The 110,960-nt window shown below is 38.6% G+C and overlaps 7 protein-coding genes across 11 annotated transcripts; 4 read left to right on the top strand and 3 right to left on the bottom strand.

Annotated features, from left to right (window-relative positions):
• Positions 1-294: 294 nt before the first annotated feature.
• LOC122995314 (transcription factor Ovo-like 2) lies at positions 295-7,897 on the bottom strand. The gene is made up of 2 exons (XM_044370446.1): positions 7,715-7,897; positions 295-1,422 (listed from the first exon to the last, which is right to left on the bottom strand). The coding sequence occupies exons 1-2, from the start codon at positions 7,827-7,829 to the stop codon at positions 1,100-1,102; spliced, it is 438 nt and encodes a 145-aa protein (XP_044226381.1). The 5' UTR covers positions 7,830-7,897; the 3' UTR covers positions 295-1,099.
• Positions 7,898-12,544: 4,647 nt separating this feature from the next.
• LOC122995725 (serine/threonine-protein kinase pim-2-like) lies at positions 12,545-17,639 on the top strand. Its single transcript, XM_044371074.1, has 9 exons — positions 12,545-12,667; positions 12,929-13,159; positions 14,800-14,955; positions 15,824-15,918; positions 16,068-16,115; positions 16,336-16,557; positions 16,751-16,928; positions 17,064-17,240; positions 17,322-17,639. The coding sequence occupies exons 1-9, from the start codon at positions 12,604-12,606 to the stop codon at positions 17,411-17,413; spliced, it is 1,263 nt and encodes a 420-aa protein (XP_044227009.1). The 5' UTR covers positions 12,545-12,603; the 3' UTR covers positions 17,414-17,639.
• Positions 17,640-30,099: 12,460 nt separating this feature from the next.
• LOC122996117 (vasodilator-stimulated phosphoprotein-like) lies at positions 30,100-40,972 on the top strand. Its single transcript, XM_044371678.1, has 13 exons — positions 30,100-30,351; positions 34,138-34,309; positions 35,145-35,325; positions 35,888-35,936; positions 36,444-36,765; positions 37,000-37,106; positions 37,203-37,251; positions 37,360-37,402; positions 37,777-37,819; positions 37,990-38,088; positions 38,497-38,566; positions 39,032-39,089; positions 39,217-40,972. The coding sequence occupies exons 1-13, from the start codon at positions 30,347-30,349 to the stop codon at positions 39,264-39,266; spliced, it is 1,248 nt and encodes a 415-aa protein (XP_044227613.1). The 5' UTR covers positions 30,100-30,346; the 3' UTR covers positions 39,267-40,972.
• A 2,758-nt stretch (positions 40,973-43,730) lies between these two features.
• LOC122995272 (RAC-beta serine/threonine-protein kinase-like) lies at positions 43,731-59,762 on the top strand. Of its 4 annotated transcripts, none has more exons than XM_044370354.1 (14): positions 43,731-44,088; positions 46,227-46,385; positions 46,511-46,639; positions 46,793-46,904; positions 47,094-47,244; positions 48,380-48,511; positions 48,680-48,745; positions 49,809-49,877; positions 50,015-50,137; positions 51,544-51,672; positions 55,415-55,629; positions 55,714-55,801; positions 57,120-57,222; positions 57,346-59,762. In XM_044370354.1, the coding sequence occupies exons 2-14, from the start codon at positions 46,340-46,342 to the stop codon at positions 57,423-57,425; spliced, it is 1,443 nt and encodes a 480-aa protein (XP_044226289.1). In that variant the 5' UTR covers positions 43,731-44,088; positions 46,227-46,339; the 3' UTR covers positions 57,426-59,762. The 4 variants fall into 4 exon arrangements, with proteins under 4 accessions (XP_044226289.1, XP_044226288.1, XP_044226290.1 ...); XM_044370353.1 differs by having other exon boundaries at positions 43,732-44,088; positions 46,224-46,385; XM_044370355.1 differs by lacking the exon at positions 43,731-44,088 and adding an exon at positions 44,523-44,745 and having other exon boundaries at positions 46,224-46,385.
• Positions 59,763-62,493: 2,731 nt separating this feature from the next.
• On the top strand, positions 62,494-74,076 carry LOC122995286 (CLOCK-interacting pacemaker-like). 2 transcript variants are annotated; one of them, XM_044370383.1, is made up of 5 exons: positions 62,494-62,653; positions 62,741-62,855; positions 67,898-68,103; positions 68,561-68,739; positions 70,722-74,076. In XM_044370383.1, the coding sequence occupies exons 3-5, from the start codon at positions 67,905-67,907 to the stop codon at positions 72,048-72,050; spliced, it is 1,707 nt and encodes a 568-aa protein (XP_044226318.1). In that variant the 5' UTR covers positions 62,494-62,653; positions 62,741-62,855; positions 67,898-67,904; the 3' UTR covers positions 72,051-74,076. The 2 variants fall into 2 exon arrangements, with proteins under 2 accessions (XP_044226318.1, XP_044226317.1); XM_044370382.1 differs by lacking the exons at positions 62,494-62,653; positions 62,741-62,855 and adding an exon at positions 65,172-67,055.
• Positions 74,077-78,150: 4,074 nt separating this feature from the next.
• Positions 78,151-98,273, bottom strand: LOC122995757. The gene has a single exon (XM_044371121.1). It carries the CDS (start codon positions 98,255-98,257, stop codon positions 78,422-78,424), a length of 19,836 nt encoding a protein of 6,611 aa, XP_044227056.1. The 5' UTR covers positions 98,258-98,273; the 3' UTR covers positions 78,151-78,421.
• A 1,473-nt stretch (positions 98,274-99,746) lies between these two features.
• LOC122995758 (reticulocyte-binding protein 2 homolog a-like) lies at positions 99,747-110,566 on the bottom strand. The gene is made up of 3 exons (XM_044371123.1): positions 106,252-110,566; positions 100,324-105,210; positions 99,747-99,751 (listed from the first exon to the last, which is right to left on the bottom strand). The coding sequence occupies exons 1-3, from the start codon at positions 110,564-110,566 to the stop codon at positions 99,747-99,749; spliced, it is 9,207 nt and encodes a 3,068-aa protein (XP_044227058.1).
• Between the last annotated feature and the right edge of the window lie 394 nt (positions 110,567-110,960).

Genomic DNA, 110,960 nt, shown 5'->3' on the forward strand with positions numbered 1-110,960 from the left:
CTGTTGCTAAATCACTTTTAAGCACATCGTGTATAGGGAGGACAGAGGAGAACTGACTGTCCCTTTGTTGTTTACAAAAATAAACCTAAAATATTCTAATAAGAGTGAAGCCCTATGCAAATCAGCGAAAGACTCCACTGTTCACAGGAAAACACCAAAAGTTTTTCTGTTTTTAATAGGAAATTACAAATCCATCACAGTCAGAAATCAAATGAGTTATGATGCAGAAACTCCTTTGAGACATGATGTTGTATATACTTTACAAGTACAATATGACAAACTAGGGCATTGTTTCCCAAAAGCATCTAAAGCTAAGATGATCATAAAATCCATTTTATGAACCTTCATAAGCTTAAGAGGTGTTTCTCAAAAGTATTGTGACTGAAGACGCTCTTAGAAATTATCATAGATTAACGAGTCAACACTAAATTATTTCCAGGATTTTACAAAATTTAACCCTAATATTTCACAATAAATCAAATAGTAGCAGCTGCAGCCTGCAGGAATGCTGGGTTGGATGTCCAGCCCTGCCGACATCCAGTACATCAACTATGCTTCATTCAGGACAAGTGGTAATTTCGGAAGCTTGTCAATGTCCGATTTGACTTGCTGCATTAACGACACCCGCAAACTGTAGGATTTCGTATTGTTCTTTTTAACATACATAAATGTTGTCATGTATAAAACTAAATGGCAAATCTGGAATTATATCAGACAAGAAAGACAAATGAGTTATTTTTTTTGTGCATCATTTACTTTAGTCTACACAGTTTTATATCAATTGTATTAGCATTTACTTTAAGTATTTTTATTGTTCAATTTATGTTTACATAAATGCAGAACTTAGTGCTTTGCCTGGTTTTCCATAATGCTACCTGTCATTTAATAATGCTTCCTAATGTAAGGAATATGTCGTGTGTGAAGTGAATAACTTGATATTAAACAATACAGAAACATATGGTTTAATAACTGGGGTTTTCATAATTAGATAATGCCAGTGAGTAACAAAGGAAAGAAGTTCTATTGATTTAGCTACAATGAACACACTTTTCTGATTATATATGCTGCAGTATGTTATGTCTTGGGAGGTTTTGACTTCCTACATGTAGTAAGCAGGGGTTGAGTACAGCAAATAGGGGTTGAGTTTACGCTCCGCTGGTGCAAAGCTGCTGTTCTCATGGGCCTGGCGGCGGTAGTACCTGCGGAGTGCAGGACTGCCAGGGTGGCACTGTCTCACATGGAGGAAGTACTCATCTGGGCGGCTTGAGGTGTAACCACAGTCCTCACACACAAAGATCTTGGAACGTCTCTGGCGGTAGGCATACTGTTGGTGAACGCTGTGAATCTTCCTCATATGGGACTCCAGAGAGCAGCGCTGTGTGAAGGCTTTCTCACACAGCTCACACTTGTAGGGACGGATACCTGCAGCAAGGGGAGACAAAAGAGGTTATTTTCCTGTGCATGTCTGTGTGGATATACTTGCACGTTCAGACTGGCTACAGTTGCCTTGCAGCTGTGTGACAAATCTTGCAATTAAGGCTGCTGCTGTCATTTAAAGGTGCAGTGTGTAGAATTTAGTGGCATCTAGCAGAACAGACTTGGCAGTAATGGAATATAATATTCATAACTATGTTTTAGTTAGTGTATAATCACCTGAAAATGAGAATTGTGTTTTCGTTATCTTAGAATGAGCCCTTTATATCTACACAGGGGGTGGGTCTTCTTCAACAGAGCCCGCCATGTTGCACCGCCATGTTTCTACAGTAGCCCAGAATCGATAAACCGAACACTGGCTCTTAAGAAGGCCTTTCGCATTGTTCATGAGTTTCGTGGCCACCGTAAGTTCTCCTACATGCTTGGAAGTGGGGTGGGGGTATTGAGTTGGTTGCAATCTGCAACCTCACCACTAATACAAGATTGTCATCTTAATCTTTTGGTAGCTACTGAATGTTCATATGCTCACTACTGCTGTGCGCCCAGCTGAAAGAGCAAAGCTTTACCCTGCAGTGTTTACAAGCTATTGCTCTAATAGAATTTACAATACTGTGTCATTACATTCAACGTAAAAGTATAATGCTTGTGGGTTTGTGTCTTACAGAACCTGAAGAATGTGTGGGTGATTTTATTCATATAGCAACCTACACTAAGTTAATCTGCTACTGCACTGGATAAACTTTCACCATATCCATCATGTCATTGCCACTGGTATCAACTTGTGATTACTGGTAATTGGCATCATATCAAACATGTTCTGCTGCATTTAGGTTTTGTCAGTAAAATCAAATAAAAGGAAAAATCAGCCATGCTTCTGACTTCATGCCTTATTTGTTGCAATCTTGTCCTACCAGATAATTGGAAATTAGCCTCAACTTTTCCATTATTATGGTGCTACATATTTGTCATGGTTTGTTGACAAACTAGAAACAAGTCAGTGATTTTAGTTAGGTATATTTCCTGTAGCCCATTAATAATGTATTTATTCAAATTAGTAATGATGACTTTGTGGCTGTCTGGCCATCTGTTTGATTCTTATGGCTCCTCATCAAGTAGGAGACAACATAGCTGTCAGAAATCCAGATATCTCAGACTATAAATTATGGTCAAGAGACTGACACTAACAGTTTTCGTCTATAGGATCAACATATGGCCACGGTGCATCAGCTTCTTTTCCTTCGTCTCATTGACTGTATATAAATATGGATGTCATGACAGCTCTCCAAAGGTGGAGCCAAAACATCTTGATCTAGCTTCTCTGCGCTTCCATTAGATCAGTTACCCACCCAAAACCAAAACCACATAGAGACTGTGTCTGTCACCCGACCACTTAAATCAATTAAATCTAAAATAAATAAAAGAGGAGTCATTCATAAAAATCTAAAACTAATTAATATCACATCTGCAATTGTGCAACAAAATAGGAGAATTAAATGTGGACTCTTAAACATTAGATCACTATCATCTAAAGCTGTATTAGTTAATGATCTAATCTCAGATCTTCATATTGATTTATTTTGCCATACTGAAACCTGGCTGTGTCATGAAGAATATGTCAGCCTAAATGAATCCACTACTCCCAGTCATATTAATACTCACATTCCTCGAGACACAGGCTGAGGAGGTGGTGTCACAGCCATCATCAACTTAAGCCTAATTATCAACCCTAGACCTAAATTTAATTATAAGTCATTTGAAAGCCTTGTTCTTAATATCTCTCACCCAACCTGGAAAACGTTACAGCCAATTCTATTTGTAATAGTGTACCATCCTCCTGGTCCATACTCTGAATTATCTGAATTCTCAGAGTTTTTATCAAACTTAGTCCTTAGTACAGATAAAGTAATTATAGTAGGTGATTTCAATATTCATGTGGACGTCGATAATGAGTCTTAGCACTGTGTTTATCTCATTATTAGACTCAATTGGCTTCTCTCAGTGTGTAAATAAACCCACTTGCTGTCATAACCATACCCTCGATCTTGTGCTGACTTACGGCATTGAAATTGAACATTTGTTTTTCCACAAAATCCTATTTTATCAGACCACTACTTGATAACTTTTGAATTTCTATTATTGGATTACACACTACTATACAAAAATGTCTTCAAAAGATGTCTATCTGATAGTGCTGTAGCTGAATTTAAGGAAGCAATTCCATCAGTATTGAACTCAGTACTATGTGTCAATACTACAGAGAGTTAATTTGAGTCCCTCCCAAATTGATAATCTTGTTGATAGTGCTGCAGGCTCACTGCAAACAACACTTGACTCCATCGTCCCTTTAAAAAGGAAATTAATAAAACATAAGAGGTTAGCTCCATGGTTTAACTCCCAAACCTGCAAATTAAAGCAAATATCGCGAAAACTGAAAAGGATCTGGCGTTCTACCAAACTAGAAGAATCTCGTTTAGTCTGGCAGGATAGTCTTAAAACACATAGGAAGGCCCTCTGTCATGCCAGAGCCACCTATTATTCATCATTAATAGAGGAGAATAAAAACAGCCCTAGGTTTCTTTTCAGCACTTTGGCCAGGCTGACAAAGGGTCATAACTCTATTGATCCGTTTATCCCAGTGGCTCTCAGTATTAATGACTTCATGACCATCTTTAATGATAAAAGTCTAACTATTAGAGACAACATTCATCACCTTCTGCCCTCAACAGGCACCAATTTATCCTCAAACACAGGAACCTTAGAAGCAGCTGTGAAACCTGATATATATTTAGACTGCTTTTCTCCAATTGACCTTTCTGAATTAACTTCAACGATTTCTTCATCCAAACGATCAACCTGTCTCTTTGACCTCATCCCAACTAGGCTGCTTAAGGAAGTAACTTCTTTACTAGATATGATCAATCTGTCTTTAGTAACAGGCTACTTACCACAGTCCTTTAAAGTAGCTGTAACTAAACCTCTTCTTAAGAAGCCTACTCTTGATTCAGGCGTCTTAGCCAACTATAGACCTATATCTAACCTTCCATTTATTTTTAGATCCTTGAGAAAGCAGTTGCTAGACAGTTATGTGACTTCCTACATAACCATAGTTTATTTAATGACTTTCAGTCAGGATTTAGAGCGCATCATTGCACAGAGTCAGCACTGGTGAAAGTTACAAATGACCTCCTAGCTGCATCAGACAGGGGACTTCTCTCTGTGCTTGTCTTGTTAGATCTTAGCACCTCATTCAACACAATTGATCATCAAATCCTAGGAATTGCATTAAGCTGGTTTAAGTCCTATTTATCAGATCAATTTCAGTTTGTACATGTTAACAATGAATCCTCCATGAAGGCAAAAGTTAGACACGGAGTTCCACAGGGTTCTGTACTTGGACCAATACTATTCACCTTGTATATGCTTCCTTTAGGTAATATTATTTGGAAACACTTCATTAGTTTTCATTGCTATGCAGATGATACCCAAATATATTTATCTATGAAGCCAGATGATACCAATCAGTTAGCTAAACCCCAAGCATGCCTTAAGGACATAAAGACCTGGATGACCTGCTATTTTCTGCTACTAAACTCAGACAAAACTGAAGTCATTGTGCTCGGCCCCAAACACTTGAGAAACACATTATCTAATGATATAGCTACTCTAGATGGCATTACCCTGGCCTCCAGCACCACTGTAAGGAATCTGGGAGTTATACTGAATCAAGATATGTCCTTTAAATCCCACATAAAACAAATCTCAAGGACTGCCTTTTTTCACTTACGTGATATTGCAAAAATTAAGCACATCCTCTCTCAAAAAGATGCAGAAAAAATAGTCCATGCTTTTGTTACTTCAGGCTGGATTATTGCAATTCATTATTATCAGGCTGCCTTAACAAGTCTCTAAAGACTCTCCAGCTGGTCCAGAATGCAACTGCACGTGTACTAACAAAAACCATCAAAAGAGATCATATAATGAATTGGGAGAGAAGGCACACAAAATCTTTTCCTGGCACATGAGAACAGAGGAAAGTTCAAGGACAGTTAACACAATTGAAACTGAAACGGGTTCAGTCTCATATAATCCAATAGAAATTAACAACACAACAGCTTTATACAAATATATATTCATCAAAATTGCCAGAAGATCTGACTAAGATTGATGACTTTCTGTCCACTATTGAACTGTCCAAACTTGGCCAAGAAGACCAAGAGAATCTTGACCTTCCCTTCACTGAAAAAGAAATTTAAGAGGCCTTGGGTTCATTACAATCTAATTAATCACCAGGGGAGCATGGTTTTCCCCTTTTACAGAGAATTTACTCATCCCCCTTATCATGGATGTCATTAACTTAGCATCTAGAACTCAAACTCTTCCCAAATCATTCTCTGCTGCCATAATCACTGTGGTTCACAAAAAAATAGAGACCAATTAAAGTGCTCTTCATTTCAGCCTATTTCATTATTAAATTGAGACTATAAACTGATCTCTATGGCCCTGGCTAACAGACTTGGCCAATACTTGCCACAATAAATAAATCCAGACCAGAGTGGCTTTATTTCAAAACACTCGTCAGCTAACAATATATGTAGGCTCTTTAATGTCATCCACCTAATAAAATCTAAGACTGAGACTAGTGTAGCTATAGCTTTAGATGCTGAAAAAGCCTTTGATAGGCTGGAGTGGCCGTATTTATTCAAAGTCTTGGCCAAGTTTGGGTTTGGCCAGTTGTTTATTAATTGGATAAAAACCCTTTATTATGAACCTCGGGCCAAAATTACAGATCTCAACAGCATTTCCCTTGAATAGATCGAGGGGAGACAGGACTGCCCTTTGTCTCCAGGACTCTTTGTCATGGCTATTGAGCCCCTAGCTGAAGCAATTAGATGGGATCCTGATATAAAAGGTTTCAAAGTAGATCAGACAAATCATAAAATTAATTTCCTGGCAGATGATGTCATTTTGTGCTTAATAGACCCTGGTAACTCTCTCACATTACAGATTCTATTAAATGTTTATGGTGTTATTTCAGGATAAAAGGTGAGCTGGGAAAAAAGTGAAATCATTCCAATAACGAGTTTTGATTACACTGAGTACCAGCAAACAAGCTCATTTAAGGGGCTTCCGAATGGTATAAAATATCTTGGAATAGCTGTAGATAATGATCTTAAAAATTTGTACAAACATAATTACCCCCCATTGTTCTGTAGAATTGAAGATGATCTACGTAAGTGGATGAGTTTGATCATTACTCTAATTGGCAAAATGAACTGTGTCAACATGAATATATTACTGAGGTTACAATATCTCTTCCAGTCCTTGCCAATTCCACTACCTGAAACTTTTTTAAAACCCTCAACAAATATGTTAGACAATTTATATGGAACTGTAAAGTGTCCAGGGTATCTATGGAAAAATTAACAGGGGATTATTGATTAGGAGACCTTCGATTACCCAGTTTTAAAAAGTATTACTTGGCAGCTTAAATGCGATACATGCAAACACCTCTGAGACAAAATAAACTCATACCCATGTTGATTCTGGAGACTTGGCATCATAAAGGGATCCAACATTTGGAAGATTGTTACAAAAAAGGACTTCTCATGTCCTTTGAACAATTGAAGAGGAAATATGACTTGTCCAGCAAGACCTTCTTCTTCTATCTTCAGTTAAGATCTTTTCTTAGAAAGAACTTGGGACCCAGAATGACTTTACTTGTATCTACTGATGTGGAGAAACTGCTTCATGAGGGAAATGTAAACAAATTTATTTCTAAAATGTATTCCTTGCTGCTGAATGAAGGCCTGAAGCCAGGTTTACACAAATCTAGAGCAAGATGAGAGTCAGACCTGACATAATAACAATTGATGAACACCTCAGATTTATCAGAATCAGATTTATGTCAAAGCAGTTTGTCAGCTGCCATTAATGCCTGGTGCACTATAATTTCCTCCATCAACTGTACCTCACCCCACAGAAATTTCATAAATCCAAAGGTGAGGCCAGAAATCTATAGTATTTGAGAGTCAAAATATTCAACTTAAACATTCTCTCTGTACTTTTTGGTGACTGATCTCTGGTACTGAGTGATGCTGTCAGTCACCAAAATATAGTAATCATATAGTAATCTGTAGACAGTTGTTTTCCAATCAGTGTGTGTGTGTGTGTGTGTGTGTGTGTGTGTGTGTGTGTGTGTGTGTGTGTGTGTGTGTGTGTGTGTGTGTGTGTGTGTGTGTGTGTTTGTTTGTGTGTGTGAGCAAATGTATATATTTCTGACCTGTGTGTGTTCGCATATGCCTCTTGAGGTCGAAGGTATCATTGAATCCTTTGCCACAGAATCGACAAGGATGTCTCTTCACCAGGCTGTGACACTTCAGATGGCGGGTCAACATGCGCTGCAGGGGGAATATCTTTTGGCACACTGAGCACACAAAGTCACCTGAGGCGAGGGAAGTACGTTGACAGGGCTGATAGAATGAGAGAGATAATAATAATGAAAATATTGTAATATCATCCTCATGAGTTTTCTCTTCTCTCTTTGGCATATAGGGAACAAATTGTAGTCTGAACATGGTCATATTATAGGAGTTTAACTTCACATGAAAAGTCTGACCTCACCTTCACTCTGCTGACCAGTGCCAGTGTGCTGGGATGGTAGAAGGAACCCTGGAGCATCAGTGTGGACCAGTCCTGCCTGGTGTCAGCCCCTGGTCCTCCTGATCCTGCCAAAGGTACAGGCACTCTAATTTCTGCTGCTGTCCCACATCCTAAGGTAGTTACTGGCTGAGGCACAGTAGCAGACTGTTGGGCGTCAGCACTGCAGGACACCAGCTCTTTAGCATCTTTGCTCATCGACAGGGACAAAAGGAAATAATTAATTAATTTATAAGTAAACTAAGAAGGTTAACTTTAATTACAATAAATTAAACATACTGGAGTATGGCTTAACAGCCTGTTTTTGGGTCAGACCAACTTGTATATCACTGCTTAATTTTGACAACTCACAAAAACTCATAAATGTAAAGATGCAAATCTTACCTGCCGTATTATCCTCTTTCCACTCGACCTGCTCTGACTCTTTCCATTGCCATGTTCTACATGCCCCATGTTTCTTTTTCACAAGGAAAGACCTCGGCATGCTTTGAATCCTACCAATTTTATTCCTCTTCTGTTTCTACCTCTGATGATCTGCCTCTTATATGACCCTCAACCTCCAGTCCCCACTCTCGAGTGTCACACTGCTTTTAGTTTGTGATCTGTTATGGACCAACCTACATATCACCTTACCTTAACATCCAACCCTCATCCTTTGACAACCTGCAGGTACAGTATCCCAGGAAAATCACTTCACTCATTTCCATAACACTCTCTGGGAAGAGTGGTGAAGGTTTAGAGCTCTGGGGAGGGGGTAGGCAGCTCATTGTTTTGACTGGAGTACACCTGTGTTGACTGTGCGCGTGCGCCATTTTAACTGGTCCCCCACTGGTTTTGCATGTCAGGCAGTGAGAATCCGGGGAGCTTCGCATTCAAGTGGCCCTTGGCATGCAAATTTTGGCCCCGGACCAAGCCCTGGCCCCAGACAAAGGGCACGGTCTGAGTAACAGGAGCAAGCACAGAGGAGCCACAGCCTTAACTGCTAGGTAAATCAGCCCTTTCTCTTTTTTTAGCCTCTTTCTGTTGCAATTGTTTGTTGGGATTACAGAGCCTTTAAAAATGCATACAAAGGCCATTGAACATCTCTGAAAAGATGTCAAGCACTTGCTGTCCGTTGACTGTGTGGTTTACATAATTGCACATACATGATGGCACTCTCTGTCCTGTTGTGCTGTACCCTGCCTCTTGCCCAGTGCATGCTGGGAAAGGCAGCAGTCTCTGCAACCCTGAACAGGAAAAGCAGGATGTCCAAAATGTCCAAGTCTCCAGCATGTTTAAAGACGTGTTATTTAATAATTCTGCCAATAAAGAATGACCTTGTTTAAGTCTGCACAGCCAGTGTGTGCTTAAGAGGAAAATGAACTGCGTGCATCTTATTTCACTGGATTCTGCATGGCAAATACAAACGCAGCCCAAGACTAAACCACATCATGCAAATACCAGTAGAGGTCACTTCAAGAACACCAGGAGGATCATGTAGTACAAACTGTGCAGTAGTATAAACATACTGCCTTACTGCTGCATTTAGCCATGATGGGGTGTATGAAGAAGAAAGTACAGTAAGTGGTTCTCAAACCCTTTCATACAAGTTACAATTAAACAGGTTAATACTTAACTCTTCCAGTTTGTCTGTCAGTGATTGTCAATGGGATGGTAACAATGGAAACAATGTGTTGCCACAATATTCAAATTGTAATTAAAGTGCTGCTCATGGCTCACTGAAGAGCCTCTCTTTGCAGTTCACTGCATTTGATTTTTCAGACATAATTTCATTTTTCACACATATGGTTCACAAACTTTTAGCATTTATTCTTTTTAAATGTTGTGTTACTTTGTATAAGTTATCCCAAAGGAAGAGATTAAGGCGGAAAGAGCTCTTTTGTATCTATTCCATGCTGCATACATATGTAATTGATTTTGGATAAGCACATATTTTGGATAAGCATGTAAAGTATACTGTATTTGTTCATTTAATGGGGGGAGATGGGATTTATAATATTTATGATATTAATTTGTCTAAGAGAGAATGTCTTCAGAGTGATTAAATACTCCTTTTAATATTAAATCTCTTGATTTATTATTAATACTGTGTGATGATCAGATTTGCAGTATTAGTATTTCCTAAAGTTCCTGCAGGAGACTGTTGACTGTACTGTGTGTGCTCCCTCCGGAGCTGCGCTCTAACTGTATGCAAAGCACCAGCCTGTGTGCTGCAGCATGGAAATAAAATGGTAAAAACACAGCTCCACTTTACTTTGTACAAGACACAAAAAATGTGGCCCTTCAAGTGACACTGACATTCTGATTTTGAGCTCTTCAAGATCGTTTACCACTGGAGAACCAAAAATGCAGAAGTTTGACTCCCATTTCACTCTGTATCTATTGTTAGTCTCTGCAAATACTGATTGAACTTAATTTAGAAATTTGTTTACCTGAGGTGTCTTCAGTGACCTGAGTCAGGCCATTGACTCAAGCCACCTGACAGTGATGACGAAGTGATAAAGTGCCTGCCTTTTTTTTGCTTCAAGTCTGAACATGCACATAAAAGAGGCCATGTTTAACTGTTGATGTGCTCATGGTTGGCCACACCCTTGTATCTTCTTTCAGTCAGACAGGTAAACTGTGTGTGTGTGTGTGTGTGTGTGTGTGTGTGTGTGTGTGTGTGTGTGTGTGTGTGTGTGTGTGTGTGTGTGTTTGTGTGTGTTTGTGTGTGTGTGTGTGTATGATTTTAACACTTTAAATCTGAGTTTTGTTACAGCTGCAGTCAACAATGATTAATACTGATCCAGTCTTTATATCAGTTTTCACTGTCAGTATGTACAAGTTGTGCTATTTGTGTGACATCTCTCCTTAGGTAAGACATAAAGTATGCTTTGCAGAATTTTTTGCAACTATTGCATGTTGTATTTACATCAGGCCTTTTGTTACAGTTATACTCCACCCTAGAATCCATCTGCAAACACCCATCCCCTATAGACCTGACAGCGGGCTTTACACAGTTTGTAACTTGCTTCTATGTGAAGAGTACTACAGCATCGTTACAGTGATACAGTTTCACTGCAGAGGAAAAAGTTTCAAATCATCCACTGATACTTCTCAAACCGAAATTACTGATCTGTTGTTTTCAAACACAGTTAACATCTTTGCAATATCTGAGACACATTTGGATGAAACATTTAATGATGAAGCTGTGTGCATACAAGGGTATAATCTGTACAGAAAGAACAGGAACATGGGGGTGGTGCAGCTTTTTATGTTCAAAATCATATTCCTGTGAAAGTTAGGGAAGATATCATGTGTAATGAAATTGAGGTATTATGGCCTTAAGTTAACTTCAAGTTCAAGTTAACCTACAATGTCAATTAGAAATAATGTAAAATAAACTCAGCTGTGTGATTCAATGGTCACAGCTGATTGGTCTTTAGTACATGTTTCAGTCTGGTCTTGAATGCATTGATAGAGCTACAATTCTTCATATCATCAGGTAGGACATTCCACTGAGTTGTGGCTTTCACAGAGAAAGCTGACTGCCCAAATGCAGTGCAACGAAATGGTCTGGTACAATCTTGTATAGAGGATATTCTGGAGGATCTAATAGAACTTACTAAGCGAGTGTACACAAAGTCACATAGTGGAGGAGGGGCCAAACCATTTAAAATTTCATAAACTACACACAAATTTGAGGATAAACTAAAATCCTCAAAGCTCAGTAAATTGTATTTCTCCAGTACCCTACAATGATGGAAATGCATTGGCTTTTTGTAAGGCGATGCAGAAAATATCTTACACCTGATTTAACTAAACTTGTGTTAAGTACTCTTATTCTTTCGCAGCTTGATTACTGCCAGATAATATGGGTGAATGCCACAAAAAAAGATAAAAGCAAACTTCAGCTAGTACAGAACAAGGCGGCATGTCTTGCTCTCCAGTGTCCGTACAACACTAATATCAATAGCATGCACTCAACTGGCTAAAGTTGAAGACAGGGTGATCCTCGAGCTTCTTCTCTCAACATGAAAACAGGCAACAGAAGGCCAGTTTTCACTTCCCAAGACAAACACTAATTTCCTTAAACACGCAGTAGTATATAGAGCAACGAAAACATGACATGGATGCTATGCATATGCTGATCTGTAGTTTTTACTGTGTAAGTTCTACTCATATATATTAACATTATTCTCTAATACATGTCTTTTGTATGTCATTTGTGTTGACTGTAATGTGTAATGTATGTTTTTAAATGTGGACCCCAGGAAGACTAGCTGTGCTTTAGAGCACAGCTAATGGGGATCCTAACAAATAAAAAAATAAACAAATGAGGTGAATGTTTTTTGTTTTTTTTAGAATTCTAATTCCAGAACTGTTATAAATTAGAGCTGAAGAATCTTTTAAAACAATGAGATGTCATATTAGCTCACCACATTCCGTGAACACTTCTTAGACCAACACAGTTTATTTTTCAACTCACTAGAACTAACAGTAAAATATTCCCGTCAAAATCAAATCAACCGCATGGCGTCTAAATCTTGGCCAATATTTACTAGTCCATGCTTCCTAGACTCGAGCAGACATCTAGGTAAGTAGTGAGGTAAAATGCAGTCTGTCTTACATGTTAATCAGCATAATTCACCATGTAGGATTGGGCACTGGTGACTTATTGTGTGTTGATACTTGAGGAATTTATGATAAAAAAGAGACTGGGATGTTTTTATTTTTTGATTATAAAACGTAAACAATATGTTAGAAAACAAGTGTTTCAATCTAAAATCTCGTCTAGGGCACCAACATAGTCAGGGCTGGCCCTGTATTCACCACATTCAGCTGTATTTTTTTGCAGGTCGCCACACTGACTCCAGCATCTTCAGGCTGGAAGGTAACACATTAGATGAGCGGACAGAGAGCATAAAAAGGAAGCATGGGTCTAAGGAGAGGCTGCAAAGAGCAAGTAAGAGAAGCAGGACAAGCCAAAGTCCATCCCAGGAGCGCAGACAGTCCCCCCACCTCTCCTCAACCCGTGACAAACCCAGCACCTCTGCTGCAGCAACCACTGACCCAACCATTAGAAAAGGTTAGATGAACTTGGACATGCAGACAATTCATTTTTTCTGTATTCTGAGTGCTAAGCTAAAAAATAATAATCAGTTAAAGCTCATTTCTCTGACTACATAGATAGACAGAGTGCAACGTGTCATACTCTGAAAACCACATCTATTCCAAACACTGCATACCTTTCAATTAAACAGCTGGTCAGGTCAGGCCACCACATGGCACACAGCCCTGTAACGTTATCCACTTTTGTCTTCTTAAAGGCTTGGTTTTTTGGGTTCTTTGCCCTGTTGGCAAAGAACCCAAAAAACAGCAGCTTTTAGGCATTTTTCTGTTTGCTTGCAGAAAGAAGTGACAAGGATACACCTTCACACAATAAAAAGTGTGAAGAAGTGTGTGAAAAAGTCATTGTTGTTTTCCCCTCCAGGGTGTGTAGGACTCAATTGTGTTCTGTCTCTAAGTAGCTGTGTTTACATGGAAACTAATATTCCACTAATAATCAGAACAATAGCTCAGTCAGAATAAAAATAACCACGTAACCACCTCAATCAGAAGAGACTGGCCCGATCTGGCAGAACAGAAGGAATTTTCAATCAGGGTGAGAGGGGTGGTGTAAACCTTTGATAATCCATTAAGCAGGAAAATATTAGCACCTCATAACCATGTAAATGCTCGATCTGATCGTTTTTCTCTTATTGAAATGAACATATTCTTTCTGTGCATGTTTGCCCCATTTGGGAGCAACATTAGGTGGCGTGACGGTAAAAAGAGAGTGTGTGTGTGATAGAGTATGAAGTTAGCAGCTGCGAACGTAGTAGTGCAGTGTGTGTACAGTTTAGACCATTTGTCAGTGAATAAATGCTCCAACTCCTCAAGAACAAGTCAAGTTATGGTGTCTTGCTTGCCACCATAAATTGTAAAAAAAACATATGGACATAGTCACTGTGAGGTCACCCATTGGTTTATGGACTGCTGTTTTGAAGCCTCGAGTTGATTTGACCGTCGCCTTGTTGGATTTGAACGTTACCATCTTGGACTTTTAGAGTCAGAAGTGACCATATTTGGACGAAAGGGTGGAGCTAACTGTGATAATGCTAATGCTAATGCTAATTTCTGCTAGCGGAAAATAGGCTTAAAACCATTAAAACTAAATGTACTTACCAGAAAAACTGAATAGCCGACTCTTTAGAGAGTTTTTTAGTACAACCAAACCCAGAACAAGACTTTTGACAACCAAAATGTTACAATTAACTTTCATGAACTATAACACACTGTGAAATAGTGGCTGCTACGCATATACTGGAAATCAAGTATGGCTTAATTGCTTGTCAAATCAGAATTAACAGAATTAACCTTAAACAATACAACATCTATCTGAGATTTAAAATGTATTTTCCTTTCTGAGCACATGTCACAGAAGAGAATATCCAATTCAAGGGCAAAACTGTCTGTTTTAACTCTGTAAACCAGAAAATCCACAGATAAATCTGAAGTCTGAATCCCAATGTGTACAGCAGTGGTTTAATCCCTCACTGCTTCTCCCAACTCTGAATCCAAGCAATGATTCAAAAATGCTAATGGTGTCATTGTTTTTTTACATTTCACACTTACTTGTATTACCTGTAGGAAATACAAGTATAACTGAATCCAATGATCTCCCAGTGTTGGATGCTGCTGACGTGTCAAAGAAGAGCAGTAAGTGTAAAGTGACCTGTGAAAAGGCTGAGGAGCAGCCAAAGAAGAGAAGTAGAAAAACTCCAAGTCTGCAAGAGGGCCCCAGCCACACATCAAAAAGCACTTGCCACACTGACAACAGAGGTAAGACATACACAGCAGAGAGATTCATTTTCTCTTTGTTTCAGATGTAAATCTTAAGCTAAATGACATCTTGTCAAACCTCATTTCTGTGGCTAGTTTAGTGTGGTGGAAAATCTTCAGATGGACCAATAAATCTTCAGGTCTCCCACAACATTTAAAACTCAAAAAACCCAAAGAAAAACACTTGAAATAGGCAGAGTTCAATGTGAATAGGTTTACTGTGCATCAAGTGTAATACAGAGCAAACTGAGGCTTCAATCTCAGGATGAAAAACCTGATGCAAAACCACAAAACATCACCTTATATACTTTTCATAGCTACTCTTAGTGTGGAGCCTATGTTTGGCTCCATCTCACACTTAACCAAACTCTTTCAGTCTGGAAACAATGGTGTCTCAAACTTAAAAAAAATAAATGTCAAATTTAAAAATAAAAATAGGGCCTGTTGGCCTTTAATCAAACATCACAAGCAAATAATCAAAATATCATGAGCACTGACCTTTCCTTGATTCTTTAATAATTAACCATCCTGTGTACTGTCTGTGTAATGAGTGTATACTGACTCTGTGATGATACTGCCATGTCTATTTACACAAGGAAATCACTCTTCCACATTAGGGTTTGGCTTTAGGTTAAGAATGTACGGAGCCCAGGAGGGGCCATGGAGAAAAAATAGCAAATTTGTTCTCTCAATTCAATCATTTTTGCCCTCAATACATTCATTTGTGCTCTCAATTTAACTATTTTGCCTGTTCCCCTCTTTTGGAGGGGACCAAATTGTTTCATTGTCTTAAGAAAACAATGAAAAAGACCTTTCCCCTGTAATGTTACTAATCCACAATATATGTATTTGTATTCTGTGTCTGCAGCTGAATTTAAGGCCAAGTATGAGGAAAAGGAACTGCTGGGTGAAGGAGGCTATGCTTTGGTCTTTGCAGGATTTCACAGAAACGACAATCTGCCTGTAAGGCTTCTTACATGTACACACACTGCAAACACACGCACACACAGACACACACACACAAACACATTCATAATTCATCCATTAATTCTTTATTTAGTGAAAGCTAAATGTAGTGAAAGCTAAACCAAATATCTGTTTGTGTCTTGTAGGTAGCTATAAAACATATTCCACAGGAGGATGTTGTGCGCATTCCATTGGTAAGTGATGTGTTCTCTGTCCTAATACCAAGTCTTTCACTTCATTTAAATGTTTAATTTCTTTGATATTTCTCTTTTTACATGAGGCGAGCACATGCATACACTACCTGTAAAACCTGTGGCAGTTTTTATTTGAAGCACCGCATGGTGTTTAGAGTTACTTATAAAACCCAGAAATTGATTTTCCATCTTTAACCTAATTTCACACATTTATCTAAAGTGTCTGAATGAGAAGATGAGCAACGTTCCTCTGGAGGTGGCATTGCTAATAGCAGTAGGAGCTGGACCAGACTCAATAGCCAGCACTATAACCCCAGTCCTGCTGGACTGGTTCGACCTGGACGAGGAATTAATTATGGTTCTGGAGAGACCCGTCCCCTGCATGGACTTAATTGATTACTTTGAACAAAGGGATTCCTACATGGAGGAGCAAGAGGCTCAAGTAAGGGCCTTTTAGCTGGATGTATGAGTGTGTGTGTGTGTGTGTGTGTGTGTGTGTGTGTGTGTGTGTGTGTGTGTGTGTGTGTGTGTGTGTGTGTGTGTGTGTATGTGTGTGTGTGTCCATACCCATCATGGGTCAACCTGCCTGTTGTCTATCATCAGTTTAAGTTTCATGGAGAATTTATGTCCCGCAGGCCCTACAGCGACAGCTGGTGAATGCAGCCTTGGAGATGCATTCAAAAGGAGTTTTCCATCGGGACATAAAACTGGACAACATTCTTATTGAAACAGGTTCTGATGTCCCGAGGGTCAGATTCATTGACTTTGGCTATGGCACAATGCAGATAGAAGAAGAGCACACTGTGGAACAAGGTAGGCTTTTTTTTCTTTTTTTACCTTAGACTGTGAGGAATGTCTTTCTGTCTCTCCTTTTCTGTCTCTGTCCCTGGCCTTCACCTCAGTCCTTCACCAATGAACTTTCCCTTTTGGTGTCTCTGTGTACACTAGGGACTGAAGTGTACAGTTCCCCGGAATGGTTTGAGCATCACTGCTACACGGCCGGTCCCACAACAGTGTGGCAGCTGGGGGTGGTGCTATATGGTTTACTGCATAAACGACTCCCCTTCACCTCTCCCCATGAGATTATCTGTTGCAATCCCCCAATTCGAGTTGACCTTTCTGATGGTAAGACATGCACACATACATGCAAACACAGAAGCATGCATAGTTCATGAATTAAACCTTGATCCATATGCTTATGTCCAGACTGCAAGGACTTTTTGCAGAGGTGTCTGGCCAAGCGCCCACAGGACCGGCCTACCTTGGAGAGTCTTCCAAATCACCCTTGGCTAAGATGAGATAGCTCTACAGTACATCAGCCAAATCTGCAGTTTAGAAAACCAAAACCCTGCAAAAACTATTTTTAAAATTAAAAAAACTGTTGTCTTTTTCTGTTTCTGCAGAGCACCAAACCAGTCCAGCAAGAACCAGCAGTCCCATAGTTCCAAGCAATTCCTTATTATCAGGCTGCCCTAACAAGTCTCTAAAGACTCTCCAGCTGGTCCAGAATGCAGCTGCACGTGTACTGACTACAACTAGAAAAAGAGATCACACTTCTCCCATTTTAACTTCGCTACATTGGCTTCCTGTAAAATTTAGAATAGAATTTAAAATCCTTCTCCGAACTTACAAAGCCCTTAATTGTCAGGCACCATCATATCTTGAACAGCTCATAGTACCGTATTATCCCACCAGAACACTGCGCTCCCAGAATGCAGGCTTACTGGTGGTTCCTACAGTCTTTAAAAGTAGAATGGGAGGCAGAGCCTTCAGCTATCAGGCTCCTCTCTTGTGGAACCATCTTCCAGATTCGGTCCGGGGTGTAGACACCCTCTCTATGTTTAAGAGAAGGCTTAAAACTTTCCTTTTTGATAAAGCTTATAGTTAGGGCTGGCCAGGCTTGCCTTGGATCAGCCCTTAGTTATGCTGCTATAGGCCTAGACTGCAGAGGGACTTCCCATGATGCACTGAGCTCCTCTCTCCTCCTCCTCCTCTCCATCTGTATCCATTCATGTAACATCAATGCATGTCACTAACTTTGCTTCTTCCCCACAGTTTTTTGTGCTTTATCATCTCACAGGAAACCCTTGGTTGCGGGCCGAGCCTTCACGGTCCGTCACAGTACTGTTGGCATCCTTCCCTGGCTGTTGCTGTTGCTGTTGCTGCTGTTGTTGTTATTGTTATGATTGTTGTTCTTCCTGACAGCTATTGAATTCACCTGAAAAACCTTTTGTTTTTATTCCACAAACAGAGCTCCAGCCTTGGCCTCTTGCACCACAGCTAAATTGAAGCAACACTTACACTTACACATACATTTTGTTTTATCAGAGATTAAAGTAATTAAAGATCAATTATAATTTGCTGTTCAGTTCAGAAATCAAAACACAAGTTTTTTGAACCACCTGGGCAACAGAGGATAATGTTGTATAGAGAATACTATCGCCTGCGTATAGATGAATTGCACTGTTTGTAACATTTTCTCCTGAGTAATTTTTAAAAGTTGTGAATAAAAGTGGAAGAATAGAACCCTGTTGCACACCTTTGTTAACACTCATAAAGCCGGACTGATAGCCATCAGCCACAACAGCTTGTGTTCTACCACTGAGATAATTTGCAAACCAATGACATGATTTTTCATCAAATTCAATGGATTCCAGGCATTTCAGAAAAAATTGATGATCATCAGTATCAAAAAGAGATAAATCAATAAAAATGGCGACACAGTCCTTATGTAATGTACTGGTAACATCATTCAAGACTTTCGATGCTGTCATCACAAACCCTACATACTATGCCCAGGTCTAAATCCTGATCACTATTATTTTAAAATGGAGTGTTGTGATAAAATTGTTTCAGTTCAGTGAAAAGGTCTGAGTGCCTAATTTGTTTGCCAAGCAAGGTGCACTATGATCAGAGATAACGGAATGAAATCCTGCATTTTCAAATAAATAACCTGAAGAAATAAAGTGTTCATTTAGTACATCACATATTTTCTTTCCAACTGAGATAGTGTTAGAACCTTGAACAATTTCATTGGGTAAGAATGACATAGGATTATGTGATAATGAATTAACCATTTTCCAAAAAAATGCTGGGTTTCCTGAACTTTCAGATAGTGCAGAGACATAAAATGATGATTTGGCATTTCAAACAACAGTGAGACACCTATTACATTGTTGACAAAAATAATGCCAATATGAGGATGATTTAGTTATTTGTGCTTTGTGCCAGGCAACGTCCCTTTCATGTAACATTACAGTAATTTCTGAACAAAACCGAGGGTTGTTCCTGATCTTGACTCTGAACTTGTCTGCAATGGAATTAAATGTCTTTATAACTAAATCTAAGGCTTAGTATGGATCACGAATTGCCATGGCAAACCCAACATCATTATAGTATACATTAAACAAACTTGTTCAGAAAAGTGTTTAAAATTCCTTTTGAAAATGATACATGGTTTGGATCTTCGTAATTTTGTGTCACGGATGCATGCTGTTGGGCAGTGGTCAGTGTAGTTGAGAGGAAAAACACCACTAGATTTGTTTTGTTGAGGTCTATTGGTTAAAAATATCTTGAAGTGTGGCCTTTTCTGCATTTTTTCGATGTGGCTGAGTTGGGGAAGAAATTAGCTGTGTGAGATTGAATTCATTGCAGAGAATTTTTAGATTATCAGAAGTGTTAGTTAACCAGCTAATGTTCATATCAACCAGGATAAAATGTTCTGAATTTTCATAGCTGGATATCAAATCAAATAAAAGATCTATGATTGCAACCGCAGGTGTAGAGGGTGAACAATAAAACCCAATAACTAGTGCTGTAAAGTATTATTTTTCCCCAGACAAACATTAGAGCAAAGAGTTCAACATATTTCAGTTTAGATACAGAGGTAACGACAGAGACAGATAAACAACTTTTCATTAGCATTGAAAAACATTGTAGTTATCAAGACAGATATCAGCATCTTTAACTTTGTTTGACAACCATGTTTAAGAAAACACAAAAATTTCAGGGTCAGATTGTTGCGCCAAGACTTTTAATATGGTCCATTTTGGATATAATACTACGTATGTTCATATGAATATTTTGAATCCCCATGTGATGCAAGAAGTTTTACATGCTAAAATCAACATTTTGAGTTTCCTGTGAATTTGAGTCATAACTTCCAGAACCACAAGTGGCGCTGTTTATGAGCAGAGAACATAGTGAAAGGTTTTGTTTTGAATCCAGGTTCAAGACCCTTTGATTTGCTCCCTTCTGTGGCAAGCAAACAGGCCAAATCATGGACAAATTATTAAAATCAACACTCCTGTGATTAGTCCGTTGATAGTCAAGCCAACTATCACTAATTACTACTGGACCATCAAAACCAAGGGCAGTGTCATAAAAATGGGTCGGAATCACAACCCATGGGCTGTAGAGAGAGCTAGTTGTACAAACAGGAAGCAAAGAGGTCACTGGGGGGTGAAAAACAGTAATCAGTGACTGATTTGTAGTCCAGGGGTCTCATTCATAAAACATCGCGTAGGATCCATACTAAAAGTGTACATGTGCACAAAAGCTGAAAATGGTGTGCACCAAAAACTAGTCAAATTTATAAAAACCGTGCGTACGCACAAATGCACACGTTTTTCCCTTTATAAATCACAGTCCACCTGGAAATGTGAGCGCATGGATCAGCCTCATATCCAGCCCTCTACACACCCACATTCAACCATAAATGGTCAATGCAAAAGTATTCATGAATATTGATCTGCGTTTCTTTCACCGGGTGAATCAGTCTCCCTCTCGAGACAGCTGACCAATCAGTGTTGAGAATCAGCGTATGCGACCCTCTCACTCATCACTTGCGCTTGGGCAGCTTGCAACAGTCCATATATGAGTGCAGGTGGTGAAGATGTGCCAGTGAGGTGACTGAAGAAGGCAGAGTGTGTGCGGCAGATGCTGCGGTGTCTCAAGTGCGCTCTGTGCGCTTGACAGCACAGTGTTCACTGCAGTGATTTTACATGATATGGAAACTAAAATCATACCTGGTGATATAGGCACAGTATTAGAAAATATTATTAAAAATCTGTTAGCACTCTATTCTGCAATTATTTTTAAGCTACATTTAAGTTAAGTTATTTGATGTCATCTTGGATTTCTACAACCGATGATGATAATTTCATCGGTTAGTTAACATGGTTGAGGTGAAAAGGAATCAGTATAATCACACTTAATATGGAGGAAAGGCAAGCCAGACTTTCCAGAATCCTGCCACCTGCTATATCCTGACATCATTCATTTCAGCAGCTGCTGCGCACTCCACAACTGACCCTCTCCTCTGTGAGACAACGCTGATGACATGTTGAATGGACTTTGATTTAAGATTTGAGTCGGCTTACATCTTTTCAAATTGAAAGGTGCTCATGGAATAGTTATGGCTCACTACAAGTGCAAATACGGATAACACTGCTGGTTTGAATGTTTATGATAAAGTGAATCTATAATTAACATTTGATATTGTATGAGATTAAATGTCCGAGAGAAATCATTATACAATCTGGCTTCAATTCACCACCTCACCATCTGCATTACCAATTTCCTCTGTCTCCAAAATGGTTGTACGCATGGGTCAGAGTCCCTTTTGTGTGTATGCAACAGTTATAAATGAGACCACAGAGCTGTTGTGGGGCAGATAGCAGTTAGTCAGTGACATGAGGCTGTAGTAACTGCATGGAAAATGTTTGCTGAAAGTGCATGTGTGCCATGGAAGCTGGGATGGATACCATCTCGCTAAAAAAAGAAACGTTCCCAAAAAAAATTAAAATTGTCAATAAAAGAAAAAAAAATTGTGTGATGGCCATACTGACTGTGGCCACGTGTGCAGAAAGAGCAGCCAGCTAAAACATCCAATATCTCAGCCCATAGAGGGGAGAGGGCCTGAGACAAAGACGGACTTTCCAGAGTTTTTGAGTTTGTTAAAAAGATGGTTAAAACTTCTGTTTTAGAGCTTCAGACTGCTGCTTGGTGATGTTGCTTGTACCAACATGAATAATAACACTGTGGATTTATGGGTGTTTGCTAAGCAGAGATATGATCTGCCGCATAACATCCACAATTTTAGTACCAGGTAGGGATGGGCTATACCAAACTCTTTTAATTTGATATGATACTGGTACTTTTTGTTACAATTTCTTAAATGGGTATGTGGTTTTTCAAAATAATGGTAATTTTTAGAAAAAAAAGATCATTACACATAAAGGCAAATCACATGACACATACTAGCCATTAATAACAAATTTATTACAAAAGCAAATATGAATACATGCTAATATGCTGATAAGTGTAAAAAATAGTCCAGTATTTTTCAGAAATACTATGATAAAATAATAATAAAATAAATAAATAAATATAACATACTATGCATTACATAACATAACATTTATTATTAAATAAATTAAAATACTAACAACATAAACCATGTGCACACTTGTACTTTCTTAAAGATTTCTTAAATAGGCCATGATTTTTCCAGAGCAACTTCCACTTTCTCCATATTCAGCTATTTAGGCTTCCTGACAGCAATATTCAGAAAAAAAAAAACAAATAAAAAACACCTTATTAATTTGACATTTCTTCAGAAATCTAAATGGAAAGGTCTTGGCATTTTATCTATTCCATTTTGATTGTTCATAAAGATTTCCTAATGTACTTAAACCTGTCTTTTGTCAGACAGAGGGTGGTGCAGGAGACTTAGATGTATGGGCATCTTCTTGTTTTTGTTCAGCCTCCTAATTTAACTTTCAGGGTGTGTTGTTCTTGAATGTTTGAAGAGGTTACTTGTTGCTTGTTGTGTTGTGTCTGCTGTCTGGCACTTTCTTGTCACAAATAGTGCATCTTGGTGTATTTTTATCTACAGATGAAAAGTAGCACCACACCATGTTGTTTCCTTTCTGACATTCTCTCACAAGTTTGAGGCGGACGTGTGTGCAAACTTGTCTGCACTCGGTTGTCATGTTACAAAGGTTTCCACAGTCATGTGACATGAGCCAGCTATAAATGTCAGGGTTGTTTATTGGCACAAACATTATACACAAGTACTGAAAACATTTGGAAGTGATGCAACCAGCCACTTTTTGTATTTATATAATTGTATTATCAATATTTTTTTAAAGGAATCGATACCAAATGAACAGCTTGTGAGTATCAAAGTATTGATCCCACAGCATCGTAGGCAATGGGTCCCTGCAATTTTGATTTTATATGATGATGGAATCCCCAATGATCAGACATGTAGGAGCATGCAGTGAGTGACAACCAGTTTCGATTGGTGGCTGGAGGGATTGACCAAGCCGCCAGAGCAGGGGGTACCAGTGCGCATCACACCAGTGGCTGTGAGGACGAATTGGGATGGAAGTCTCCTGTCAGCGGGGGGAAGTCCTGCTCATCCACGATGGTGTACCGGTTAGTTAGCCGAAGTTCACAGGGAGGAGAGGGACGGGGGGGTGACTTCTTTTCCCTGCTATTCCTATGTACTATAGACCAAGGCTCCTGGCTGGGAGTGGTCCCACTCGACCTCTCTCTGTCCTTATGAACCAATACCTTTTCCATAAAACTTTTTTTGTTTTACTAATTTGTGTTCATTGGATAGCATTTTTGGTATACACTTTAGATATTGTACATATTTTTCTTTGAAGCATAGGATAAGAAATATCTGTGCTCTTCACCATGGGTGCCTGGTAATATTTTAAAATGGGCGAGCAAACTTGGAAAGATACATAATTGGCAGAGGAGTCTGGGGGTCCTCCCCCAGAAAAAAACTTGTAATTTAAAACAAATTCCCTGCATTTTTACACCACCTCCTGGATTAAGCTAAGAAACAGCCACCTGCACTAGTCTAGTGAAAACCAAGAATGCATCAAAAACAGAACAGTATATACGTGGGTGGATCAGAAGAAAATGATTATTAGAAGAATGATGGTAGTAGATTGCAGGCCTCTAGCCCATCTTCAAGGTCAAACAAGGACAAACAATATATATAAATAAAATAGCCTTACCACACATCACAATATGAATTGCATAATTAAACGTGGTTAAACAATTTTGAACCTGAGGGTTGCTATTCTCAATATTCACAAGCCATCTTCAAAGTCTATCAATTGCAACAACTAACCTAAAAACCATACACTGTAAAAAATAATGGACGTGGCCACCATGTCATCACTCATAGGTTTGTGGACTCCTGTTTTGACTCCTTGAGTTTGGCATTTTGACCATCGCCATCTTGGATTTTTGGAGCCAAAAGTGCTGCTGGCAAAAAACAGGCTTAAAACCATGAAAACAAAATGTGCTAACTGGAAAAAAAATGAACATCTTACTCCTCAGAGGGTCTTTTAGTACATCCAAACACTGAACAAGACTTTTTTAGGTGACCAAAATGTTAAAATTAACCTTCATGAACTGAAAACGCAACTGCTAAGGCTACACCTATACTTTGTGAATCTGGGATTACACCATGGTTACATTACCTAACTAATGTTGTCACCATGGTAGCGACTTGCCTGTGACAGGACCCACCCATCACTCACAGCAGCCAAGCCCTTGATTATACCTAACTTTAAGCCTTAATAAAATTTAAACAGGTGAGTTATATAAAAATTCACCCCTTGTACAGTTGTCATGAACAGGGAAATTAGCTATAGAGAACAATACTGTTTTTTTGTATCTGGCTGTAAACGTGTTTATTTCTGTTGTAAAGTTGGGCATTTTAACATAGGAGTCTATGGGGATTGACTCACATTTGGAGCCAGCCTCAAGTGGCCATTTGAGGAACTGCATTTTTTGGCACTTCATGTTGGCTTTCTTTTTCAGCCCCAGGGGTTGCCACTCGCTAAAAACCTATTATTGGGAATTACAAGAAAGTTTCAGTGTGACAGAGACACAGAGTATCAAAACCATAGTAATTCACTCTCACTCCTGCCTGTGTACACATGGCACAAGAGGAGAAGGAGAGACACTATGCTGCTGCTAGAAGAGCCGCTGACTGAAATTACTCTGAGCAGCGTGTGTGGGAATAAATTACAATATAATAGATTTGTGTATATTTCTCACTGAATAACTTGCTGCTGTTGCGCTATGCTGCTCTGTTTTCTCTGTCCATGTGCTGTCAGTGTCCTCTTTTCATGCCGTGACGTTATCAGTTATGAAATGGACATGTGGCATGAGAGCATGTGAAAAGCGTCAGTTGCAGGAGTCTCACAGTCAATCACGTAGAGGAGGCTCTATGCTCTCTACACCCACGACAGTGTTCCAATCCACAACACAAACACTATAATCAAGTTTGTGGATGACACTACAGTGGTGGGGCTGATGAAAGATGGGGATGATACTGCGTACAGAGAGGAGGTCCGTAAACTATCAGAATGGTGCTCCAGCAGCAACCCGGCACTCAAGACCTCAAAAACTTTGGTCCTTGAGGCTTTTGAGACCCAGTATTTGTATTTGTATCTGTATTTGTTGAGGCAGCAAAATTATTTGTATTCAAATAAAAGTGGAAAGAGGCTTTAAAATCCTGTTGTTGTTTTTTTTATTACGCTTTTAATTTTAGTAAATTAAAGTGTTACAATAAGTGTTCATGAATAAACTCCCTTATGAAGGAGGTCCCCACACCGGGTCTCAAACTGGAGTCTCCCAGATCATAGACGACTGCGCTGACTACTGAGCTAAAACTTTACTCATCACCTCATTGCAGACAGACCTCTACCTGTTTATACATTCATAACACAGAGACAGCACACCGTGTAATGTGTAGGGAAGAACTTCAAAAGCGATTATTGCTTTGCACTTTTCATTTACTGCCTATTTTTTATAACCTAACTTTGTGGAAAGGAGAAGGGGAACAACTTGTGGGAGCACTTTGCGTGTTTCAGTAGCTCAGCTTTATCTCTGGGGAACACCCCTAACTCCGGGAGTGATGTCCAAATTAGGAAATCATGTAATAGGTGGATGTGACTCCCCTCGTTGAGACCTGCTGTTCGAGGTAAAAGCGGAGCAGAGGAGAGTGACTGAGATAGTGATGGTGATGTAATCAACCTGCACACTGGTACACCATTAAACAATAGAGACCGGGGGCGAAGTATCAAAATTTAACAGAATTTATTTTCTTGTACAAGAAGGAGCGTTTCACAATGCAACACACAGGATGAGGTTACAAAGAAAAAGGCTCCCAGAGGAGCACCTACAACAGGGTTTTATACACCTTAAGTTTCTTAATCTATCAAATACAGACTTATAGATTATGATGACAGATGACATGGCTCACCCTTTTTCCGATGAATTTTAATTTCTACATCTTCCTCTTTACAAATATAATGCTGAACTTCCTGTAACCTTAGCTGATGATTCTGCTGACGTTGCAGTACAAGACAGGAACAATTCATCATGATCTAGATAAAATAGTAACACTGATACACAGTGTAATCATAATTTTTATAACACTTACCAAAGGCAAATAATTTTTAAAATATTTATATGAAACAAATATTCATAAAAAACCCACTATTTGTGCTTTGCTGAATAACGTATTTGCATTCGGACACACCCCTAGTATCTTCTAGTCTCAAACTCTCATATAGGAGTCTAAATAGAAAATACTGGAACACAAAAATTCCTGCCTCAACACAGTAAAACAAAAAACAACCTTTTTGTTCAACACAGTCACCCGTGAATGAAAAGAATGGTATACAACAGATTGAGAGTTTGAATAAATGACAAAAGAATTCATTGAAGCCCCAAATATACCTCCTGACTATCCCTTGGGTTTGTTATGTGTGAAACACTTTCAGGATAAGCATGCTATTTCTCATCTAATGCATCCTGATCTGCCCAGAAACAATTCAATCCCAGACCTCCAAAAGCAGCAATCTGTTTCCAGTGTGACTGCATGGTGTGTCAGAGTCTTCTTAAAAGACAGAACACATTGCGGAGGCAAAGAGCACTGAGCTTGATTCCTGGTTTTGACTCATTTAAAGTGATCTGAGGTTTGGTTTGTTTAGTGATGTTGTGATGCCAAAGCAACCTTGATACAAAATTTGTATTCAATATGTAAAGTAAGAGAGCAATTACTGTAGAAGCCACACCCTTATTGTTCAGATCCACTCCCCATACACAGCAGAGCCAGTGCACTCAGTGCCCCTCTGAGTAATTGCACACAGCCTGATAGGTTGCCAGATTTGATTGGCTAAGTGTGGATCATGCCACTAGATATCTTGCCTGTAGGAAAACAGTTTTGGATTCCCTAGCCATGAGGTAAGAGCTGCAGGATTGTGTTTATTCTGTTTTAAAGCAACCTACAGTGGAGTTTCAATTCCACTAAATGTCATACTTTTATGGAAAACAATTCACTGTTATATTTACTCATCACTCTTTCGGTTGATTAAAGGCTACTAGAGGTAACTAGCGAAGGGAAGTGTGAGTGCACCACAGCACTAGTTCTGTAACCTAAATTTGGTATGTTTTTTTGTTTTTTTTTTTCAAATCATATCAGATACATTAATTTCATATTGCTGTGAGTTTTGGCTCAGTTTCACTGATCATAAGTGTACTGCTGCCAGGTGAATGTGTTACTGGATTTGTAGACAATGTAATTGTGCTAAGCTAAGCTCACCTCACAAAATTATTCCTTCTTTGAACACACAGAGATTCAAGATTCAAAGATTTATTTGTCACATATGTGCAGTGAAATTATGGCTACAATTGTAGTTTGTGATTCTGTTGTCTTTAGCACCAACAGTAGTTTTTATCTTAGGTTTCATATACAATGATACACTTGGGTTAGGCAGAGATTTCTGCAATCAGTGTACCAAGCTGCTAAAGACACTCTCCTTCTGACAGAGCAGCAGACACTGTCTTACATTATTGGTTCCATCATCAGTCAACTTATCCAAATGGCCCTCTGGAGTGGAGTCAGGTTCCATTCCAGTGATGATTACATCATCAGGACCAGGAAGAATGGGAGGACTCATATCAGTTTCATCTCTGTGCATACAGTAGGCTACAGCATGCACTTTTTTTCTACATACCCCACATTGACAGGCATGTGAGCTCTAGCTAACTAACCAAAGAGAAATAGTCACTTATAGCACTAATAACTGCAGACTTGCAGGTAGTGAGTGCGTGAGTGTCCAAAGCATGTAGTATGGGTTAGAAACCTCAATGTTAGCATTCTTGAAATTCCTGCTGTTGCCATCAAAATACTCCAGACACTACATACAATATGCTAGATGCTTTATGTTAGAGCAAAACCTCATAATATTGGATGTCTCCAGTGTATAGAGGTGAAACTGTGCACAGGATTTAATAAGTAAGTATTACTGATCAGCTGCAGGGATTGTGAAAAGAGAACACAGATGCTTGCAGACACAGAAGTATGCACATGCTAACAATCTGCTAACAGATTCTCCTTGTGAAAAAGGGATTGATTTTGGCAAGATATGCTGACAAATGTGTTCATTTGCATGGTCACATATGGCATAATGTATGTAGCTGATCTCACAATATTATGTGCTGCTGCAGACTTTGTTCCGCCTGGTGTCAAGACATTAGTAGAATGGGGAACTGCAGAGCGATTGTGAGAGGTAAGAGGAAATGAACAACACTTAGATGTGGCTGGATGACTATTAAAGGGACATAGCACTTACTGACAAGATGTAACTCAAGGTTACACGTTGACACGTACACATGCTTAATATAGTGTACAAATACATACCCCAAAGCATAGATATATTTCTGACATCTCAGACAGTTTGTACCAGATATTTTTGCATATGAGAATTCAATGGTGTTTTAAATTGTTTTAAAATGCAAATGGAACTTTTCTTTTCTATGCAACATATGTAGGCCATGTTATGTTTCTAATATATTTGAATGAACAATAAAACACACAGCATATCTTGTCTTATGATATATGCCATGAAATGTAAAATAACATTGTCATTGTTAAGTTCTTTACTTAGCTTCTCAAATGCACTGGCCTCTTGCAAATCTATGCCAGCTGAAAATCTGTCATGCATAATCAATGGAGATCACATGAGGCAAGATGGTAATTTGCATATTTTACCAAGATATGTTCCTTGTTCCTCTAAACTAATATATATTCACTCTTGTTGTATCAAAAATAATGAAGTTCACAGTTCTTCTTTCATGGTTAGCATGGTAACGCTGCTCTTTCTACAAGGAAGTTAGGAGTTAGCACTGCTGTGACAGGAGAGCACACTGTGCCCAGCCCTACATTTTGTAGCACATACACAAAATTCGTCTTTGAATAAACTAAAAAACAATGACTGAATATGTTTGATACTTTCAACAGTGTCCTCAACAGTATCACAGAGGGAAATTTTGCAGTTCCCTCTTTTTAGGATGACGCAGAACATTTGATGTGGCTTTCACTAACCTTCAACGACACATACTACTACTTTAACTGCAGTGCTGCTGCACCTGTTATTACCACTGCTATTACTACTACTACACCCAGTCCTACTGCTACCACTGTTACTAAACCAGTTTTAACACTTTCAGAGTTAAATACCACTGTTGTTGGATTATACAGCTATCACATTAGTCAATACAAAACAGTAAGTCTTTGCTTTGAGCCATGAAATACAATAACACCTGCTGATTGTCTTGCATGCAGCAGAGAACTTGCACAGAACCACTGCATGTGATGCAGCAACACTTCCAAAACTTTATCTGAAGTAGTCTAAATAATTATATGAAGAATTGTGGCTAGTGTGCAAGTGGAGGGAATCTTGTCGTCCTTCAACCCCCAACACACACACACACACACACACATTCAGCCTGGCACCAACCGTAATAAAAACTATCCCCCTCCCCAAATAAACAGACTTATATGACGGAAAAAAGAAAGCTGAGGCAGAAATCAGAGCTGTGCCGCAGGGTAACGGAAAAAGGGGGGGTGTGAAGATGTGAATTAAAAAAGAGCGAGTGAAGGAGGTGAGAACAGGAAGAATGAAAAAAACTGTCTAGGAAATGAAAATACAAAGGCAGAAGTGCAAGTGGTTCGCGTCAAACAATGTCATGATAGAGAGCAATGGAGGTGTGCAGGAGAATATGACAGCAGGCTTGATTCAATAGGCTACAAATATACCTGTGAGAGGGTGGAAGGAGTGATTCAAGTTTATCAGAAGAAGCAGATTGTTCAAAAGCAAACTTTGGATACTAACTACTGCTAAAATATGGGGTGAGTAATTTTCTAATGACATAGATAACAACTTTAACCCATATAAAACTGTTTTGTTTTTTTCTAATATTCCAAAGCATGTTAAACATCTCATGAATGAATAAATGAAACTATGTAGCACAGTACTGCTTTCTGTCAACTCCACACTTGACTTTGCCAAGCATGCTCTTTAGTTCTGAATACATTTCCTGCTGTCTGCAAGCGTCCGGAGTTCGCTGTAAGTGTTCAGTTTTTACAGTTTTCACATATAAAATGGAAATATTACTGCTTGGTGGTCTGTGTTTGCTGTGAAAAAAAGTGTAATGTTGAACCCTTAAAAAGCTTTTTTAGAGCTCATGAGAGGAGTTACTGTATCTCACTGACAGGTGGAATAAAGTAGTCCATATTAGGCAGCATTGTACTGAACACAGGAAGTGGTCAAAACCTTTTTGGCAGGAAGTAAAGATTTCCCACAGGCTACAAGACTTCGCAACAACAAGTAGACTGAAAACAACTCTGTCACAATGGCTCATAGAGTATGGAAATAAGTATATGCCGTACTGCTGCAAATGTACCTTTGTTTCCTATTTTCTCACCTTTTCTTATAAAATTATGCAGATTAATATGATACGAAGACTAAGTCTGGTTGCATATGAAATATCTTTTGCCAACCATGTATTTACATCCTCAGAGATACATTTACTCAAGCTCTGTACTTGAGTACAATTTTGAGGCATTTGAATTTTACTTGAGTACTTCAATTTCATGCTACTTTATACTTCTACTTCACTACATTTTAGAGAGAAATGTGTATTGTACTTATATTTATTTTGCAAGTTTAGTTACTTTGCATATTCAGATTTTACATAAAAAACATATGACAATTTTTTAAAAAGATCCTGCATTGTTACAGATTATGTTACTTTGGTATATTAAGTAAAATGAGATAGAAATCTCCTGTTTATATATTAATGCATCAATGCTAATCATCAAATAATATGATATATAATAATTTAACACTGACAGGACCCCTCTATGAGTGATTTACATTTTACTGATAACACTTCCTGACTTCTATTTGAAATGCAAGATTTTTACATTGTGTTATTGCTGAAGTTAAGCATCTGAAAACCTCTTCCTGTACAGCTATTCTATGTCCAGACCACAACAAGTACAGTGCTATCAAGACTCCCATTAATCTATCTGATTGTGGGAGAGATTTTTTTTAAAACAAACACTCAGTGTTGAGTAGCGCTATTGAAATTCGAGTGTCGATATGTTTTGGTACCCACAGCAGTTTTTTCAATGCCAAACAAAAAAAAGCCAATGTTAGAAAATGTTAACTGTCGTTGAAACACAAGCAGCCTCTAATTGCAGTACACAAATATTATAAAATCAAGAATTATCAATAGACAATATTTCTGCCATTTGAAACCAAACTTTTGTACCACCGTGGTGTTGCGTAGGTTTTGATGTAAACAGAAGAACCAGGTAGTTGCACTTTTTTACAATTGCTAAAAGGTGTTTCTCAATACTGAGTTCTCTTTTTCTCTTCACACGGTTAGCACAGCAGAAGACAACGTTGTCTAAACTGTGGATCTCTATTATTATTAATAATAATAACATCATAATAATACACATTTTATTTATTGAGTGCTTTTCAGGGTACTCAAAGACACTTTACAAGTTAGAATAATCAAAGAGAAACAACACACTAAAATCATATATCATAGACTAAAAACAAAAAATATATATCATAGAAAACACACTAAAATCATATAACACATATCATTAATCACAAATTAAAAACAGTTCTGAAAAGGTGAGCTTTTATAGGTGAAAAACCTAATATAACACTAAATCACCGTAAATTAGACTGCAATTTACCGCATTCTGCTATATTTACATCTAAAAAGACATAGAAAAAATGATGCCTAAACTTCTAACTGGGACATACAACACTGAGCGTCTAATGTCATTCCTTGATGACCTCTATGAAAGACTTGTGCAGGTGAGGAAAGAGGGCAGGTGAGGTGAATCCAGAACATTTTGTAATTGTGTGGGAAAATGTTGGATTTCAACATTCTCTTCCAGTCACAGAGTGGTTTACAGCCCGTTCCAGCATGCTGTCACTTTTCCTTCCACTTCACTCTCCATTCCATAACCCCACAAAAGAATTCTTCTCCTCATGGAGGATGTCTGAACTTATCTGCAATAGGATTCTTTCCCAGGTGTATTGCAGGTGTGATGTCAATGAGAACTTGTGGCCAAATACAGAAGACAGGGTTGACTAGCACTGTTGTATTTCTATATTTGCAGCTATCCTTTACATATATAGCATTGTAAACACACATGTATATATATTGAATATGTATAGTTTTGTATTGCATTACTAGAGTTACTCTAGTTTCATTTTGTGCACTTGAAATTACTCAATGCAAAAATTGCAAACAAAAAAAAGCCTATTGAAGAATTTTTCGGATTCATTTCTGTTGATATATACTGTAAAGTTGCACCGTCCATGCAATAAAGAAGTACCATACTTTGCAGCTGTAAAAACTATGGAATAAAATTAGGGCCATATGTATTGTAAATGTATATCACCATATCTGAATGTGTGACAATATTTTTTATGAATACATTCAGACGTGTAAAAACATTTGATCAAATTAATTCAAATGTTTGAATGTGTTAAAAAAATATCTGAACAAACAGATTTAATTTTTGAATCCATAAGGATATCTGGAGCTGTGCATGACATTTTATGAACAAATTAATTTCCAATGTGTGAACACATTAAGAAGATTTGCACAAAGGTTTGCAATTATACATCAGGTTTGCAGTTGCACTTCTATTTGTTTGTGACTAAAAAAAACAACAATTTAACATAATGATGACTGGTGATAGATTGCTTGATAACTAGTCATTTAAGTTACTTTTTACTAAAATAAGTCCACATTTACCTACAAATATGTGCAGAATTAAACAGTGGCTCCTAACATTACTGTTTTTTAAAATATCCATGTTGCTTGTCCTACACCTACAAACAGGACAAGGTCCATTTTAAATTGTGTGTTTTTATATGGGGGTTGGACATGAGTGTTGTTAAGTTCAGAGACTGTTCATTTGGGGCGTGCTTTCAGCGCCTTCAGCGACTATTCAGGTGAAAGCATCAAATGTGGGACAAAATTATTTGTACTCGTAGGTTTTATTTGTACTCTCAGATTTGATTCTTAGCTATAAATTTGGGATTCACACGTACAATTGAGTTCTATGTGAACTTTTTTCATTCACAAACAGATAGATGTGTAACTGCAAACCTGATATGTAATGGCAAACCTTTTTTGTAACTGCAAACCTTTGTGCAAATCTTCTTTATGCACACTCACACATTGGAAATTATTTGTGTAAATCCTTTTCATCTGCCACAGATCTCCTTACACATTCAAACATGAATTCTATTTGTTCTGATATTTTTTACACATTCACACATTTGAATGTATTCGTACAAAATGTTTCAGATATGGTGATAGACAGCAACAATACTTATTACCCTATTTTATTCCATACAAAAACCTGAACTCTATGGGAAGTACAGTGCAGAAACACAGCAGCAGTAAACACTGCACCAAAACTAGGAACAAAACATGAATACTCATGATAACCACTTTAGAGCCAGGTGTATGCAACATGACATATCAAGTTACACACTTCTTTTATTGCTCTCATTTTTTGCGTACCCCGTATCTTATCTTTTCTTCCACCATCCTTTTCTCTATCCGACCCTATACCCTCTCCCTCCAACAGTGAGTCCAGTATCTGCCAGGTGAGGGCGACAGTCATGCTGTATGATGACGCCACGAAGCGCTGGGTGCCAGCGGGATCTGACAGTCCTTCCATCAGCCGTGTCCAGATCTATCACAACCCTGGGGCCAACAGCTTCAGAGTGGTGGGCCGCAAACTGCAGGCTGACCAGCAGGTACAGAACAACATGTATACACACATGCACGCACACACAAATACAGCCCAATAGATAATCACCCTCATGTGTCCTGGTTGTGTACATATAGTGTAATCTCTCTGGTTAAAGGTCACATAACACCAACCTCTGTAAATATTCAGTTCACCTGTAATTCACTTCCCTAAAACATCTGAATGATGAACTCAACAATGCACTTTGGCAGTATAGCTATTGTTTCTGCAAATTCATCAGTCAGATTTCAAGTTTGTTGAGTTCTGACCAAGAGGGACCCATTTTTGGTGCATTACCTTCTGTAAGATTATAAACTCTAAGCATAGTAATCTCTTAAACTGTTGGACAATTGAAGAAATTTTGTCACACGTAACTTTTGCTATGAGCTGATCATTTCCAGCTATTAGTTTACAATGTAGCAGCTATTCCACAGAAATAAGTGAGAAAAATCACAGCTTGTTCCAACTCTTTGAAAATGTCCTGTTTATTATTGCTGAGTGAGACCATCTTGGCTTCTTGCTTCTTCATCTCACTTGTGCTTTTGATGGTGATTTGCTTTTTATAATCACATGCATACAGTATACTTCTTCAAAGAGGGGAAAGATGATTCTCTGTGCTCCTTTTGAACAATACAGGATCATCACCATCTAGTGTATTTCTGTTGCACTGTATTCTTTTCAAACACATACAGACATATTATATACACCTTATGTACAGCAGCATCAAACAGCTCACCTCTGGCCTGTCTGACTTTTGCATTGAATGGTATTACGACACTGTAAGCTATTTGAGTCTGAAATTCTCAATCCAATCATTATCATGCACTTCCTGTTAATGCCAGGTGGTGATCAACTGTCCCATTATCAAAGGGATGAAGTATAACCAAGCCACAGCAAACTTCCACCAGTGGCGGGACCCCAGACAGGTGTGGGGGCTGAACTTTGGCAGTAAGGAGGACGCTGCACTTTTTGCCAACACGATGATGCATGCTTTAGAGACTCTCAATGCAGGGCCAGGCACAGGTAAACACAGTAATGCAGGAGAACACATTAGATCTAAGTCCAGTAACGTGTGAAGCATGTCTGTTCTTTTTATGCTATAATCTTTGTAAAGTGTCACAGTGTCATCAGAGGATTTTGCAGTTGTTTTACTTGTAACTATGGTCCCTTTACATTCATGAATTTGATTGTTATAATATAGATGGCAATGACATATGTTTTAAAGATGAATTCAGTATACAGTAGCATGTAGAGTGATGTGGTGCTCAATAAAAACGCAATTTAACTACTATCTCCAGTCGGTGACAAAGTTACATATTTCAACAATCATTGTAGATCATCATTCTAAAATTGTTTGCATCAAAAGTACTTATTTATTTAGAAAACATCTATTACATAGTATACTATGAATGTATGCTGTTAAAATGAATGTGAGAAGTTAAGTTGGGTTTTCTCTCTACTACAACCCTGCTTGCATCTACTGTTTTCTTATTCTGTAAATATGCTGGATGCAGAGGAACACTGTTGTCAATTACACATGACATTACACATAATTTGATTTTTTTTTTTTTTTTTTTTCGCTCAGGCTCGGCTCAGAATGGACCCTCAGCACAGGAACTGGAAGAGCAGAAAAGGTACCGTTAATTATATAAATGATACTAAAGCTGCAACTAATGACTATTTTCATTATTGATTAATCTGCCAACTATTTGTCAATTAATTATTTAGTCCATAAAATATTAGAGAATAGAGAAAAATAAAAACAGTTTCACAAATACACTGACGTCTTCAAATTGCTTGTTTTGTCTGTCCAACAGTCCAAAATTCAAAAATATTAATTCAACAGTGTTATAATACTGACAATAGCAACTAATGCTCACATTTAAGAAGCTGAAACCAGTGTGTACTTGGCCTTTATTCATCACCAACAACAGTGAGTCATAAATTCATCACCATCAATTAATTGACTAATCCTTCCAGCACATAATAATACTGTTACACATCTAACTCAGCTGTGGAAAAATTCAAACATAAATAGAAACCAGCTTTCAAAAGCTGCTAGGTCTTCACCATCAGCAGCTTCCACACATCACATACCCCTATACATCTAAATTCTAAATTATCTGTTGATGTCCGTCCAGGCTGGAGCGTCAGAGGCAGGAACAGCAAGAGAGAGAGCGTCTAGAGAGAGAGAGGCAGGCCTCAGCTGCTGCATCTGCCCCTCCTGCTCCTCCTGCCCCACCAGCCGCTCCACCAGCCCCACCCGCTCCACCAGCACCCCCACCACCTCCCGGTCCACCCCCTTCCTCAGGATCATGCCCACCGGCACCTCCACCACCTCCTCCTGGGGGCATGGCCCCACCTGCACCACCCCCGCCCTCTGCTGGGGGAGGAGGAGGTGGTGGAGGGGCAAATGACCTGGCTGCAGCTCTAGCAGGAGCCAAACTGCGTAAAACACCTAAGGTAAGATTGATATATGCTTTTTCTCCTTTGTGTACTTGACTAACATTATTACCCTGATGCACATATGCTCTGCTGTATAAGACTGTATAAAAAGATAAACAGTAGCTTGGGACACAAATGATAGTTGATTTTGGTGTCCATGTTCTCATCAGTGACAGACTGAATAAGCTGATCAGTAGACCAAAATTCTCTTGAACATAGTGACTGGAGCTAACTGTGTTTTTGTGTATCCAGGATGAGGGAGGAGCAGCAGCCCCAGCCCCCAAACCAGCATCCTCATCTGGTGGAGGTGGAGGAGGCGGCGGTTTAATGGGAGAAATGAGTGCCATCCTTGCAAGGAGGTAAGTTATAACTTAAGAGACATATAAGACAGATATGTCTGTGATGATCTGATATTGGGGACTTCTGAACAACTGTAATACAACCATTTTAAATAGGAGGAAAGCTGCTGATAAGCCCGCTGCAAAAAACGAAGAACCTCGCAGTGTAAGTCTCCTGTTTAATGATTTTGGGATTTGTAGTGTTTGTAGAATGAGCAGTACAATTTAAGATATGGGCAGATGATAACTCTGGTATGTCTGTACTTGACTACAGGAAGATTCTGACTCCCCAGTAACAAAATCCTCAGGACCAAGTGGTGAGTAATGTCGTTTTCACTCCTCCTACAGGACTGTAATAGAGTCAAATAAACTGATTTCGCTGTACCTTCTCATTGTCGCTCTACATAATACTGTGAAAAATACATTTCATTGTCACAGGAAAATAAAATGTACTACTTTGTTATGGCAGCGAGGGTAGTGTATAGTATACAGTGTACATTTATTCATCAAGAATCACAAAGTTGACTTAATTTCAGATCAATATATACCTCATATACCACCATATCTTCTTTCTGTTCAGCACAACATAGCATTGTACTGTATGAAGGCTAAAACAGACAGACACTACAAACACATTTATTTTATCTTATGGCCACGTACTGTAATAATACATAGAATCATATTTCACCAGAAATCAATGAAAAGCCCTGGGAAAAATCTGCCACCATACCAAGGTAAGAGCCTGATCCATCAAGCTTTCTCTATCCATGAGAATAGACTGAACATTAAATTATGTTCCACAGACATGTATTTGGTGTAATTAACAATCTCACTGAGCCGTCCATACAAATTCACAAACCCAATCAGCATCTTGCCTTAAAGGATCTGCATGTTTTTGCAATAGGCCCAAACCAACCCTAACCAACAGTCAAAGGGACTCCAGCTCAAGTCTCAGCTCCTGCTCCTCTCCCTCTTCTAACACGGCCACTACCCCAGTGTCCAGGTACCAGTCCACCTCTGTCCCCGTCCATCCATCCTGCTGCTCTGCAGCTGCTGTTGTATTTTCTCCCCAGGATGCTACTTCTGCACTGCAGTGCACTCTGCTTTTTATGCTACCTACAGTATGACCAGTGAGGTGAGCACTGCACCGGTATCACTGCTGTTTTCGGCACTGGAATGCTGCTTGTAAATGACTCACTATAGCAAATGGAGCACTCGACATTTGGTGGTTTCTCTCTGAGGCTATAATTATAGCATGAGACAGTGCTGCTGTGTAGTCTACCTCTTTGTCTCACTCAAATACCTGCTGAAACTAGGTAGCTATGCTGCTTTTCTTGGCCACCTCTCCCTTCCCACTTGATCTCAAGGAGTCTGTGTTGGCTGAGGTTAAACATTGATCTTTCTATTTTAGGATGAAGGTGGTGAAAAAGAACTCAGATGGTGCAGGAAGTGATGTAGTTGATATGGAACGAATCAAACAGGTTGGTTCCTCCATCTCTAGTTGAACATATAACAATATTCTGCAACTCATCTAAAGTAAAGTAAAGCTCTGTGGTGTGCTGTTTTCAAAGCGAAACGTTATAATTCGTCCACATCATATCCTGTGCCACACAGGAAATGATGTAGCTTTTGTTTAGAAATCATAAAACCAATGTTATGTTGTAAGGTTCTGCTTGTCTTTCTCAATCCACCATCTGCAAGCACCACTGAGTTAAAATGCAGTTGCAAAGTCTGACCTTCTGTCCAAGTTATATAGAGCTGCAGAGTTGTAAGGATGACCACTGAAATACAGTAATAATCGGCTTTAAATATGATGTAAGATTTGAACTTTTTAAAAACTTGAACTTTTTTACATTGCACGTTTCCCTTTCTCTCTCTCTCTCTCTCTCTCTCTCTCTCTCTCTCTCTCTCACTTACTGTGTGTGTGTGTGTGTGTGTGTTTGAAGGAAATTCTTGAAGAAGTGAAAAACGAGCTTCACAAAGTGAAGGAGGAGATAATTGCAGGTAAATTCGACTTGTACACAATGTGTTGTCATTAGATTAAGTAATGAAAATAGATTGTGCATATATGAAATATATGAAATAATTATTTTGTGTTATATCTGTATATTATCCTGCTTTTCTCTACCAGCACTGGTCCAGGAGCTACAAAATGCTCAGCTCAAGTGTGAAACATCCTGAAAGACTGAAGAATGGATCGAGAGAATATGAACGTTTTATGATACAACGCTCAGGCAATTTACATATTTTTTAGCCAACAGAAATTATTTGATATTTTAACAAAATGCAAAATATAGCTTAACACATTTGTATGTATTTATCATTGTGTCTTCTTTAAATATTCCTGCGGTACTTGATTTTGAAGGCACCAATATTGATACTTGAGTTACCCAAATCTGGTAACAATATCATCATTCTTTTTTTTTTCATGAACAAAGAAAATATGCAAATATTTCCATAAGCATGTCTTAAACTGTAATCATCTTCAGGTTGAGTGCAACATCCTACTGTCTCCCTACTGTCCTTTTTCCTTTTTGGCACCTACAAGGGTGGTAGACATGATAACAAAAATATACAACACAAAAAACTGCAATAACATATAATACCCCACAATAAATACATGTGAAGCTTTTAATGCACTATTCAACTCAAAATAACTGCAACACAGTGGACGAATACATCACCACAAACTAAGGCTTCAAAATGTAAGAAATTAATTAACACTCTGACACAAAAACAGGAAAAAAAATTAAAATACTTGTATGTGAAACATGAATATAGTTTCTCAGATTTCCATGATCATACCGCAAGACACATATTCTTGAAAAAAGGCTGAAATTAAACTATCGAGATAAATGTCTACAACTATTGAAATGTTATGAAAGCGAGGCTAACAGGCATACCAGTTATAGTTCAGGTGAGGTTACACACCAGAAAGACCAACAGCTCCGGCTTTTCCCCCTTCCCCTAAAAATAAGCCATTAAAAGTAAAAGTCTTGCATTAAAAACTTCACTTAAATATAGTGCAGAAGTATTGTCAGCAAAATAAAAGTAATGCATAATGGCACCTTTCAGAGTGTTATATGATTGGATATGATTATTGATGCATTAATGTGTAAGCAGCATTCTTAGTGTAGTTGAGGTATTCAACTGGGTAGTTTAATTTATAACAATGCATCATATTTTATTTCTTGATCATATGTTTTATACGTAAAATTTGAATTCACAAAGTAACACACAGCTGTCAGAAAAATGTAGTGGAGTAACATCCTCCTTTGAACAGTAGTGAGATGTAAGTAAAATGAGTATAAAATAGAAATACTCAAAGTACTAGTACCTCAGACTGGTATGTCTGAGATTGCCTTGGGGCTGGTCCAGATGAATCATTTTCACAAACCACATAATACACTTTTATTTTAAGCATTTATTTGGTCCAAAGTTCCAAAGGTCTTTTGCCAAGCTGGTGCATTTGAAGTAATAAGAGAACTATGTAATAACTATTTTGTTGTTTATTACTGAACCAATAAATGTCTGGCCAGCCTGTCAGCTGGGGTAGCTGGGATATTGTGAACAGCTTGCAATGGTGCCTCTCGTTGTTGTGTTAAGAGTGTAGATATCTTTTGTGAAGAAACTAGAGAGAAGTATTCAATCATTGACTGTGCTTCTCATTGCTGTCAGTTAAGTGTGTTCATATCTATTGCTGTGAAGCAAGTATGAGGCACTCATTTACTACCTGGGGACCGGGCCAGGGGCCTGTTTCAAAACTCTGAGTCTAAGCCTGAATTGATTAACCCTGAGATGGGAAACTCAGAGTTTTTGGTTCCAGAACAGCTGATCAGAGTCAGTTCAATCAACTCTTAGTATATTCACTATGAGTTAAGCGTGTTCGGGATGAATGAAAAAAGCCATCATTAATGGAGCTCTGATATTACGAGTCACCATGGCAACAGGTCATTAAAAGGCAGAGCCTCCATTTTAATCTCGTGGATGTAGAGATATGAATGTATGTGTGTGTGGATGGTGCACATTTATCATTAAAAAAAGAGCCTGTGTCAGAGTGGGAAAAGTGTCAATAAGTTTACACAATAAAGTTTTATTCAGTGTTGTCCATCAATCCATCATTTACCGGATTTACATTTCCTTAATGATGATAAAGTGGAATCTGACTGTGTATCAGGCTGCAGCTACATTACATTTGAAATATATTTGTTTAGCTTTAATCTGACGGACAAAACACAGGAAGCAGCAACTGAAGATGAAAAATATAGTTAAAGATTTAAAACATATATAGTTCAAAAACATAGAGACATGACTGTAAGCTCACAGTCTGGTCCAGTAATAATGTGTTTGCTGATTTGCACTTTAAAAGGTGTCAAGGTTAAAATACAGAATATTTTAGATTTTTAGATCTATTTGTATCTTGGCTCAACAGCATTCAGTGACTTTATTTCAGCTGCTTCAACAAATGTAGTAAATTCAAACATTGTCACTGAAATGCTGTTAAAACACGTTAAGACTATGCTCCCTATTTTAAAATCTCACTTTCAAACTACATTCTACAGCTGCACTCACTCAGCATATTAACATATAATCTACAGTATTATAGGAACAATGTTGCATCAGTGCGACCAATCACGTCATGACTAATAGAGATAATTAGTCATTGATCCCACTAAAGCTTCATACTAATTTTCTTACATTTAAACTGAGTTCTGTTTAAGTCAGCTCTCTTTCTGGAACTGGAAACCCAAAGTTTCCTTCATTTCAGGGTGAACAAACTCAGAGTTTTCACTCAGCCCACTTTCCGAAACTGCGGCTGCGGGTGTAGTTCTGCTGACAACTGATTGCACAGACACATTCAGTCTTCCTTTGTTAGTTTCATTGGTAGCAGGGCTGCTATTCTTATTGTGCATATGTTTTTTCAGTCCACTAAAGATTAGGTCTAGACAATGAAGTTTTATTTTCAATTTTGTTTCCTTGTGTTAGTTAGTTTTAGCTCAAGTTTAGGCGCCCTCTTTTGGATATTTGTTTTTTGGTTTGAACAGCATCCACAGGCTCTTCTTTGGTAGTTTGCCTCTTGTGTTTGTGTATTATTGAAACTATCTGATTTCTTGTTAATAAATACCTCTATCTTGCCAAAAACACCTGTTTTTATGTTGTATGTTTCCCCTAACAAGCTGGGTTGTAACATTTATGTAAAAAAATAAAGAATATTTCAGATTTGTAACAGCCAGGTGACGTAGGCTATGAGAAGTAGATAGAACAATTTTTTATGGAGTGAAATTTAGTGGAATATTCTAGTGTGTTTGCCTTTGAAACGGTGTGAAAACACTAATGGAGTAAGAAAATCTGCAAATAACACCCTGCCTTTTGCAAAATACACCTGCTTCTTGTAAAAAATATTGGTAGCCTCTTTCAAATACATTATGGTAGTGGAGAAAGGAAGAGCTGTTAAGCATAAGAAGATATGGTCAAACTTTACTGATCTCCAGGGAGGAAATGTAAGTGTTATAGTATCTCATAAACCCATAAACAGAGTCCACTGAGTTAAGTAGGAACAGGATACAGGTAAGTAGAAAATAAACTAATCAAATAAATCAAAGTTAGAGAACTACAGTTCGATACAGCTCTTTGTGTACAACATTTTGTTGAAAAGCAAAGCTGTATCAAAGAGGCTTACACGTTCAGCTGCAGTGCATTACACCAGCGGTGCTTTACATTACGCCTCCTCGCGTCCCCTCTCCTCGGAAACCGATCTCCCTCTGCCATCATGGAAAATACTCCAATCCCTGAAATGCACCTAGAGGAGACGCGGAGCGAGGAGAGAGGAGGCTCCTGGAGGAGTTGAGGGTGAGGAGCCACAGGTGAATCCTACGCGGAAGTTTGTTTTGTTTTGTTTTTTTTAACGGGCGGCAACACGCCCCTTTGATCCAATGTGTTTACTGATTGGTCAGCTGATCTGACGGGACAGTAAACAGTCAGGCTGTTGTTGTAATACAGATGATAGTTAAACTACCTGTGGAACAGGAATGAAAGCACCAACCGCAGCTTATCATACTTATTAATAAAATGAAAATTACTGAATCATGAATCAATCAAAAATACTCTTGTAAGTTTATTGTTTTCCTCATAAGCCAAAAGTCTTCTACTTTCTTCTTCTCCGTCTCAGTGTGTCTCAGCTCCTTCAGGAAAATATGACACTCTCTTATAAAATCATCCTGAGCATGACAAAGTTGTCAGACTTTCACAAATTAAATAAGCAACATTTTATTTGGACATATTCTACAGGCTACAGCTGTTTATATTGCTCCTTTATGTCGGCTCTGTTCTTTCAGTAATTAATGGCTTTAAATTGTATATTTGCGTCTTACTCTGTCACAGCCAGATCTATAATCAAATGATAAAAATTTGAGCAGTTATCAGGTGTTTTCCTTCCAGCTATAACTGTGTAGAAATTAAGTAAGAGTGTAAAGTGTTAATTAATTGTATGAATGAATTTCAAGTTTAAACTTTAGAGTTTAAACTGTTACTTAGTAAGTTCAAGCCTACATACTGAAAGCTGACTTCTACATATTTGACAGTTGAGGTGCTGTGCGTCATGAGTAGTTGCCGTCTCCTCAAAATGACGCTGGAGTTAGCGAGGACGTCCTGTTTGGTGGATTAAATTCCTCCATCCCCGCATCTCTCTTCACATCCTCGCTTGGAGGAGCTGAGACACGAGGAAGAGACGCGAGTAAGGGAGGCGAGGTGACACGTTAGTGTAATGAAAAGCACCCCAGGATGAACAGCAATGTGCCTCGCTGCTGCACAGCCATCACACTCATTTGAGATGAGGTGGCGCCGTCCCGCCTGCGGTTGGCGCTGTGTATCCAGAGAGCAGCGACCTTCTATCTAATTCCAAGAAGAAGAGAGTCCATGGTGTTTTCCTGGGTGGATGGCCTGCTCTGGATCCAGCCTGTCATAACTGCACTGAAACGAGAGCAACGTGGGAGAAAGTAGTAATGTGCGTTAAATTTTGTTGTTATATCATATAATGTAAAATATATCGGATTACGAGATTCGTTAAGGAATCTGTAACTCATAGCTAGATGAATTAAGAGTTGTTTGATTACCTCGCTATTAGCAAGGCTCACTACAAGGCATATGATCGCTAATGTAACTGTTTACTAACAATAAACTAACATTTCCAGTTTAGGGGAGCTCAAGCATCAGCTGGTGACATTATAGTGCAGCATTTAACTAATAAAAATAGCGTAGGGAAAGTTTAAAGTATGTTTTTGGCTCTAAAACCTTAATACACGATATTGTGATGATAGATCTTCATCCAACTAACTAGTTTACTGCCAGCAAGCTTTAACCAGTAGAGCTGTTACTTGTAACTGGGATGACATGTATCTGAAATTAGTGTGTGTATTTGAGGTTCAGGTGCACAGTAAATATATGTTCATTGTCAAATGTTGGCTTGGTTATTAACCAGATACAAGATTCTTGATTTTTTTAGTAAATGGTTTTGTTGAAAGCAAATGTGTCTCTGTTAGCATTTAGCTAGCATATAGCTAGCCTCTGTCAGCGTTTAGGTGAGCTAACGTTAAATGGCAGCCGAGCTAACAGCCAACAACAACAACGAGATAAGAATAGCTGTTACACTGTGATTTGACTGGTAAGTCTGAATGTCCAACTAATACTGCTAATATCTGAAAATCAGTCTTTTTCTTTCTTTAACGCTAACTTACTTGAGAAGCACACACTTATTAACGTTAGTTTTAATTGTAGCACCTCTGCCCCTGTAGCCGGCCACACAAACTTCAAACTATGTAAAAGTAACGGAATCATATCACATGTGGTAATGTTCTATAGTTTTTGGAGAGTTTTTTCTCCTCAGTTCCACATACAGGTAATATACCAAATGGAACTTGATAGGATTATTAGCCGATGCCAAATGTTGAATTCTGAACTAACTTACTTTGACGTTACAATGTGTTTTCTACATACCGAAACTAAATGTGCGGCAAAATAAATAATAAATGTGCCCAGTATCTCATTTTTATAATTGTGAATATTTCATGAGTAGAGGAGGGTGAAATGTTTCGTCTGTAGACACCTACTTCAGACTTCTAACACTAATTGCCACCCCATTAGATATTTCACCATAACCGACTAAAACCAGTTTTTAAAAATATTGGGTAAATTAATAAATATTTAATTTGGGTGTTTTGTATTCCTGCCGTGTTCATTTTTATCATTTCAGATCTTTACATCTCTATGAAGAATTTGGTAATTGAACCTGTAAGACTTCCAGTCCAGGTGTGATCTCTGTAACATTTAGGCTCATGAAGTGCTAAAACATGGCATACTTATTTCTTGGAGAAAGTTAGCAGCTTGTCAGCTACAGGCACATTAACAGAATCACACAGTTAATACATATCAAAAGTCTGACAGTAAATTAATTGGCACGATAAGTCGTTACAGTTGTTTAATCACGCAAGAAATAAGTAAATACTCTCTGGTTACAGCCCGTCAAATGTAAAGATTTACTGCTTCTATTTTCTATATTATGAATTAAATTATTACATATCTAGGGGTGTGCACAGTTGCTTGGGCAAAACATTTTCAAGACGTCACATTGGGCTTTCAGAACTTGTGATGGACATTTTTCACAATTTTTTGGACATTTAATAGACAATTAATTTAGTAATTGATATGATCATGAAAACTATACTTAGTTGTAGCCCTACGTACTGTTATACTGTTTTAACATTATTAGCTTTCTCCTGTGACTTCACTTCGTAGGGTCGTGTGTAGATTATGAAAGTCTTCAGAAGTAGCCTACTGAATTACATAATGTAAAACTTAAGGCTTTAATAGGTGCAGAGTACTGCTGGTTTTTAGAGGTCTTACAGATATAGTGCTTCTTTGAAATCAGACCAGCCATCCTGATATTGTGTTTTTGCAATATTTTTACATCAGTTATAAATTTCGTCCTGTATTTCAATTTAAAGGATTCTTAACTGTTAAATTGAACTTTAATTTTCCAACTATTGATCATAGGTGTGGAAATAAAGGATTGTTTCTTTCTGTTTCTTTGTTGAAACTATTTGAATATAGTCCTATGTCCTTTGTACTTCTTGTTTCATTCAGCAGGTGCTGTTCAGATTTGATAACTGTGTCTGAGACTTGATCGGGTCAAGAGAGAAATCCACTGTTCCCTTCCCCGAGCTCCTGTTCCTCACCCTCTCTGAAACACATCACTCACAATGAATGAAGTTAACGTAGTCAGAGAGGGCTGGCTCCACAAAAGAGGTATGGAAGATCAGTAAGGCGTTAAAGGTTTCATAACATGTTTTATTTTGGCTCAATTTTTTAGAATGTCAGTGATGTTCTTGTTGACAGCATGTACTCAAATGGAATCTCTTTGTCTGACCCAGGTGAATATATCAAGACATGGAGGCCCAGGTATTTCATCCTGAAGAGTGACGGTTCTTTCATCGGCTACAAGGAGAAGCCTGATTTAAATGACCAGACTTCACCACCACTCAACAACTTCTCAGTGGCAGGTCAGTCCGCCAGATGGAGAGAAATAACTCCAAACCATTCCTTTCTACTCTCTAAAACCATCAGTTGGATGTTTTGAGTTTCATACAGGTCATACAGTGGTTCATTCTTCAGCAGCTTCCTGTAAACATTAATCTCATTTGTGTTTTCCACAGAATGCCAGTTAATGAAGACTGAAAGACCCCGGCCCAACACATTTGTCATTCGTTGCCTACAGTGGACCACTGTCATTGAACGCACCTTTCACGTAGACAGCAATGAGGAGAGGTTAGAATATTGTAAAATATTATATCGAGTAACCTTATATTTTTTCACAAGGCTTGTGTCAAACTATGGTGCCCAAATGACATTCAGTGGCTTTTGCATGTAACAGGGTCTCTTAAACTTAGTGCATTTGTTTGAGGCCTAAAAGATGATGTGACCCCTGACAATTTCTGGGATTTTTTTGTCTCTCAGAGAGGAGTGGATGCGGGCGATCCAATCTGTGGCAAATAGTCTTAAGATGCGGGAACAGGAGGAGGAGGAACCGATGGATGTGTTCGGCTCACCCAGCGAGAGCAGCCTTGAGGAGATGGAGGTGGCAATGTCCAAGAGTGGCAGCAAAGTGGTAAGAGGATCGGTTGTTATGGACATAGATGGTACAGAGCCCTAGGCTGATCTGATCCAAAGGAATCTTTCTTTTCCCTTGTGAGAGCATTTGAAAACACAAACAAGGAGGCAGTATTGATTTTTGAGGGGCACTATCAAGGGCACAGTGACATTCTTGCCATTACATATTCTGTTTACATTTGTTCCTTTAGAGTAGATCATGAGTGCACTCTGCCTGCAGACCCAGAGATGCCATCCTCATGCAGACGGTTTTACATTATATTAAAAAAAACTGAATTGAAATGTTTTGGTTTTAATGGGCCCTTCATTGTCCACTTGTCCAGTCTAGCGTCGGCCAGACAATGAGCCTCATGCAAAAACTATTTCTTTTCTTCTCCTAAACCTGTCTGTGAGCTTTGCTTGAGTGTGCCAAGTCAGATTCTCTTAACTGCAGAAACTTATCATAAACTGCTCATTTTTGATGAACACCACCTGTAATGAGTAGATGCACCTTTATTATTATTAGCATAACCAAGGCCTAAAATTGCAATATAGAAATACCTGTTGCACTGCATTTGTATTTTTTTTTTTTAATTCACAGTTACTTATAATTATTAAATTCCCAGTGAAGTTTACTGTTTCGGTGCGGTGATGTCATTTTGGACAATAAAGTTTATTGTTAAACTGTAAAATATCCTTCTGCCTTTACATATCTTTGTCACAAGTGTTTGATAGTCGACAGATCATTGCAAAAAAATATTTGACGTGATATTTGATGCCAAGGAATGTAATGCAAAGTGGCTAATGACTAAAATGGGATGTACAGTCATGTGCAGATGGACTAAAGAAAACATTCCATTACAGGTGACGATAAAGGGGTAAGGGGTGCATGTCTGAGAGGGGCTAACATCTTGCATTAGTTTTTAAAGCAGTTTGTACCGATTAAGCTGAATAGATATTTTAACAACTTGAGTGAACCTCAAGCAGAATTTTTCTTAAGGCAGTGAAGGTACCATGACTTGGAAAGAAAAGCTCATCTCTGTCTGAAGATTTCTTCTTTGAGACTTATCCTTTTTATTTTTTGTTGTTTTTACAAAAGTAGTTAAAATCCCTATCTCTGATGAATCCTCACACCTTGGCCTTGTACTTTACAGACAATGAGTGACTTTGAGTACCTCAAGCTGCTTGGCAAGGGGACGTTTGGGAAGGTGATTCTAGTCAAAGAGAAGTCCACTGGAGTACATTATGCCATGAAAATACTGCGTAAAGAGGTCATCATAGCCAAGGTAAGTAAGAAGTGCCCTGTCTGTGTGTGTATACAGTTGGTTTTAGCTACGTATCAGCGACATGCTTGTGCTCTGACTGTTCTGGCTGTGCATCTGTCCCCATACAGTAAAGCTTTACATTTCATACTGTGTTTTCAGTGTTTCTGACAATAATGTGTTTGTCGGCAGGATGAGGTGGCCCACACAGTTACAGAGAGCAGAGTGTTACAAAACACGAAACATCCCTTCCTCACAGTGAGTACATTTACAAATGACCCACTTGATGGTAGAGCTCTGCAGGAGCACTGCTGGTAAAAGCAGCGCTGTGTCAGAGAAGAGCAGCCAGCGCTCTCTTGAGATTTTTCTTTTTCATGAGTCAAGTGGTCCTCAGGTCAGTCTAAAAACTGTCAGTGCTGATTTCCTATTGGATGATTTCACCATTCACTTGTGTAACCACTGTCACTACTTCTCCGCATGAATAGTGTATTGCTTTGCCAGGCTATCAGGATACTGTGGCTCTAGGGATGAAAATGTCTGTCATTCCACAACTTTGGTCCAGACTGACATATCTCAGCAACTCAATGATGGATTGCCATGAAATTTTGTACATACATTAACGATCACCTCAGGATGAATTGTAATAGCTTTGATGATCCTTTACTTTTCATTTAGCTCCATCATCAGGTGTAAAATGATCATCAGCCTCAACTGTACTTTGTTTAGTGCTAAGTAGCAAATGTTGGTGATCACACCTGCTAAACTTCAGCATGTTAGTATTGTCATTGTGAGTGTGTTAGCATGCTAAGGTTAGCATTTAGCTCAAATCTGCTGTGCCTCAGTAACTGACCTACTGAACTTGACCCATCCTTATCCAGAAACAGTTAACTGAAATAATACAAACAATCACAATTGAACATTTTGGAAGAATTAAGGAATTAAAACTAAACTTTTCGTTGTTAGTCTTAAATGGAAGCTGCCAGTATTCAGTTCTGATAATAAATATCTGAAATAAGTAACACAATGCAGGTTTCACAGCTGGAAATCATTCATCAGTTTGGAAAAGCTGTTGAAATCACTGTTAGTTCTTTATGTTGCACTAAAATTTCACTGACAGACCATTGAAATAGAACCGTTGAATAAGTTGGATTAGATGACCTTAAAAGGACACCTCTCACTCCTCACCATGTGCCTCTTCTGATACACATGATTTGACCTGATGGTAAGGATTTACAGTAATGCATGGAGTGATTCACCACCTGCACGCACCCTGAAACGTATTTTTTTTTCCTTCTCTAATGTGACTATCCTCCTCCTGCAGACACTGAAATATGCCTTCCAAACCCACGATCGGCTGTGTTTTGTAATGGAATACGCCAACGGAGGCGAGGTGAGACCTCACAGACACGCGTCACAGTCACATGGAGAAACACTAATGTCACTTGGTATCAACAGCTTGCTGTGAACACTCTTGTGATCTTCTTCAACGGGTAAGTGTCTGAGTCCATCTGCTCTTGCCTCTTTCAGCTCTTCTTCCACCTGTCACGGGAACGAGTATTCACAGAAGACCGGGCACGCTTCTACGGCGCCGAGATTGTGTCAGCGCTCGAGTACCTCCATTCACGTGACGTTGTGTACCGTGATCTGAAGGTGAATACTTGTAATATCTATCAGTTTTGAAATATACAATATCCTTAAAGGCTTTATATCATGACTCCATGGGTAATTAGGAGCGCATTTGGATTTTATCAGTTTATTAAAGACATTTTCAATTAAAGAGAATTTAAGCTTTGAGAAGCATTTAATAGCAGAGGCTCTTAATCACTTTTTTGAAGTGAAATTTCTTGAAATTATCTGAAAATTTTATTTTATTTTCCTTTTTTGAGGCCTGTATTTAAGTGAAATGTAGTTGAGAAGTAATCCTAAAAATCAATGAACATCACAGATAATGGCCGGTTATATATTTTTTTAATATTATGATATTTGTTGCATGAAATAGCACAGCTTAGTGAACCTTATGAAAACTATTCTTATTTCACATGTGAATTACAGTTGTATGCAAAAGTTTGGGCCTGCCTTGACAAATAACATATTTTGGCGATTTTTTTTTTATTTTAAAAGATGTAAACACAGCCTCTCTAGGATATGGGGAAATGAATGCACAGTTACTTTTCATGTCATTAATTGAACATAAATAAAAACATCATTGTGTCATAAGCAAAAGTTTTGGCACCTCAAGAGTCTCAGATTATTTTGAAAACGTCTCAGAACTTTATCAGCTTGTTAGAGAGGCTGAGTTGACATCCTTTCAATTAAGAAAAAATCAACAGTATATATTATTTGTCAAGGGGTGCCCAAACTTTGGCATGAACTGTACATGTAATTAAGTGTTAAGTACCCAGTATTAATCCAGGGGATGAGGATAGTAACATATAAAAATTAAGCCGGGGACACAGAAGCAAGGAGAATGGAAATACATGAAATAACTTCCAGAAACATTTTTATTTCTACTTTCTGCTGGAATCAGCATGTGCTGCTGAGGGGAAATGCTCCATTGAATTTTAAGTCTGAAAGGGGACGTCAGTTGCACATTGTATAGCCAGATTTGGTCCTTTTCCTGATATAACCTTCACAATAGCCAGCAGTGTAATGCATAATTCTCCTTTGTTGCCTCATATATAGTTGAATAATAACTCTTAAGAAGTAACCTATAATAACTGTTGAAAGTACAGTGTTTAAACATTACCAAGCGGAAGTTGTTTCCATTCACATAAAGGTTTTGTAAGGGGAACAAAGTCATCTTTGACCACTGTAAGTAAGCAGTGAAGGGGCAGGCGGACTAAAAGTGAGTTGAATCAGTATTTTCTGGGCCGGTATGTTGACATATAATACAGAGAATGGATGGTAAGCCATAGATTTAATAGTAAACCAACCCAATCAAATGTCTTCAGATCCATCATGACCATTTGATGAAAACCTACTAAATGCTAATCTTAGCATCTGCCGTTATATCCATCAAACTCAGATCAGTTGTGTATGTTATTTGACCTTTTCAGCTGGAGAATCTGATGCTGGACAAAGATGGCCATATTAAAATCACTGATTTTGGCCTTTGTAAGGAGGGCATTACTCCTGATGCTACGATGAAAACCTTCTGTGGAACTCCTGAATATCTGGCACCTGAGGTAAGGCAATGACACTAACCTGGCACATGACCTGTACACAAGCAGTCACACATTTCCCCACACACACACTTCATGTCTCCACTACATATATTTACTACCACCATCTGCTGCTGCCACGGTTAAGCTGTAAATATGAATACATTACTAACACATTCTAGACAGTTGTCATTGCTGAGCTTAGTATTCTCACATTTTTGTGTGTGTGTGAGATACAAAGTGGTACATGTGAACTGATGCATACATGTACTATATATGTAAGATTTGACATGCATCATCTAAGGTTAATTGCATAGTTAACAGCATCACTCCAAGGAATCACACTGCAAGTTAAGTTGAAGATACTCCCTCAGAGTAGGACTTCAGGGTTATGTATGAAACTTCCTAATTCTGCTTTCTGCAAGCAGAAACTATCATTTGAAAGTAAATAGTATCACAGTTTTACTACACAACAGTAAAATGAGATAAATATGATTCTGTCGTTTACGATTACAGTTTAGAATTTACAATATCATTTAGCAGACGCTTTTATCCAAAGCGATGTACATCTGAGAGCTGATACAACTCAAGCAGGGATCTAGTCAGGAGAGAACAACACCAGTAAGTGCCTTAAAGCTAAGTTTGAATGCAGTAGTATGTAGATGCCCACAGGCTACGCACAAAGGCAACACATAGAGAGCGTATTTTGTATTTTTGTTTTTTCTCTACCTTCAGTGAGGTGTTCGCGAAAGAGCTGAGTCTTTAGTCTTTCTTAAAGATTGAGAGGGACTCTGCAGATTGAACAGTTTGGTAACTTGTTTCACCAGGTGCCTTTCATTTGCAGAGCGTAGTGAGCGGGAGGGAGTGGGGACCTGAATGAGGGAGTTCAAGTAGGCCGGAGCCGTTTCAGTTGCTGTTTTGTAAGCGAGTGTCAGGGTTTTGAATTTGATGCGGGCAGCAACTGGGAGCCAGTGGAGGGATATCAACAGTGAGGTGACATGTGCTGTTTTGTTCCACCGCCATGTTCTGGATCATCTGCAGAGGTTTGAACGTACATGCGAGGACGCCTGCCAATAAGGAGTTGCAGTAGTCAATGCGTGATATTACGAGAGTCTGTACGAGGAGTTGTGCTGCATGCTCAGACAGGTAGGGTCTGATCTTCCTGATCTAGTACAGGGCAACTGAGCGATTGAGGCCATGTGAACCTTAGTGCAGTTAAGTGCGGGGGAAATGGTCTGTAGAAGGTTGGATGGTATTGGGTCCAGTGGACAGGTAGTGGGACAAGGGTCCAGCAGAAGTTTGGAGACTTCCTCAGTCACAGGGGAGAATGAGGACAATGTGGCCCTGTTAGCTGGCAGCTGCAGACTGACTTGGTCAGGCTCAGAGAACTGGTTACTGATGGCAGAGACCTTGTCAGTAAAAAATGAGGCGAACTTGTTTGCAGTGAGCAGAGTGGAGGGCGGAGGAGGAGATGGATTGAGGAGTGAGTTAAAAGCAGAAAACATTTTCTGCATGTCTGTGGCACCACAGATCTCGTTCTGATAGTAAGTGGTTTTAATGAGAATGATGCAAGGAGACCCTGATAGTCACTGAGGTCAGTGGGCTCTGAGTTCCACCTTTTGCTCTCGGATGACTTCAATGAGCCATGGAGTAGGGGAGGTGATGCGAGCAAGTTTGGATGTTAGAGGGCAGAGATTGTTAAGAGAAGTGGCTAGTGAGGAACAGAGTGAGTCTGTAGCCTCATTGACTGGGAGTGAGGAAAATTCATTATGAGGAGGAGCGTTAGCCAAGACCTCATTGGAAAGTTGAGTCAGTGTGAGGGACCGGATGTTGCGGCAGAAGACCATTCATGGAAGAACATGAGGATGTCCTGGTAAGGCGATCGTGAATCGAATAAAGAAGTGGTCAGACAGATGTAGGGGGGTAGCAGTTCCAAGTCCAAATCAGTTGTTTCCAGAATAGAGTCAACACATTTAGAAGACTGATCTAGATACATCTATTAAATCAGAAGAGAGCCACTAGCTATTTGTGCACAGGCTGGAAATAAAGATGACACACAAATTACATTTCATCTTAGATGACCTCAGATTATTTAAATCTAGCACTACAATTTACAAAAAAATCTGAGTGTGCCTTCTCTACAATAATATGATAAAATACTTATTACTAGGCTTATAAGCAGGGCCAGATATGTGTCAACACTGAGAATTTTCTCTGAAATGCTTGATAAATATGAACACTGGAGAAAAAGTGGTGGATATTACATGAAATGATAAAAATGATATGTAGAGTGTGAATGCACGATGTAGAATTAGAAGGATAATGTCCAGTAAAGAGGTGAACTCAGGTAAGGGTTACCTAGCACTTACTAGGAATGCCCAGCTATTACTATTTTATAGCCCACTCTTGTATTGCACGTTAATGATTGATGTAGATGTGGCTAATGTGAGCATTGTGAAGCGTGTTATTTTCATAGTGTGGGTATTGGGGCAGACTAGGGCTGGGTGATTAATTGACTTTTATTTTCAATAACAATTTTGGCTTCCAACAATTATGAAAACAAGATAATCAAGGTAAAACAATTATTGTGCCGCATTCCATTTCGCAATGATGATCTTGTTTTGTCTTGTGTTATAAATCCAGCGCACCCCTTTCCTTTACAGCGATACACTTTCACCCCTCTTTAAAAGCCCAAACTCACTCTCAATGAGAATGCACATAGTAAGCGAGACAATCTGTTTAATCCACACCAACTCTAACCTGCATTCAGTGTCTGTGTCCACAGAAGCAGCTGTCTGGCAGCTGCAGCTCCTCGGGAGCTGAGAGGACAGCAGCCAGACAAACTGCCTTCATCAGGCTGACTGACAGCAGAAATTTACTGAACCAAAATAGTTTGCTCCAGGGGACAAAATCGTCTGTTTACATTTATTGATTCATTGGGGCGGCTGTTGCTCAGGAGGTAGAGCGGGTCGTCCACTAATCGGAAGACTGGCGGTTCGATTCCCGGCTCCTCCAGTCTTCATGTCAAAGTGTCCTTGGGCAAGATACTGAACCCCAAATTGCTCCTGATGGCTGAATGTGTGTGAATGGTTAGTTCCCTCTGATGGGCAGGTTGGGACCTTGCATTGTAGTCCCTGTACGCATTCAGTGTACGAGTGTGTGTGAGTAGGTGAATGTGACACATAGTGTAAAAGCGCTTTGAATGGTCAGAAACTAGAAAGGCGCTATACAAGTACTGTCCATTTACCATTCATTTTATTTCCCTGCCCAGCGTAGCGAGTGAGGGGAATCTGCCTGTAGTGAAACAGGCAGCTCACAGAAAGACAGGGAGCCCGATCAAAACACATATACAGCAGGATATTTGTGTGCTATGAATAGTTGTCTGTGCAAATGACGTTTCACTAAATGCAACAGAAATTGACTGGGAGCTTTAATAACAGGGGGTCTCTGTGAGATGCGCGTCACTTGCACGTGTCTTGTAGTGTGTGGATTGATAGATTTAATAAAATGAAAGCATTTCTGTTCCGTGAGTCAATGAGTAATCGTGTTAAATAATCGTGACCTTAATATTGACCAAAATAATCATGATTATGATTTTTGCCATAATCAAGCAGCCCCGAGGCAGACCATGGATCATGCAAAACTGAAGAAAGAAATATAAATTTAGGTCAGAAGTGTGCAGTTAAGTGAAGTGTACCAAATAGAAATCCCTTCTCTCTGCCATTGTTGAAAAATGTTCATGAGACAAACATCTGCTCTTCTTCAGGTCCTAGAAGATAATGACTATGGTCGGGCGGTGGACTGGTGGGGTCTTGGCGTAGTCATGTATGAGATGATGTGCGGACGTCTGCCCTTCTACAACCAGGACCACGAGCGTTTGTTTGAGCTCATCCTCATGGAGGAGATCCGCTTTCCCAGGAACCTGTCGCCTGAGGCCAAGTCCCTGCTGGCCGGCCTGCTCAAGAAGGACCCCAAACAAAGGTACTAGAACCGACGGATCCTATGTGTGCATTCGTTTTATGCAAAATCAACTTAATTCTTACACGGTCCTGTTCTGACTGACAGGTTAGGTGGCGGTCCCAATGATGCCAAAGAAGTAATGAGTCACAAATTTTTCATCACCATCAACTGGCAGGATGTGGTACAGAAGAAGGTGAGACATTCGGAGGTTAGAGGAAGTGAAACTGAGGTTTGCTTTTTAGTCACAGAAACAGAGGATGTCCTGGCTTATTGCTTAGTTGGCCTTTGCATCTGTGATTTCAGACAAAAGCACAAAACAGATCATAGTCATCTCTCTATTATATGATATGTTTGTGGTGTTTTCGTGATTCTCAATCAGTATTAAGCAAGTAGTAATTGGGGTTTTTTGTGAGTCAACGGATTGTGGCATTATTTCATATTTAATGAAAACCTATACAAAGAATCTTCTGAGCAGATTTCTTACTGCAGCAAAGGAAACTTCTTCCTTTTAACTACGTATGTTCAGGAAGCTTGTTTGGAGCCAGCAGACTGAACACACAACAGCAATGGTGAATTTTTCAAGACAAATTTAATAGAGCTTGTACAGACCTCAACATTAAAGTCCAACGGACATCACATCTAGTCATCTTCTTTTGCAGTAAAATAAATAAAAGCTTGTTTGATTGACAGCAGCTAGCAGACTACCAGAGTGTCAGTGTTACACCATAGGGAACAGAAGACAAAGTAAACAAACTTGCTGAAACGTGTTGCAGCTAATCAGCTATCTAGCCTGCTAACTGATGTTAGTGGTTAGCCTGTTGAATGTTTGTTTGGTGGCTCGTTCAACAAGCTAAACTGCAGAACAAGATGTGTGTTCATGTTTGTAAGTTAGATAAGGAGACAAGCAGGAAAGCTAATGTGGGTTGTTGCTCAGAGTCTGTGGCTCTTGTTTGTGTAGCAGGATGCTATCAGGCTCAGTGTGACCGTCTGATCTGCAGATGATAGAACGCTGACATTACTGCTTTATCCAAAGATTTGATTGGCTGTATCAAGATCTCTATCTACAAAGACAGAGAATGGAATGATATTCCATCAAATAAATGCAAAACTAGGGGGCGCCATCATGAAACCTAAAAGATATGAGATATCAATTTCTTTCTTTTGGTTTAATTTTTTTTTCTCAAAGAATAACACAGGACAAGTGATTTACAGAGCAGATGTGTAGCTGTAGCAGACAAAAATATTCATATAAATTCAGTTGAACTTAATTAACCCTGAGTGTAGCAATTTCTACACCGTTAAAAAAAAAAAGTGATGACAAGGAATGATCCGGCCCTGATGTGTCCCCTTGTGGATAAAGTTTTAACCTTCCAGATACACACAGAGCACACAGGCAGTATGTAAACACTGCAAGCGCATGCAGCCCCTTACCTACACCAAAGAGTTGTTCAAATAAAGTATGTTCCCAGTTTAATGGCCAGTATACCAATCTTTTCTCCTTGCTACCTCAGCTCACCCCACTCTTCAGACCACAAGTCACATCAGAGACGGACACCCGGTACTTTGATGAGGAGTTCACAGCGCAGACCATCACGCTCACTCCTCCAGACAAGTGTAAGTATTTTCTGACTGTGGTGGAGCCTTCAGACCGGATCCACCGCTGTCCATGATCACGCTCTGATTTCTCGGCAGGAATGTGCAGACTGACTTCTTCTCCTGTCTTCTTCGCTTTTACAGGTAACAGTCTGGACTGTGAGGACCCCGGACAGCAAGCACATTTCCCCCAGTTCTCCTATTCTGCCAGCATAAGAGAGTGATAGCATCTCCGCCACACACACACACTTACACAAACATACAGAAAAACACACGAGGCATGAACACCTTGGCCACATCCCTTAACAGCTATAAAACGACCAGAATGTCCCGGCAGGATCTAAGTGCCTCGGCTGGCGGCCATGTTGTTCTATAGAAACCCCTTCGTCCACACTACGGACAAAGCCGGGCCACACTGGCTGTACTGTATCAAACTGGACTTCAGTACCTCACATAGTCATCAGCACAACTCAACAACACAATCAGGACTCTGTCTGTAGCACCTTCGGATGGCCTATACACAACTGTTGCTGCTTTTTCAGACTGTAAAACCGCCGGTTATTTCCAATGCTCTCCTTTATACGGTCTTGTGAGAAGCCATACAGTTCCTTCATGATGTTTCCAAGTGCTCTTCTTCAGAACCAGCTGTTACCACTGGTAATGGACCGGTTCATATATGAGGGAGGAAGAGGCGTGGCAGTTTGTTGGCTGGCTGTGTATGTGTGTGTGTGTGTGTGTGTGTCTGCGTGTCTGTGTGTGTGTGTGTGTGTGTGTTTGTGTGTGTGTGAGTGTGAGAGATTTTTTTTTTTTTTTGGAGGGGGTGGGAGAAGATGGAGGCATCAAATCCAAACTGAATGTCATTAGTTGAGTCAGAATGAGTCTGAGAGAGCATGTGGTTTTGTGTCTTTATACAACGCTTGCCGGTTATGCATCAGGAACAACAGATGAATTGATAACACATCATGATCAAAGTGTCTCCGCGGTGAAAAGCTTTGACAAAGTGAAGCAGGAGGTGTCTTTTTTTTTTTTTTTTTAACTGTATGCAATGAAAACAAATCACTTGTGTATTAGTTTGCGCTCATCTCACAATGTGATCTTTGTTAACAGATTTGTCAAGTGTGACACAGCAATTAATGGGAATTGGGAATACCTAAATGCACGAGGTGTATATGTTGTTTTTTAAAACAAGGTTTTTTTAATTCTAACACATTTTGATCTTTCTTGATCAGCAAAATACACACCGGCCATGTGATTTAATAAGGTCAATAAGCACTTAGTGATTGAAATCAGACCTCATTTTTTCTCAGGTGGACTATGTGCATGATGTAACTGAAAGCTTCCTGGATTGGTGTCAGTAGCCCAGAGTATCAAAAACTGTCAGATACTGAAAGTTGGCATGGAATGTCTACTCAGAGTCATAGTCCTCGTCACTTATTCTTTGAAGAGACAGTTCCTGATTTAAATCCCAATTTGGTTCACAGCTGTTTCGCTGCGTGTGTTTAGACAACATTTATCATTTAAGAACTTTGACTTTTTTGTTAAATTAGGAGAAACCCTCAAAGTAGGGTATTAAAAAAGTACTGTTTTACTATCAGGACTGAAACTCAGGTATTGTATTGATAATAGTGTTAAAACATTTCTAACGATACCCAGTTCCCCCCTTACACCAAAATACATAGCACTTTCAGAGAAGATCATCATCCTTTCATAGCATTTGATGCACATTTTTATAAGATTTTTCAGTTCAATGATATCTGTTATATTGTGTCTCTTCAGCCTTACTAGGAAAATAATCTTTCCACAGATCATCATATACTTTGCTTGATGGAAACCTGTTTAGAGTTGTACAGTTAACAGCTTTTCATTTCCTCCTTGGCCTTTCTGTATGTGTCATCTATTTGTAAATCCTCTGATGTACCGGTGCATCCAAACTGCTACTGCTGCTGCTCACACTTGAATGTGCCATTAGATTTGATTGGACATATCTGAAAAATACATCCAGGGAGCTGCATACATCATGAACATGGTCCATTGTGAGATTTTGTGTTTGAGTGCAATGGTGACTTGCAAGGATGTCTTTTTACTATTTTCAATGTTCCCATCTGTTATAAATGGCTGCACAACATTAAATGGTAACCAGGAGGGGTGCACCGGTGAGATTTACAATACTGGGTTATATACTGTAAATGAAAATGCACCCAGCATTGTATTGGTGCTACGCTGTTGAGTCACTGGTAATAAAGAGCCGGTGCAGACAACCTGCTCAACTTCCCGTTGCTCACAGAGCCTTCTACCACACATGCTGTTTTGAAAGAATTTCCGTTATTTTTGTTTTTGTCTTGTTTTTCCTCTGGTTTTACTTCTCGTCTTGCTGATTTCCCTCATCCTTCCTGTACCCTGAACCTCCTTCAGAGAGTCTCAAATTAAGGATTGAAATGGTTGAAAGAAATGTTTGTGTTTTTCAGTTACATGATTCTATTCAAACAATTCATTTCTATTTGTCTATGAATGTAATTCTGAAAGACAATGATCCAATACACATTTTTAACTGTCTTAATACATGCAAGTGTTTGTGTGTCTTGATACTTCTCATCCTTCTACACTATCGAGTGCTGAAGCTCTGATTGTACACTCGATCTTTATGTATCTAAGAGTGTAAGTATATTTAAGTGGTGGTAGGCAAACCTTGAGACAGTAAGTGTATTGTTTGTCCTGCCCTCCTCGCCCTCAGTTGGGCAGGTTTCTGCCGTGACACTTTTCACCCATCTGTGTTGGAACAGTGTGAGGGAGATCACAAAAACAAGTTGATCTGCTGGGTGTTGCCTTACAAACCTTTAGCCTTGCAGATGCTTTTTGCTACTGTTAGTGTAACTACAGCCACAAGCACAGCAGGCTGACTACACACAATAACACAGATGTTTTCCAAAAGCCGCTTTACAGTTTCTCTCCCTTGATTTAATGCCAACTATGTTCAAAGACTGCAAATGCAGCGATCACAACTTGAAATGCATTCACTTAACTTTGAATGGTTTCTGTTTCTTTTCACTCTGTTCTCTACTTACCATACAACTACCACATAGAAAACATGGTTTGCAGAACATTTTACACAAGTTCAGAAGTAAATCAAGCTCTCAATGTGTACACAAATGATTAAACCATGAATTATTTGCTTGTGTGCACACTATTTCTCCATGACAGCCCCCTGGGCTCTGTAGATTTTGATTGTATTAAGAATGTTACACAAAACCTTTTAGAGCATTTCCTGCTGGGTGTTTTTTTTCCGAATTGGGCTTTTGTTTCTAACATTACATCAAAAACAATGAGTACTAATAAATATCAAAACCACAATGTCAGGAAATGAACAGAAATAAAAATAACAAAAGCGTACCGCCCTCATATTGCTTCATATGGGCTGGATTCATGAATTAAAACATGCTGACCTGACTACATTCAAGATAAGAGTGAAAATCACTTTTTATGCCCAGCCTCTTGTAAATCATAGGCCATATATGCTTTCAAATTCATACTTAACACAACATCTCCTATCCAGTAAATACCACACACTGGCACTTGAGTAATAAATATCCTCAGTCTAGAATTGCAGTGTTACATAAGAAGGTAGCACTGTCTCTGTCTGTCTGTCTATTCTGTGTTTTTCAGAGACGATGGAGCTGCTGTGTGCGCCGGCCCAGACACACGGGAGCCTCACGGTGCTTTTCAACACTCCCCCAGCAGGGAACATGTGCTGCCGGGGAGCGACCACGCCTCCACCGGCCTGCCTCACATGTTGCCGCACACATTCACTGACTCCCACTGTGTGCCCTGCGGGAACACTAGAGAACAAAGGGAGTCTCGGGACGTATACTGCCGCATTTCGTCGCATTGATCAGCTGTTTCACAGTGAAAGACAAATCATCTTCATTAACAACTAGACCATTTCCTTGTTATTATGGTGCTTTAGGGAAGTTAGAGCGGTAATCAGTTAGTCGATTGACAGAAAATAATCAGTAATTACTTTGATGATCTAGTATTTTAGCTCAAATTTGACGATGTATGCTTCTCTTTGTCATACATGAGTGTATCTTTGAGTTTGGAACTGCTGGTCGGACAAAACAAGACATTTAAAGGTGTAACCTTTGACTCTGGGGAATTATAATATTTTACACACAAAACAATAAATCCAGGAAATAATCTGCAGATAATCAATAATAAAAACAATCGTTAATTATAGTCCTAAAATAGTGTAAACTGCTGTTGTGTGATAGGCTGTTTTGCCTACTTGTGATCTCTGATTTTTTGTTCTAGGGTTTCCCATCCATCATGTAGTTTACAGTAGTGGGTTTGTGGGAGTTGATCACCCATTTCCGTCTTTCCCAGAGAGCACTAAAAACCTACAGACATCTATAAATCACCAAATATTGATCTGCATTTCCACAGCACTGCACTGAAATCAATAGTTATTTTAAACGAGAGTCGGTCCGCGAGTAATAACGTTAGTTCTGACTGGAATTGGCTGAAACTGGATGTCAAATCGTCACATGAAAAACATCACAAATAAAAAGTTGGGAGCCACTGCTTCAACTTTTGCACGAATGGGAATGTGAGTGGTGATTTTGTTTTTAAAGGGAAGGGAATAGACTGGGCTTCAACACAGCAACACCATTTAAAAATACTGTTGTCTCATTCACCTCAAGTCACATGCAACTGTAGTAAGTTGACATTAACCCGCACCCACAGGTATCAATGTGGCCTTCATGTGCTCCTCGTAACTTCCTGTAAACCAAACGGGTTCCGAACAACCAGCAATTTGCTCGTTGCTGATTTGTCTTGTAGGACAAAGAAGAGCTTAGAGCCTTTCATGTCGTAGATGTGGAATGAAAAACGGAAAAACAAATATCTTAATGACACTGATTTCTTTTTTAAAATTACTTTAAAACATATTTGCTATAACAGTGACAATTTTTTTCATAGCTGTAGTGTAGGTCACTAAATGTACTTTATAGATAAATGGAGTAAATGAAAAATTTGAGCTGACAAGCTTTATAACCATGTCGTACTTGAATATAAAACACTCCTTCATCTTAGTCTATGTGCAACACAACGTCTAGTTTTAATATTTACGATAACAACTAAATGCACCATACTAGCAGCGAATGCACCACTCACGTGGACTGTCAGACGTCACCACCTAAACACGTGTCTTGGCACGGGATTGGCCAAACCGCTGCGGTTACGTCACCACCGATCTGCTCAGCGCACTGACGCGCTCATTAATATGTAGCAGACGAGGGCGGGGCTACGTAAATCAACATCATGGATGCTTTCAGTACATGGTCGGACTAGCGGGGGTTCCAACAGCCGGACACCCCGACCAACTGCAGCTTCATCCTGTATCAGTGTGACCATGGCTTAGTATTTGTTTTATTTCCTTGGTGAGAAAGTCTCTTCCACGGTCAGTGATAGAGAATATATATGTAAATATATATAGTCTCATATATATATCTATATATATATATGTATATTCTCTTTTTTTGTCCAGGATGGATGTCTAAACTCAGGACTGGAGGAAATATTACCTCCCTCGATGGATATGATGTTTTCCTGCTGTCAAAAGTGAGTTGTTTCCTCCTATCCCGTGGATAAAATACTGACAGGTGAGTGAACTGCTTTTACTTTGAGTTTGAAAGTGTCTAAACTTTTGTCCAGTGACTTAATGTCCTGTTCTGCTTGCACTTTAATAACATGCCACTGTCAGCTGTTCTGCAGGCTTAAACGTGTCGTTTATAATGTGTATCATGAATGTCACACAGGCAGTGAATGGGGAGTTGCCATGTGCATTTCCAGCAGGTTTGTTATTTTTTTCATGGAGCAGAGGCAGCAGTGTATTACATAACAGTGTTGGGGGTGGGACTGTACTACAGTCTGCCAGGGACCATCTTATCAAGTTCATCCTGCTGCAGCCTCACCAGCATGTGCATGCTGTCATGTTTACTGAGGAGGCTGAGGCCACACACACGACACACACAACCACTGTTATGAATGGGCTGGCTGTCTTATCTTTATATCGAATTTATCATAAACTGGGTTGTAGTGTCTTATATCAAATGTTTCCTATTCAAGTGATGTAAAACACTTTACTGTTTACCAAAAATACACCTTCATATTCCTTTCTTAGAGTTTATAGTAACTTAAATGAAAGTTTTATCTACAGGATGTCACTCTAATATCACTACTATGACATAGATTATGTTCCTATTATTTTGTGTTCAAGGATTTTTATAATTTTCTTTCAACAGGATATGAAATAGACTGCTTGTTTGATTGTATTTTTAAAGCAATGTAACCATTGTGTATTATACTTCCTTGGCTGACTCACAAGTCCGGTTTTTCAGTTTCATTCAGCCTGAGATATTTACTTGATTTGTGTCCTGTTAACTATTTGTGTGGCCACAAATAAACTGATTCTTGATCGCTTCCAAAAAAAAAAAAAAAACCAAGAAACTTGTCATATTTCATAAGCATCAAAGACCACAGCTCTGTTAGATTAGATCATTGCACGTGTTACATTTCTTTTTACATTTACACAATGGGTCATTTTTCAGTAGTAGTGCTGTTCTGGAAATGGCCCTAACACCATTCTGATTATAAATCATAAACTAGTCCCATTTTTCAACTATTATAATCAGGAAACAATACACGTTTCTCCCCTGAACACAGACAGTCTCTGCAGTCTCTCACTGCCAGCTAAGTAGGCCTATGCTCACCTGTCATATGGGACTTCAAGAATGATGTGTGTGCCATTTAAACTTTGGGGCTTTCAGAAACTAAACTTGTTTTCTGTGCGCATTTGAATCTAACACATTTGACTGAAAATGTCATTTTAACACTACTGGATCCACAAATTGATTATAAGGGATCAGATGTTAGAGCATCTAGCTTTTTATTTGCATATTACTGAAAACATTTTTTAAAGTACTATATTGCACAGCAAGTCTGTTAGCATCAACCATATTTGTCCATATCACCATTGAGATATTTAGTTTGGTTTAGATATTTCATCTTAATTAATTCAGAAGATCTCATTCAGATCAACATTTCATTTTAACCTGAGAATAAATTACATCTAAACATCACAAGAGTCAGTCACATGAAGCAGTCATCACACACACACGTTCATCAAAACAGTTACAAGTATAATTAACGCTATCATTAAGTTGAACTTCAAAGTCCTTCAAGTCTCAGAGGAATGCGACTAACTCTAGTGTATTGTGCTACATTCCAGTAATAAGGGGCATGTTACTGGAAACCAGTGTGTCCCAGTTCAGAGTTGGTCATTTGGCCACAAAAAATAGGAGACACACTATGTTGATAATAAGATAATATATTAAATCAAATTGACAACTTAACCACGTATTTTTAAAAAGCATGGGGTGTGGATGTCAGTAGAGTCAGTGGTGTAGGGTTTGTACAGGTGGAAGATGTATGTACATGTTGTAATGTGCAGAAAGAGAAACTAAGGCAACATAACCCAAACCAACAGGTAACTGTAGGGGGAGCAGGGGTGGATTTTTTGGGCTGATGCTGATATTAGGGAGTAAAAAATTCTGATATTGATATATCAGCCAATAATCTTATTTATATAGGATGTACACATAAATGCACATTTTTGCAATAATCTCTTAAATGTGGTTATCAAACACTTGTGACAAAGATATGTAATGGAGGCATGATATTTTACAGTTCGACAATAAACTTCATTGTATAAAATGAAATCAGTGCACTGAAAGAGTAAACTTCACTGAGAATTTAATAATTATAAATAACTATAAATTAAAAAAATCAAAAAAACATGTACGTATATATTAAACTTCAATTAATAAAAAGATTCAAATATACATAAAATGCTGCCTGTATAACACATATATGTGCATATCAGACAAAATATATGCCAATACTGATATATCTATATATGATAATATGGGCTGAGCAATATATCGAACGGGCTCTTATAACCACATCATGAAGTGGCAACATGTGGCGCACCCCGACAGGAACAATTCCTTGTACCAGCTCACAATCCAGCACAGCATAATGGCGCGTCACAGGAATTAAACCCAGCTCCATCATACCCTTCATCAGTACAAAATCATCAGTACCCTTTTCTGTCTCAGGTGAAAAAGGCAGCACTGACTCCACAATAAATTAATGTTTAGCGCCTGTGTTATGCAACAGCTTAATTGGTACATGCTCACTACTCACCAAGGACACAAAAGCATTGTCAATGAACGGCTGAAAACCAGAACCAGTATAGCATAGCTGGAGCATACAATGGCGAACAAGATGAAGGCGAATGACATGAAGACAACAGTGAATGATGCTTTTGGCTTCAACAGCAGACACTTGTCCTTCCAATGACCCTCCCCATGCCAGTAATTACACACTCAGGTAAATGCAGGCTTACATGAGGAACCATGTGAAAAATTTGGACCACCACAGGAGTTACAATTATCTTCTCCACTTCTCCAGTCACCTCAAGAGCATGTCTCTGAAAAACCACCCCTATGCATCAATACAAAATCAGCTGATTCAGCTGCTTTAAGCACGGTGTAGGGCTTATGCTCATTTACATACGTAGCAATGCGTTGAGGGAAAGCATTTTTAACTGTTCCAACACAATCAGCTCATAAAGACCACCGATGGTAAACATGGGAATTGAAATCTCAGACAAAGTACATTTGTTTGTTTATCACCCTTCATCCAATTTCTGAACTTGTGGTGATACGCTTCAGGGACCAGCTGGTATGCCTTTAACACATCCGCTTTCACTGCCTCATATTCCAAGCCATGCTCTCCACATACAGCTGAGTATGCCTGCTGGGCTCTCCCAGTGAGGATATACTGAAGCATCAGTACTCTGTCCAAACCTGGCCTTTTTTTTTTTGCATCAGCAACATGTTCAAAGAGAGTGAAAAAAGTGTCAGGGTCTCGCTCATTAAACTTCAGCACCAAATGTAAATTAGCCACAACATCAGTACCACCAGGTGCAGACCCAACAGAAGCAGAATCCTCTAGACCCTACTAAACCCCCCGGAAGCTCACCCTCTCTGATTAACTGTAACTTGGACTGTTGTAAGGTGCAACATGTACATACAGTATATACATACACTATAACTCAAACTAAAACGAGCGCCTGTAGGGAGGAACAGAGAGAGCAGCAGCAGAGAGGAAGCTGTTAGCTGCAGCCAGGATTTATAACCTGGGAACACTGGTGCCAAGTGTTCCAGTTTGTACTGATGACCCACCTGTTGAACAAAGCAGAAAGACAGGTGAGTCACAGAAGCACTAGAAACAGCAGGGGTCATCACAGTTGGTATGAGGGAAAAGTTAACCATTCAGTGATGTATGATTCGTCACTTCAGAAAATAAAAGAATCCCACACACTGTCCATCACTTGGACTCATTTTAAGTGATATTCAAGTCAAGAGTTTTTAATCACTGAGACGTAATGATGGTGTGCAAATTTTTTTTTGAAATTACGTGTTTCTTTACTTTGAATCCAACTAATGATGTTAAATATCTCAACTACTAAGACAGCATGTTTTTATCAACACTGCTGATGCCTTCTAGATGTCAGTGATGACCGTTGATCTTTTCATGGAACTCACAATGGTGCGTGTGACAACTGTCTGCACATACTATCAATTGAGAGCAGGGGTCAAAGTCGGAACATCAAAGCTCTGTGCTTCTCTGAAATGCAGACATTTAGATCATTACATGAATAAAACAGATCTGCAGGTCGTCAAAAGACTGTAACAGAGGGCCTGGTTTGCAGAAGAGCCGATGACATACAAAAGGTATCATCAACATAAAATGAACATAAAATAAATATTATTTATATATAAAGTGTGTGACTGAGTATTGAAATTTTTGAAGTACATACTAATTAATTCAAGATTGTATAACGAAATGTAGTTTGTAGTCCCTTAATGCTACTCACAAAAACAGAAATTATATAAATGGATTACTAAATAATAAGAATGCAGGAATTGCTGCACTGGGTATCTTAGTATATAATTGCAGTGTGCCTGGTTCAATACTGGCCAGGGATGATTGTTGATTGTTGCATGTCATCCACCTTCTCTGCCAATGTGGTTTGTCTGTTTCTACTGTCTGGCAGTAAAAGCTAAAATGACTATTTTTGTCTTCATACTGTAAAGCTAACCACCTGCAAAATACTCATTAGAGCCACACAGATAATTTCACCATTCTGTTGTCAGATGATGTATAAAGTGACCAGTGGGACAAGCTCTCAAACATTAATATTGTCCTTTTTACTCAGCGTCATGGTATATATGCCTCAATATGATCCTAATATCCAATATTCAGACAAAATCCCAATACAGTGTAAATATATACCAGTACCTCCACTTGCTTTCAGGTAAAAGCGAAACCACTAGAGCTTGAGGGTTCAAAGAATTGAAGACACAGGCCCACTCAATATATATTATACACAGATTATAATTGCTCCCTGTGTTATTAGGTGTGATATTATTGTTGTGTTATAATCAGGATTCAGATATTTTACACTTGTACAATAAGACATTGGTTCTCAGGCTTTGCCACAGCCTGGTAAACTCAATTACCAGTAGTAATATCCAGTACAGTTAACATTTGTTTGTATGCTTTCATTTTAAAGGTCTGGAATGCCAAAGGAACTGGGGCATTTTGGGGAGCGGGCTGCCCGAAACACTTCAAAAAATGCTAAGGATAAGAGTAACAGTGCCACCCTGCGGGCGTCCCAAGGTGGCACCCATAGAGAGCAATCTGGAATGGGTGACATGAGCAACCGCATGCTGCGCTGTGACTCAGAGAAGGACTCTGAAAAAGACTCAGGGTACTCAGGTGAGCAAAAGTCCATTTCCATTTATGGACGCAGACTCCATGAATACCTGACAGATTTCAGTCCCTGTTGTTTGTGGAAAAATTAGAAATGGTTTTCTATCTTTCATGATGTCAGTGCTGATAAACATGCACTACGGTTCAACTAATATTGATTTTAATGGCTTCTATGATACCTAGTTATTTATATATTTATTGATTTGTTTTCATCTTCATAACTGGGGAGTTTCCCTGAGAATAGTGCAACACCCTGCTTCACACTCACACAGTTACACACAGTCACACCTGGAAGCTGCCCAGTACAACCACAATGGTCACTGAGCAGCTCCAAGTGCCTTGCTCAGAGGCACCTCAGTGATGATAGTGATGGTGATTGGCTAATGCTATGTTTCTCCTACATGTTGTATATGTTTTATATCCGCTCCACCTCCTCTAAGTCCTGGTTCTCCCTCTCCCTCAGAGGCTGGCTCCGACTCTGTCCACACTGATGTAGACGACCAGCGCAGCAGTGTGAGCGAACCTCACAGGGAGAGCAGGGAAAGCTCGAACAACAACGGTGTGAACGCTGCAGGCCGCAACATGCCTCCTTATGAGGAGCTCACCCCCATATACGTCATCAAAAACCTGGTGGTCAAGCCGGTGAGCTATCCAGTTACAGATAACAACTTGCTGTTTCAGACGTTTCACTTTGTTAAGTCATTTTTCAAGAAGTAGTAAGAATTTTCTGGTTGCACGTTCTTCAATATGAGAATTTGCTGCTTTGCTCTGTTTCATATCAGATTATTTTGGGGGGTTTTTGACTGTTGGTTGGACAAGACATCTGAAGACATAACAACTTGCTGTTTCAGACGTTTCACTTTGTTACATAATAAACAGATTCAAGTAAGGAAATGGTAGGAAAAAAGGAACATTCAGTCACCAGTCAGCGTATTATCTTTTATTTATTAAGTGTATCTTAATTGTTTCCTTTATTAGTTGTCATCAAATCAACAGTAATTGATTTTCTAATTGACTAACTGATTGGCCTTGCAATATTATATTGAAGCCACCATGTTAACTATATACAACTACTGTTTAACAACAGATCAAATAACATTAGTATTAGTAGTATTTATAGTTAATGAATGCTTAATACATACATATAGCTGACAACTGGGGGTGGGCACAAACACCTGTACAATATAATGCAGTTCAGTACATTAGTACTGGAATATACTGTAAGGCTGCAACTACCAATTATTTCCCTTGTGGATTAATCTGAAGACATGAATTCATTATTTTGTCTATTAAACATCTGAAAAAAAGCAGAAAATGTCCATCATAGTTTCTGAGAATCCAATGTTATGTCTTCAGATGTCTTGTCCAACCAACAGTCAAAAACCCCCCAAAATAATCTGATATGAAACAGAGCAAAGCAGCAAATTCTCATATTGAAGAACGTGCAACCAGAAAATTCTTACTACTTCTTGAAAAATGACTTAAACAGTTAATTGATTATCAAAATAGCTGCTGATTAATTTTCTATTTCTGGACTAATCAATGAATCAGCTATTTGTTTCAGCTCTAATATGTGCTTTGTGAAAATTGTTAAGCCTACAATATCATTGATTTTACAACCTTTTAGTCTTAACTGCACATCCAGCAGATGCAGAGCAACATAAGCATTCAATTGGAGTTGTGTTTGATATCCACCAACTGAGAAAAAAGCTCTTTAATAAAGCAGCTTTAAATATTTTCGAGACTGTACTGGAGAATGTTGAAAACTAAAGATTGTCAAATGTCACAGGACCTTTTTGCCCTGAGTTGAGACTCCCATCAGGTTGTGAAAAAACCAACACAGACAACCAAACTCCAACCACATAACCATAACCCCAGAAAGATTCAACTTTGATAATAGTTTGGTAGAGGTTGTTGGAGCACTGCCTACAGTATTGTGCAAAGGTTTTAGGTAAGGATGCTTTCAAAAATAATGTCTTGAATAGTTTTTATTTATCAGTTAACTTCATACAAAGTTGAGTAAACAGCAGAAACCTAAATGAAATCTCCTCAGTATACCTGCACACTCTTTTTCAAGGAACTTGGCAAGTCAGTTGTTCCTGCATCTTGGAGAAGTTGCCACACTTCTGTGGATTTAGGCATCTCAGCTGCTTCTGTCTCTTCATGTAATCCCAGATTGACTCCATGATGTTGAGATCAGGGCTCTGTGGGGGCCAAACCATCTGTTGCAGGACTCCTTGTTCTTCCTGTTGCTGAAGATAGTTCTTTATGACTCTGGCTGTATGTTTGGGCTCATTGTCATGCTGCAGAATACATTAGATGTTGAGGTTCTTCTCCATAATACAATACTATCAAGGAGTTGTCTGATTGGTCCCAAAAGTGCCTACAACATTTGCACAGTACTGTGTTTGTATATTCTATATAATTACTAATCCAAGTTTTGTTTACTGGCTGCTTTAAATACATCAGCTTGTTATGATATTCCTTCAGGCCTCAGTTATGTTTGTGTCCTACAGCTTATCTCTTTGTGACGTTAACCTCCTCCCCATCTTTTGCTCTTTCCTTTACTCTGGTCTCTATTTGCTGTTCACATAAAACCCGCTCACAACCTCCTGGTGGTACAGTCTAGACCAGAGCAGCTTCTGCATGGCCCCCTGGCATGGAGCGGGGGTTGGCACAGCCTTACCACTGCCAAAGCGCCCACCCAGCTCTTACTGATCCAACAGCCAGCAATACCTGCATCTTCCTCTTCTACCCCAACCTCTTCATCCAGTCTATCAGGACCACAAGGTCAAGTTAAGAAAGGAGGCAGCCGCAGCAACCAGAACCACAGCAGCAAGAATTCATACCTGCCCATTCTGAATTCTTACCCTCGCATCGCTCCCCACCCCAGGAAGGAGAGCCATGAGGGCAAGGGTGCCAAATGGACGGAGGGGGTTAAGGAGAGTGGCAGTGAAGGCCAGAGCCAGAGCAAGAGAGTGTGCACTGAAGAAGAGAAGAGGGAGGCTGTATCTACCACCAGCCACCTCCTCAATCCCCAGCAGCAGCACCAGAAAGAGGGTAGGGTCCATTCCCATTCCCAGTGTAAAGGTAGGGGGGGCCACAGCTCCTCTCCAAGCTCATCTCACTGCCGATTGCCAAACTCCACCACCCATCCCAAATCCCACCACTGCCAACAAAGCTCAGGCTCTGACAGTGTGGGCTCACCTTCCGTCTCCAGCTCCCAGACACCCTCGCCACCTTCTTCTTCTGACTCCCCCTCATCCTCCTCTCCTCCCTCGTCTTCTCCCTCCTCCTCCACGAGTCACAGCCCCTACCGCTTGGCCCCAGACAGCTCGTCTACCCGCCAGCGCCGTTTCCTCAACACAGCTGAGATCCTAAACCAGTCAGGCCTGCTGGCCATCACGCTACGCACCAAGGAACTGTTGAAGCAGAACGCAGCCACTGAAAGAGAAATCGCCCAGCTCCGTCAGCACACCCATCTCCTGTGCCAGGCCGCCCAGGCCAGCCAGAACAGGTGCAACAAAGATTCAGACAGCCTCGACAAACTCCTCCAGGCAATGACCGAGTCGGGCTCCTACCCAAACCTAGACTTAAATCAACTGAAAGAGCTCAGCTGCATCCACCAACAGAGCAAGACTAGAGGTGAGGAAGTCAAAGAGAAGGATAATGACATGAGAACCAGTAAGACACACAGCAACCTGCTGCAGAACCTGGTGTCTTTATACAACATAGATGATGGAACATCACCTCCCTCTCCACTGTTTGCCCCCTCGCCAGATACAGAAGAGACAGAGCATGCTGACTGTCCTCTGGACTCCATGTCCACCTCTCTCTCTGTTTCTTTTTCCAGGTCTGTCCCTGAGCAGGGACACAGACAAGCAGTTATGGATAAGGACTTACGTGATCTCATGTTGCCAGAGAGCTCTACGCACAATAACTATCTCCTCTAGCTTCCTGGGGAAAAGGACATGGATGTGTGATGACTTACAGGGTAACATGTCCACATGTGGTTGAAAGGTGTTGAAATGATTAACACACATGATTCACAGTTCAATATGATTGATATATTTTCCTACTTTTAAGTCAGGGATTTCCTAAATCCAGGTGTCCATTTTTCAACTATATGTTGCCTTCTGTGGATGAGCCTGTTATTCAGGTGGCCTCATACACAGTCAGTGTATGGACATCCAATATGTCCAATATATCCAGTTAGTGACATGCATCAAATGATAAAGGTGGCAGAAGCAGTGAGACAACTGAAACCTGTTTACAGACAGACAGAACATAATGTTGTTTCCACCTCTCAGGTCTGTGGTGCAGATTCCCAAGATCATAGCCTGATAACTGGCTTTTGCTCTTATCTGTTTCCTCTAAGAGTTTGACCGATAAAAACATCACTTCACACAGGGGTCAACAAGCTTTCAGTGGGTGGCTTATTACAGTATTTTCTGATTGCTTTGGCTCAGTTTTCACAACAGAGTTTTAATGAGGAAAACTCTGAGCCAAACCGACCTTCTAGATTCTTCCCTTTAAACACAAAAAGCTGCCCAGAGTGCAATGCACCACATGTTCAGTCCTCAGAATACAGACCGCAATTTCTATTCTGTTACTAAACATACAGATAACTGAATCAAGGCAACATCAATGTGTGTTTGCAAGCATTTGTCCTTGTTTTACAGTAACAACAGTACCCAGGTGAGCAATATGGCCACATAACTGCTAATTAAAAACATGACCATGATTTATTTCCTTTTAATTATTGTCAAAAATGTTGCAATATATAAAGTATCTATTACTATTATGTAAATTGTGGTTAATGTTAAATTTCTAAATTCATTTTTGCTCTGCACCATTTCAAATACTGACTTCTGCATGAATTGAAATGTTTTACATTTTTGAATTATTTGATAATCACAATCTTATTTTAAAATCAACAATGATTCAAATTGTAGTTACAGTATGCTCAGATAAACTTGCTGTGTGATGCATAACCTAATTTCATACATATGTTTTCCTTTTGAGCACTATATGAGATTTTGAGGCCAAAATGAGGGGTATGGCTTTTTCTGTACAAGAGTTTTTCAAATTGAAAGGTGAGCCAAAGGCAATTAAATAAAATACTGTGATTAATGGATAGGGAGTGGTACAGATTACATAACACACCCTCTGGCAGTCTCAGCTCTTCTACACTAGATGGGATCAGCTGATTGCACTCTAAATTCACAAATTGGTAGTCTAAAATGTGATTGTTCTTCATGCTCGTTTTGACTGGGAATTTATGATTTGCCACTGACATGATTAGTCAGATCAAAAGACATAGTGAATGTTCACAGTCTGCGTACACAGACAGTTGTCCATTGAACCTCCACATGTTGCTTTTTGAGATTTGGCTGAGTTGGAAAGCCTGTTCTACCAACAAACATGGTTTCTGTCAAACCTAAATAAATATTGTGGGTGCATCCAATAATCATCTACTACAGGCATGTGTCAAACTGTTCATCTGTAATTGGTCATGACCACTTAGTTTTGGACATCTTGCCTGACAGGACTGTGTATGTTCACATTGCACACTCTACTTTTACCCCAAGGATTACTTAATGAAATTTCTACTGATACTCATATTCCAGTAGGTGTATGATCTCGCTTGGCAGTACATTATTGTGGATTATTTGCTTTTTTAATTTTTTTTTCCCTCAGTCATGTTTGAATGTCTGAAGAGTGCATGAAGATGTGTGAGTGTGTTTGTTAGTGAGTGTGTGCAGATCTGTGATGCAATAGCTTGTAAACATGCACTTGCTTACCATGATTTCATTATAGATTTAATCAATTATGTATACTGTAGATTGGTTGTAGATGTGGGGCACTGATCTTAATTACTGTCAAATATAATCCGGTATATGGCAAAATAAATGGACTGTCTTCACATGCTCTCAAATACAACCTTAAAAAATAAATCTAGTCTGACTCATGAACAGATATATTGAGATTGTGTGTTTTGTCTGATAATGATAACCTTTGCCATTAAGTGCCTGAAAGCAAGTGCTACAGAATGTTGTAAAGTACAGGAAACCACCTGCTTTCTTAAGAGGATGTTTGAGGTCACATGTAAGAATACGCCCTTTAAAAATGTTGTGTTTCTTTATTTTGGCTTTTGAAAACCCAAAACATAAGGTCTCTGTGTTTTTGAAACTGAAATTGGCAAATTTATGCTATACACAGTAATAAATGATGGGAAACAGCATTTCACACAAACCAGTGTGTTTGACCTGTTTGACAGAAATAATAGATAGTATAAAGTTGTTAAACAATTCACAAATGACAGTATGTTTGACAAGAAAGACAACACTATGTGCCATTTCTACATTTTAAAATGACAGTTCTTGCTGTTGATGGGAAGATAGCTGATGGAAAATTGATAGAAAGAATTGACTGCCTTTTATTTAACTGCATTTGTAGACTGTAGTTTGTTCCTCTGTTGTAAAAACTTTGATTCAATGAACGTCGTTGTCAAACTCTTAAAGGATTCACATAGCATTGTCTGAATACTCTCATGGTGTATTTCTTTCAGGCATACATTGTCATTGTATCCAGCCTGTTATTGATAAAATCTGGAGCATACGGCCTAGCATTTTATGTTTTAATATTGAAAAATGAAATTATTATTTTATGTGTACAAGTAATGCATATGTGATCCTCTTCCATGCAAATCACAATACAGACAGAGGTTTGGTAAAGTATTAATCAGCCTCAGCAAACCTGTTATACTGCAGCTTTTTATTCCTCAGCAGTAGCAGTATGGAGGAGTGCGTAAACCCATCAATCAATATTCCCAAAACAAAACTGAATACTGCATTTGTAAGCGTGAATATGGTGAAACAGAACTACAATGCTCAGTCTTCAGGAATAGATGGCCTTCTTCTTTCTCTGTCAATACGGGATTTCTGAGAAGGGAAGAGAAGACCGCGCTCTTCATCAGGATCTGTTTGGGTCTTCGGGTCCTGGTCTGTCTGTGCAACATGTGGATCATGAAGGCCTAACTTCATTTGCATGTAGTTTTACTAGGTATGTGTCATTGCACAGCATCCACTGTTATAGCTCACAGGACAGATAAAAATCAAGCTCATTACTAGAGATTTAATGATGGATCACTTTCTGCCAGTTCCAGCTTCCTCCAGCAGGTGGCATTGTTATCCAGTATTTATAAAAGAAGGTTAAAAGGAGTGATTTACAAGACAGACAGACTGGAAGGATGGGTCTGTTTAAGTAACATTTGCTAAAAACTACAGTTACCAGCTGTTTTACTGAGCCTTTTATGGAAATGAAACTATATATTTGTGAGCCATTTTTAAAGATTAACATCTTCAGTAGAAATCAGTGGGCTTGGGGCTGAGAGATACGGGCAGGGTAGTCAAGTCAGAAAGTATTGAGAGACAAACACATTGTTGATTTTGGTCTTTTCATAAGAATTGTTGACAATAACAAAAATACAGAATAATGCCAAACTTATCCCTTAAAGATATCCAGGCAGAGAGCTCCAGACCTTACTGCAAAAGCCTGGTCACCCGTAGTTTTGAGCTCTCCAAGTGTTCTCTCCAGAGTCTTGTCTCCAGAACTGGATGTCCAAGTCCAGAGAAAAGAATGTGTTGCCTATGTTTTTTTTGCCTTGTTTTTCATTGGAGGGGGCCAAAAAGTCTGTAGGCATATGGAGAGATAATAGTGCATTTATTTTTCATAAATTTTTTCACTGTGAAGTCGAAACATCCACACGGCATGGAAAGAAAAGTCTATATATTATTTACACAACTAAAAATGTAAATGAGGTTGAAGTGAGAAATTAGGTACACTTAATGTGAATATTTAACCGACGAAATTCTCATTGTTCATATTTTTTACAGAAAATCACATTGCTTGGTCTCTCAAGTACAAAACTGGTGTTGTGAGAACAGATATGCACTTTTGCAACTGAATTTGATATTGTCATTCTGTTTGTTTTGGCAAACCTTAAAAACATGTAAATAATATTTGCACTTTTTTTGTCTCCAAAAAGGCCAATGTCAATTTGCATCATTAGACTTTCTTAGATGAGGAAAATCTATGACCCAATTCTCAGCATTCAATGAATTGATCCAGTTATACGAAGGGTATTAAATATTTATTCACCTTCCCTGTGATCTGTTGCCTGTACTAATTAATCTAGGGCCTGGCTTTGATGAGCTATCAAAGTATGAAAATTGTATGGTGGAAGGACATACAGTAGACCAGTGCTTCTTGGTGTCTGATCACAATATTTCCCTTCACATCTTGCGAAAGAGATGTACTGCCCGCTTACCTGATCCATTGTGCTCCATGTAAGTAAACCCAATAATATGTCAACTTTCCCTGAAAGCTTGTTCCTAACATTTAATGCTTTCCTGTATGCATCTATACCACTTTTGGAAGAATCCTGGGCAGGTGGTCAACTTGCAGTCGGTTAGCTGAAAGGAATCCATCACTGGAGGAGACCTGAGGACAGACTTACCAGGTGATACAAACAAAATCTTTTGCCATGAGTTGTATTTGTTGATAATGTATTTTTATGTGAGTTTCTGCAATCTTTGACCTTTAAAGTTTACCTGCATAATTTCAGGGTGCGCTGCTAAATTTGGAAGCATTTCACTTTACTATTGCTGACATCCAACTGGTTCAGGTAAGTGAAACAGTTACTCAATGAACATAGTGAGTCCAACAAGCCCAAAATAAAAGATGTTTACAAGTAGAGACTTTTTTGTGGTAGTGGGCTACTGGAGAAACTATGGTATAGTATCAACACATTCATGACTTGATTGTTGGCTGCAGAACAGTACATATATAAGCTATGATCAGTGAACTCCAGTGTTTCAACTGCATCTCCAAGCAGACTTTGAAAGGAAGGAAAATATAATTACAAACATATATAAAAGGCTGTTTTATACATAGGAAACAATGCTCTAGCTGGGAAAAAAAACCTTGTGAAAGTTTGACTAAAAGTGTCATTCTACAGCAGTTATTACTTATATGAAGATAAAATCAAGATTTATGTGTTCCTCATTTGGGGTCCATGCTAAGGTCTTATGTTCCTATATGCTTGAAAAGTTCTTTTCATTGTTTGATCTGTAAACAAATTAATGATTTAATAATGAAACCACAATAGGAACTGGACAGTCAGTCAAAAGTTATATTAACAGTTAGCTGTTAACCAAAAGAAATTACATAAAGATGCTGTGGTCATGTGGATTTTATTTGACATAGAAAGCTTTATTCAAGAAATAAATTAACACTGCAATTGTCTATTCAATTAATTTAAAATAATAAAGCTGAAGCTACTGACACATGCAAAATGCTCCCAGGAGACTGTCCATAACCTGTTGTTCCCTTTTCCTTTCCACAAAGTTAGGTTGTAAAAAATAGACAAATGAAAAGAGCAAAGCAAGAATCACCTTTTCTCTACACATTACACACTGTTCATAAACACTTATTTTAACACTTTAATATCCTAAAATTAAAAGCATAATAAAAACTGGATTTGTACGCCTATTTCCATTTTTATTTGAAAACAAATACAAATATAAAGAATTTTGCTACCTCAACAAATATGAATACAAATACAAATAGTGGGCTCTCTGCACATCCTCATATATTAGTTTTATTTGTGAATATTGTTTGTAGTTTTCTTAGACAATTGTAAAAATTGTACAAAAAAAAAGAAAAAGAAAAAAAAACAAGCAACAAACACATATGAAGTAATTAAACATGGTCACTTCTTACATATTTAAGATTCTTAGTAATTAAGTAAAAGGAGACATCCGTCTACCATTAATTCATAAGTTTAATAAATTGTGTTTAATATTGCAATATTCGACAGGTATTAATCAGAATTGCAAACTGAAAATTAAGCACTCACACTTAAAGTACACTGTTAAATCTTATTGCTTATGCTTCTATACTAATTCCAAAGGTAAATACACAAACGTCACACATTTTGCACTCTGAAATGAAGACATAACTTGACATTGCGACTTGTTATTGTGCTACTGATTGTTAGATACTCAGAATGAGTTAAAAAGTGTCAAAAGAATAGTTTGATTTCAGTTAAGCCATTTCTATAAATCAGGAAACTTGACATGAGGCTGGTAATGTTTAGTTTTCCTGTAATATGGGCTATCCAAACAGAACCTTCCTGTCAGTGTGATACATACCTACATTAACTATTTCAAAATGCTCATCTTATCTTGGTTTGAGTAATACAAGGGATTGAGTCAAATACTTCTTTAAGAAAAGACATTAACATTTACAGGCCTTTGTCTCATCTCTCTTCTGGGCACGGCTGCCCACAGCAGGCACAGGGAGGGCAGCAGCAGCGATAGCAGCATTGCCGGAGCTGACGGAGGAATCCACTGGATGTGTGTGGAGCTGTTTCAGTTTCTTCTACCTCCATCTGGAATGTTTGATTAGCTTTGTCACTGGTTTTCAGTGTCCTTGACACTTTGTCTTTGACCTGGAGTTTCCCAATCTCACTGAGCATCTGAACCTTAAGCTGTTGGAGCTCTGTGTGTTTTTCATCGAGTGTCTTGCAGTCTCTCTCCCAGTCACTTTGACTTGTTCCAGTTAGTCCCTGTTCCAGCTTTGTCTTCTCCAATGATTCCGTTTCTCTCTTTATCCAAGTTCTCTTAACAAACTGATTGATCACCTTTAGTCTTTTCTCCAGGTTGTTTCTCATCTCATGACCCCTGTGCTTCATCTGATCTATCTCCTTCCGTTCTGTTTTCGTATCCTTCCAGATCTTTCGCAAAAAATCTCTTTTAGACATTTTCTCATCTGTAAGATCATCTCGCTCTGCCATTGACAGATCTTCCCTTTCAGTTTTCATGTGTTCATCTTTTCTCTCAAGATCACATGTATCTTCCTTTAGCTTCTCCTTCTCACTTTCAAACTCTTTAAGTTTCTTCAGTCCCTGTTTTTTGACATCATGCTCTTGCAGCTTTTCTTTTTCTACAAACACAGTTTGAACAGCCTTATCATGTTTCATTATCAGCACAGGTTTCTCCTCTTTTTGTATCAGGTCATAATATCCAATAATCTTATTTTTCTGTTCATTAAGTTCATAACACTTGTGTTCCAGTATTTTGTTGAAATGCAGTATGTCTCCATATTTCTGCTCTAATCTGTCCATATTCTTTCTAAACTCTTCATATGTCCTTTGATTAAGCTGTTTTAGTTTGTCTCTCAGAGTTCCTATGGAGTTCATTACATTAGTGAGCTGGTCCTCTCTGATTTTCAGCTCAGGCAGTTCTTCCATTTTCTTGTGTTCAACTAAAAACCTTTCTTTCTCTTCGACATGTGTCTGCAGTTTATGTGGTTTCTCCTTTTCTTGATTTATCTCATAAAGGAGAAGATCAGTGCTTTCTTTCTTCTTTTGTAGCAACTTGTCTTTCTCTTCTTGTATATCTTGTTTATCTCGTTGTAATAAACTTGTCAGACCTTCCTTTACTTTCTCCAATATCTCAGAGTAAGATGTCACATTTTCTTTCTGTTCATCCAGAGCTGCATGCTTCTGCTCTAAAGCACTGACCAACTTCAATACAGCTTCATTGTTTTGTTCTAGTCTGTTGATTTTTGTTCTCATATCTTCACCCATCCTTTCATTGAGATGTTTGAGTTTGGCTGTCAAAGTCTCTACTGATTTCATTTTAGTCATGAGTTCATCTTCTTTCATTTTCAGCTCAGACTTTTCTCCTTCAATTCCTTCTTTCTCATTGGAAAGTATTTCTTTCTCTCTCTCAATGCCCATCTTCATCTGACTGAGTTGTTCTCTCTCTCCACTGATGTTGTTCATGGCAGCTTCAACTTCTTCCTTCTTCTTGTTGAGATCCTTCCTCAGAACTTCCAATTCTTCTATTTCTGCCAGTACAGTTTTCTCACTGGTTTGAACTTCTTGTGTTAGTCTTGTGATCTTGGTGTCCTTGAGTTCTACTTCTTCATGTTTATCTCCTTGTAATATGTCAGTTTGTTTGAGGATGTCAGACCTCATCAGTTCCACGTCCAGTTTCTCTTTCTTCATCATCTCATTCACTCTATCCAGATCCTCTCTCTGTTGTTTCAAATCATCCTTCAGATTTTCAAGATCTTGTTTTTCCATCTCAAATGTTTGCTTCCATTGATTTTCCATGTCTTCTCTTTGGATGACCATGTTTGAGAGTAAACCTGTCAGACCTTCCTTTACTTTGTCTAATGTCTCAGTGTAACATGTCATGTTTTCTTTCTGTTCATCCAGAGCTGCATGCTTCTGCTCTAAGGCACTGACCACTTTCAGTATGTCTTCATTGTTTTGTTCTAGTCTGTTGATTTTTGTTTTCATATCTTCACCCATCCTTTCATTGAGATGTTTGAGTTTGGCTCTCAGAGTTTCTACTGATGTCATTTTAGTCATGAGTTGATCTTCTTTCATTTTCAGCTCAGACTTTTCTTCTTCAATTCCTTCTTTCTCAATGAAAAGTATTTCTTTCTCTCTCTCAATGCCCATCTTCATCTGACTGAGTTGTTCTCTCTCTCCACTGATGCTGTTCATGGCAGCTTCAACTTCTTCCTTCTTCTTGTTGAGATCCTTCCTCAAAACTTCCAATTCTTCTCTTTCTGCCAGTACAGTGTTCTCACTAGTTTGCACGTCTTGTGTTAGTCTTGTGATCTTGGTTTCCTTGAGTTCTACTTCTTCGTGTTTGTCTTGCTGTAATATGTCAGTTTGTTTGAGGACATCAGATCTCATCAGCTCCAAGTCCAGTTTCTCTTTCTTCATCATCTCATTCACTCTATCCAGATCCTCTCTCTCTTGTTTCAACTCTGCCTTCAGTTTGTCAAAGTCTTGTTCAACAGTGTTCCTTGTCCTCCATTGATCTTCCATTCCTTGTATGTGTATCAACATGTTTGATATCAGACTAATCAGACCTTCTTTCTCTCTATGGAACATTTCAGTATATGCAGACATTCTGTCTTTCTTTTCATCTATGTCTCCACACCTTTGCTTCAATAAAGAGCACACTTTAAGAACTTGTTCATTGTGTTGTTCCAGTTGCTGTAATTTCTTCTTCATGTCGTTCTCCATACTTTCATTCAGCTGCCGAAGTTTTACTCTCAGAGCTTCTATAGATTTCATTTTAGTCATGAGTTGATCCTCTTCCTGTTTTTCCATTTCAGTTGAAAGCTCGTCTCCCTCCATGTCAACTTCAGTCTTGAACTGACTGAGTTGTTCTCTCTCTTCACTGATGCTTTTCATGGCAGCTTCAACGTCTTTCATCTTCTTATTGAGATCCTTTTTCAAAAGTTCAATTTCTTCTCTTTCTGCCAGTATGTTGTTCTTCCTGATTTGCAGTTCTTCTTCTTGTCTTTTTATGTCATCATCTTTGAGTTCTTGTTCTTTCTGTTTAAAGGCAATGATGTTCATGACTTCCTCCAGCTGTTCTCTACTTGTCTGAACCTGAAGGGTCAGATCTTTAATGTTGGTTTTCTCTCTGTTTATCTCATCAAACAGACTGTCTGCATATTCTTTCTTCTTTTGCAGCTCAGTATTTGTGATTTCCAGCTTGACTTTCTCTTCTTTTATATCTTGTTTATCTCGTTCTAATATGTCAGTTTGTTTGAGGATGTCAGACCTCATCAGGTCCAAGTTCAGTTTCTCTTTCTTCATCATATCATTAACTCTATCCAGATCATCTCTCTCTTGTTTCAGCTCTGCTGTCAGTTTTTCAAGATCTTCTTTTTCTATCTCAAACGTTTCTTTCAACTGATTTTCCATGTCTTCTCTCTGGATGATCATGTTTGAGAGTAAACTTGTCAGACCTTCCTTTACTTTGTCTAATGTCTCAGTGTAACATGTCATATTTTCTTTCTGTTCATCCAGAGCTGCATGCTTCTGTTCTAAAGCACTGACCAGTTTCAATACAGCTTCATTGTTTTCTTCTAGTCTGTTGACTTTTGTTTCCATATCTTCACCCATCCTTTCATTGAGATGTTTGAGTTTGGCTCTCAAAGTTTCTGCTGATGTCATTTTAGTCATGAGTTCATCTTCTTTCATTTTCAGCTCAGACTTTTCTCCTTTAATTCCTTCTTTCTCATTGAAAAGTATTTCTTTCTCTCTCTCAATGCCCATCTTCATCTGACTGAGTTGTTCTCTCTCTCCACTGATGCTGTTCATGGCAGCTTCAACTTCTTCCTTCTTCTTGTTGAGATCCTTCCTCAAAACTTCTACTTCTTCCCTTTCTGCTAGTACATTGTTCTTATTGGTTTGCAGTTCTTCTTCTTGTCTTTTTATGTCATTGTCTTTGACTTCTTGTTCTTTTTGTTTTAAGGCAATAATGTTCATGACTTTCTCCAGCAGTTCTCTACTTGTCTGAACCTGAAGGGTCAGATCTTTAATGTTGTTTTTCTCTCTGTTTATCTCATCAAACAGAGTGTCTGCATGTTCTTTCTTCCTTTGCAGGTCGGTGTTTGTGATTTCCAACTTGTCTTTCTCTTCTTTTATATCTTGTTTATCTCGTTGTAATATGTCAGTTTGTTTGAGGATGTCTGTCCGCATCAACTCCAAGTCCAGTTTCTCTTTCTTCATCATGTCATTCGCTCTATCCAGATCCTCTCTCTCTAGTTTCAGCTCTGCCTTCAGTTTGGAGAGATCTTCTTTTTCCAACAAAAGCTCTTCCTTTTGGTTTTCCATGTTGTCTCTCTGTATAACCATATCTGACAGTACACCTTTCAGACCATCCTTTCCTGTCTGTATCACTTCATTGTAAACTGTCATCTGGTCTCTCTCTTGATCGAGCTGTACAAGCTTTTGCTTCATCAGCTCATTGACTCTATCTAGATCCTCGCTCTCTTGTTTCAGCTCTTCTTTTAGGCTTTCAAGATCTTCTTTTTCCATCTCAAATGTTTGCTTCCATTGATTTTCCATGTCTTCTCTTTGGATGTTTGAGAGTAATCTTCTCAGACCTTCCTTTACTTTGTCTAATGTCTCAGTGTAACATATCATATTTTCTTTCTGTTCATCCAGAGCTGCATGCTTCTGCTCTAAGGCACTGACCAGTTTCAATACGTCTTCATTGTTTTGTTCTAGTCTGTTGATTTTTGTTTTCATATCTTCACCCATCCTCTCATTGAGATGTTTGAGTTTGGCTCTCAAAGTTTCTGCTGATTTCATTTTAGTAATGAGTTCATCTTCTTTCATTTTCAGCTCAGACTTTTCTCCCTCAATTCCTTCTCTCTCATTGAAAAGTATTTCTTTCTCTCTTTCAATGCTCATCTTCATCTGACTGAGTTGTTCTCTTTCTCCACTGATGCTGTTCATGGCAGCTTCAACTTCTTCCTTCTTCTTGTTGAGAACCCTCCTCAAAACTTCCAATTCTTCTCTTTCTGCCAGAACAGATTTCTCACTGATTTGAACTTCTTGTGTTAGTTTTGTGATCTTGGTGTCCTTGAGTTTTACTTCTTCATGTTTATCTTGTTGTAATATGTCAGTTTGTTTGAGTACATCAGACCTCGTGAAATCCAAGTCCAGTTTCTCTTTCTTCATCATGTCCTTCGCTGTATCCAGATCCTCTCTCTCTAGTTTCAAATCATCCTTCAGGTTTTCAAGATCTTCTTTTTCCATCTCAAATGTTTGCTTCCATTGATTTTCCATGTCTTCTCTTTGGATGTTTGAGAATAAACCTGTCAGACCTTCCTTTACTTTGTCTAATGTCTCAGTGTAATATGTCATATTTTCTTTCTGTTCATCCAGAGGTGCATGCTTCTGTTCTAAAGCACTGACCAGTTTCAATACAACTTCATTGTTTTGTTCTAGTCTGTTGATTTTTGTTTTCATATCTTCACCCATCCTTTCATTGAGATGTCTCAGTTTGGCTCTCAGAGTTTCTACTGATTTCATTTTAGTCAGGAGTTGATCTTCTCTCATTTTCAGCTCAGATTTTTCTCCTTCAATTCCTTCTTTCTCATTGAAAAGTATTTCTTTCTCTCTCTCAATGCCCATCTTCATCTGACTGAGTTGTTCTCTCTCTCCACTGATGCTGTTCATGGCAGCTTCAACTTCTTCCTTCTTCTTGTTGAGATCCTTCCTCAAAACTTCCAATTCTTCTCTTTCTGCCAGTAAAGTGTTCTCACTGGTTTGCACGTCTTGTGTTAGTCTAGTGATCTTGGTGTCCTTGAGTTCTACTTCTTCATGTTCATCTCGTTGTAACATGTCAGTTTGTATGGGGATGTCAGACCTCATCAGCTCCAAGTCCAGTTTCTCTTTCTTCATCATCTCATTCACTCTAACCAGATCCTCTCTCTCTTGTTTCAACTCTGCCTTCAGTTTGTCAAAGTCTTGTTCTTCAACAGTGTTCCTTGTCCTCCATTGATCTTCCATTCCTTGTATGTGTATCAATATGTTTGATATCAGACTAATCAGACCTTCTTTTTCTCTATGGAACATTTCAGTATATGCAGACATTCTGTCTTTCACTTCATCTATGTCTCCACACTTTTGTTTCAATAAAGAGCACACTTTAAGAACGTGTTCATTGTGTTGCTGCAGTTGCTGTAATTTCTTCTTCATGTCGTTCTCCATCCTTTCATTCAGCTGCTGAAGTTTTACTCTCAGAGCTTCTATAGATTTCATTTCATTCATGAGTTGATCCTCTCCCTGTTTTTCCCTTTCAGTTGAAAGCTCTTCTCTCTGCATGTCAACTTCAGTCTTCAACTGACTGAGTTGTTCTCTCTCTCCACTGATGCTGTTCATGGCAGCTTCAACTTCTTCCTTCTTCTCATTGAGATCCTTCCTCAAAAGTTCCACTTCTTCCCTTTCTGCCAGTACATTCTTCTTACTGGTTTGCAGTTCTTCTTCTTGTCTTTTTATGTCATCATCTTTGAGTTCTTGTTCTTTTTGTTTTGAGGCAATAATGTTCATGACTTTCTCCAGCTGTTCTCTACTTGTCTGAACCTGAAGGGTCAGATCTTTAATGTTGGTTTTCTCTCTGTTTATCTCATCAAACAGACTGTCTGCATGTTCTTTCTTCTTTTGCAGCTCAGTATTTGTGATTTCCAACTTGTCTTTCTCTTCTTTTATATCTTGTTTATCTCGTTGTACTATGTCAGTTTGTTTGAGGATGTCAGATCTCATCAGCTCCAAGTCCAGTTTCTCTTTCTTCATCATGTCCTTCGTTGTATCCAGATCCTCTCTCTCTAGTTTCAAATCATCCTTCAGGTTTTCAAGATCTTGTTTTTCCATCTCAAACGTTTCCTTCAACTGATTTTCCATATCTTCTTTTTGGATGATCATGGTTGAGAGTAAACTTGTCAGACCTTCCTTTACTTTGTCTAATATCTCAGTGTAACATGTCATATTTTCTTTCTGTTCATCCAGAGCTGCATGCTTCTGTTCTAAAGCACTGACCAGTTTCAATACATCTTCATTGTTTTGTTCTAGTCTGTTGACTTTTGTTTTCATATCTTCACCCATCCTTTCATTGAGATGTTTGAGTTTGGCTCTCAGAGTTTCTGCTGATTTCATTTTAGTAATGAGTTCATCTTCTTTCATTTTCAGCTCAGACTTTTCTCCTTCAATTCCTTCTCTCTCATTGAAAAGTATTTCTTTCTCTCTCTCAATGCCCATCTTCATCTGATTGAGTTGTTCTCTCTCTCCACTGATGCTGTTCATGGCAGCTTCAACTTCTTCCTTCTTCTTGTTGAGATCCTTCCTCAAAACTTCTACTTCTTCCCTTTCTGCCAGTACATTGTTCTTACCGGTTTGCAGTTCTTCTTCTTGTCTTTTTATGTCATCATCTTTGACTTCTTGTTCTTTTTGTTTTAAGGCAATAATGTTCATGACTTTCTTCAGCTGTTCTCTACTTGTCTCGACCTGAAGGGTCAGATCTTTAATGTTTGTTTTCTCTCTGTTTATCTCATCAAACAGACTGTCTGCATGTTCTTTCTTCTTTTGCAGGTCAGTGTTTGTGATTTCCAACTTGTCTTTCTCTTCCTTTATATCTTGTTTATCTCGTTGTAACATGTCAGTTTGTTTGAGGATGTCAGACCTCATCAACTCCAAGTCCAGTTTCTCTTTCTTCATCATGTCCTTCGCTGTATCCAGATCCTCTCTCTCTAGTTTCAAATCATCCTTCAGGTTTTCAAGATCTTGTTTTTCCATCTCAAACGTTTCCTTCAACTGATTTTCCATGTCTTCTCTCTGGATGATCATGTTTGAGAGTAAACTTGTCAGACCTTCCTTTACTTTGTCTAATATCTCAGTATAACATGTCATGTTTTCTTTCTGTTTATCCAGAGCTGCATGCTTCTGTTCTAAAGCACTGACCAGTTTCAATACATCTTCATTGTTTTGTTCTAGTCTGTTGACTTTTGTTTTCATATCTTCACCCATCCTTTCATTGAGATGTTTGAGTTTGGCTCTCAAAGTTTCTACTGATTTCATTTTAGTAATGAGTTCATCTTCTTTCATTTTCAGCTCAGACTTTTCTCCTTCAATTCCTTCTTTCTCATTGGAAAGTATTTCTTTCTCTCTCTCAATGCCCATCTTCATCTGATTGAGTTGTTCTCTCTCTCCACTGATGCTGTTCATGGCAGCTTCAACTTCTTCCTTCTTCTTGTTGAGATCCTTCCTCAAAACTTCTACTTCTTCCCTTTCTGCCAGTACATTGTTCTTACCGGTTTGCAGTTCTTCTTCTTGTCTTTTTATGTCATCATCTTTGACTTCTTGTTCTTTTTGTTTTAAGGCAATAATGTTCGTGACTTTTTCCAGCTGTTCTCTACTTGTCTGAACCTGAAGGGTCAGATCTTTAATGTTGGTTTTCTCTCTGTTTATCTCATCAAACAGACTGTCTGCATGTTCTTTCTTCTTTTGCAGGTCAGTGTTTGTGATTTCCAACTTGTCTTTCTCTTCCTTTATATCTTGTTTATCTCGTTGTAACATGTCAGTTTGTTTGAGGATGTCAGACCTCATCAACTCCAAGTCCATTTTCTCTTTCTTCATCATGTCCTTCGCTGTATCCAGATCCTCTCTCTCTAGTTTCAAATCATCCTTCAGGTTTTCAAGATCTTGTTTTTCCATCTCAAACGTTTCCTTCAACTGATTTTCCATGTCTTCTCTCTGGATGATCATGTTTGAGAGTAAACTTGTCAGACCTTCCTTTACTTTATCTAATATCTCAGTGTAACATGTCATGTCTTCTTTCTGTTCATCCAGAGCTGCATGCTTCTGTTCTAAAGCACTGACCAGTTTCAATACATCTTCATTGTTTTCTTCTAGTCTGTTAACTTTTGTTTTCATATCTTCACCCATTCGTTCATTGAGATGTTTGAGTTTGGCTCTCAAAGTTTCTACTGATTTCATTTTAGTAATGAGTTCATCTTCTTTCATTTTCAGCTCAGACTTTTCTCCTTCAATTCCTTCTTTCTCATTGAAAAGTATTTCTTTCTCTCTCTCAATGCCCATCTTCATCTGATTGAGTTGTTCTCTCTCTCCACTGATGCTGTTCATGGCAGCTTCAACTTCTTCCTTCTTCTTGTTGAGATCCTTCCTCAAAACTTCTACTTCTTCCCTTTCTGCCAGTACATTGTTCTTACCGGTTTGCAGTTCTTCTTCTTGTCTTTTTATGTCATCATCTTTGACTTCTTGTTCTTTTTGTTTTAAGGCAATAATGTTCATGACTTTCTTCAGCTGTTCTCTACTTGTCTCGACCTGAAGGGTCAGATCTTTAATGTTGGTTTTCTCTCTGTTTATCTCATCAAACAGACTGTCTGCATGTTCTTTCTTCTTTTGCAGGTCAGTGTTTGTGATTTCCAACTTGTCTTTCTCTTCTTTTATATCTTGTTTATCTCGTTGAAATATGTCAGTTTGTTTGCGGATGTCAGATCTCATCAGCTCCAAGTCCAGTTTCTCTTTCTCCCTCATGTCATTCGCTCTATCCAGATCCTCTCTCTCTAGTTTCTGCTCTGCCTTCAGTTTGGAGAGATCTTCTTTTTCCAACAAAACTTCTCTCTTTTGGTTTTCCATGTTGTCTCTCTGTATAACCATATCTGACAATAAACCTTTCAGACCATCCTTTCCTCTCCGTATCAATTCATTGTAAACTGTCATCTGGTCTCTCTCTTGATCGAGCTGTGCAAGATTTTGCTTCATTGCGAGGCATAACCTTTGCAAATTTTCATTGTTTTCTTCTAATCTCTCTATTTTGTTTTTCATGTCTTTACATGTCTTTTCATTCACCTCTTTGAGTTTAGCCCTCAAAGTTTCAATTGTTAATAAGTTACTCATGAGCTCATCTTCTCTCGTTTTCAGCTCAGACTGGTGTCCTTCCATTTTATCCTTCTCCTTCTCAAGTATTTCTCTGTCCATGTCAATATGAACCTTCATCTGACTGAGTTGTTCTCTCTCTCCACTGATGCTGTTCATGGCAGCTTCAACTTCTTCCTTCTTCTCATTGAGATCCTTCCTCAAAAGTTCCACTTCTTCTCTTTCTGCTAGTATGTTGTTCTTCCTGGTTTGCAGTTCTTCTTCTTGTCTTTTTATGTTGATGTCTTTGAGTTCTTGTTCTTTTTGTTTTGAGGCAATAATGTTCATGACTTTCTCCAGCTGTTCTCTACTTGTCTCAACCTGAAGGGTCAGATCTTTAATGTTGGTTTTCTCTCTGTTTATCTCATCAAACAGACTGTCTGCATGTTCTTTCTTCTTTTGCAGCTCAGTATTTGTGATTTCCAACTTGTCTTTCTCTTCTTTTATATCTTGTTTATCTCGTTGTAACATGTCAGTTTGTTTAAGGATGTCAGACCTCATCAACTCCAAGTCCATTTTCTCTTTCTTCATCATGTCCTTCGTTGTATCCAGGTCCTCTCTCTCTAGTTTCAAATCATCCTTCAGGTTTTCAAGATCTTCTTTTTCCATCTCAAACGTTTCTTTCAACTGATTTTCCATGTCTTCTCTCTGGATGATCATGTTTGAGAGTAAACCTGTCAGACCTTCCTTTACTTTGTCTAATATCTCAGTGTAACATGTCATATTTTCTTTCTGTTCATCCAGAGCTGCATGCTTCTGTTCTAAAGCACTGACCAGTTTCAATACATCTTCATTGTTTTGTTCTAGTCTGTTGACTTTTGTTTTCATATCTTCACCCATCCTTTCATTGAGATGTTTGAGTTTGGCTCTCAGAGTTTCTGCTGATTTCATTTTAGTAATGAGTTCATCTTCTTTCATTTTCAGCTCAGACTTTTCTCCTTCAATTCCTTCTCTCTCATTGAAAAGTATTTCTTTCTCTCTCTCAATGCCCATCTTCATCTGATTGAGTTGTTCTCTCTCTCCACTGATGCTGTTCATGGCAGCTTCAACTTCTTCCTTCTTCTTGTTGAGATCCTTCCTCAAAACTTCTACTTCTTCCCTTTCTGCCAGTACATTGTTCTTACCGGTTTGCAGTTCTTCTTCTTGTCTTTTTATGTCATCATCTTTGACTTCTTGTTCTTTTTGTTTTAAGGCAATAATGTTCATGACTTTCTTCAGCTGTTCTCTACTTGTCTCGACCTGAAGGGTCAGATCTTTAATGTTGGTTTTCTCTCTGTTTATCTCATCAAACAGACTGTCTGCATGTTCTTTCTTCTTTTGCAGGTCAGTGTTTGTGATTTCCAACTTGTCTTTCTCTTCCTTTATATCTTGTTTATCTCGTTGTAACATGTCAGTTTGTTTGAGGATGTCAGACCTCATCAACTCCAAGTCCATTTTCTCTTTCTTCATCATGTCCTTCACTGTATCCAGATCCTCTCTCTCTAGTTTCAAATCATCCTTCAGGTTTTCAAGATCTTGTTTTTCCATCTCAAACGTTTCCTTCAACTGATTTTCCATGTCTTCTCTCTGGATGATCATGTTTGAGAGTAAACCTGTCAGACCTTCCTTTACTTTGTCTAATATCTCAGTGTAACATGTCATATTTTCTTTCTGTTCATCCAGAGCTGCATGCTTCTGTTCTAAAGCACTGACCAGTTTCAATACATCTTCATTGTTTTGTTCTAGTCTGTTGACTTTTGTTTTCATATCTTCACCCATCCTTTCATTGAGATGTTTGAGTTTGGCTCTCAGAGTTTCTACTGATTTCATTTTAGTAATGAGTTCATCTTCTTTCATTTTCAGCTCAGACTTTTCTCCTTCAATTCCTTCTCTCTCATTGAAAAGTATTTCTTTCTCTCTCTCAATGCCCATCTTCATCTGATTGAGTTGTTCTCTCTCTCCACTGATGCTGTTCATGGCAGCTTCAACTTCTTCCTTCTTCTTGTTGAGATCCTTCCTCAAAACTTCTACTTCTTCCCTTTCTGCCAGTACATTGTTCTTACCGGTTTGCAGTTCTTCTTCTTGTCTTTTTATGTCATCATCTTTGACTTCTTGTTCTTTTTGTTTTAAGGCAATAATGGTCATGACTTTCTTCAGCTGCTCTCTACTTGTCTCGACCTGAAGGGTCAGATCTTTAATGTTGGTTTTCTCTCTGTTTATCTCATCAAACAGACTGTCTGCACGTTCTTTCTTCTTTTGCAGGTCAGTGTTTGTGATTTCCAACTTGTCTTTCTCTTCCTTTATATCTTGTTTATCTCGTTGTAACATGTCAGTTTGTTTGAGGATGTCAGACCTCATCAACTCCAAGTCCATTTTCTCTTTCTTCATCATGTCCTTCGTTGTATCCAGATCCTCTCTCTCTAGTTTCAAATCATCCTTCAGGTTTTCAAGATCTTGTTTTTCCATCTCAAACGTTTCCTTCAACTGATTTTCCATGTCTTCTCTCTGGATGATCACGTTTGAGAGTAAACTTGTCAGACCTTCCTTTACTTTGTCTAATATCTCAGTGTAACATGTCATGTTTTCTTTCTGCTTATCCAGAGCTGCATGCTTCTGTTCTAAAGCACTGACCAGTTTCAATACATCTTCATTGTTTTGTTCTAGTCTGTTGACTTTTGTTTTCATATCTTCACCCATCCTTTCATTGAGATGTTTGAGTTTGGCTCTCAGAGTTTCTGCTGATTTCATTTTAGTAATGAGTTCATCTTCTTTCATTTTCAGCTCAGACTTTTCTCCTTCAATTCCTTCTTTCTCATTGGAAAGTATTTCTTTCTCTCTCTCAATGCCCATCTTTATCTGATTGAGTTGTTCTCTCTCTCCACTGATGCTGTTCATGGCAGCTTCAACTTCTTCCTTCTTCTTGTTGAGATCCTTCCTCAAAACTTCTACTTCTTCCCTTTCTGCCAGTACATTGTTCTTACCGGTTTGCAGTTCTTCTTCTTGTCTTTTTATGTCATCATCTTTGAGTTCTTGTTCTTTTTGTTTTAAGGCAATAATGTTCATGACTTTCTCCAGCTGTTCTCTACTTGTCTGAACCTGAAGGGTCAGATCTTTAATGTTGGTTTTCTCTCTGTTTATCTCATCAAACAGACTGTCTGCATGTTCTTTCTTCTTTTGCAGGTCAGTGTTTGTGATTTCCAACTTGTCTTTCTCTTCTTTTATATCTTGTTTATCTCGTTGTAATATGTCAGTTTGTTTGCGGATGTCAGATCTCATCAGCTCCAAGTCCAGTTTCTCTTTCTCCATCATGTCATTCGCTCTATCCAGATCCTCTCTCTCTAGTTTCTGCTCTGCCTTCAGTTTGGAGAGATCTTCTTTTTCCAACAAAACTTCTCTCTTTTGGTTTTCCATGTTGTCTCTCTGTATAACCATATCTGACAATAAACCTTTCAGACCATCCTTTCCTCTCCGTATCAATTCATTGTAAACTGTCATCTGGTCTCTCTCTTGATCGAGCTGTGCAAGATTTTGCTTCATTGCGAGGCATAACCTTTGCAAATTTTCATTGTTTTCTTCTAATCTCTCTATTTTGTTTTTCATGTCTTTACATGTCTTTTCATTCACCTCTTTGAGTTTAGCCCTCAAAGTTTCAATTGTTAATAAGTTACTCATGAGCTCATCTTCTCTCGTTTTCAGCTCAGACTGGTGTCCTTCCATTTTATCCTTCTCCTTCTCAAGTATTTCTCTGTCCATGTCAATACGAACCTTCATCTGACTGAGTTGTTCTCTCTCTCCACTGATGCTGTTCATGGCAGCTTCAACTTCTTCCTTCTTCTCATTGAGATCCTTCCTCAAAAGTTCCACTTCTTCTCTTTCTGCTAGTATGTTGTTCTTCCTGGTTTGCAGTTCTTCTTCTTGTCTTTTTATGTTGATGTCTTTGAGTTCTTGTTCTTTTTGTTTTGAGGCAATAATGTTCATGACTTTCTCCAGCTGTTCTCTACTTGTCTGAACCTGAAGGGTCAGATCTTTAATGTTGGTTTTCTCTCTGTTTATCTCATCAAACAGACTGTCTGCATGTTCTTTCTTCTTTTGCAGCTCAGTATTTGTGATTTCCAACTTGTCTTTCTCTTCTTTTATATCTTGTTTATCTCGTTGTAACATGTCAGTTTGTTTGAGGATGTCAGACCTCATCAACTCCAAGTCCATTTTCTCTTTCTTCATCATGTCCTTCGTTGTATCCAGATCCTCTCTCTCTAGTTTCAAATCATCCTTCAGGTTTTCAAGATCTTCTTTTTCCATCTCAAACGTTTCCTTCAACTGATTTTCCATGTCTTCTCTCTGGATGATCATGTTTGAGAGTAAACCTGTCAGACCTTCCTTTACTTTGTCTAATATCTCAGTGTAACATGTCATATTTTCTTTCTGTTCATCCAGAGCTGCATGCTTCTGTTCTAAAGCACTGACCAGTTTCAATACATCTTCATTGTTTTGTTCTAGTCTGTTGACTTTTGTTTCCATATCTTCACCCATCCTTTCATTGAGATGTTTGAGTTTGGCTCTCAGAGTTTCTGCTGATTTCATTTTAGTAATGAGTTCATCTTCTTTCATTTTCAGCTCAGACTTTTCTCCTTCAATTCCTTCTCTCTCATTGAAAAGTATTTCTTTCTCTCTCTCAATGCCCATCTTCATCTGATTGAGTTGTTCTCTCTCTCCACTGATGCTGTTCATGGCAGCTTCAACTTCTTCCTTCTTCTTGTTGAGATCCTTCCTCAAAACTTCTACTTCTTCCCTTTCTGCCAGTACATTGTTCTTACCGGTTTGCAGTTCTTCTTCTTGTCTTTTTATGTCATCATCTTTGACTTCTTGTTCTTTTTGTTTTAAGGCAATAATGGTCATGACTTTCTTCAGCTGCTCTCTACTTGTCTCGACCTGAAGGGTCAGATCTTTAATGTTTGTTTTCTCTCTGTTTATCTCATCAAACAGACTGTCTGCACGTTCTTTCTTCTTTTGCAGGTCAGTGTTTGTGATTTCCAACTTGTCTTTCTCTTCCTTTATATCTTGTTTATCTCGTTGTAACATGTCAGTTTGTTTGAGGATGTCAGACCTCATCAACTCCAAGTCCATTTTCTCTTTCTTCATCATGTCCTTCGCTGTATCCAGATCCTCTCTCTCTAGTTTCAAATCATCCTTCAGGTTTTCAAGATCTTGTTTTTCCATCTCAAACGTTTCCTTCAACTGATTTTCCATGTCTTCTCTCTGGATGATCATGTTTGAGAGTAAACTTGTCAGACCTTCCTTTACTTTGTCTAATATCTCAGTGTAACATGTCATGTTTTCTTTCTGCTTATCCAGAGCTGCATGCTTCTGTTCTAAAGCACTGACCAGTTTCAATACAGCTTCATTGTTTTCTTCTAGTCTGTTAACTTTTGTTTTCATATCTTCACCCATCCTTTCATTGAGATGTTTGAGTTTGGCTCTCAGAGTTTCTGCTGATTTCATTTTAGTAATGAGTTCATCTTCTTTCATTTTCAGCTCAGACTTTTCTCCTTCAATTCCTTCTTTCTCATTGGAAAGTATTTCTTTCTCTCTCTCAATGCCCATCTTCATCTGATTGAGTTGTTCTCTCTCTCCACTGATGCTGTTCATGGCAGCTTCAACTTCTTCCTTCTTCTTGTTGAGATCCTTCCTCAAAACTTCTACTTCTTCCCTTTCTGCCAGTACATTGTTCTTACCGGTTTGCAGTTCTTCTTCTTGTCTTTTTATGTCATCATCTTTGAGTTCTTGTTCTTTTTGTTTTAAGGCAATAATGTTCATGACTTTCTCCAGCTGTTCTCTACTTGTCTGAACCTGAAGGGTCAGATCTTTAATGTTGGTTTTCTCTCTGTTTATCTCATCAAACAGACTGTCTGCATGTTCTTTCTTCTTTTGCAGGTCAGTGTTTGTGATTTCCAACTTGTCTTTCTCTTCTTTTATATCTTGTTTATCTCGTTGTAATATGTCAGTTTGTTTGCGGATGTCAGATCTCATCAGCTCCAAGTCCAGTTTCTCTTTCTCCATCATGTCATTCGCTCTATCCAGATCCTCTCTCTCTAGTTTCTGCTCTGCCTTCAGTTTGGAGAGATCTTCTTTTTCCAACAAAACTTCTCTCTTTTGGTTTTCCATGTTGTCTCTCTGTATAACCATATCTGACAATAAACCTTTCAGACCATCCTTTCCTCTCCGTATCAATTCATTGTAAACTGTCATCTGGTCTCTCTCTTGATCGAGCTGTGCAAGATTTTGCTTCATTGCGAGGCATAACCTTTGCAAATTTTCATTGTTTTCTTCTAATCTCTCTATTTTGTTTTTCATGTCTTTACATGTCTTTTCATTCACCTCTTTGAGTTTAGCCCTCAAAGTTTCAATTGTTAATAAGTTACTCATGAGCTCATCTTCTCTCGTTTTCAGCTCAGACTGGTGTCCTTCCATTTTATCCTTCTCCTTCTCAAGTATTTCTCTGTCCATGTCAATACGAACCTTCATCTGACTGAGTTGTTCTCTCTCTCCACTGATGCTGTTCATGGCAGCTTCAACTTCTTCCTTCTTCTCATTGAGATCCTTCCTCAAAAGTTCCACTTCTTCTCTTTCTGCTAGTATGTTGTTCTTCCTGGTTTGCAGTTCTTCTTCTTGTCTTTTTATGTTGATGTCTTTGAGTTCTTGTTCTTTTTGTTTTGAGGCAATAATGTTCATGACTTTCTCCAGCTGTTCTCTACTTGTCTGAACCTGAAGGGTCAGATCTTTAATGTTGGTTTTCTCTCTGTTTATCTCATCAAACAGACTGTCTGCATGTTCTTTCTTCTTTTGCAGCTCAGTATTTGTGATTTCCAACTTGTCTTTCTCTTCTTTTATATCTTGTTTATCTCGTTGTAACATGTCAGTTTGTTTGAGGATGTCAGACCTCATCAACTCCAAGTCCATTTTCTCTTTCTTCATCATGTCCTTCGTTGTATCCAGATCCTCTCTCTCTAGTTTCAAATCATCCTTCAGGTTTTCAAGATCTTCTTTTTCCATCTCAAACGTTTCCTTCAACTGATTTTCCATGTCTTCTCTCTGGATGATCATGTTTGAGAGTAAACCTGTCAGACCTTCCTTTACTTTGTCTAATATCTCAGTGTAACATGTCATATTTTCTTTCTGTTCATCCAGAGCTGCATGCTTCTGTTCTAAAGCACTGACCAGTTTCAATACATCTTCATTGTTTTGTTCTAGTCTGTTGACTTTTGTTTCCATATCTTCACCCATCCTTTCATTGAGATGTTTGAGTTTGGCTCTCAGAGTTTCTGCTGATTTCATTTTAGTAATGAGTTCATCTTCTTTCATTTTCAGCTCAGACTTTTCTCCTTCAATTCCTTCTCTCTCATTGAAAAGTATTTCTTTCTCTCTCTCAATGCCCATCTTCATCTGATTGAGTTGTTCTCTCTCTCCACTGATGCTGTTCATGGCAGCTTCAACTTCTTCCTTCTTCTTGTTGAGATCCTTCCTCAAAACTTCTACTTCTTCCCTTTCTGCCAGTACATTGTTCTTACCGGTTTGCAGTTCTTCTTCTTGTCTTTTTATGTCATCATCTTTGACTTCTTGTTCTTTTTGTTTTAAGGCAATAATGGTCATGACTTTCTTCAGCTGCTCTCTACTTGTCTCGACCTGAAGGGTCAGATCTTTAATGTTTGTTTTCTCTCTGTTTATCTCATCAAACAGACTGTCTGCACGTTCTTTCTTCTTTTGCAGGTCAGTGTTTGTGATTTCCAACTTGTCTTTCTCTTCCTTTATATCTTGTTTATCTCGTTGTAACATGTCAGTTTGTTTGAGGATGTCAGACCTCATCAACTCCAAGTCCATTTTCTCTTTCTTCATCATGTCCTTCGCTGTATCCAGATCCTCTCTCTCTAGTTTCAAATCATCCTTCAGGTTTTCAAGATCTTGTTTTTCCATCTCAAACGTTTCCTTCAACTGATTTTCCATGTCTTCTCTCTGGATGATCATGTTTGAGAGTAAACTTGTCAGACCTTCCTTTACTTTGTCTAATATCTCAGTGTAACATGTCATGTTTTCTTTCTGCTTATCCAGAGCTGCATGCTTCTGTTCTAAAGCACTGACCAGTTTCAATACGGCTTCATTGTTTTCCTCTAGTCTGTTGACTTTTGTTTTCATATCTTCACCCATCCTTTCATTGAGATGTTTGAGTTTGGCTCTCAGAGTTTCTGCTGATTTCATTTTAGTAATGAGTTCATCTTCTTTCATTTTCAGCTCAGACTTTTCTCCTTCAATTCCTTCTTTCTCATTGGAAAGTATTTCTTTCTCTCTCTCAATGCCCATCTTCATCTGATTGAGTTGTTCTCTCTCTCCACTGATGCTGTTCATGGCAGCTTCAACTTCTTCCTTCTTCTTGTTGAGATCCTTCCTCAAAACTTCTACTTCTTCCCTTTCTGCCAGTACATTGTTCTTACCGGTTTGCAGTTCTTCTTCTTGTCTTTTTATGTCATCATCTTTGAGTTCTTGTTCTTTTTGTTTTAAGGCAATAATGTTCATGACTTTCTCCAGCTGTTCTCTACTTGTCTGAACCTGAAGGGTCAGATCTTTAATGTTGGTTTTCTCTCTGTTTATCTCATCAAACAGACTGTCTGCATGTTCTTTCTTCTTTTGCAGGTCAGTGTTTGTGATTTCCAACTTGTCTTTCTCTTCTTTTATATCTTGTTTATCTCGTTGTAATATGTCAGTTTGTTTGCGGATGTCAGATCTCATCAGCTCCAAGTCCAGTTTCTCTTTCTCCATCATGTCATTCGCTCTATCCAGATCCTCTCTCTCTAGTTTCTGCTCTGCCTTCAGTTTGGAGAGATCTTCTTTTTCCAACAAAACTTCTCTCTTTTGGTTTTCCATGTTGTCTCTCTGTATAACCATATCTGACAATAAACCTTTCAGACCATCCTTTCCTCTCCGTATCAATTCATTGTAAACTGTCATCTGGTCTCTCTCTTGATCGAGCTGTGCAAGATTTTGCTTCATTGCGAGGCATAACCTTTGCAAATTTTCATTGTTTTCTTCTAATCTCTCTATTTTGTTTTTCATGTCTTTACATGTCTTTTCATTCACCTCTTTGAGTTTAGCCCTCAAAGTTTCAATTGTTAATAAGTTACTCATGAGCTCATCTTCTCTCGTTTTCAGCTCAGACTGGTGTCCTTCCATTTTATCCTTCTCCTTCTCAAGTATTTCTCTGTCCATGTCAATACGAACCTTCATCTGACTGAGTTGTTCTCTCTCTCCACTGATGCTGTTCATGGCAGCTTCAACTTCTTCCTTCTTCTCATTGAGATCCTTCCTCAAAAGTTCCACTTCTTCTCTTTCTGCTAGTACGTTGTTCTTCCTGGTTTGCAGTTCTTCTTCTTGTCTTTTTATGTTGATGTCTTTGAGTTCTTGTTCTTTTTGTTTTGAGGCAATAATGTTCATGACTTTCTCCAGCTGTTCTCTACTGGTCTGAACCTGAAGGGTCAGATCTTTAATGTTGGTTTTCTCTCTGTTTATCTCATCAAACAGACTGTCTGCATGTTCTTTCTTCTTTTGCAGCTCAGTATTTGTGATGTCCAACTTGTCTTTCTCTTCTTTTATATCTTGTTTATCTCGTTGTAACATGTCAGTTTGTTTGAGGATGTCAGACCTCATCAACTCCAAGTCCATTTTCTCTTTCTTCATCATGTCCTTCGTTGTATCCATATCCTCTCTCTCTAGTTTCAAATCATCCTTCAGGTTTTCAAGATCTTGTTTTTCCATCTCAAACGTTTCCTTCAACTGATTTTCCATGTCTTCTTTCTGGATGATCATGTTTGAGAGTAAACCTGTCAGACCTTCCTTTACTTTGTCTAATGTCTCAGTGTAACATGTCATATTTTCTTTCTGTTCATCCAGAACTGCATGCTTCTGTTCTAAAGCACTGACCAGTTTCAATACATCTTCATTGTTTTGTTCTAGTCTGTTAACTTTTGTTTTCATATCTTCACCCATCCTTTCATTGAGATGTTTGAGTTTGGCTCTCAGAGTTTCTGCTGATTTCATTTTAGTAATGAGTTCATCTTCTTTCATTTTCAGCTCAGACTTTTCTCCTTCAATTCCTTCTCTCTCATTGAAAAGTATTTCTTTCTCTCTCTCAATGCCCATCTTCATCTGATTGAGTTGTTCTCTCTCTCCACTGATGCTGTTCATGGCAGCTTCAACTTCTTCCTTCTTCTTGTTGAGATCCTTCCTCAAAACCTCTATTTCTTCCCTTTCTGCCAGTACATTGTTCTTACCGGTTTGCAGTTCTTCTTCTTGTCTTTTTATGTCATCATCTTTGAGTTCTTGTTCTTTTTGTTTTAAGGCAATAATGTTCATGACTTTCTTCAACTGTTCTCTACTTGTCTCGACCTGAAGGGTCAGATCTTTAATGTTGGTTTTCTCTCTGTTTATCTCATCAAACAGACTGTCTGCATGTTCTTTCTTCTTTTGCAGGTCAGTGTTTGTGATGTCCAACTTATCTTTCTCTTCCTTTATATCTTGTTTATCTTGTTGTAATATGTCAGTTTGTTTGAGGATGTCAGATCTCATCAGCTTCAAGTCCAGTTTCTCTTTCTCCATCATGTCATTCGCTCTATCCAGATCCTCTCTCTCTAGTTTCTGCTCTGCTTTCAGTCTGGAGAGATCTTCTTTTTCCAACAAAACTTCTCTCTTTTGGTTTTCCATGTTGTCTCTCTGTATAACCATATCTGACAATAAACCTTTCAGACCATCCTTTCCTCTCTGTATCAATTCATTGTAAACTGTCATCTGGTCTCTCTCTTGATCGAGCTGTGCAAGATTTTGCTTCATTGCGAGGCATAACCTTTGCAAATTTTCATTGTTTTCTTCTAATCTCTCTATTTTGTTTTTCATGTCTTTACATGTCTTTTCATTCACCTCTTTGAGTTTAGCCCTCAAAGTTTCAATTGTTAATAAGTTACTCATGAGCTCATCTTCTCTCGTTTTCAGCTCAGACTGGTGTCCTTCCATTTTATCCTTCTCCTTCTCAAGTATTTCTCTGTCCATGTCAATACGAACCTTCATCTGACTGAGTTGTTCTCTCTCTCCACTGATGCTGTTCATGGCAGCTTCAACTTCTTCCTTCTTCTCATTGAGATCCTTCCTCAAAAGTTCCACTTCTTCTCTTTCTGCTAGTACGTTGTTCTTCCTGGTTTGCAGTTCTTCTTCTTGTCTTTTTATGTTGATGTCTTTGAGTTCTTGTTCTTTTTGTTTTGAGGCAATAATGTTCATGACTTTCTCCAGCTGTTCTCTACTTGTCTCAACCTGAAGGGTCAGATCTTTAATGTTGATTTTCTCTCTGTTTATCTCATCAAACAGACTGTCTGCATATTCTTTCTTCTTTTGCAGCTCAGTATTTGTGATTTCCAACTTGTCTTTCTCTTCTTTTATATCTTGTTTATCTCGTTGTAACATGTCAGTTTGTTTGAGGATGTCAGACCTCATCAATTCCAAGTCCAGTTTCTCTTTCTCCATCATGCCATTCGCTCTATCCAGATCCTCTCTCTCTAGTTTCTGCTCTGCCTTCAGTTTGGAGAGATCTTCTTTTTCCAACAAAACTTCTCTCTTTTGGTTTTCCATGTTGTCTCTCTGTATAAACATATCTGACAATAAACCTTTCAGACCATCCTTTCCTCTCTGTATCAATTCATTGTAAACTGTCATCTGGTCTCTCTCTTGATCGAGCTGTGCAAGATTTTGCTTCATTGCGAGGCATAACCTTTGCAAATTTTCATTGTTTTCTTCTAGTCTCTCTATTTTGTTTTTCATGTCTTTACATGTCTTTTCATTCACCTCTTTGAGCTTAGCCCTCAAAGTTTCAATTGTTAATAAGTTACTCATGAGCTCATCTTCTCTTGTTTTCAGCTCAGACTGGTGTCCTTCTATTTTATCCTTCTCCTTCTCAAGTATTTCTCTGTCCATGTCAATACGAACTTTCATCTGATTGAGTTGTTCTTTCTCTCCACTGATGCTGTTCATGGCAGCTTCAACTTCTTCCTTCTTCTCATTGAGATCCTTCCTCAAAAGTTCCACTTCTTCTCTTTCTGCCAATACATTGTTCTTATTGGTTTGCAGTTCTTCTTCTTGTCTTTTTATGTCATTGTCTTTGACTTCTTGTTCTTTTTGTTTTAAGGCAATAATGTTCATGACTTTCTCCAGCTGTTCTCTACTTGTCTGAACCTGAAGGGTCAGATCTTTAATGTTGGTTTTCTCTCTGTTTATCTCATCAAACAGACTGTCTGCATATTCTTTCTTCTTTTGCAGCTCAGTATTTGTGATTTCCAACTTGTCTTTCTCTTCTTTTATATCTTGTTTATCTCGTTGTACTATGTCAGTTTGTTTGAGGATGTCAGATCTCATCAGCTCCAAGTCCATTTTCTCTTTCTTCATCATGTCGTTCGCTCTATCCAGATCCTCTCTCTCTAGTTTCAAATCATCCTTCAGGTTTTCAAGATCTTGTTTTTCCATCTCAAACGTTTGCTTCAACTGATTTTCCATGTCTTCTCTCTGGATGATCATGTTTGAGAGTAAACTTGTCAGACCTTCCTTTACTTTGTCTAATGTCTCAGTGTAACATGTCATATTTTCTTTCTGTTCATCCAGAGCTGCATGCTTCTGTTCTAAAGCACTGACCAGTTTCAATACATCTTCATTGTTTTGTTCTAGTCTGTTAACTTTTGTTTTCATATCTTCACCCATTCTTTCATTGAGATGTTTGAGTTTGGCTCTCAAAGTCTCTACTGATGTCATTTTAGTAATGAGTTCATCTTCTTTCACTTTCAGCTCATACTTTTCTCCTTCAATTCCTTCTTTCTCATTGAAAAGTATTTCTTTCTCTCTCTCAATGCCCATCTTCATCTGATTGAGTTGTTCTCTCTCTCCACTGATGCTGTTCATGGCAGCTTCAAATTCTTCCTTCTTCTTATGGAGATCCTTCCTCAAAACTTCTACTTCTTCCCATTCTGCCATTACATTGTGCTTATTGGTTTGTAGTTCTTCTTCTTGTCTTTTTATGTCATCATCTTTGAGTTCTTGTTCTTTTTGTTTTAAGGCAATAATGTTCATGACTTTCTCCAGCTGTTCTTTACTGGTCTGAACCTGAAGGGTCAGATCTTTAATGTTGGTTTTCTCTCTGTTTATCTCATCAAACAGACTGTCTGCATGTTCTTTCTTCTTTTGCAGCTCAATCTTTATGATTTCCAACATGTCTTTCTCTGCTTTTATATCTTGTTTATCTCGTTGTAATATGTCAGTTTGTTCGACGACATTAGACCTCATCAGCTCCAAGTCCAGTTTCTCTTTCTTCATCATCTCATTTACTCTATTCAGATCCTCTCTCTCTAGTTTCAAATCATCCTTCAGGTTTTCAAGATCTTGTTGTTCCATGTCAAATGTTTGCTTCCATTGATTTTCCATGTCTTCTCTCTGGATGATCATGTTTGAGAATAAACTTGTCAGACCTTCCTTTACTTTCTCCAATATCTCATTGTAAGATGTCACGTTTTCACTCTGATCATCCAGAGCTACATGCTTCTGCTCTAAAGCACTGACCAGCTTCAATACATCTTCATTGTTTTCTTCTAGTCTGTTGATTTTTGTTTTCATATCTTCACCCATCCTTTCATTGAGATATTTGAGTTTGGCTCTCAGAGTTTCTACTGATGTCATTTTAGTCATGAGTTCATCTTCTCTCGTTTTCAGCTCAGACTTTTCTCCTTCAATTCCTTCCCTCTCATTGAAAAGTATTTCTTTCTCTCTCTCAATGCCCACCTTCATTTGATTGAGTTGTTCTCTCTCTCCACTGATGCTGTTCATGGCAGCCTCAACTTCTTCCTTCCTCTTCTCGAGATCCTTCCTCAAAAGTTCCAAATCTTCTCTTTCTGCCAGTAAAGTGTTCTCACTGGTTTGCACTTCTTGTGTTAGTCTTGTGATCTTGGTGTCCTTCAGTTCTACTTCTTCATGTTCATCTCGTTGTAACATGTCAGTTCGTTTGAGGATATCAGACCTGATCAGCTCCAAGTCCAGTTTCTCTTTCTTCATCATCTCTTTCACTCTATCCAGATCCTCTCTTTTTAGTTTCAAATCATCCTTCAGGTTTTCAAGATCTTGTTTTTCCATCTCAAATGTTGGCTTCCATTGATTTTCCATGTCTTCTCTCTGAATGACCATGTTTGAGAGTAAACTTGTCAGACCTTCCTTTACTTTGTCTAATGTCTCAGTGTAACATGTCATATTTTCTTTCTGTTCATCCAGAGCTGCATGCTTCTGCTCTAAAGCACTGATTAGATTCAATACATCTTCGTTGTTTTGTTCTAGTCTGTTGATTTTTGTTTTCATATCTTCACCCATCCTTTCATTGAGATGTTTGAGTTTGTCCCTCAGAGTTTCTACAAATGTCATTTTAGTCATGAGTTCATCTTCTCTCATTTTCAGCTCAGACTTTTCTCCTTCAATTCCTTCTTTCTCATTGAAAAGTATTTCTTTCTCTCTCTCAATGCTCATCTTCATCTGACTGAGTTGTTCTCTTTCTCCACTGATGTTGTTCATGGCAGCTTCAACTTCTTCGTTTTTCTTGTTGAGATCCTTCCTCAAAACTTCCAATTCTTCTCTTTCTGCCAGTAAAGTGTTCTCACTGATTTGAACTTCTTGTGTTAGTCTTGTGATCTTGGTGTCCTTGAGTTCTACTTCTTCATGTTTATCTCCTTGTAATATGTCAGTTTGTTTGAGGATATCAGACCTCATCAACTCCGAGTCCATTTTCTCTTCCTTCATCATCTCATTGACTCTATCCAGATCCTCTCTCTCCAGTTTCAAATCATCCTTCTGCTTTTCAAGATCTTGTTTTTTCATCTCAAACGTTTCCTTCAACTGATTTTCCATGTCTTCTCTCTGGATGATCATGTTTGAGAGTAAACCTGTCAGACCTTCCTTTACTTTGTCTAATATCTCAGTGTAACATGTCATGTTCTCTTTCTGTTCATCCAGAGCTGCATGCTTCTGTTCTAAAGCACTGACCAGTTTCAATACGGCTTCATTGTTTTCCTCTAGTCTGTTGACTTTTGTTTTCATATCTTCACCCATCCTTTCATTGAGATGTTTGAGTTTGGCTCTCAGAGTTTCTACTGATGTCATTTTAGTCATGAGTTCATCTTCTCTCATTGTCAGCTCAGACTTTTCTCCTTCAATTCCTTCTCTCTCATTGAAAAGTATTTCTTTCTCTCTCTCAATGCCCATCTTCATCTGACTGAGTTGTTCTCTCTCTCCACTGATGCTGTTCATGGCAGCTTCAACTTCTTCCTTCTTCTTGTTGAGATCCTTCCTCAAAAGTTCCATTTCTTCTCTTTCTGCCAGTACAGTGTTCTCACTAGTTTGCACGTCTTGTGTTAGTCTAGTGATCTTGGTGTCCATGAGTTCTACCTCTCCGTGTTTATCTTGCTGTAATATGTCAGTTTGTTTGAGGACATCAGACCTCAAACTCAACTCCAAGTCCAGTTTCTCTTTCTTCATCATCTCATTCACTCTAACCAGATCCTCTCTCTCTTGTTTCAACTCTGCCTTCAGTTTGTCAAAGTCTTGTTCTTCAACAGTGTTCCTTGTCCTCCATTGATCTTCCATCCCTTGTATGTTTATCAACATGTTTGATATCAGACTAATCAGACTTTCTTTCTCTCTATGGAACATTTCAGTATATGCAGACATTCTGTCTTTCACTTCATCTATGTCTCCACACTTTTGTTTCAATAAAGAGCACACTTTAAGAACCTGTTCATTGTGTTGTTCCAGTTGCTGTAATTTGTTCTTCATGTCGTTCTCCATCCTTTCATTCAGCTGCCGAAGTTTTACTCTCAGAGCTTCTATAGATTTCATTTTAGTCATGAGTTGATCCTCTTCCTGTTTTTCCCTTTCAGTTGAAAGCTCTTCTCCCTCCATGTCAACTTCAGTCTTGAACTGACTGAGTTGTTCTCTCTCTTCACTGATGCTTTTCATGGCAGCTTCACCTTCTTTCATCTTCTTAATGAGATCCTTTCTCAAAGGTTCCACCTGTTCTCTTTCTGCCAGTACAGTGTGCTCTTCTTTTATATCTCGTTTATCACGTTGTAATATTTCAGTTTGTTTGAGGATGTCAGACCTTATCAACTCCGAGTCCATTTTCTCTTTCTTCAGCATCTCATTCACTCTATCCAAATCCTCTAGTTTCAAATCATCCTTTAGGTTTTCAAGATCTTGTTTTTCCATCCCAAACATTTGCTTCCATTGATTTTCCATGTCTTCTCTTTGGATGTTTGAGAGTAAACTTGTCAGACCTTCCTTTACTTTCTCCAATATCTCAGAGTAAGATGTCACATTTTCTTTCTCTTCATCCAGAGCTGCATGCTTCTGTTCTAAAGCACTGACCAGTTTCAATACATCTTCATTGTTTTGTTCTAGTCTGTTGATTCTTGTTTTCACATCTTCACCCATCCTTTCATTGAGATATTTCAATTTGGCTCTCAGACTTTCTACCGATGTCATTTTAGTCATGAGTTCATCTTCTCTCATTTTCAGCTCAAACTTTTCTCCTTCAATTCCTTCCCTCTCATTGAAAAGTATTTCTTTTTCTCTCTCAATGCTCATCTTCATCTGACTGAGTTGTTCTCTCTCTCCACTGATGCTGTTCATGGCAGCTTCAACTTCCTCCTTCTTCTTGTTGAGATCCTGCCTCAAAACTTCCACTTCTTCTCTTTCTGCCACCACAATGTTCTTCCTGGTTTGCAGTTCTTCTTCTTGTCTTTTTTTGTCATCATCTTTGAGTTCTTGTTCTTTTTGTTTTGAGGCAATAATGTTCATGACTTTCTCCAGCTGTTCTCTACTTGTCTGAACCTGAAGGGTCAGATCTTTAATGTTGGTTTTCTCTCTGTTTATCTCATCAAACAGACTGTCTGCATGTTCTTTCTTCTTTTGCAACTCAGTCTTTGTGATTTCCAGCTTCTCTTTCTCTTTCTTTATATCTTGTTTATCTCGTTTTAATGTGTCAGTTTGTTTGAGGATGTCAGACCTCATCAGCTCCAAGTCCAGTTTCTCTTTCTTCATCATCTCATTCACTCTATCCAGATCCTCTCTCTCTAGTTTCTGCTCTGCCTTCAGTTTGGATAGATCTTCTTTTTCCAACAAAAGCTCTTTCTTTTGGTTTTCCATGTTGTCTCTCTGTATAAGCATATCTGACAATAAACCTTTCAGACCATCCTTTCCTGTCTGCATCAACTCATTGTAAATTGAGACCTGGTCTCTCTCTTGATCGAGCTGTACAAGCTTTTGCTTCATTGCGAAGCATAACCTTTGCAAATTTTCATTGTTTTCTTCTAACCTCTCTATTTTGTTTTTCATGTCTTTACGTGTCTTTTCATTCACCTCTTTGAGCTTAGCCCTCAGAGTTTGAATTGATAATAAGTTACTCATGAGCTCATCTTCTCTCGTTTTCAGCTCAGACTGGTGTCCTTCCATTTTATCCTTCTCCTTCTCAAGTATTTCTCTGTCCATGTCAATATGAACCTTCATCTGACTGAGTTGTTCTCTCTCTCCACTGATGCTGTTCATGGCAGCTTCAACTTCCTCCTTCGTCTTGTTGAGATCCTTCCTCAAAACTTCCACCTCTTCCCATTCTGCCAGTACATTGTGCTGACTGGTTTGCAGTTCTTCTTCTTGTCTTTTTATGTTGATGTCTTTGAGTTCTTGTTCTTTTTGTTTTGAGGCAATAATGTTCATGACTTTCTCCAGCTGTTCTCTACTTGTCTGAACCTGAAGGGTCAGATCTTTAATGTTGGTTTTCCCTCTGTTTATCTCATCAAACAGACTGTCTGCATGTTCTTTCTTCTTTTGCAACTCAGTCTTTGTTATGTCCAACTTGTCTTTCTCTTCCTTTATATCTTGTTTATCTCGTTTTAATATGTCAGTTTGTTTGAGGATGTCAGATCTCATCAGCTCCAAGTCCAGTTTCTCTTTCTTCATCATGTCATTAGCTCTATCCAGATCCTCTCTCTCTAGTTTCTGCTCTGCCTTCAGTTTGGATAGATCTTCTTTTTCCAACAAAAGCTCTTTCTTTTGGTCTTCCATGTTGTCTCTCTGTATTACCAGATCTGACAATAAACCTTTCAGACCATCCTTTCCTCTCTGTATCAATTCATTGTAAACTGTCATCTGGTCTCTCTCTTGATCAAGCTGTGCAAGCTTTTGCTTCATTGCGAGGCATAACCTTTGCAAATTTTCATTGTTTTCTTCTAATCTCTCCATTTGGTTTTTCATGTCTTTACATGTCTTTTCATTCAGCTCTTTGAGTTTAGCCCTCAGAGTTTCAATTGATAATAAGTTACTCATGAGCTCATCTCTCGTTTTCAGCTCAGACTGGTGTCCTTCCATTTTATCCTTCTCCTTCTCAAGTATTTCTCTGTCCATGTCAATATGAACCTTCATCTGACTGAGTTGTTCTCTCTCTTCACTGATGCTGTTCATGGCAGCTTCAACTTCTTCCTTCTTCTCATTGAGATCCTTCCTCAAAAGTTCCACTTCTTCTCTTTCTGCTAGTACGTTGTTCCTCCTGGTTTGCAGTTCTTCTTCTTGTCTTTTTATGTCATTGTCTTTGACTTCTTGTTCTTTTTGTTTTAAGGCAATAATGTTCGAGACTTTCTCCAGCTGTTCTCTACTTGTCTCAACCTGAAGGGTCAGATCTTTAATGTTGGTTTTCTCTCTGTTTATCTCATCAAACAGACTGTCGGCATGTTCTTTCTTCTTTTGCAGCTCAGTATTTGTGATTTCCAACTTGTCTTTCTCTTCTTTTATATCTTGTTTATCTCGTTGTAACATGTCAGTTTGTTTGAGGACATCAGATCTCATCAACTCCAACTCCAGTTTCTCTTTCTTCATCATGTCATTAGCTCTATCCAGATCCTCTCTCTCTAGTTTCATCTCTGCCTTCAGTTTGAAGAGTTCTTCTTTTTCCAATAAAAGCTCTTTCTTTTGGTTTTCCATGTTGTCTCTCTGTATTACCATATGTGACAGTAAACCTTTCAGATCATCCTTTCCTCTCTGGATCACTTTATTGTAAACTGACATCTGGTCTCTCTCTTGATCAAGCTGTGCAAGATTTTGCTCCATTGCGAGGCATAACCTTTGCAAATATTCATTGTTTCCTTCTAATCTTTCTGTTTTGTTTTTCATGCCTTCCTGTGTCTTTTCATTCACCTCTTTGAGTTTAGCTCTCAGAATATGAACTGATAATAAGTTACTCATGAGCTCATCCTCTCTCATTTTCAGCTCAGACTGGTGTCCTTCCATTTTATCCTTCTCCTTCTCAAGTATTTCTCTGTCCATGTCAATACGAACCTTCATCTGACTGAGTTGTTCTCTCTCTCCACTGATGCTGTTCATGGCAGCTTCAACTTCTTCCTTCTTCTTGTTGAGATCCTTCCTCAAAACTTCCACTTCTTTTCTTTCTGCCAATACGGTGTTCTTACTGGTTTGCAGTTCTTCGGTTAGTCTTGTGACGTTGGTGTCCTTTACTTCTACTTCTGCATGTTTATTTTGTTCTAATGTATCAATCTGCTTTTGGATGTCAGTCCTCATCAGCTCCAATTCCAGTTTCTCTTTATTCATCATCTCATTCACTTTATCCAGATCCTCTCTCTCTAGTTTCAGCTCTGCCTTTAAATTTTCAAGATCTTGTTTTTCCAACTCAATGTTTTTCTTCCATTGATTTTCTATTTCCTCTCTCATGTCTGACAGTAAACTTGTCAGACCTTCCTTTACTTTCTCCAATATCTCAGTGTAACATGTCATATTTTCTTTCTCTTCATCCAGAGCTGCATGCTTCTGCTCTAAAGCACTGACCAGTTTCAATACATCTTCATTGTTTTCTTCTAGTCTGTTGATTTTTGTTTTCATATCTTCACCCATTCTTTCATTGAGATGTCTCAGTTTGGCTTTTAAAGTTTCTACTGATTTGATTTTAGTCATGAGTTGATCTTCTTTCATTTTCAGCTCAGACTTTTCTCCTTCAATTCCTTCTTTCTCATTGAAAAGTATTTCTGTCTCTCTCTCAATGCCCATCTTCATCTGATTGAGTTGTTCTCTCTCTCCACTGATGCTGTTCATGGCAGCTTCAACTTCTTCCTTCTTCTTGTTGAGATCCTTCCTCAAAACTTCCACTTCTTCTCTTTCTGCCAGTACATTGTTCTTACTGGTTTGCAGTTGTTCTTCTTGTCTCTTTATGTCATTGTCTCTGAGTTCTTGTTCTTTTTGTTTTAGGGCAATAATGTTCATGACTTTCTCCAGCTGTTCTCTACTGGTCTGAACCTGAAGGGTCAGATCTTTAATGTTGGTTTTCTCTCTGTTTATCTCATCAAACAGACTGTCTGCATGTTCTTTCTTCTTTTGCAGCTCAGTATTTGTGATTTCCAACTTGTCTTTCTCTTCCTTTATATCTTGTTTATCTCGTTGTAACATGTCAGTTTGTTTGAGGATGTCAGACCTCATCAGCTCCAAGTCCAGTTTCTCTTTCTTCACTGTATCATTAACTCTATCTAGTTCTTCTCTGTCCCACATCAACTTTGCTTTCAGTCTCTCAGGATCTTGACCTTCTACAACATCAGTTGGCTTCCATCCATGTTTCAAATCATCCTTTTCAATGACCTCACCTGACATTCTTATCAGAGCTTTTTCTTCTCCGTGTAAGAGTTCAATGTTCTTTGGATGCTCTTTTATTTCTTCATCAGATTCCACTTCCCCTCTTCTTGCCTGCTCAATTTGTTGAGTTTGTAGCATGTCATTATACTCTTTTTCATTTTGTTCATCATCATCTTTCATTTTGTCTTTGCTTATCAACGGTTCAGTTCCAGCGAGGTCCTTCTGGTATCTTTGCTGCCCAAGCTTTTTGTGATCTGATTCTTTAAACCCAAGCTCCAGTTTCTTTTTACTTCGTGATTTCAGTTTTCCTGGTGTAGGTTTAGGTTTCACAAACAGTTGAATTTGTGTTTCTAAAATTTCTTTCTCCTTCATGTCCTCTTCAAGTGGGTCATTCAGTTTCCCCACAACTGTTTCCTTCTGATAATCATTTGTTTCACTCATCAAATTCACCTGCTCTTCCTCTGGCTCTTTCCCAGATTGGACTTCTTCCATTACTTCTTTTGGTTTGTCATCCTGTGTTTTTATTAGTTTCTTTTCAGGTTTGAGGATTTTTAATTCCTTCTCACTTCCAGTATTATTCATCAGTCTCTTCATTTCTTTGCGTTCTTTCTTTATTTTCTTGCGTTCTGCTTTGAGCATCACTGCCTCAGCTTTGAGAAACTCCTTTTCATTCTCCAGCTCTTTCTCTCTCAAGACTAACTCTTCTGATTTTTCTAAGATTCTCTCCTTTTCTTTCTCTATTGATTTTTGCTCTCTTTGGATATTCATTTCCACTTGCTCCAGATCTGTTTGCTTTTGCTGCATGTCCTTTAAAGCACAAATCATCATTTCTTTTTGTCTTTTTATCTCCATCTTGATATTTTCCACTTCATCTCTTGCCTGGGTTATGATTTTTGTCTGGGCTATGATTTGTCTTTTTTCATCCTGAATTGCTCGATTAATATCTTCACTGTGTCTTTTCATAACTTGATATTTCTCCAAACGTGGCTGTATTAATTCCCAGAGCTTTTGAATTTGATTAGGAACTTGTGTGAGTTTGGACATCCTCAACTCTTCCACTGCACCTTTGCTTTTGTCCTTTTCTCTTTGCAGCTTCAGCTTCATGATCTCTAACTCGTCCCTCTCTTTGATGATCCTCTCCAGTCGTTGGTCAAGCTCTCTCTTCTTCTTCTGTGTCTCCCTCTTGAGAGCATCTTTTTCTCCCTTGATTTCAGCCCACATCTTTTTCACCTGTTGCTCTTTTTGAATGCCTCTTCGGATCATCTGTTGATTTTGTCTTTTTTCAACCTCCAACTCAGACTTCAATACTTCCATCTCTCTTATTTCTCTTTTCACATTCTCTAGTCTGATATCAAGCTCTTGTTTCTGTTTTTGGATATCGTCTCTCATGTGGACCATTTCATCCATCTCTTTTTCAAAGGGCATCTTTATCTGAGATTTTATTCTGTTCATGTTATCTTTTACAGTCTTATTCTCAGCTTTTAAAGCTTTGAGCCCTTCTCTTTGTTTCTCTAGATGAACATTTACATCTTCCAGGATTCCCATTTCCCTCCTAATTGTTTCCAAATGTAGGTGAATCTTTTGTCTCATGTTTTGAAGGTCAATAATCGAATTATTGACTTTTGAGCTTTGGCGTACCATTTCGGTTTCCTCCATGATGCTTTTCACCTCTTTTCTCTCTAGATTTATCTTCTTATGATCTCTGTATGCTTGGATAGCAGTAGTCTGGTCATTGATACTTCTCTCCTTCACCTCAGCCACTTCTTCCTTCTCTCTTTGCAGTTTTATCCTCATAACTTCTAACTCATCCCTCTCTCTC

This window comes from Thunnus albacares, chromosome 13 (assembly GCF_914725855.1).
Source record: "Thunnus albacares chromosome 13, fThuAlb1.1, whole genome shotgun sequence".
NCBI classification, from domain to species: Eukaryota; Metazoa; Chordata; class Actinopteri; order Scombriformes; family Scombridae; genus Thunnus; species Thunnus albacares.

What these genes read in the sequence shown, in the direction of transcription:
- LOC122995314 (XM_044370446.1), bottom strand. Translation starts at nt 7,829, where the DNA reads ATGTTGACCCGCCATCTGAAGTGTCACAGCCTGGTGAAGAGACATCCT. An exon ending in GCATATGCGAACACACACAG is followed by an intron (nt 1,423 to 7,714) that starts GTCAGAAATATA and finishes CCCTTGCTGCAG; the next exon opens with GTATCCGTCCCTACAAGTGT.
- LOC122995725 (XM_044371074.1), top strand. Translation starts at nt 12,604, where the DNA reads ATGGCGTCTAAATCTTGGCCAATATTTACTAGTCCATGCTTCCTAGAC. An exon ending in ACAGAAACGACAATCTGCCT is followed by an intron (nt 15,919 to 16,067) that starts GTAAGGCTTCTT and finishes TGTGTCTTGTAG; the next exon opens with GTAGCTATAAAACATATTCC. An exon ending in ATGTTGTGCGCATTCCATTG is followed by an intron (nt 16,116 to 16,335) that starts GTAAGTGATGTG and finishes ATTTATCTAAAG; the next exon opens with TGTCTGAATGAGAAGATGAG.
- LOC122996117 (XM_044371678.1), top strand. An exon ending in GCCACTACCCCAGTGTCCAG is followed by an intron (nt 38,089 to 38,496) that starts GTACCAGTCCAC and finishes TTTCTATTTTAG; the next exon opens with GATGAAGGTGGTGAAAAAGA. An exon ending in GAAGGAGGAGATAATTGCAG is followed by an intron (nt 39,090 to 39,216) that starts GTAAATTCGACT and finishes TTTCTCTACCAG; the next exon opens with CACTGGTCCAGGAGCTACAA.
- LOC122995272 (XM_044370354.1), top strand. Translation starts at nt 46,340, where the DNA reads ATGAATGAAGTTAACGTAGTCAGAGAGGGCTGGCTCCACAAAAGAG. An exon ending in CTGAATATCTGGCACCTGAG is followed by an intron (nt 51,673 to 55,414) that starts GTAAGGCAATGA and finishes GCTCTTCTTCAG; the next exon opens with GTCCTAGAAGATAATGACTA. An exon ending in GCTCACTCCTCCAGACAAGT is followed by an intron (nt 57,223 to 57,345) that starts GTAAGTATTTTC and finishes TCGCTTTTACAG; the next exon opens with GTAACAGTCTGGACTGTGAG.
- LOC122995286 (XM_044370382.1), top strand. An exon ending in AAAAGACTCAGGGTACTCAG is followed by an intron (nt 68,104 to 68,560) that starts GTGAGCAAAAGT and finishes CCTCTCCCTCAG; the next exon opens with AGGCTGGCTCCGACTCTGTC. An exon ending in AAAACCTGGTGGTCAAGCCG is followed by an intron (nt 68,740 to 70,721) that starts GTGAGCTATCCA and finishes CTGGTGGTACAG; the next exon opens with TCTAGACCAGAGCAGCTTCT.
- LOC122995757 (XM_044371121.1), bottom strand. Translation starts at nt 98,257, where the DNA reads ATGATCATCCAGAAAGAAGACATGGAAAATCAGTTGAAGGAAACGTTT.
- LOC122995758 (XM_044371123.1), bottom strand. Translation starts at nt 110,566, where the DNA reads ATGCCCTTTGAAAAAGAGATGGATGAAATGGTCCACATGAGAGACGAT. An exon ending in GACCCTTCAGGTTCAGACAA is followed by an intron (nt 105,211 to 106,251) that starts GTAGAGAACAGC and finishes TTGTGGTGGCAG; the next exon opens with AAAGAGAAGAAGTGGAAGTT.